Genomic DNA, 141,108 nt, shown 5'->3' with positions numbered 1-141,108 from the left:
ATTTTTGCATTGCAATTTTCGTTTTTACCAAACAAACAGTTAAAATCATCATGATGGAGCAAAGTAAAGAGATAAACACTTAAACACTCTTAAGGATACTTCAGTTTGTGCATGCAGACAAATGAAACCAGAGTGTAGACGAAGGAAAGTTTCAAGGTTGATTCGATTTTCATGTGCACAAGATGTACTAGGGTAAAACTTGTTATATTAGGAAGGGAATACTTTTTATTAGATAATTCAGGGCACCAGATTGTGTAATTTATTGTTAGTAATATCTGGGTCAGGGATCTTCAGAATAAAAGCACACAGTTAATAGAGAAACCTTGGCGAGAAGTCTTAAAAGGTTTTATCATTATATAGATATATGTTATCCTCTGCTCCTCCAACACACCTGTCACAGTTCAGAGAATCAAGGATAAAGACTTCTTTCCGTTTAAATAAATGATGCCTTTGCTTTTATTCTGAGGGGCTCAAATGTCAGAACGTGGAATCATACCATGTGTCACTGAGTGTCGCATGGATATTTCATGTTTCTCACATATTGTTTGGTGTTTCTCTCCAGTCTTCGGGACTGAAGGCCAATGTTTGCTTTATAAGATTTCCCACGCGGAAAGAGTCAGTCTGTCTGTGTACAGTAGAAGGACTTAGGCCTGCCTACATGTCACTGCATCTCAGACTGGAAGCGGTAAACGAGACAAAGAGGTATTCACTGCCTGCTTTGACAGCGAGAAATGACAGTCACTGAAAGTCAAAGCCTTCCCCAAACTGAACTGTCTTCTGTGTTCGCTCAACAAAGCTGTGGTTCATTTGGGAAACGCTTTGAGCTCTGACAAGTGAAAAGGCTCTGACAAGAGATAAGTGGTCCATCTCAGCAATCAGGCACAAAATGCGGCTGACTTTTGACATGGGTCCATCTGTTGCGGCCATATCCTTTTTCTACTTTGACAGGAAGTTTTTGCTGGCATTAAAAGACAGCGAGAAGAGCTGCAGAAGGAAACCGATACATTGACATTTGGCAGGGAGGATTGTTTTATTAATTATGCTGTATGAAAGAGAGGCTTATCTCTCAGAGTTGACTGCAAACCCTCAGGCGCTGGTTGTTGCTCCTTGACTTTAAAACATTTCCATATTAGTTTTGCTATATACACACAGACTAAACAAGTGAGGCTTTCATTTCAGCCTGAACTGAACTCGTAAACCGTGTTGTATGAGATGTTTTTCACGTGTCCCGTGTTGTCTTTTTGTCTCCTTCAGGGCACCAATGCCTCTGCTCTGGAGAAAGACATCGGCCCGGAGCAATTCCCAATCAATGAACACTATTTTGGATTGGTCAATGTGAGTATCACTAAATCCTCTCATACATTAACAAAGGTCACTGCCTAAGAACACTGGTGTCATTTATCAAAACAACTGCTTTGGAGCAGCAGTGAGTCATCCTCTACCAGGCCGTGACAGTGTTGTTTGTGAGTCTGTTAGCCAATATGGGGATGTCCATTTCCTGAGTTTCTCAACACACTAGATGAAGTGTCTGCCAAAAGGAAAAAAAAACAATTTCTGACATCTGTATTTTTCCAGCAGATGATTTAACTTCAAGAAAAATGGACTGACACTGTATTTATGTCTCTTCCCTCCTCAGTTTGGAAACACATGTTACTGTAACTCCGTGCTCCAGGCTCTGTACTTCTGCCGGCCGTTCCGAGAGAACGTGTTGGCTTACAAAGCCCAGCAGAAGAAGAAGGAGAACCTGCTCACATGCCTGGCCGACCTCTTCCACTCCATCGCCACACAGAAGAAGAAAGTGGGCGTCATCCCGCCCAAGAAGTTCATCTCCCGCCTTCGGAAAGAGAACGGTGAGAGCATAGCCCTTACCTGAGACAGGGAAGATTGAATTGGGGTCGGGTGTCATTCACATGAGGAAAACTTTACCAGTACCTGGAATTCTGTACCTTTATTTTGGTACCTTACTCTCTATGTACACTGTATATGTGTACAACAATATGGTTGTGTTTGCTGATAACAATTTGATACTTTTTTGTTTGTTTGTTTTTTAAGAATTTTTAAAATGTGCCTATGTATAAGTAAATGGTGTGTTATTATAGTTTAAGCATATAATGATTAAAACTGCTGTAGTGAGAGAGCATGAACATGACGACACATGTAGACTAGGCAAAGGATTTCAACAACAGGAAAACAAGAAAAAATAAAGAAACTTTCCCGTTTTAAATAACCGTCGTGGCCAATCAAATGTAGACTTCAGTGTGTTTAAGGATGGATATATAAGAGGATGCTCATTTGATGAAACACCTACTAGATCACTAAAATTGACAGTTTTCAGAGCAGACAAAAAGCACAGGTGTAATTAATATTGACGATGTCTGCATTCATGGGATAGCTTCAGCAGTTACAGGGTTTTATTGTGCACGCTGCCTCGCTGATCTGGTTTACTTTCACACATGAATGCAGCAGAGCCATTGTAAATTAATCATCATTAGTTACATTTGTGCTTTTCTTACGATTACAACTAATATTCTGTCCTCGTTTTACTGCCGCTCAAATCAAAACGTCCTTGAACATTACATGTTTTGAATAGAGGCTTTTTTTATTTTATATTCATGTCTTTGCCAACGCCGTTGAGCGCACCTCTCCTCATACATGTTCAAATACTGTAGTAGTGTTTGCTTTAATGCAGTCTGAATATTTGAGGTGAAGGGCAGGTGCATGTCAGTGTAAGGTCACCCGGAGACGTGGAGCTGACAGAGAGCCCGACTGTTCTCTGCTGTCCATATTGAGGAAGCTCTTTATGTGAATGAACAATGTGATCTCTGTTGGGACCCAGCTTTGGTCAGCTGCCTCCTCTCTGGACTTTTTTTTTTTCTCCCTCAGCTCCCTCTTTCTCTCCCTCCTCAATTCCCCACGTCTCAGTTTTCACTTTTCCCATACAGATCTGTCACAACAAAAGGGCGTAAAGATGTTGTTGTTATCGGTGTAGCCTGTTTATTTACAACATCTACAGTCGACCCCTCTCGGTACTGAAAGTTTCTCGTCGCAGGAAAAGCACAGGTGTGACTAATCACAGTAATAACGGCTCTGTTCAGTGAGCCAGCAGTCATTACTGTGATTAATGACACCTGTGCTTGACAAGTCAAAGTGTCCTTAAAATGTGACATTGAGCCACACTGACACCTCTACTGATTTAAACCATAGAAAAACAGAATGGTACTCCATAGAGCGCATACTCCCACATACTCCCAGTCCTACTTCATCCAATAAAGCCTAATCCAATTTCAAATAAAACATTTTTTAATCTGCAATGATAACCGATGCCAGAACAGTTTTACGTCATGTACTTGGAAAGAAATTAAAACTAATTAACTGAATCATGTAAACCTGTTTTTCGATTATCGTGCATGTAAACACATCAAATCAGATTATTGTCATAACCTGAGTATTCGCACTAATCACATTATTGTGGTCCTGTGAACTCGCTAACTGATGGTAGGATGTTTTGGACCGCAACAGGCTATGGCTAGCTGGTTAGCATGCTAACCATAGGACACATCACTGCAACGCAACACATCATTTTGAATCTCCTGGTTTTTCACATTCTTGGTACAGAATTATAATGCACAACAATATTCAGTAGGGCCACATAATCATTAAATGCCTTAAATAAAACTCAACTAAAAACCAAACTGAAACATCCCCATCAGTTCTCCTCTGTGAGTTATCTCCTTTTACTTCATCTTTGCGTTTCCTTCCAGATCTGTTCGACAACTACATGCAACAGGACGCCCACGAATTCCTCAACTACCTGCTGAACACGGTGGCTGACATCCTGCAGGAGGAGAAGAAGCAGGAAAAGCAAAACGGACGCCTCAAGAACAACGGTACCGCCATCACCACAGAGGCCGAGACGGAGAACAAGACTGAGCCAACATGGGTTCACGATATCTTCCAAGGCACCCTGACCAATGAGACACGCTGCCTCAACTGTGAAACAGTATGTGTGGCTCTGCTCCCATCAGTATATTTTATGTCCCTGTGTCACCCTGAATAAGAGATCTCTCCTGAATAAGTCTGAAAAAGGGATTAGCCTTTCGCAGAGATGCCGAGAGATGCTAAAAAGATTCAGTGTGCGCAGCCGGTGGGCTCCGGCCACCCACTTCACGTCAGGCCTGTCGATGGCTTTGTCCTCACAAGTTTGAGGGCGAGGAGTGGGACGGGTTGCCCTGAACAACCCCTGCAAACACTGCACAGACACAAAGGCTACTCAGTTTAATAAGCATTTCAAAGACTGGCTGAGTGTGTGTGTGTGTGTGTGTGTGTGTTGTTCTGTCACAGCGCAGCGGGCTTATCGTCACTGACACAGTCAAAGCAGATGACAGTTGAGTTACCTCATGTCTCTTCTTCTTTGACAGGTGAGCAGCAAAGATGAAGATTTTCTGGATCTTTCCGTGGATGTGGAGCAGAACACATCAATAACACACTGTCTCAGGTAGGTTCGATTTATTATACATTCAGTCACAGCTAAAGGCTCACAGCAGATCGTATTTGGTGTGAGTGAGATTGAATAACCGAGCCTCCTGTGGCATGCTCTCCCCTCCAGGGACTTCAGTAACACAGAGACTTTGTGCAGTGAATACAAATACTACTGTGAGACATGCTGCAGCAAGCAGGAAGCACAGAAGCGGTCAGTAAAGCGCTAAGCTTGATACCAGTACGATGTGTCACTGCGCACACACAAACACATTCTCTGAGCATGCATGTTTTCTCTGCAGGATGCGTGTGAAGAAGCTTCCCATGATCCTGGCGCTACACCTGAAGAGGTTCAAGTACATGGAGCAGCTGCACCGCTACACCAAGCTCTCCTATCGAGTCGTGTTCCCCCTAGAGCTCCGTCTGTTCAACACGTCCGGGGACGCAGTTAACCTCGATCGCATGTACGATCTCGTGGCTGTGGTGGTTCACTGTGGCAGGTACGGTATACCAATCACCAGCCCAACATAAAAGGCCTCAGTATGAGTTATGGGGCAGTCATGCTTGTAGATGTATCTTAGCGACAGGTTTAGAAATAATAAAGGTGCTGTCAGTTTAGGCCATAAGAAACAGAGTTTGACAATAGAAGGCTCACATTCTTCTGCTGAAAGGAGGAAAGTTTCTCTGCACTCACCTTGAAGTCCCCCTCCAGTCTATTTTGGTATTTTTATAATATTTCATATTTTTCTGACAGTGTAGATAAGCTACACTGTTCGACAAAGGTTACAGTTTGACCATGAATCAACACTGCAGCTCCTCAATACAAAAGAAGAAGAAGCTCACATTGATGCTGTCGCTAATCCGTGGCAGGGAATTTGGCCTATATTCTGTTGCATTACAAAATAATGATGATGCTATGACTTAAGCAGCTACTAAGATAAGATATACATTATTGTCTCCAAGAGGACATTTTGCTTGGACGCTGCATAATGCTAGAAGAACAATTATGTAACTGACAAGACAATGTGAGACAGTAGAGTGGATGAACTGCATTGTCACGACAGGAAGCTAAGACAGATGTGGGAGGTTTCATCGTCTGTACAATAGAGTCACTGTTTGTCTCTGTTTCCTCAGTGGCCCAAATAGAGGTCATTACATCACCATAGTGAAGAGCCATGGCTTCTGGCTGCTGTTTGATGATGACATCGTGGAGGTGCGTCAATCTCACTCTCAGCCCTGTTGTTCCTCCATGTACCTTGACTCATCTGTTTGTGTTTTATCAGTAAACTGCATCTTTACTTGTGTCATGCAGAAAATCGACGCCCAGGCCATCGAGGAGTTTTACGGTCTTACCTCAGACATCTCCAAGAACTCTGAGTCGGGATACATCCTCTTCTACCAGTCCAGGGAGTGACTGGAGCTGGATCGGCGACACAGGAGAAGACTGAATAGGATTTTTTTTTTCTTTTTTAACCTTCGGCCGAAATAGACCCAGACTCCTGCCATCTCAATCCTCCACCCTGCTCCCTTTCTCCAGTCAGGCTTCTCTGACGTATGTGCCAATCCTCTGTCCCGACCCCAACCTCTGGGTTTACCTGTGCTTCATCTCTCTCTCTCTCTCTCTCTGTGTAATTTGCTTCTTGCCTTTTAGTCACCTGCATCTGGACTGCACTTTAAAACAAAAGCAAAAATGCTCAACAGCATGACGGAAACAAAAAGGAGTCTACATTCAAGGATGGCCACAACGCGGTTGGTGTAGACGAGCTGGAGAAGCCTGCAGAGGCGATTCTCTACCAGGAACGCGACGGGTCTGGTGCACATACAGACGTGTTGTCAGAAATTGTACTATATCATTTATATGTATATAAGGTCTACTTCCATGATGCGTCACCCCTCATAATTCCTGTCATTAGGGCTATTTTCCCCACCACTGTCCAGTCCTTTGATATGTTCCCTGTCCCAGGTGGATGCATGAGAAGTGAATGAAGTTGGAGACTGTATAATTCGCTGAGAGAGATTTCATGCATTTTCCAGTGGTTTTGAAGCAATATCTGAGCATTAATTAGAGAATGCACAAGCTGAAAACTACCTAGACTTTAACTGTTGACAGTATAGAGGTTTTGTCCCTTAGAGAATCGCTCTAGCCGTGTGTCAAGTTAATTTTCAAGCGAATTTCGAAGCAAAACTTTTGAAATGTCGCATAAAAGAAAAAAACGATGCGACGTAGTCACGTTTCCATCATCAGCTCTTTGTCTTCTTCTTTCGCAGTCTTTTTCTTCTCCTTGATTGTCACCATGTCCCATTAACTCTTTCGAAACAGGTAAAGGTAAACAAGCGTGAAAACTTTTTGCAAAATCAACATTTTGTTCTATTTGAGTTTTGCCGTCTCCATCAGCCTTTTTCTAATGCGATACTTCAAATTGCACATAAACATATTTTGATGGAAACGCGGCCGCTGTCTGCTGTGCAGCTCATGTTAGTCCAGATATGCTCAACACTTCAAATCCATCTCAGCCAAACGCTCGAACACTACACACGAAAGGAAATCCTGCTGTTTTCTCCGTCAGTCGGATCTCCATTCAAATCAGCCGAATCTTTATAATTTTTTATTCTGATAGAAACCCCTATTTATTGAATTTAACATATTTATTACTGTTATTTGTAATGCAGACTGTTAGATCATGAAGATGTGTGTGTAATATAGCTCTTTTGAGAGCTTTGTATGTTATATCCCTCATGTGTAAGCTCTCAGTGTGAAGGACACGGTGTATGTGATACACAACTTTATAGGACGGCTTGAAGGAAATTGGTTTTATTAGCATCATTTTGTAGTTTGCATGTTGAATATAAAAAGACGGATTAACACGATGCAAGTGAGACACAACCCAGGACTGCCTAATCTTATGATTGACATGAAGAGTGATAACAGTGCAATAAGGGGTGAGGTTTTCCAGTGTGGAGTTTCCCTGTCAGACTAATTTAAAGTACATTTAAATGTTGGTAGTTGTGTTTATTAGCAGCTGATCTGTTCCCAGTGCTGTGTTTGTGATATCAAAGTAAATGCCCCCTTCACTATGTGCAATGTTCACTACCCGCTGGGATGCTAGCTGCAACCTTCAACAACAGTCATCCTTAATTTTTTGTGACAATACATTGTCTTTTTCTTTTTTTTTTCATTCCCATGTTGAACTACAGCATCTTTTCATTTGTCTCTGACTTCGATGGTGTAAATTGTGTGTTGTGTGTAGCACATTGGAATCCTAAATCCCATAGAGGTGTAATTCAAGCTTCAATGTTAACTCATACGGTATCCCCTTGTAGTGTAGATGTTTTCTTTTCGGCCCCGTTCCCTACGGGTTTGTGGCCGTGCCGTGTAGAGTAGTGTGACATCACACAACTTGTTTTCATGTGAATAACATTCCTATTTGCTGCACATCAGAGGAATTACCATTTCAAACGCATCTCATCATAAATAAGAGGTAGGAATAGGATTAATTTGCTAGCTTTGTGTGTGTGTGTCTATTCAGGAGAAGCAGAATTCAAAGTGAAGTTAGTGAAACTCGGGGCTGTTGAATGCACTTGTTTCATTTTGTGTCATTTAGTCTGTTACTGGGTGAAGTCACGAGGAATATGTGCCAAACTGGAGTCGATACTGATCTTGCAACAGTCTTTAACAGAAACATTATTTTCTTTGTAAAGATACAACTTGTACATATATATTATGTAGAAAAAAAACACTTCTGGAAATAGGAAAATATTTTTTTAAAGTGAAGATCTTAAAATGTAAAGACACTCATGGCAAAGATTTTAGCATTAACGTTAGCCATTAATGCAACCCTGTTTAAGAAATGCTGTTATTTTACAATCACTCGACTACATAATCAATCACGTTTTGTCACCGTCTGTCATTTTATTGCTTTTGCTGGGTTGAACTGAGCCAGGATAGAAAACAGTAGCAGGAATAGTCAGACATTTTTGAGCCGGGTGACAGGAAAGAGACTTGACGCACCGATCTTCCATTAACACTTATGCACTCGTCCTCACTGAGATGCTCAGTCGTTGCACTTGGTCTTATATATCTTACTGTGATAGTGTTCTACCTAGGAGAGCTCAGGTGCAAAGAGTCCTGCACCAGGTGGGATCTGATTGAGCTCATAGGAGGGAAGGAGGAGATGAACTAGAGTCTCCACTTGGCTGTTAACTGAAAGTGCACTTTATTAGTGATGAGCTTCAATGCTTTAAGATGAAGAACCACAGTTTAACACACTCATTTTGAGGTTTTGTTTTTTTTTTCTTCTGTTCAATAAAATGACTATCAATTCATTTGCTGGGTTGTTTCTGTTTATTCCCTTGCTGCTTCCTGTTACACCTGCACAACTAATGACATTCCCAAGGGGCGAGTTTGTAAGATGTGACGCGAATTTTAGGTTAAAAAAAATAAACCAATGAGTGCAATGAAACAATATTTATGATAAGTGAAAGACATCTATGTACTGTGTTGCAGAGACAGTCTGCACAAGAGGCGATAGTCCAATAGCCCTCATGATGTAAAAGCAGTGAGTTCGCCAATAAATTCACAAAATTTCAAGAAATAGGATTTTTGTAGTTTTTCGTACTAACTTCGTACTAAACATAAGCCTACTAAATATATACGGCCATCTGATAAATATGATGAAATGTTTCAATTAAACTACCCAATAATATGAAATAAAAAGTATGGATACACTAAGCCAAACTGATGATTGTAAAAATTGTACTTTGTTAAACAACTGAACAAACTGTAGCATATTTAATGCAAATAAGTGACTTCTGGCAGATACCACCTCTGCTTATAAGGTCAATATCAGGACGAACACCTGTCAGTGGACTGGAGCAGTGCATCCCTAATGTAGTAACAATACTACGTGTGCTGTTCTTAAGGAGTACTTTTACTTGTGATACTTTGTGTACATTTGTCTGCTAATAATTGTGTACTTCTGCTTAGAGCAGCTTTAACCAATACTCTACACTAATGAATTAAATGGCGTACTTTTACAATGCAAAACTAACTTTTACTTAAATTAAAGATCTCAATACTTGATCCACCACTGCTGGTAATTAAAGTTTTAACTCTTCCAGCTGAGAGCAGCTTCTACGCATTGCATTGTGGGGAATTGGTATCAATTAACAGCAGTTTCAAAAATCAAGCATATTTGATTTTTTTCAAAACCTGCTACCTGTGACATTGGTACATTGCTTTTGTCTTTTTCGTGTGTTCATCCTGTTGGAAGTTATCGTAACATTCAGGTTATATCAGAGATTTCTCAGAAATAAGAGAGGAAGAGAAAAAGATTTCCTGTCACCTGCAGTGTATCCGAGTCTACCCAGAACATATCTGGGTCTCAGAGAAGCTTCCTGTTTGTTTTGGTTTTCACCGAAAATTACACAACATGTCCGTCTTTACAGCTATCAGCTTTGTGTCCTCTCACTCACCCTGAAACCTCAGCTAATCCCCGGGAGAACAAATCCAGCAGCTGCCTGCCAGGAATCTGGCACAGCCTTCGCTCTGTGTTGATACTTCCACCTTTTCCCCTCCTCTTTCCCCTTGTTCCCTACTGCAGCTCTCACTGAGGCTGCATCCACAGTAAACACAGGAGGCAAGATGAGCTTCATATATCCGTCATCACATAACACATTCTCTACTGATGCTTTTAACACTTCAAAGGTTAAAGTGGCACCTCAAACAACTTTTACATTCACGAACTGTCTCCATTGTGTTGGTGTGAATGCAGAATCTCAAATCTTTTCGTTCCTTCTGTTTCCATCTTTTTTCTTCAGATCTTCTGCTGTTGTAGTTACCTACACTTACCTCATACAATCTCCTCATTACATTGCCTAAAACTGCACATGTTCAAGACCATTTCAAAAAATGCTTTTCTCATCTGAGCCCTTTTGTTCCCACCAGTTTTCAACAAAAAGCGACGCCCTTGCATAAGAGTCATCCCATGCCAACTCACCGAGGGCCTCCCAGCTGATGAAAAAAAAGCATGTTGAAACTTATATTAGATAAATGGGACCTTGCAAAATCCTATAGCTGTATTTGAAATACTTTTTAAGTTGTGATTTTTTTATGTTTGTCCCCCAGAGCTGCAGAGTTGCAGAGTCCTTTTATGCAGATAAAATGTTGTCACGCCTTTTTAAACCTCATCACACCGATATTTAAGTGTGATGTTGCCATAGTAATGTCAAGAATAGAAGATGTATCTCTCAAAACAATCAGAAACTTCCAGAATACACACATTGATATTTAGCTTTACACTTTAAATCATCATGCAAGGAAACACTGCCTCAGTTATTTTTCTTTCTGTGTCGTTTGTACGTCACCGTCTCTGCTTTGCGGCGCCTCAAAGGACCCCCCTGAAACACAAATTATTTTAATTACGCATAATTATAATAATCATCTGCATGATTAGCTCACCCACATCAACTGAGCACAACCGGTATGTTGATTAGGGAAAAGCCCGCGCACGTTAGATTAACTGAAAAAACGCACAAACTACTCATCTATAATGAATAATGTAAAATCTGATATGATTTTACTTGTTACACAACGCTAGCAGGGATGTACACACAATGTGGCCAAAGTGGCTCCACATGATACATTTCCTTCATGTTGTCAATAGATACTGTCTAGTTGCTTTTGTCATTTGATGATGTTCTGTATATTATCGCCTCCTAGATTTCACCAATCATAGTTGAATATTAATCACAAAGTCGCCTGTGGTCAGAGTGGGCATGTGTTGATTTTCCATTGTTCCTTACAGTCTGAGGCACAACAAGGTGAGGGGTGACTGAGGCTGTTTGTCTTTTCCTGTAATTTGTTGTAATATTCAGAAATGAAGCCACAGTAAAAACCCGCAGGTGGTCCCGGATATCACACCAACCTCTCATTCTGTTTCTGTGGAAAGATCCAAGGCTCTTCTCGGAAACACACTCTCCCACAGAGCTGTACAGCAGGCAGGATGGACGCACACCCAGACTCAAATGCACACACACACACACACACACACACACACGCATACAATTTGTAACGAAACAATGATAGCCACCGTGGTTGTCAGTAAATTTTGGGAGGCCTTCGGCTTCTTCCTAGAAGCTAAAGATATGAACAGAAATGAGACAATGTGTGATTTTTGGTGGAGCGTCAGGTCTATTTTTGTACAGGGTCATTCCTGCAAAACAAACAAAGTAACTACTTATGATTGTTTTCCCACAAGAAGAGAAGTTTTCTGAAGGATAACTGCAGACAAAATATCACTGTGACAATTCTGTTTTTCTTAAATAGGCTAATTAAAGCTACAGTGTCTTATTAAATACATACGCCTGTTTTCTCTGTTCTTTCTTTTATTTAAAGATCCCATTTCATGCTTATATTCAGGTTCATACTTTTATTTTGGGTGTCTATTAGAAAATGCTTAGACACTTTAAAGTTCAAAAGCACCCCCTACGTCTGAACGCTCTGTTTTAACTCCTGTCTCTGTAAGGCCCCCCTACAGCAAAGACACTGCTCTGATTCGTCAGCTCTCACAGGCCTGAGCAGGAACCACAAACTGTGTTTCTGCATCAGCTCTGCCGGTGTTTTTACCACCACGGCCGTGCTGAGGGCGTGGCAGACTATTTACAGTTTTATTGCAGCTTTATCTTGAATAGATTTTTGCTATCTTAAGGCTTTTTTCCCAGTTCTGTTTATTCTTTGACTTGTTCTCAGTGTATATGGTTTTGAGACAATGTTGATCAACTGAATCTGGACTGATGAATCTCAAAGCATATAACAGTCCAATTAAATGAATAAAAAACTGCATTTTCAGATCAGATCAGTGAGCAGAGTACACACACAGTATCCACCCTAATTTACGCCCCATTTCCAAAGAAATGAGCAGCATATACAAAAGACTCTGTTTTTTGTCATGTTAACTAAACAAAACCCTGCAACGCGATCTTGAGTCCTTAGTCAGGGCTATTTTGGGAACAGCTGTATCGGAAAAGACCAAAAATAAACCTGCTGTTTCTCACTAATTGTTACTGGAGTGCTCCAAAAACAGTTTGATGTGAATTCCTTTGCCAAGCCCCCAGAGAGAGGAGTGCTCAGTGACTTCAAGTGGACGACCAGCGTGTACTGATGTCACTATGAGCCCTTTTATGTCCACAGCCTCACGGAGACTTCATAAAAGGCATTTCAGGACACAACTACTCACATTTAAAACACCAAGACTCAATCTTTACTTTCAGACTACAAATAACCACAAATATTCAATCTGCAGCAAGTGTTTAATATTAACTAATGTCTTTATTATAGTTGTGAGCTGCAGATATAGGTATATAGACATAGCAAACAGTGTTCTGGGGACCTTATTATAGTTTAAAAGTAATCACTGAGCTCTCCTCTCATCGGTAAACAGCTCCACATCAGAGCAAAATCTGATGTGACTCAAGGTCTTCATTCTCCATAAGGCTCAGGGTCAGAGTCGAATGCAGAGGTGTGCAACTCTAGCCAGCTCTGAGAAGATGATGTTGCACAAAGTGTGTATTCTTCTTTATTTATGGCAAAGGATGAGTCAGGCCTTCTTGATCATCATCTGTGTGATCGTATCAGGACGTATCTGGGTAGTTATTTTGCTTGAGTTCAAAAAGCTTAACAAGTAATATGTGAGATAATTGTAGCTTATTTTCTTATAGTCTATTTAGCCATGAATCAGCTGGGTGGAGCGCCAACAGCCTTATTCTCCAGGTAACCCATCATCTGATACCAGTGACATCTGAGTTTCCATCTACTGAGTTAAGAGCTGAACAAGCACAAATAAACAATTTCCAGTTACAAAAAAAAGCAGCGTCATTTCTGTAAACATACAAAGCTCTCCTGAGAACTCGGTTTCTTTTTAGTTTTATAGCCGACTATTTAATGCCAGTGAGTCAGACTCACGGGAAATGTGATGGATTGTTTTTTGAGAAATCTAAAAGGGCACACACGGCAAAAATAGCTCTCAACTTTCAACCAACTAACACAGCAACTGTGGGAAACATGGTCTTATACTAACTCTGAGAAACACAAACAAAAAAGAGACTCTACTAATGTTTTGAATATGATAACCTTGAATATACTTTTAGATAGTTGTTGAGCCATCAGGATTACACAAGAACTACTTAACAGATTTCCACAAAACTTGGATGGAGGATGGGTCTCAGCCCAGAACAGACCCCATTAACTTTTGGTGCAGATCCAGATAAAGGGATTGATCCAGGATCTTGTTCTTCCTTTCTTTAATATAGTGAGATAGAGCATCTTTCAGCATTTTACATCTTGATGTATACTTTCTATGAGTGAATACAATAATGCAGATCCAAATAAAAATCCAGATCTAGCATATCTAAGAATGTTTAATCTGATATTGAACTAGACTTGATTGAATTAAAGGGGACTGTTGGGCTTTGGCAGAGGTATAGGTGTCCATATTGTGAGTAAATGTGAGCAGTGCAGCCACTTCCGCTAATGATTTAGTTCCAGTTACAGGGATTAAATCCAGGCCTGTAAATGTTAGCATTGGCGTCCCCCAGGGTTCAATTCTGGGACCACTTCTTTTTACTATTCACTGTGTATTAACATTCTTGGTCTCGGTATTCCTCGTGCAAATTGTCACTTTTTATTTGGACACGTTGTTAATGAAGCTCAGTGGAAGTTAGCAGACTTCTTAATCATCTGACTATGAGTTTACTCTTTCAGTTGAACTAACCAGATTTTACCCGATTAAATCAACCAATCATGTAGCTGCTGTCAAACTTTAAATCTGTTCTCTGCAAAAATCGACCTTACACCTGTTGCCACCTTTCCACAGAGTCTGTTGTACCTAAGCACAGGGAAGGTTACTGCTCATGAAAAGGCTTTTAATTAAATAACTGAGAGGAGAAATGTCACCATGATGAAGAAAACGTGTTTTTTCATTGGTTGAGATGTGTTTTGTTAGATTGGCAACACGTGTTCCTTTGTGTTGACACGTGTTGATGCCCAGACAGTCACATTGTTCCTCCTAATGAAAGAGAAAGATCAGGAAGCTCAGAGTGGCAATGAGCCCATTCATCCAAGTTTTTTGTTTGTTTTTTTGTTACATAATGGGGCTTCAAACATTTGCAGCTATGAATCAGCACCCTATAATTAATGTTTTCCCTCCCTGTTATAAAATATTACCATATGGGCACAGAAATACCTCTACAGTCCAGATATGGTCCTTAATGACAACACATACATATACACGACAGGTACACATTATGAATAGTTACGTTGCAATACCTGTGGATGTAAAAAATTGTCTGAACACGTGTTTTGCAGCTAAGGAAACAAATGCTGTTTATCCTGATCCTGAATTATTCTCTATTTTCTCAGGCTGTTGCCCATCAGAACCAGAGACATACAAACAATACACGGGAATTAACTGACCTTTAATCACCTTCTCTTTATAGAAATACTTAACTACTATGTTTATTTTCTTCATTGCACACAGGAAGAGTTGATTTCCCTCAAGCACTTCCAACCACATTATCTTCCTCGGAACATTTCCTATCACTTTACTACACCACCAAATCAGCTTTGGCTCTTAGTCAGAGACCGCTGATGACCGGCGTCATGAGCAGTCACCGTGACGTTTGAGCCACCACAGCCCTCCTACAAGCCATATTATCCCCCCCTCTCCTATACTTTTTACTACTGTGTTCTTGGAAAAAAATGTTACTTTCTGCCCTTCCTTGGGAATTTGACTATTGGGCAACGCAGAGGGGCATATTTTAAGAGAGAAGTAGTGAACATCTACTGGCAGCCCTGTGTTGGTTCAGGGGCCCCGGGCAGACAGGCATGCATATATCATAGGAGCTGGAGATCAGCTGGAAAATGTTTGTCCCACTAGTACAATCAGCATGTTAAGTGAGAGGTTCACCAGAAGTGATTAGACATGATTATTGATGGAGTGGTGCTTACTGTAAGCAGTGTGTTTCCAGTGGTGGAAAGTCAATTTACTCAAGTACTGTACTGAAGTGACTTGAGTACTTCGAGATTCAAGATTTCTACAACACAAGATTGCATAATTAAACTCTACTGATAGCTGCCAGTGCTATGCACAAAAACACAAAGGCAGTACAAGTCACAGAAATTAAACTTTTCATGGTGGTGTGTGGTGGGTGAGCTCAGGAGGACTGAAGCTGCTCCGTAGTCTGGTGGTGTAGCCGCCGATACTTCTGTATCCTTGGTTTTGTGGACACTGAGCAGTAGATTGTTCTCTGTGCACCACTCTGCAAGACTGTCGCCATTTTATTCTCCTTCACTCTACTCATGGACATGTACTTTTTACCGCATTAAATGTATCTAACAGCTGTTGTTTCCAGTTTGTTTATAGATTGAGATTTTAAATCCAAACGATGTAAATATCTGTATTTTTATTTATTTATTTTGGTGTTTATCTGTACTGCCTTGTCATGTCTGATTTAAGTCTTCTTGTTAATCACAAATCTTTCCCTATAATAAATAGTGTGTTTGTATTTACTAGTATGTAATCTCAGCCGAGCAAAGCATTAAAATGCTCACATGTTTGCACATTAATGCATCCATAACATTAATCCAGTAGTATGTATTATATAACACTCAGAAAAGGGTCATTATGCAAGTGCTTTTATTTTTTATATGCATGTGCTGATAGTCCTTCTTTATTTCTACTTTGGATGCAAGACCTTTCCTTGTAATACAGTATTTCCTTTACCACCATTACTGAAGTGAAGGATTTGACCACTGCTTCCACTGTGGATTTAAGAAACTGAGATACACTGAAGTAAATTATAGTGTTGAACTGCCATCTGGTGGTGAAATTATGTAACTGTTAAAAAGAAACGTATCACAGGACACATTTCTGCAACTCCTGAGGTTAAAAAGTCAGACCTGAGCCACTTCCCTCCTCACGTTTGATCAAATACAAACAAAAGACACTCCTGGTTAATCAAAATGTCCTGTTATTGATGTCTTCTTGTGGTGTTTTTACTGTTCCTTCCCAGCCTCTTGAATTTTCTATCCTTTGAAAATCTCTTTGCAAGAAACAGATTTCATCTGTCTGCTTTCCTTTGATGACAGTTTGACCTCCTCACATCTGTTCCTGAGAGACAGAAATAGACAAAAGACAGACAGACACATCCAAAGATGGTGTAATATGTCCAGTCAGTGTAAGTAAAGCAATAAAGACTCAGCACCCCTGGAGGTCAAACCACAGCCACAAGAAAGTTTCCATATATTTAATAGTTGTACGTGTTCTCTGTGAGGACATTACTGTTTCAGCTCTCCACCAGTCCACCAGATCTGTCTTTTTTTCCTCTCTAATGGTTCTGTCCTCCCTCCCCGTTCAGGGTGGGGGTGTTCAAGCACCGAAGCCAGTCGGACACGAGATTGGCGCCAGGTTTGATCGCCTGTTTCCGTGAGAGTATCAAATCCAAGCAAAGTGTAACAAGCCCCGGTGGAGCAGTAACCTCAGAAACTCACACCTGCAGCCACGGCACTCTGCCCTGCCAGTGCTACACTGTAATGCATAAGGATGGCTGTTATTCCCATTAATCACATCATCCAGATGTGTTTTTACATGAAGCATTCCAGCATCCAAGGCAGGGCTCCCTTTTGAGGTAAAGAAGAGGGTTAAGTTCACCACAGTGCACCTCCTGACAAAGCACACCACGTAATTACAGCGCAGATTGACATATCTGCTCAGCAGCTGAGAGATTCTTCAATCTGAAATGTAAATAGGTTCCTCTTTGCCAAGCAGAGCGAACCTCCAAAACCCATTGACGTCTCATCGATCTCAGTTCTCCTCGAGAAAGAGGAAAGGTCATGACAGCCTCTGAGGCTTTAATGACGTGTTAAAAACAATTCTGGGGAAAACCATGAACCAAATCACCTCAGTCTGGGCTCTGCTTTTGTGTCGCTGCTCTTTCAAGATCATGAAAGGCAGAGCACATGATGACCAGGCCTGGTCTGCAGGAAAAATATTACTGTTTAACAGAGCTGGATGCTTTCTGCACCTCAGCTGATCTTTAATCTATTTAATCCCCAGTGTCAGCTGATGTCAGGAAATCACAGGTTCATTAAAGGATAAGTTCCCCCTAAAATTAAAATGCAGTCATCATCTACCCTCTCTTAAGCCAATGAAAAGTCAGCTGGTGTGTCGCAGTCCACGATACATTTCTGGAGCTTCACAGCAAAACAGTGTTGCAGCATTCTCTGAAACAACTGAAGTAGATGGGGACTTGTTTAAAGATGTAAAAAAAAAAAAAAAAAAATGGCTCCTTACAGCTTGTCTGGCGTGCTCCAAGTCTATGGAAGCCCTGAGAAATTGATTTGAAGAGACGTTATTTACACCCTTTTAAGCAGAAATCTCCACTGTAGCTGCTAAGCTAAAATGTTAGCATGCACACGATCTGAAGTGGCTGCACGAGCTCAACTGCATGTTAAAGTTGTAAATAATGTCTTTTCAAATAAATTTTGGATCTCAGGGCTTCTGGAGACTTGGATTACCCTTTACGAGCTGAATGGAGCCATTTTATTTTTTTATTATGGCGGGGTGTGTGCTTTTGGCTAAGCAGTGAATATTTCAGCCAGAAAAAGGGTTTAAATAACATTTTTTCAAATCAGATCGGGATCTCTGGGCTTCCATGGACATGGATTAGGCAGCATGAGCTGCATGCAGACATTTCGTGTTTTTTATTTCAGTCATTTATTAATGTTTTAAAACAAGTCCCCATCACCTTCAGTCGTTTAGGAGAATGCTGCAACGCTCCTCTGCTGTGAAGAAATTTCAACGGACTTTCCATCAGCATGGGGGTGAGAACATACTGACTGAGTTTTCAGTGTTGGATGAAGTTCTGCTTTAACACAGGCACCAACCTTTGTAAGACTATCCTGAACAGAGCACATCCAATCGCTTGACTTACAAATATTCTTAATTGATTGTTGCATGTGATGGCCCAGAGCAGGAAGAGGAAACGATCTTGACAAATGTCTGCCCTGGGAAAAAGAGAGTCCAGATTCAAGTCGTTTTTTTCTTTATTTGACATTATGGTCGTCATAGAGAAAGGAAGGAAGTTATTTATCCATGGTATCGCTGGGATTTGATCACTTGATGTCTGATCTCACTGGAACTGAGCGAGAGGATCAGCAGTCACGCCTGTTTGCTCCTCATGAGCACCCATTGGGCCGCTGCCTGCAGCCAGCCCGCGCTATGACCTCACGCTCGGCTGTGCCAAGGAAAATCGCCCCTTGGGTGTTCCAGCACGGCTGAGAGCGGGAATAAAGAGGGTGGGGTCCATGTGGTGCATTTAGGATTATTCACACACAACATTTAAACTGATGGATGAAGACAGTCAGTGTTTGAGTGCTCTGTCTCTCCTCTCCTCTCCTCCTCTCCACGTCTGTGTTGTCCCTCCTGTCATAAATTGTGAGATCCTCCTGAGCGAAACCTGCATCCTGCTCCGTTCCAGATGTGTTTAACGGCCTCTCTGGGCCACAGACACAACTGCTGATACAGAGGCCTTGTCGACCGGTGACTCATTGACCTCCATGCTGAAGCGTGACTCAACAATCACAGTCGAGCCTGACTGGCAACGAGCATTCACGTTAACTTGTTGTTGTCACCGAGTACAGTACAGTCTGTTTGTGTCCTCTGTCTCTATTTTAATATTGCCTCTGATTTACTCGCTGCAGCCTGGTCACCCATAACCATGTCGTCATGTGGTGTGATATACAGCCCCATTAATTTTCCCCCTCTGGTCTGGCTGTGGGATCAGGGCGGGTGCTCATCATGCGCAAGCTCCAGATACTCAACTCTTGCCAGCGTCGAGCACATTAAGAACATCCAGAGGAAACATCACACGGTCCAGCAGCGTCGAGTCACCAAACTGGAAACTTTGGTTGGAGTCTGTTTAGGGTGAGCTCCAGCCACTACTGTATGAATAAAGATGTCACTTCTAGCACCTGCTCACACCTTGTCACTCCAGGTCACAGAGGAAACATTAGTTTTTGCTAGCATAAGACAGCTAAATCTGCATGTAGATCTGCTCGCTGTCAAATGAAAATAGTTTGTCTGGCGCTTTATCGTGTTAAAATCCGTTTTCAACCTCTTCTCTCATCTCTATCCATCCACAGTCTAGGGTCTCTCTCCGTCCATGACCACAGCCGACCACAACACACCTAAGTAAATAACCCCCCCCACCAGGCTCCGAGCTGAGACAGGCCTGACAGGCTCCCTCCCAGACAGTTGTATCATGGTAGCAAGACCTGGCCTGTGTCCCAGGAGCCAGGACCTCTCTGAACCGCTGCAGATCAGACAAGAAGCTCATTGTGTGGGAATGTGATGAGGAGGCATGGCGGAAGTTTCCATGACACGGGTTTCTGCATATTCTACACGTTTCTTTTTCCGAATGCTGATGCAAGGGTTAACAAAGGATATTCTGTATTTTGGTGAGAATACACTGAATGTGGCTGTCTGCATTTGGAGAAATGGCATTCAAGTTAGCGTGGATTTTATGTTTACACTGGAATGACACTGAAATCTTGAGCTATGCGACTCTTAGCATTCAGAATATTTTGTTCTTGACACAAAATCACAACCCATAACGCATCCTCTGATGGTGGATGCTAATAACTGCAGCTACAAACCCACTGTGTAATTAATAAAGACAAATACTCATAGATGAAAACAATTTTCATCTAATCCAACAAAACTAATCCTGGATAGCATTGAATTTAAAGGAAACACAACATCTCATCTACAGACAACAGAAGTGGCCAGCGAGTGAACTGTCAGAGGTCAAGGAGGACTGCTGGATCTCAGTTTCTGCTTCCTGATTTTATATATCAGATATGGTTTGAAGGGCTGGAAGTATAATCAGTGTGCATGGTGAGGCAGAAGGATGGAGCAATGCCTGGAGATAGGGAGAGCTAATTAAAGGGCTGAGCATGCAATATTTGAAGGCATCACGGCTGGGATGTTGCTGCTGGGATTCCCTCAAGGATTTCATTCATTCTAACTGGTGCGCTTGCACACATGGATGGTGCACGATGACTCAGATGGCTGTTGACATATTTTTTAAAAAAAATATCTGGATAAACTTTGTGATTTAGAGAATAATTTATACAAGATTTTGCTCATAAATATTCATATTCTTTAATAAAGAGGTACATATGACGTCGTGACAAATGTTTTTCTTTTGGTTTTGTATATGTGTTAAATATAACTGTGTTGTCATGTTTATACAAATGTGGAATGGGCCACATACCTAACCATTCAGACACTAAAGCTGCACACACAGCAGGGTTTTGCCTCTTGAGCTCATCTCATGATGGAGTAGCAGCACCATCTATTGTTAAAACAGGGTAGTAGTAGCAATGCTGTGATGCCAGAACATGTAAATTGGGGGAAAAACTGAGCTTAATGTGGAACAATAACTACAGTGGAATCCTTTGAGAGCCCAAAATACAAGAGAGAACAGCATTCATTATTAAAAAGGGGTTTTCTGTCAGAAATGTGTCCCTGCATGTGTTTAATTCTAATTGATCCAACTGCATTATCATGCCTTTTCAACTTTGGATATACGTGAGTATATGTTTTTAACTATAATCTGGATTATAGACATTCATGGATTGATTTTATGGTGAATAAAGCAGTCATTCTTAAAGGTGTTTAAAGGTGTTGACGTGTGTCGCTTCACTGTTGATAAGGCTACAAAACAATTCATCCATAGTCAATAAAAATATAGACACAATTAACAACTTTTGCAGAAAACTATTTATCCTTTAAAAATGTCATCATAAGGCACAGTCAAAGAGTATATTCATCTCACAACACAAATCAAATCATAGTGAAATCAGGTTGAATTTGTCCTACAGTATTGACCATATTTGAGTACAATACTATTGGATATGATCATGTAAATGACAAAAATAAATAAATACAATTGTCATATTAAATGCATACAGACATTTTTGCAAAAGGAACTAGCTGCTGGTCCTACTCTTGATTTAAAAAATATTTTAGTCTTAAAAAGCAAAACACGACATTTTATGTTACGTTAAATGTGTCTTATTCCCTTCTTTTATCTCAATGTAATTTTCAGAATATAAAACAACAGCACCGAAACATAAAAATAAGAATAAAAAAACAACAACACAGCACCCACTAAAACTTAAAATCATACTGACCAATATCAGTCACTCAAGTACTGGAGGAGTTGGAGTTAGCACTGATCATTAGCACCATATTGTATGTCCTACAACGTGCCCAAAGAAATCTGCTCCACAGACGTTGACTTTTGGTAACAGTAAAGAGGAGTAAAGGTTGAATATGTTTCCAATAGGTGTAGCTGTCAGACTAAGAAAGTGCTACTGTGCAGGAAAAACTTACTTTTACGTGTACTAATAATTACTGAACACTGTTAGTATTATCTAGCAAAAGTCACAGAGTAAATAGAGTAAACTAAGAAAACTCATTAGTGAGCTGCCAGGCTATTTTTGCTTTATCTATAATGTGCTGACCTCTATGTAATGTCCCATTAAAATGCCCTCCATCAATGTAAACTCCGAGCAGCCTTTGGTGGTACAGTATCTAAGGATTTCATTGCTTTATTTGGTGAAAACAGAAGTGTAACCATGCAGATTAAATCAGAAGTAAAGGTACCTCAAACTTTATTTCACTGACATGTCGCACAGTCGTGTCAGGGAGGTCAGAGTTCACAGGTGGCTGGCTGTGAGACGTTCAGGGGACAGGCTTCTTTTGCTGTTAAATGCCTAAAAACAAGAAAAATGACTTGATTATAACTTTTGAGTTAACATAAAATAAATCAAAGTATATAGCGGTTAAATTTTGAAGTACAGTACATACCCTTAGAGCCAAGGACGTGCATGCATGTTGTTTAGTGGAAAGAGTGATACGTTATAACTTCCTTGAAAGCATTTAGTGTACGAGATGAGCTAAGGACAAATCCATTGACATTTTTCATATTGAAAAGAGTATTATGTTACCTATCATGACCAATCATGTGTTTTCGTTTTTGCATGTTATTGTGCATGTAAAAGATCCTCAAAGTTAAAAAAAAAGTCAAAGTTCGCTCCTCTCTCCCACAGAAAACACTGCTCCTGAAATGCCTCATCAGTAGTCCCGCCTTTAATTCCGTGACTTTGTGACATCACACTATGTCACCATGTCACACACTTGCATAATTTATGCCTAGTGGCTGCTATGGCATGAAAAAATTGATTTAGCACAGCTGCTCTGTTGCTCAGGAGTGTGTGAGCTGACCAATCAGAGAAGACTGGGTATTCGGGAGGGTGGGCCTTAAAGAGACAGGAGCTAAAACATTGTGTTTCAGACAGAGGGGGAATACAGAGCTGCAGCACTGGACAGTATGAGAAAACTGTTGTGTGATTTTTTTGTGTGTGTGTTTCTTAAAGAAAATTTGAAACATTTGTCTACCAGATAAGGCAAAATAAATATGTGACATCAACAATTATGATTTTTCCATATGTAGCCACATGTCTTGTTTTCTGTTTCCACCTCTAACAGAAAAAAATGCTTTTATCTTAACATACTAAATATAACCATTAGTCATTAATGGGTCTGAAGTTTATCAGCTTTGTGAGGAAACCCCCCAAATGATGCCTATCTTTCTGAGTGTTTGGTTGCACTTTACAATGATTAATATTATGTTATTAGAGACTTACAAGACTTCGAGATGGGCTGAGAGAGCGAGAGCGCACAGGGCTGACACTCCGGCTCCGGCTTCTGCTCCACTGCAAGAACAGACATGTCACCAGTAAACACATGAGCCTTTCCATCTGCATTCATGCCTTTACATTATCCTCTAAAGTAACACTTCAATGAATTATGATATTTTTGAAGTCATTATAGAGTCAGTACCAGGGCACCTCTTCGAGTCACAGCCTCGCCCTTCACTACCACAGCATCTCCGTCCATCAAGACTGGCCACACATGGTGCATCACCAGTGGAGCGGTGAACTCAGAGTCATAGCTGCGACGATACCTGTCAGACAGAGAGGATGGGAAAACAATGATGTGTTTCATCTAAGTGTGGAGGGTGACATCTACTGGCAGAGACAGCAAATAACCAATAAATACAGTGATAGGCTGCAGTTCATTGGGTGGTGTTTTTAAATGATTATCATGATATGTAGCATGGTAGGTCAACTTAAAATTTCCATAATTACAATGCATCAATACTGACACAATAGCTTTACTCTGAAACCTTTCAGGAGACCCTGATTCCTGACAAAACAAACTTTGTGCAGCTTTGATACATAATTTAGACACATTTACTGCACAGACAACTGACTTGCTGTCGTTGTAAAGTTCTCCATCGCTAGCAAAGGCCAGGTCAAGAGGTGGGGCCAATGTCTGCATGGCAAAGGCCACCCTGCACGTGTCCCTGATCAAGGCACTGATGAGGACAAAGTCCACCTCTGGCGGGAAAGAGATCCGAGGGTTTACATTCATGGCATTGATCACATCCTGGGAGGAGATGAAATACACAGTCAGTATGAAACCAAATGAATTGCTTCATAAGTGCTGCAGAGGACATATGAAGAAGTATTTAGTCCTACATTGACGCTGGTCTGGACGTCATAGAGGTCCAGGTTTCTGACGATGTTGTCCACAGCTGCATCCTCCAGACTTTCTGGCCCAAAGTGGGACGGGGACAGTGTCTTTCTCACACGCAACTTGAACTGACGGTAAGCCAGTTTTGCTGTCTTAAAGGACTCCTGTGACATGAAAACATGAATGAATATATCATATACCAGCCAATCACATCTGCCAATCTCTACGGGTGGTCCTACAATAGTTAGAGTCATACCACAACAGCAATGAAGATGATTTTCTGGACCATCTCTAAGTCAGCGATGTAGCGTCGAAGCAGGGTCTGGGCCTCCAGACGCTCCACAGCATACAGGTCGCTGAAGCGCGATACGAGGCGTGCATGGCGGGAAGAGTTTGTGAGCTGAGCTCTGGTGGGCGACTCGCTCCTCATGGGGCTGGAAGAGCGACTCAGTCTGGGCAAGGGGCTCGGAGAACGACTTCTCACCAACCTGAGGGAGAAATTTAGATCATCATTTGAGACATTATTCTGTGTGTGTGTGTGTGCGTGTGTGTGTGTGTGTGTGTGTGTGTGTGCGCGCGCGCGCGTTAAGGTTTACCTCTCCTGCAGTAAGGCCTTGTCTGTGCTCAGGTAGGACACTTCATCTCTCAGCAAGCGTATCTGCCGCTCATTATCATCAAGAGCGTCCAGCTTCCTCTTGTAAATCTCCACCTGCCCATGTGCTGACCGTAAACTGAAACACAGACACAGCTCACATCAACAGAGGAGCACTCACTGTATACTGCATGTCATGGCAGTGTTTTCGTGCATCACCCACTCTGCTTTCAGTTGTAATATTTCATCTTCAGTGGCAAGCAGAGTGGTTGCTGATTTGCTCTTTGTGTCGTCCAGATCCTTCTGAGCATCGGCCAATCTGTTAAAACAAAGAAAAGCATATAATTCAGGTGAGAGGGTACGAATGGAAATAAAAGGTGCAAGCAATCTCTAAATACTGTACATCCGCTTGACCATAGATTTGTCTCCATACTGTGGAATTTTTCAATCATCTAAACACAAGCAATGAGAGTTGAGGTATAAAAACTCTGGCTGGCTGCAGCCCTTTACTCTAATTGTGCTGTCTTATATCTCTTGTATCACACTCACTCTGCTCTGACATGGTCCAGCTGCAGACGAGTGGAGCACAGCTGAGTGTCCAGCTTCTGAACTTCGCTATCATGGGAGGCAGAGAGCTCCCTGATCCTCCTGTCCTTTTCCACTGAATCCTGATGACAAACAAATCATACCATACCGTAAAATGATATGCAGTACTCACAACACCAGATTGTGATAGAGGAAAATGATTGGAATTGGTTGAACATTTTGATGTATTTCGAATATTGATGGATTTATTAACGAGATACTCTATGTTATTAAGCATAGTGACATATGATGTCACCTGGATGAGCTGTAGACTGGTGTCATCAGTGACTGAGGGCCTCGCCATTGAGAAACAGGTTCCCAGCCACGGCAGTAGGCGCATTTTGAGGGTGTCCACTCCAGCATAGTGTCCACCTGATTCATGGGTGAGTGTTAAATAGTTCACGAGTGTTTATAACCCAGTTGATACTTTGGAAATGAACATTTTAGATGCATTTGAAAAGCTCACCTTCAGCAGCTGTGAGGTTTAGGATGGCGAACAGTTGGCCCTGGATCTTGGCGGTGAGTTCAATCAGCTCACAACATCTATTTAGATTCTGGTCACAGGAAATAACCTGGAAAGGTAAACATGAGTCAGTCAAATTCTTTATTTATTTTTATCTTTAAAAAAAACAACACACTTGAAATGTACAGGCTGTATGCTTTCGGCTTGCTCTTTTCTGTTTTAGCTCTCTATATATTTTCAGTTATAGCTAAATATCAGATAATGCTATTGTGGAACTGTTTATAACGACTGTTAAATTAGACAAGAACTGTATCCAACTGTTTTGGAAAAAAATAAATATTTCTGATTTCATATTATTAACTCATTAATATTGTAAATATTACAATTCTGAGTTTGAATGTCTTCTCCAAAACTACATAGTGCCTCTAGCCCAGTGTTATTGCAACCCACTACGACACGACAACAGATTTAACGCCATACATCCACCGTTGTGTGCATTTATAGTGTAGCTGTGAGTAATAACTATATTTATAGTATACATTTTATACTATAAATATTTTCGTTTACATATATCACTGCCTGTCTCTCTGAAACGCGCTGTTCCCGGTGTGTTCCGGTCTGGACAGAGTTGCACCGGAAGTAATAGGGCGTGAATGATCTGAAGCACAAGATCTTTGGAATAGTCCTGCGGTAGCCATGACGACTGGCGTCCATAGCAACCAAACTCTACCTGGAAATCAATGTAATCTAAACAAGTGCATTCCGTTACTGTAGTTTTGTGTTTGTGTTTTAAATTAGCGATGCATTTACGAACCACTGCGCTTCAATTGCGTCATCCATAACGAAAAAAATAATTAGTAAAACATATAGTGAAAAAAAAAAATCATTAGTCGACATTTGTAAACAAAGTAACTTCCTAGATAGGAGTAATATTACAACACTTTGACTAAAACTTAGCTAGCTTGCATTCAGCTGTGTGCTACAAAAATACAATTTAAGCCACACGAGATAACCACCGTGAAACGGATAGCAAGGCCGGCCAAAGTGCTGTGGTCAGATTTAGGTCGGTCATTACTTATTAATGAACTTACATGGTAGTCTTTGTGCCAGCTCTCAAGCTTGTCCTGTAAGACGCTGAAGGAGGATGTATTGGCCAGTCTCCTCAGCGTGTCGGCCATGTCCGTGCACAATAACTAGCGTAACAGGTTTAAAAATAAAAAAAAATGCCCCTGGAGGAGGAGGAGGAGGACAACCGCCGGGGGGGAGTGTGATCTCTGAGGGGAGTGCAGTAAAAAAAATCCTGTCCCGGCAGCTTTTCCTCCACCTACGACACAGATGCCAAGCACCGCCTCAGTTGTGGCAACCAAGAGAGGAGACGAGACACCGACAACCAAACCACACAGTGTTTGTAAATAAATAAACTCTGTCAGTGGCTCCTCTGCAGGCTCTGCTCTCCAGTGATGCAAAATACGACTGTAACGTCATCCTGTCAAACGACACCAGAGGCCCGCAGAGTAAAACCCTGCGGCTCAGTAACGCAGATATGAGCTGATGCTTCAGCGCAAAGTAGCTGAGTTGGATCAGATCCGATTATCAAACAGCAGGCCACATTAAACTGAACTAGATGTGCAGCGAGTGTTTGTCAGAGCACATTTAAAACGATAACAGGAATAAATGATCATATGATTACAATAAGTAATTAGAATGATTGATTAATGGTTAGCAGCAGACCAATTTTAAGGGGTTCTGATATTATATATTATATTACTATGTAAATAATAATATCAATAGTACTGATGCTATTTTACCTAGTTGTTGATATAGTAAAGTAAAATAAAAAAATAATGATTATGATGATGATGATGATGATAATAATCAAGGTACATTTTACAACACAGGGTTTTACAACGAAATGTAAGTTTTAGTTACTTTATGCTAAGCAAGGCAAAAAAAATGATGGTATATTTAATGATATCATTTAAAAAACAATAATACTAACATATTAATAATAATAATGATGGTGATAATGATTATAATGACAATGATAAAACAATTAAAAAGCCAAAATCAGAATAGGCTAGAAAAGTATTCAACCCATACACTGTCCAGATTTGATCTGCATCAGCCACACGCTTCTGCCCCACACTCAAGATTTCCTGTTAATCTGTTATGATGCGTATTTGCTTTATCAATGAAAATTTCATATAAGTTTTGGTGTTTAACAATAACACTATGATAATGTAATAATTGTTTCTCTTTGCAGCAGAGTGCTTTGAAACAGTCAGAAGTGAGATGTTCTTACTACACTCTGAGCTGACTGTGAAGCCACTCCTGTTTAATCATTGTTTTTGCCAAACACTGCTCGGTTGTGATCGTTATTGTTGATTAGTGAGTAGAGCTGGAGTGTGGCGGCTCTCTGGGCAGTGTACGGTTTACCTATGGAAAATATGAATGGGAATGTTTATCTATTTTTAGGATCCTTCTGTGATTGGCTGCTTGAACTTGGAATGGACCATCTTTTATTTTCGTTGAAACGTCAATTTGTCATTGAAAATAAAACGTCCCTCATTTGTTTTCGTTCGTATTGACATAATTTGTATTCATGAGTAAGCATCTTCCAGTAAGTAACTTAAAACACAACCGGTTATTTCGCCTTCGACTATGAAAAGCGGTAAAGTGGTACGTCCCGTGTCACTCGGCAAGCAGGAGAGGGAGGGTCAACATGGCGTCCGAACAGGTCCGTTATCTTCTATATTTGTTGTTTTTCTTGCATTTTACCCCATTTTATTGTCAGGTGTTTGTTAAGAGCGCAACAATATATATGCTGTAGTAAATTGGTGTAATAAAGACGAATGTGCTGGCTTTGTTATCGGCTCTACGATGATATACCAGTGCAATAAATACTGGCCTCCGCTTCGTTATTATAGGCAACGTTAGCTTGGAAATAAAAATGCTAACATTTTAACCGACATACTGTTTGACAGCGACGTAATTTGGCCTATTTAAAGAGCATCTAAACTGTATTGTAATGAGATAGGCGTGTTTGTTTCTGTTTCACAGCTAAAACGAGTGCGGTTTATTTTTAGTTATGGCCACCGACAGCCAGTCGCGGGGCATTTAACTGAGATGCATTCCAGCGCAGAGCAGAAGAGACACTGACAATACATGACAACCAAAACCTTGTGTTTGATACGACTGTGGACAGTAAATGTAGATTTGTGGGAAATTTCATACACAGTAGAACGTGTTAGAAAATAGATTAAAACTGTATGTGTAAAATTCCATTGATTTTAAGGACAGTATCTCTAAGTATGGAGGGGAACATTTGATTTTAAAGAAGCAACCCCAGAATATCCCTATATGGTGTTAAAAGCCTGTAAAACCAAGTATATGTAAGAACATTTTCTTTTTTCAAGGTGTGTTTTCATGACTTATAACTGATTCTATATGGCACCCCTTGCTGCATAAAGCAGGCTATACATTGTAGTGTCATGCCTCAGAGATTGTTTTGCCTTTCAGGAGAGCTCCAATGGGCCCGTGAAGAAGTCCATGCGAGAGAAGGCTATAGAAAGACGCAGCATCAACAAGGAACACAACAGTAACTTTAAAGCAGGCTATGTACCCATAGAAGAGGAACGTCTCCATAAGACGGGGCTGAGGGGACGCAAGGGGAACATGGCTGTCTGCATCGTTGTCCTCCTCTTCCTCCTCGCCTTAATTAACCTCATTGTGAGTACCACAAGCCTAAATGTCGAATTATCGTTACGTGTTGTTTCATTCATCGTGAATCATGGTCTTCTGCAACAACTCTTCTGTCCCTCAGATCACTCTGGTAATATGGACAGTGATCCGGATCGGTCCCAATGGCTGCGACAGTATGGAGTTCCATGAGTCCGGCCTGCTGCGCTTCAAACAGAAGGCGGACATGGGCATCGTTCACCCACTGCACAAGAGCACAGTAGGAGGTCGTAAGGACCAGGACTTGGTTCTTGTCGGCAACAATAACCCGGTGAGAAACACAGAGTACACTTACAGTGAACACTCAGCAGTTACAAAAGCACATAAAACGACTAACTGTGTGTGCACACAATGAACTCCTCTCTTTTCTTTATGTTTTCCAGGTTGTGTTCCAGCAAGGCACCACTAAGCTGAGTGTAGAGAAGGACAAGACATCAGTTGTCAGCGATGTTGGCATATCCTTCACAGACCCTCGTACGCAGAACACGTTCTTCAGCACAGACTTTGAAAACCACGAGTTCCATTTGCCCAAAGGGGTCAAAGTTCTCAGTGTTAAAAAGGCGTCCACAGAAAGGGTGTGTATAATGATAATGATAGCTGGAACAGAAAGTAGTTCATGTATTGTGTTATGTTACTACAAAACCTGCACTAGTATCAGCACGTTAACCCATAACGATAAAGTGATAACTCATTTATAGAAATTTTGCAAATGAACAAATAAAGCATTAATGAGCACATTGAGCTGCATCAGAGCAAAATAGATGTTTAGACTTCCAGACAGTGCTGGACTATCTTCAGAATAAGTACCTGGTTGTTGTTATCTGGCCCAACCAAAGCTCAGACTGAAAATGTGAATATCCAGAGAAACGTGACGTTTGCAGTCCTGAAATGCCACGGGCCAGTCTGTGGGAGCCTGAGAGCATCTGAAAGAGATGCAGGTGTGCAAAGCTGATAGATACAAAAGACTCAAGGCTGTATTCACTAGCAGAGGTGTTTTTACAGTGAGACAAAATAGAGGCCTGAACATGAATATAGATGAAAATGTTCTGGCTTTGCATCTTTGATAAAAGTGGAAAAAATAATTTTCAAAACGTGATTTCACATTATAATTTTGCGGTATTGTTTGTGATGTTTATAACACATTTGTGGAAAAGATAGCAGAGTCTAAATACTCTGTGGACCCTTGTATATGCTGGCTTTAGTGTTGACAAATGTCATGTATTGTCACTGATTTTAGATCACCAGTAGTGCTACATCGGACCTGAACATTAAAGGGGACAGCAAGGCCATCATTCGTGGAAACGAGGGCGTCAACATCATGGGCCGGACCGTTGAGTTCAAAATGGGTGGAGGCATCGAGCTCAAGGCTGTAAGTGTGAAATATTGCAACTTGTCTTTTCCAATAAAGGTTTTGCAAACTCTTGCATAAAACCAATTGAAAGGTGTAAAAATAGGCCACCTCTTGAATACGTGCTACCAGCAAATGGGAGGCAGCATATCACCTGAGTAACTTCAATTATTACATATTGCACCTTTAAAGCTGATGAAGATAGATATGTGAGGATTGATGTGTGTTTTTTTTATCTTTGCAGGAGAACAGTATCGTCCTCAACGGATCAGTCATGTTCAACGCCTCGCGCATCCCTAATTCCGCTGGAGATGTGTATTTCGATGAGGGTCTGGAAAGGTACAAGCTGTGCATGTGTGCAGATGGGACTCTGTTCCGTGTGCAGGTAAAATATCACAACATGGGCTGCCAGACCTCAGATAACCCATGTAGAAAAGCTCACTAGGAGACTTAACTGGAATCTGCTGTTACATCTCCCAACAATCTGTCACCACTGAAGTCAGACTACAAATTTTGTAGGACTTTCTATAGGCCATTTATCACGACGCACATAATAATACCTCTGCAGTTCACCTGACTCGCTCTGTATTCCTCATTTTGTGTGCCAAATTGTGTTACAGATCATTGCCACTTGGCCAAAGATATTAACAGACTATAAGTATTTGTATTGTTTTTATAAAATTTAAATTGCCATGTCAGTGCGTAACACTACTATTTTTAACATCATACTGTGGTTAATGTTGCCCATTGACAGCGATTAGAAGCTACAGTATTTACTTTTTGCCTTACCGTCCAGTATTACTAACTTACAAACCTTGAAGAGGGGTTGTGCAAGATTTGATTTGCTGTTCATTGTTTCTGGCAGCTGTGTTTGATATTTTCTCTCTAATATTCACTGACAAGCGTGAGACACTAAATGATTATAGTGATTTGTATATTATTAAATTTGAAAATATACGTTTTAAGCCATCCAGTTATGTTAAAGCAGAGTAGGTCTCTTCCTGCACATCTTGGACTGTCTATCATGCACGTGCCAATGGATTTACAAGGGATGATGTAGAATAAAATATATACTGTATGTAATATTCTAATTTTGTCGCAAAGCCTTTTTTACAGCGAAAATGATACGATAATGAAAAGAAAAACAAGACTGTGTGCACTAAGTAATGCTACAGATTAATGCAAATGTTCATGAATGTCAGGAAAGTTTAAATCATCAGTAACTTGGTTTAAAGCCTATTTTGAGTGGTTTTGAATTTTGTGCAATATATATTATAAAAGATTTGACTTTCATTTTGCTTTGGATTGTCTTTTTTGTTTTATAATAGTGCCAATGTTGAGAAATGTCATGAAGTGTCATGAAGAGTGTTTTTGATCAACTAAATTAAAAAAAAAACAGGAGAAATTGTCCAACATTTAATTGCTGTTTGTTTCAATAAAGAAACATGTTGCTACGGGAAACTCGTTATCGTGGTTTCTGTCTCGAGTGTTTACATGGTCATTTAAAATCATAAAAGATTACTGTGCCTCATTATGGCGTTTTATTATCTAATAGAATGTGGGGCTGGGGCATGGCTCTCCTTGCCATAAACTTTCAGGATTGTGGTTATCTATCATACATGGCGGAGGAAAACAGTAACAGTAAGACATTAACTAGACATGTAAATGATTGAATGAATCACTGAATAGCATAATTGGGTAGGTGCATGTCCAGCTAGACGCAGCAAAATCCTCCTCAGACTTTGATCAGAACTGCCGGAGACGAGAAGTTAATGCGCTGAAAACACTGGGTGTCAAAAGAGAGTCACAAGTTCTCCTGTCAGATCTGGAAAGAGTGGAAACGCAGGTGAGTTTGATGTTTTTAGATAATTTACTGTTTGTATGTCATCATGGATTTAATATGATTTATTATTTTTTATGTTGATTGATTGTCACAGTCTGTCTTTGGTAAAAATTAATCTTATTTTTTGAGTGAATCTCTGAACAGTCATTGATCTGTGTGTCCCCTCAGGGCAGATTGTGATGGCAGTGGCTCAGTGGCCGTTCGTGGCTGCTGCGCTGCTCCTCGTCTCTTCCGGGCTCCTCTCCTCCTCTCCCCTGCCTGCCTGCCCCGAGCCCTGCACCTGTCAGAGTGCTCCCCAGTTGAACTGTTCCTCCTCTGGCCTTTCCCTGGTGCCTCAACACATCCAGGACTCTGTCACCGAGCTAGACTTGTCTCATAACCTCCTCGTCTCTGTAACGCTCGACCGACAGCATCATAACCTCAGGAATGTATGGCTGGGAAACAACAGTATTACACGCTTGTCTCTCTGCTTGAAGAGAGACCTGGCAGGCCGTCATGTCAGAGGGAGACAGCTACATCGCTTGAAACCTTGGAGCAGACACGGATGTGTATCTTGGGCCCCCACCCTGCAGCTGCTATCTGTTGAGAGGAATCAGCTAGAGGAACTCCCAGAGGGTGAGTCAGTGTGATGTGGTCATACAGTCATATATAAATCAATGTCACAGCACAAGAACCATCAGTGCATTGAAGTGGTGTGTCTGTTCCAAAACTCAATACTGTAATCATCTTTTATTGTAGCATTCTGAACTGTGATGAATTTTAAGTAGATCAGACTTGGACTGCTCTTATCAATAAGATCATTTACAAAGTTGCTGGAACACAGTATAGAAATACTTAAAGGAACAGTTCACCCCAAAATGAAAATTCATTTTGTCATTATCTGATCATCCCCATGCCGATAGACAGGCAGGTTAAGTTTACAAAGTCCACAAAACATTTCTGGAGCTTCATAGCAAAATAGTGTTGCATTCTCCTAAACAACTGAAGCTCATCCAGCGTAATCCAAGTCTCCTGAATTGATTTGAAAATACTTTATTTGCATGTAGTCAAACTTGTCACCCACCTCAGACGGGGTGTGTGCTAACACTTTTATTTTAGCAACTACAGATTTTCAACATAATAAACAGTGTGAATAACGTCTTTTAAAATCAATTCGTTATCTCGGGGCCTCCAGAGACAAGATAAGACAGACAAGCTGTATGGAGACATTTCATTTATTTATTTTTTCCGGTTGTTTATTCTAACTTTTGAAGAGCATGTCCCCATCTACTTCAGCTGTTTCAGAAAATGCTGCAATGCTGGTTTTCTGTGAAGCTCCAGAAATGTTTTGTGTTTTTTTTTTTTTTTGGGTGAACTTATCCTTTAAACACCTTCAAATTTCATTCAGATTTAATTTACGTAAATTCAGCAGTTTTGGCAAAAAAAAAAAAAATACTTTAATTATCAAATTAAGCAGAATTATGCCTGCTCATGTTTTATTATTATTGGATCATTATTACTGATACGTCCATATGTAAGCAGCACTTTGTAGGTGGTCATGGTGGACCTAATTTAATTACTTATTTGTGGGTAGTTAAATCTATAAAAATGAATCACGCTCTATAAATTTATCACGTTTTTTATGTAACATCTTACTGTAATCTGGGAAAATAAATTATCACTGTTCAACAGATGTAGTTGAACAAAAATCACTATTATTCCCTCATAAATGTCAAATTGTCAAATTAAAATACTTAAGCATTAGCTGTACTTCAGTGTAGAACTTGAGTAAATGCACTCAGTTACTTTCCAACGCTGTTGTCACTGTTGTGAGTGGGAATTCATACTACAGACTTTTATCAGTACAGTACAGTCATCACAATACTGCAGTGTCATATAATGACTTATAGACCACACCTAATATGTTACAAGCTAATTGAATGACACGCTTATTGTCTGGCTGTGTTCCCAAAATATATATCGTATCTCTAAGGTGTATAAACAGGAGGTGTATAAAATGACAGAACAAACTTATTTAGTCTTTGATGGAGCTGAACCAGTACTACCAAAATGCTATGAACATGTTCTCTGTGTGTGTATGTTAATTAAGATCGTATGTTTCATGCAATGTACTGTGTGATCTATCTTTTTTCCTTTTCTTTACTATACCAGTGGAACCAAATTTTTCGCTCATGATCCATTAAAACAAGGCACTGTCTTACTCTGAGCCCTTGTCAAGGGTGTCAGAAGTCTTAAGTTAATATCTTTTTGCTTCCAAACCCTTCAGTTTGTGTCATCTAAATACATTTTCCAGGCCTAAAAAAGTCAAACTATCGAGTTTTTCATGAACAAAGCATTACTTAGGGAAAAGAAGATCTGCTTCACTTAATTAAAGTCATTTCCTTGACTTTAATTAAGTGAAGCAGATCTTCTTTTAGGTCTCCATTAGCATCTTGTGATTCACCTTGTCCCATTTTTTTGTATGTGGGCGTTTAAGGTTAGGCATGTGATAGTAAAGTTGCACAGTCAACTTCGAGCACACCTTTAATTGCACTCTGGTGTGTCGTTGAGAAATGTCCATGAGTCAGACCTGAAGGATAGGTCCACCCTGGTAGGTGTGTTGTTTGCCAATTTCAGACCAAAAAACTAGTCTGAGATCTACTAATTCATCCATACGCTCAAAAAAATTATTTGCCTAAAGTAGTGACTGCAAGTATTTTAATTAATATACATTTTCATCTACATTTATAACAAAAATGCAATGTAAAAGGTTGGATTTAATGCAATGTTGTTGTTTTTTATCATGGTAAGTCAATGTGAATAAGTTCAATAACTCAGTCTGATTAAATAAATGCAGACTTAAACATAAAACTTTATATTCAACATGACAGGAAAACCTTGCATTAAATGTGACCCTTTACACTGAACTTATGTAATGGATTATGTATGCACTATTTTCAATACTGTGAATCTATATTCACCTGTGAACTACATTTGCACTATGTACATATCCAATGTCTTTCAGTGCCTTCTGCTGTATGCGAACATTGCACATGCTAACATCTTTTTTTCTTTATTTCTTTATAGTTTAGCTTATTTATCTATTTATTTTTTTAGTTTTAAGTATATTTTGTGTGAAGGGAAACTAGCAAATTAAGAATTTAATTGCCCGGTGCAAACTATGTTTCCACTGTGTGTATGACAATAAACATCTTGAATCTTGAATTAGATGGAAAATTTACATGTAATTGAAATTCTTAAAGTCAGTGTTTTAGGCATTTTTTTTTTTTTTATGTGTATAGTGGAATAAATCTATTAGGTGTGTGCATTGCCATTAGTTAATGTCCTTTCATTTGATTCTCACATCCAAAGACCCTTTTACTGATATCCATTATCTTTAGTACTTTGCTCCACTTAGAAATGATTAAACCTCCAAAGATAATGAGACTGTACACCCTTCAGCCTGTCAGTTTTTATTGGCATTCCAGTGGCTCACAGAAAGGCGTAAACATGCAGTACAACTTTTCCCCTAAATCATATTATTTCACAGGATTTCTTCTGCCTGGTTGAAACATATGTGTTTCATAGAAATGCATTCACTACGGTCCTTCTAAAGGCATGTGTGGACAGCCCATTTACTTAGCAAGAGCTGTGTTGACACTCATAGACTTTTTTTTCCTGTTTGGTATTCAGCTCACAGAGCCCTCGGTGCCTCTCTAATGAAGCACAGACCCACAGTGACTTACTTCAGCCCAGCAGTCTCAGTGAGATTGTCTCTGGCTGGTGAAAGGGGGGAGGCAGCAGGGGAGACTGAGCACCACAGAAAAAATCTAAGCCCCATATTAGTCATATTGTATGAGTGTTCACAGTGAAAATAAGACAGAAGAATCTGGGGTATTCAATTCACACATTTCATATTATACTGTACACTATAAAGAAGTCCAGAGAGAGGGATGTTGTTTACATTATTTAATCTCGGCATTAAAAACACTGTAGTAATGCAAACACACCGACATTATAGCAAAACATAAACAGTTCTTCACCTTGCAAATCACAGTGACGAAGGTGAAGAAGTACAGGGCTGAGAAGAAACAGACATTTAACATATAGTACATTCCTTGCTCTCCTTTATGTTACTGTTGAGTTCTGATTACAGCTCTTGTTTTCTGCAATCCAGGGCTGGAAGTTACCGAGTCCTTACAGGTTCTGCAGCTCTCCTTCAACAGGATCTCAACTCTACAACCAGGAGACCTCAGCCACCTTTGGCAGCTAAAAGAGCTCCACCTACAACATAACCTCATCACAAGTCTCCATCCACAGATGTTCCAGGATTTAGCACAGCTCCGGGTAACACCGATTTTTTATCTAACTTTTTGAAAACATGCACAGAACATTCAGTATTTCAACAATAAACTCAGTGATGCCACATCAGTCTTTTTCAGAAAAGTATTCTGTAATTAAAAGATGATCTAGCTTTTAACTCAAGAATTTTTCTTTTAATTGTTGTAGCAATTCTCAAGATCTACTGTATGTCCACGTTTCAAAGGTCCTTGATCTGAGCTTCAACATGATGACCAGTCTCCATCCTCTGACGTACCTTTCTCTGCGTAACATCGGGGCAGATGTTAGGCTGGATGGCAACAGGTGGCAGTGTGACTGCAGCATGCGCAATCTCCGAAGGCGGATGGCCTACGATAGCAGCAGAGGCCTGCAGTCCTGGAGCGTGGTGTGTGCTTCCCCCTCCATCCTCTCAGGCAGAGACCTGCTGCAGTTGGAGGAGGATGACCTGAACTGTTTTGGCAGTGAAAACAGACCAGAGCTCCACCAAGATGTGACGGTTTACAGTGGGTCTGAGATACTGCTGTCTTGCTCTGCACAAGGTAACAGTAAAAAAATGTGTAAAATAACTTAATACATACATATTATAACAATGTGCGTTAGTCCAACTGCATGTTAATGTTGTCTGTATTGTAGATTCAATGTGGTGGACACCCAGTGGTCAAGCATCTGTAAGCCAACCTCAGGATGGTCTGCTCATCACTGACATCACAGAGAGAGACACGGGACTGTATGTGTGTGTGTCTGAAGAACATGAAGTCGTGTCTGTTTTTAACCTCCAAATCAGTAAAATAGAAGGTACAAGAAGAAAACCTAGAAGTTTACCGCAAGGCGCCCCAAATACTATAGGTCAAGAAAGAAATCAGAGAGCTACTCAGTCTGACTTGACTCTGGCTGTGTGTCTGTCTGTTTTTATCACGTTTCTGATAGCCTTTATCCTCGGAGTCCTGGCAAGACCATGTATAGATATTCTTTGGAAGAGGGTCACCAAAAAGAAAAGGTCCACTGAAACCAACTCCGTCTCAGATGTAGAACAAAGACAATATGACAATGAGGCCTTCTCCAATGGTGAGGAGCCAGAGGTGCCTAGCCCTCGTAGGGAAAGGAGAGTCACATTTAGCGATGTAGACATTAGAGAAAACAATGTACAATATTATGATACTGTTGCCAGCGGTGATCAGGAAAGCCTCAATGATGATGCAGTGTTTGAGTGTGAAGCTGCAAAGGCTGAGAGGGATGGACATACAGCTGAAGATTCAGGAAGTGAGAGCAGCTTACGACAGAGTAGTCCAGAGGAAAACCAGAGAGACCTCTCAGACATCACCAATGCAGGCCGCAAACACAACATAGAGTTTGAACACATCCCAGACCCTGTTGAGCAGGAAAAAAGGAGATCCTCGTCTTCATCCTCAGATTCTTCACTCTCTGGGAAAGAGGACCGTATAACTCTCAGAGACCTAACAACACCCAAGTCTCCTCAGCTGGCAAAGGACTCTGCTCAACAGAGAGCTGACTTCTTGCCAGCAAAAGTAGAGGGGCCACCAATTTCCACGGAAGGCAGTGAAATTCTCGGATTTTCTTCTGAGCCCTTTTCCGATTGGTCGCCACATACAAAGAACCCCAACCTAACAGACCCTGATCTGTGGCAGGAGAATGACGAACAATTTGAATTTAGCGATTCTGTTCGAAGCATCTCTCCAGGATCCAGCAGTGTTTGTGGGTCATTTAATGATTCAAAACCGATTGTGGCACCCACTTCAAATAAACAGAAGAGAGATGATACCTCCAGCTCCAGCTCTTATGTCAGTGAGGGTGAGCCTACAGAATACACTGTGAACTCAGACCAAGTGAAGGAGGAAGATATAGAAAGTAACCACAATAAACCTGAGGTCACTATCATGCCTTCAGTGGGATTAAATCAGGGTGATTTCAGATATGACACACAAAGGCCTGCAGCAAGACCAAAGCACTCCTTTTCCTCTCATTCCAGTGACAGTGATGGGGAAGACCACACAGTCAAAAAAGAAACGGTTGCAGGAGAGGGGGATACAAAGAAAAAAGTTGTACCCATGCCACGCACAAACGTCCGTGTACCCAGTTTGGGTGTAATTAATCACGGTAAAAGTACCAGGGCACCTCCACCACCTGTAGCTTATTCATCCTCTTCAAGCAGTGAGAGTGAAGCAGAAATCAAAGACCTAAAAGTGGAACAGAAAACAGGCAGAGTGAATGAGGGGATCAAAATCAGTGAGCCAAAAATACAGTCAACCAAGCTGGATCCCCAAATCAAGAGTAGCTTGAATATCAAAGCCTCGTCTGCAGCGAGACCAAAGCACTCCTTTTCTTCTCATTCCAGTGACAGTGATGGGGAAGACCACACAGTCAAAAAAGAAACAGATACAGGGGAGGGGGATACAAAGAAAAAAGTTGTACCCATGCCACGCACAAACATCCGTGTACCCAGTTTGGGTGTAATTAATCACGGTAAAAGTACCAGGGCACCTCCACCACCTGTAGCTCATTCATCCTCTTCAAGCAGTGAGAGTGAAGCAGAAATCAAAGACCTAAGAGTGGAACAGAAAACAGGCAGAGTGAATGAGGGGATCAAAATCAGTGAGCCAAAAATACAGTCAACCAAGCTGGATCCCCAAATCAAGAGGAGCTTGGATATCAAAGCCCCATTACCAGTTTCTGATTCAACTTCTAGTGATGAGAGTACAGATGAATCAAGGAAACACACAAAGAGGCAGGGGCAAGGAGATGTAGACATGGCAGGGCTTCCAATTAAAGAGTATCAGTCTAAAAGCAATGGTGCCATGAAGCCAAAATGGCCTTCTCGAGATCATAGCAACGTTACTCCAATCAAAGCACCATCACCAGCTTCTGATTCTTCATCTAGCAGTGACAGTGAAGCTGAAACAATAGGCCACAAAAAGAAACAGGAGCAAGGACAGACCAACATGGCAAGACTTCCAATTAAAGTATCCCAAACTGCAAGTCATGACCCACAAACACAGTGGCCAGTCCTAGATCTTGAGCATACAACACGCATCAAGAGGCGTCTGGATATCAAAGTACCATCGCAGTCTTCTGAGTCATCCTCTAGTAGTGACAGTGAGGATGAAAAAACTGGCCACATAAAGAAACAGGAGCAAGGACAAGCAAACATGGCAAAGCTTCCAATAAAAGTATCTCACACTAATGTCAAAGCACCAAGACCTGAATCTGAGTCATCCTCTAGTAGTGACAGTGAAGCTGAAACAATGGGCCAAAAAAAGAAGCAGGTGGTATTCAAGGTGGACAGTGGAGGAAATCCATTTCAAGTATCTCACACAGTAAATCCTGACCTGAGAACACAGTGGCCGGTCCTAGATCTTGAGCATACTACACGCAACAAGAGGCGTCTGGATATCAAAGCACCTTCACCTGACTCTGAATCATCATCATCTAACAGTGACAGTGAGGATGAAAAAACTGGTCACATAAAGAAACAGGAGCAAGGACAGACCAACATGGTAAAGCCACCAATAAAAGTATCTCAACCTAATATCAAAGCACCATCACCAGCTTCTGATTCTTCATCTAGCAGTGACAGTGAAGCTGAAACAACAGGCCAAAAAATGAAACGGGAGCAATGGGAGACCAACACGGCAAGACTTCCAATTAAAGCATCTCAAACTAATGTCAAAGCACCAAGACCTGAATCTGAATCATCCTCTAGTAGTGACAGTGAAGCTGAAAAAACGGGCCAAAAAAAGAAGCAGATGCTAGGCAAGGTGGACAGTGGAGGACATCCATTTCAAGTCTCTCAAACTGTAAATCCTGACCTGAAAACACAGTGGCCGGTCCTAGATCTTGGGCATACTACACGCATCAAAAGGCGTCTGGATATCAAAGTACCATCACCAGCTTCTGAGTCATCCTCTAGTAGTGACAGTGAGGATGAAAAAACTGGCCACATTAAGAAACAGGAGCAAGGACAAGCCAACATGGCAAAGCTTCCAATAAAAGTATCTCAAACTAATGTAAAAGCACCAAGACCTGAATCTGAATCATCCTCTAGTAGTGACAGTGAAGCTGAAAAAACGGGCCAAAAAAAGAAGCAGATGCTAGGCAAGGTGGACAGTGGAGGACATCCATTTCAAGTCTCTCAAACTGTAAATCCTGACCTGAAAACACAGTGGCCGGTCCTAGATCTTGGGCATACTACACGCATCAAAAGGCGTCTGGATATCAAAGTACCATCACCAGCTTCTGAGTCATCCTCTAGTAGTGACAGTGAGGATGAAAAAACTGGCCACATTAAGAAACAGGAGCAAGGACAAGCCAACATGGCAAAGCTTCCAATAAAAGTATCTCAAACTAATGTAAAAGCACCAAGACCTGAATCTGAATCATCCTCTAGTAGTGACAGTGAAGCTGGAAAAACGGGCCAAAAAAAGAAGCAGATGCTAGGCAAGGTGGACAGTGGAGGACTTCCATTTCAAGTCTCTCAAACTGTAAATCCTGACCTGAAAACACAGTGGCCGGTCCTAGATCTTGGGCATACTACACGCATCAAGAGGCGTCTGGATATCAAAGCACCTTCACCTGACTCTGAATCATCATCATCTAACAGTGAGAGAGAGGATGTAAAAACTGGTCACATAAAGAAACAGGAGCAAGGACAGACCAACATGGTAAAGCCTCCAATAAAAGTATCTCAACCTAATATCAAAGCACCAAAACCTGATTCTGATTCATCTTCTAGTAGTGACAGTGAAGCTGAAACAACAGGCCAAAAAAAGAAACTGGAGCAATGGGAGACCAACACGGCAAGACTTCCAATAAAAGTATCTCAAACTAATGTCAAAGCACCAAGACCTGAATCTGAATCATCCTCTAGTAGTGACAGTGAAGCTGAAAAAACGGGCCAAAAAAAGAAGCAGATGCTAGACAAGGTGGACAGTGGAGGACTTCCATTTCAAGTCTCTCAAACTGTAAATCCTGACCTGAAAACACAGTGGCCGGTCCTAGATCTTGAGCATACTACACACATCAAGAGGCGTCTGGATATCAAAGCACCTTCACCTGACTCTGAATCATCATCATCTAACAGTGACAGTGAGGATGAAAAAACTGGTCACATAAAGAAACAGGAGCAACGACAGACCAACATGGTAAAGCCTCCAATAAAAGTATCTCAACCTAATATCAAAGCAACAAAACCTGATTCTGATTCATCTTCTAGTAGTGACAGTGAAGCTGAAACAACAGGCCAAAAAAAGAAACAGGAGCAATGGGAGACCAACACGGCAAGACTTCCAATTAAAGTATCCCAACCTGCAAGTCATGACCCACAAACACAGTGGCCTCTCCTAGATCTTGAGCATACAACACGCTTCAAGAGGCGTCTGGATATCAAAGTACCATCACCAGCTTCTGAGTCATCCTCTAGTAGTGACAGTGAGGATGAAAAAACTGGCCACATAAAGAAACGGGAGCAAGGACAAGCCAACATGGCAAAGCTTCCAATAAAAGTATCTCAAACTAATGTCAAAGCACCAAGACCTGAATCTGAGTCATCCTCTAGTAGTGACAGTGAAGCTGAAACAACAGGCCAAAAAAAGAAGCAGGTGGTATTCAAGGTGGACAGTGGAGGAAATCCATTTCAAGTCTCTCAAACAGTAAATCCTGACCTACAAACACAGTGGCCGGTCCTAGATCTTGGGCATACTACACGTATCAAGAGGTGTCTGGATATCAAAGCACCATCACCAGCGTCTGAGTCATCATCTAGTAGTGACAGTGAAGATGAAATAACTGGCCACATACAGAGACAGGAGCAAGGACAGACCAACATGGCAAGGCTTCCAATTACAGCATGGCAACCTAATATCAAAGCACCAAGACCTGACTCTGAATCATCTTCTAGTAGTGACAGTGAAACAGAAACAACAGGTCACATAAAGAAACAGGAGCAAGGACAGATAAACATGGAAAGTCGTCCAATTAAAGCATCTCGTACTGCAAGTAATGACCCACAAACACAGTGGCCTCTCCTAGATCTTGAGCATACTGCACGCATCAAGCGGCGTATGGACATCAAAGCCCCTTCACCTGACTCTGAATCATCATCTAGCAGTGACAGTGAGAATAAAACAACAGGCCACACAAAGAAACAGGAGCAAGGGCAAACCAATATGGCAAAGCTTCCAATAAAAGTATCTCAAACTAAAGTCAAAGCACCAGCACCTGACTCGGAGTCATCATCTAGTAGTGACAGTGAAGCTGAAACAACAGGCCAAATAGAGAAACAAGGGCAAGGACAGACCAACATGGCAAGTCTTCCGATTAAAGTGTCTCAAACTGCATATAATGACCCACAAACACAGTGGCCTGTCCTCGATCTTGGGTATTCTACACGCATCAAGAGGCGTCTGGATATCAAGGCACCATCACCGGCTTCTGAGTCATCATCTAGTAGTGAGGATGAAACAACGCATCACACAAAGAAGGAGAGGCCAGAGTTGCTGGTAATTGCAGGTCTTCCATTTAAAGTATCTCAAACAGAAAGTCATGATCCAGAAAAACAGTGGCCAGCTGTAGATCTTGGTAATACTACTCGCATCAGGAGACGTTTGGACATCAAAGCCCCATCACCAACTCCTCAGTCATTAGTAAGTAGTGGGAGGGAAGGGAAGAGAGAAGAAGCTATCAAAATGAGTTCCTCTTCCTCATCAAGCAGCTCAGACGAGCAAGAGGAGGGTATGCAAGGTTTCATCAACCCCCCAAGAACAGCAGAACCAGATCTAGATCCAAATTCAAGATGGCCTCGACTGGGTCTGAGCAGTGCCCCCCATGTCAAAAGACGCCTGGATATCAGGGCAAGTTCACCTTCACCTGACTCTTCCAGCAGTAATGAGAGTGAAGGTGGGAGTTCAGACCTACCTGTAAAAGTTGAAAGGGACAGAACTACTGTGGGAATTACAAGTAATAAACTCGAGACAAAATTGCCTGACTTGGATAGGAGTATCCCCCTTGTCAAGAGACGCCTTGATATCAAAGCACCATCACCAGAACCAAATATGATTCAGAGTCGTGTGTCTCACGGATCTCAACAATCCACCTCTTCCTCAAGTGACAGTGAGGATGACAACAGAGACCATACTAAACTAGGACTGGGTGCATCTACCATATCAAAGGCCACAGAAAAGAAGTTCAATTGGTCTCCAAAGATCCCAGTGTTACACACTTCTCGCAGTCCAAAGACAGACCATGATATCAAGTTATCAAAGTATACAGTATTCGCAGATGGTGTGGGGGACAAAACAAGTGACAACATCAACACAGCGCCAGTGATAACCCCAGAACTGGAGTCACGGTGGGCCTCAATGAATCTTGGCATCTCCCGTTTCAGAAAGCGTATTGAAATCACATCACATGAATCAACAAATCTGCCCCCATCACCTCCACCTGACTCCCCCACCAGCAGAACAAGACGAAAGAGATGGGGAGTAGGAATCGGAGAAGTCATCCACACACAATCACCTCTAACCCCAGAGAAGGCTTCTCCCAGTTTAATGGGTCAAGATGACAATTCAGTGGAGATTAAAGGAAGATTAAGAAAAGACTACAACCTCCCAAAAACTGAAGAAAAGTCAACCCCAGAAACAATATTGACTAGTTTTGGTGATCCACATTTTAGGAAGTACCTCGATATCAAGTTGAGTAAAAAGGCTCCTGACACAATAGACCACAGTGGTCCTGACCTAAGTCTCGGTGTCCAACGCACTAATAGGAGTATGAATGTCAAGGCACCATCATCAGAATCAAGTAGTTCCTCGTCTTCCTCAAGCGAAAACGAACATGAGGGGACAGGATACACTGCAAAGCAAAGCAGACATCCATCAGATATGTTAGGAGTGACAGATAATAACTCCCTCATCACTTATAAATGTCATATTTTCAGTGACCCGACTACAGACCGTACAAACCAAAGACATACAGGGGCTGAAATAGTAAGCGTTGCACAAGAAGGCCCATTGCATAGTGTGGGAGTCAGAGATGAATCTCTTGCCCCAAGGAGAGTACCCAGTATGAACTTCGATGATGTAGTAAGGAAGAGGATCGAGCAGTCCAAACACACCACAGATGTGGACCTGCCGCCTGAGATAAGGTGGACTGGCATCGGCCGACAGCCATCTGATCTTTCTATCTCCAGTACGAGGAGACAACTGGATACAGGTTTATCATCTCCATCTGCACAGCCAGAACTTCCCCTCCTTCACTCCTTCAACTACCCCAGTGATAAAAGTGATGGTGGGACACTAATGCATAAGTACTCATCACTTAGTGCAAACAGTGTTCCTGCATCCAGCAGAGCTCTTGACAAGTTTGACAACTTACCTGACAGCTTAAAGGAAATTTCGAGGGGTGTACCTGAGGACAGGAGAGAAAAGAAAGGCCTCAGTGCTCTAAAAGCCATGTCATCAGCGAGACAAAAGTGGGACACACAAGCTGAAAATTTAGATAAGGGTGCATCTCCTCTATTTGATGACCGTGGCCCACAAGTTGACAGCAGTTTTTACAATCGAAGGCCCGAGAAGGTCATCAACCCTCCAGAGAAAAGAGCGACAGATTCGTTGTATGACGTTCCCCGGTACAGGAGGCATAACATTGGAGGTATTGAACCACCGCAGGAGACGCCACCTCCTATTCCAGCAACACCACCACCAGATGAGACAGTAGAGCTTAAATGGGGTTCTCCACAAAGCAGTATGAAACAAGGGTTTGCGGGCACCAGACCCTATCTACAACAGAACAGGAACAGAGTGGAATCTAACCCTTCTTTAATTACGTCACTAAGCCTGGAAGACTATTTTGATCCCACAAACGCAAACATTAGTCATGTTTAATAAAGACGTCAGTACATCCTAAATATTGACAAAACAAGCATTTGTGACATTTCATACATTTGCTTTTGAATTACGAAAATATTGGGATATTCTAGTTCATACTTAATAAATGGCCTCTATGGAAATTGTGTGTTGTGCCTGAGGCCAGTCGTTAGTTCATGTTACTGGACTTGAGAACGTGCATAAAGTCACATCCTTTGGACTGTCGCGGAAAATCCGACCCGAGTCCTTCACAAAGAAAACTGCAGTGCAGCAGCATTAAACAACTTAAACACATTGTCCACAGGCTTGTATAGGCAACCGAGAGAGATGGGAAAGGTCTCATTTTTCACGTCAAGTTTCAATACACTCACATATGGCCATTAAAAAAAGTGAATAATACATGTAAATTGCTACAAATTGTACACTTTAAGCTGTAAAATGAATTGTAAATACTATACATTTTTTGTGTGAAACTGTAATAGAGTGCTGTAGAGGACACCATATTTATCTTTCAGTTATGCCTTATTTCTGTAAATCTTTGTTTTTCTTAATTCAAACATCAGAAACCTGTCTTTCTAATCAATTTTGCAAGAATCCATATCATATTTGTGTCATGCATTATTAATACACTTAAGAGAACTTAATTAAACCTCATCTCTGAACAATTTAATGCAGATCTTTCATTTGTCGTGATAAGTACATCTAAATAATGACAACAGCAGTGATAGTATAATTAACGGCAGTCAATGTTTTCTTGTTATGGACAAACTATTAACTAAAGAACCCAATTATAAGCCAGTAAGTTAATAAACCCTTTTATTTATGTATATAGACATAGGTTATAGTGAAAACAGACATATAGACACTTACATAGTTTACATACATATATACAGTTGGGACAAGGGTGTTCATCCTCCTGCATTGTCGTGGGAGAATACTAAAACATTGATCTCTACACAGTATTTGGTAAGCAATCCAACAACTACTTCAATCATAGATGTTATGCTGATGGTTGAAACATTGTAATGACAATAGAGGCTTTCATATAGTTCAGCAGCAGTGGATGTCAATGACACATGAGCTGATGTGTGTTATCTTCACAACAAATTGAAATGTGTATTTTATGTGTATCATGACAGTGTGATGTAAAAGTTGCAAAACAAGTTATGCTCTTCCAATAAATAAAATTAGATCCCGTTTCCTGACTGCAGCTACCTAAAATTTTACAGCATGTGTAAGGATGTGTATGATGGGGTAAATGCAGGAGGGAACTCCTGTTCCACCGTGAGGTTACAGGTGTGTTCCAGGTCTTAATAGACACAATCATGTTGTTCATCAGAATTAAGCGAACATGATCGTGAATATCAAATTAAGCACAAAACACTTGCACAAATTCCTGTACAAAACCAAAACGCGTTTGGAAAAAATGTTTTCAAAAAATCTCATCCATTCACAAAAGGCTCTGTTGGAGCATGCATGCAAATATTAAATCTGATGTTTCAGCATCACACCACAGCCAAAGACAAAAATTTATACAAGTGTTACGAGAACATTATACTAGGCGAAAAGAACGGCATAGCATCATCACACAGTTCCAAACTGTCAGTGTCCATTGATTTGATTAGATCCTACGGGTGGTACAATGCAATGCTTTCAGCAAACCTACCTTTCTACTCCAGCCTTAAGGACCTCGTCCTGAGAGGGTAACTGGTTTTCACTGTATTATATTAACACTGTCAGTGTTGGGAGAGATGCTACTAGAAAGAGGAGACCTGAAACTATCAGTGGACTAAAGAGGACAAAACAGATGTCACATATCAAGACAAAATGGACACCAACTATCTCTATGTCAACTTATAACACAGCCCAAACAGTCTCAATTCATCCTGAAATAATCCCTGACCACTCAGTGTGTCTGTGTGTACGTGAACATGTGTGTGCGTATGTGTGTTGTATGTGTTCTCACACGTGTATATACATTTGGGTTTGTTGGTATGTGTGTGGGACACACAAAGTGACTTCCATGTTTTGAGGCACAATAATACTCTTACCTACACAACGTAGATACATAAATTGGTCGTGAGACCAATAAATGCTGATCAGAGCACTAGTGGCTCACCGCTGTACTGTAATAAGAGTTAGTAAGCAGCAATGCTGATTTGTTTGGTGTTATGAGGTCTGAAGCCTTTGCAGGGGGTTAGCAAACTGTTAGCATTAGCTGGAGCAAAACAGCAGGAGGGGGAAAAAAAATGGAGGGAAAAAACAAACAAACAAACAAAAAAAAAAACTGGCACAAATCAATAGTAAACAACACAGGCACCAGAAACCTGCGATCAACCATTTGACACAGTGTGCTTCTTGAAGAACTCCTATCTAACTCAAAATATGAAAAACAAACGTTAGTGCCATCTGTCCAGAAAAGCTCAAGTTCAAGTTCATTGCACAGATATATAATATTGAAATGTGCCCAGGTCAAAGTGACCCTGTTTAAGACTCAGACACAATGCATGAATGGTCACTGCTGTTGGTTTCTCTGTGCTGAAGACAAGGGGTGAGGAGTGATTCTCCCACACTATACCATTCTACGTCCATCGTCCACATATGATACCATGTTATCCTAACACAGACAGCAATATGACATGTCACAGTGAGAGAGAGCAATGCCACTGGGCGGATTGCTGCAAGCTTGCCCACTATGCAACTTCGGTAGGGGAACATAACTCCACAATGGCAGCCCTCCGCCTCCGCGCTCTGGGCAGCATGCACCAACGCTGCAAACCCAGCGCCCCCACCCTAGCCCACCCACAGCCCGAACCCCCTTCTCTACCAGGAAGCACCCACTGTCACTGCTTTACCATTTTTGTATTGTTTACTTATTGGTTGTTGATTCTCATAGTCGTTGTCACAGCTGTATTTTTTTCCTTTTCACTCTGCGCCTATGACATCTGTCTTTCCTTGTACCATTCCACAAACTCGTCCAACAAAACTGGCCCTGATGAGAGGACAACACAGAGTATCAGAGTTAGATTTGTGTGACACTAAAATTTCGCTCTGCCGTCACATTTATGTGTAGATGTGTGTTCACTTACAGGCGCCATCTTCATCATAGTTACTGAGGTCCAGGTTGATTGTCCTGCTGAACTCTAAGACATTGCACCATTGGTCTTTGTTGATGACTTTGTACTTGGATTGCTGAAGAAAAGGAAATAAATGGCTTATAGTAAGAGGGGCACAGTCATTATGATGTCTATGTATTGTGTTGCAAAGAAATCTACTAAAGTTAGCATGCTAACCAGCAAGCCCTGGCCCGTACCGGTCGAAGGTTCCTGCGCTAGCAGTGTAAACACTAATACTCCTCTGGTCCCTGAGCTCCCAGTCCAAACTGCTAGCTGCATGGCTAACTGAACTAAGGGCCAGCTACAGTTAGCAGCAGTTAGTGGTTACTCTGGTGATATGCTGCCCTTATTTGTTTAGAGTATAAATTTGACAGATGGTCACTTCTTACATATTGCCTCTATAATACAGAACAAAACCTTTTAATTTCAACCATTTTTAAAAAGGTCAAAAAGGATTTCAAACAATCTTAGACACACCTACTGCATGCTTGCTTACCTCTAAAAACTGATTAAACACAGGGAACAGAGGCCACGTCTTCCCCAAAAGAAGCCCCAGCATACACTTGGCTGTGTTCAAGTCCAAACTCCTCTGATCCTTTTCCTGTCCAATTAAAACACCCAGAGCGTCATCAAATTAAATCAATACAAAATGTCCACCAGGATTTAAACTGAGAGGTGGTGTATTAACATCCTTAGCATCAAACATTTGTCCAATACACAAAACAGGCTGAATTCCTAAAATATGATCACAGTCACTGCACCATGCCTTCATTTACCATTTGTATATTAATTCACCGTATCAGAGTGAGTTGCTTTCCTGAAATCATAGCTGCTTTCAGGTAAATAACTTGTCCTGCTCAAAACATCAAGATGAGGTCTGAACATTGGCTTGAATAAAACATCACAAGGCACACTTAGCAATCAGCTGTATTTTAAATCAACTGTTTTAGCAATGCTGAGCGTCTTTGCAGAAAGGACAGTGCTTGACTCACCCGAGCGAAATCAAAGGCATATCTGTAAATGAGCTTAAAACTGGTGCTGTCGTTTAGGACAGATCTCAGGTAGTCGAGCGAGTTCCTCAGCCTCTCTGTGGAGTCGCACCTGACAAGGACAGAAAAGTGACTTAGACATACTCTGCTCTTCAACGCCTGCTCTACTGAGCACTGAGGGCACTCTAGTAAGATGTGGCTCGGGACAGAAAACACAGCAGTCTCAAAAACAAGAAAAAAAAAGAAAGACAAAAAGTAGATAACTGACGTACTGCAGTGAGCCCATGCCTCTGAGCCACTCCTGGAGAGTGAAATATCCCATACTCTGGGCATCCAGCTTCCAAGCCAGAACCAGCATCACCACCTGGGCACAAACAACCTTTATAGCGACAGACTTCCTCAAGTAGAGGATGCGTCAATCCATCCACCGAAATGACAAGTCAAGTATATGTCAGTCTCAAAAAACAACCGAGACAACAGTGAATGACGGTAAATAGTGAGTGTGACCTTGATTGATTTTTTTGATTACACAAACTGTGCATATTTGATTTGAACATCAAAAATGAATTGAAATGCCCAGTACATGTAACCTCAGTGTCAACATTAGTTGCTTGGCTTGACAGGCAGCATGAGAGAGACTGACAAGCGAGCACACCGACAATATACAGATGTAACCACACTGCGAGACTTGTGGAGAGAACCAAAATTAAAAAAGAAATCTGCTTACATTCTCTGGCTCCACTCCAATGTCTTCACAGAACTTCTCCATGCCCTCTGGACCCACCACGTCGTCACAACCTATTTTAGAGTGTTTAAGTGTGTAGCCACATATCTTGCACAGCTAAAAACCTATGCCACTGATCAGCGGTAAACAAAAAAAATGTTTGACGATGTGGCACGGTACCTTAAAATGTAATACCTCACCTGCATATTCATAGAACCACTCAAGGCATCTTTTACTTGAAAATGTCTCCTCCTCACGGATTTGTGATGTTTCATGTTTTCTGAAAACGCTGCAGATGATGAGAAGGTTCTTGTCAAAAGCGCAGCAGCAACACAACCAGCACAGTACAGAAGGAGTCAGTGTGATTCTTAAAAAATGATTTCCCATTATAGTTTTCCCAATTGCAAAGAAAAAAAACAACAACTTTACGTGCACATTCTTTAAAAGTGGTCCTGCATATTTGAGACAGATGCCGACTTTTCAGCATGCTAGTGAGGTGGTCTTTTTTTTAAAAGTTACCTGTCCTGACGACTTTTCTTAGCTGACATGTCATCTCCAGCAGAGGGTCTCCTCTTTTTCCTTGGAGGCATGGCTCTGGAGCAACAAGCTGGGGTAGGAGGTGGAAGATGGAATGAAAGTAAGCAAAACATACTGCACACAAAATATAGTTTCCTCTGGTTAACATGCAAAGACACTGAAAGTGCAGGCAATCCTTTTCAGAGGGGCACAAAGTTTTGGCAGTGATTTAATGCATGGCCGTCCGTGTTAAAGTTGACCACAAAACACACAAGGACAAGCCGAGTTATTACCTGAGGGGTGGCTATCCTGTCCAACGTCTTCCGTCAGGTTCTATCATAATAGATACAGAATAACACCACATGCTTGTGAGCAGGACACACATGAACACAGTGCACATGCACACATATAAAAACACACTAGCTGTCAATATGTATTTACCAGCCTGTGCAAGGTGTGGTGGATCTTATGGATGCTGGCCAGTGTAGTCAAGTGGGAATTCAGCTGAAAATCTATTTCCAACAAAAAAATTAAAAATAAAAAATAAAGATAGCATCAAAGATTCAAGCTAAAGCATAACACACAAGCTCCTGAGCAGACTTACAGGCTTAGTACAAGGGTACAAGAAGGTGACATCATCTTAGCACCAACAAGAAGCTATGATTTTTTTTGTTTTTCTCGGTGATCAACATAGACTCCACATAGCTCACATTACCTCCGTCTGATTTTTACTACAGGGTTTGCGTTTCAGAGAACGACAGGAAAATATCTCACACCGATTGAGGGAGTGACTCGAAAGACACGCAAACTCGAAAATATGTGATCGTGCATGCTACCTCGTCGCCAAATGTCATCTACACATCCCCGTCCAACAGCTGTCATCAGATACCGATGATTTTAATTTATTTCTGGAGGCCAAAACCAGGCTGAAAAACACACACAGCCGAGCAGATAGCACTAGCTGCATACCTAAAATAGCAGTGCAGACGCGCAACTTGCACAGAGTTTACAAAGTATCTAGAGAGTTAGGCGTATGGGCGTTGTAGTCCATTTCCTTTAAAGAGGCCATTGGAACGTCAGCGCGAGTTGATTTACTGAACTACAATTCCCAGGCTTTGACAAACAACTACTTCTTCCAGACCCCTCTGCCCCCAACATTTACCCCAACTGATTGAATGCATTTTATATTGTTTTTAAAAAATCAAACAGCATATGGCACACAAGCATTGCGCAGACGTTTTGCAGCCGCTGGTGTAGCTGCCGCAAAGCCGGACAGCGCTGCTGCACCAGGCACTGAAAGATGTTTTACACAACTGCGTCACAATTTTCATTCTCTGTAATAGTCCGCAGTTGACCAAAAATTGACCCATTTTACAGTGGCATCACGTTGATGCCAAGTTTGAGCTGAAACGCACAGTGCATCCTCGGTAATGATTAATAGTACGATCACAACACACCGATTACCATCGAAAACCCTGTGAATTTAGCTAACGTCGGCTGCGTTCAACTGAGCACTTCCAGCGCTACACACGAAAAATAACTTCAGGGCATCTGCCGTGTCAAATGCAACCTCCTCTGTGCCCAAAACAACTGAAAATACACAGGCTATCTCCCCTTTGTTGTCGCCCAAGACAGCACTGGCAAATACAAAGAGACCAGCAAATAGCACGGAATTCATTCGTTCTCATCAAAGCCCACAGAGCCACGGGCTAAAAGTAGATGTAGAGACTGCAAAGCGTCTGTTTGCTTCTCCACGACAGACTCTGCAGCATCCTTGATCGCTCGTAATTTGATGCAGAAAAGCCTCTGTAACGTTACTACTTACTTGCCGCATCAGAGTGCATTTTTATGAAACATACAACTGTCTGTGGGAAGTCCGCAGACCGGCCAATAGGCGGGCCTTGTCAACGCAAGCCACGCCCGCGGAAGATGATTGAGACTGAGCCCGCTCGGTCCCCGCCCACTCTCGCCGTCGATTGGCTGTTTGAGGTGTCGTGTCACGAAAAGGCGGGAAAAGAAATAGGCCCCTCCCACACGCGACTATCATTGGTCAGAGTTCCCAAACAGGCCGCGCTACCTCTGTCATTCATTGGTCGAGAGATTTCTACGAGCACGTCCATCATCAGAATTTCCTCGTGCAAGCCTGAAACCATCCCACGATGGCATCTGATTGGTCGATGGAGTCATATGTTGACCTCCCAGTGCAGCCACTGTTTGGGTTCGTTCGTTGGCACCTCAGCCGGGCGGAGATTGGTGGCGGTACGTTTGGCAGTGTGAGGTATGTCTCGTGTTATGATGCTGTGGGGATCCAGCTCCAGTACCGACAGCTCTTACCGTCTCTGTCCCCGGTTGTTAGACGTCGGTAGGGGTCTGGGACGTGAGCGGAGGGACCTGTCCTAAAGCATGCTACAGTTAGCTTACTTATAAAGTTCAGCACAGTGAGCAGGGCTCGTCAGGTGACTGAACATCCTACGCACTAATCAAAACGAGCGGATATACTGAAATGCAGCAGCGTTGTTGGCCCTCAACTTGTTATTAACAACAGTAACATTGACATTAACTTGTTAGCCATTAAACTGTGCTGGATTTTTGACTCAGAGAAGGTAACTCAAGTCGAGCAGTATATTAAAATTTTTTTTTTAGTAAATTCATATTTTCCTAATACCATCAAGGTGGAGCTGAGCAAACAGCCTGCTGGGTTGACCACTGCAATGGTAATGATAAGACCATTGCGTCTCATAGTATCACCAGTAATGAAGTACATTTACTGAAGTTTTGAGGTACTTGTACTTGAGTATTTTCCATTTTCTGGTACTTTGCAGTTCCACTCCAACACATTTTGTATGCAAATATTGCACTTTCTACTCACCACATTCATTTAATGACTTTAGTAACTAGTTACTTTTCAGATTACCTGCTGCATCAGAGCCAAAAGAGTGCATGCTCAAATAATCTGAATGCTGAATATTGGATCTGATAGTTGGCCAGGCCAATAATCAATCGACCCATACAAATAAATATATGTATTATTTACTTCAGTTCATTTTTTGCTAGAAAATTACTTTTGATACTTAATATTAGATACTTATACTCAGTAAACTAATATTTAAACATGATATATTTTACCTTAACTCAAGTATGACTTTTGGGTACTTCATACAACACTGAATATCACTGTTCCTACTGTATGTGGCAGTAGCCAGCTCAATTGTCAATACTGGCAAGAGCAAGTTGTTATAGGCCTACTAAGAAATATTATACTTATTAGTCCACTACATTATTCTCTCAGTTACAGTTACTAGTTAAGGTAAAGTTTTGCATACAAAACTTAATCATCTCAATAAGTATGATGCCTTTTTAAAAAAATAATAATAATAATATGTATATATGTAGTATATATATATATGTATATGTATATATATTTTTAAAAAGGCATCATACTTATTGAGATGATTAAGTTCAAAGCAGTGAATGTGTGCCAGCGTTAGAGAAACTGTGGCTCTGATATCACTGCATTCCTTATTGGTGGTAATAAACCATTATTTGACTCCTAATAACTTTGTCTGTAATGCCACCAGTCTCTGACCTTTGTCTACTCCTAGTATACTTCTTAAAAAGGAACATACAGCACTCCTCTCCTCTGCTGAATAAGGCTATAAAGATTATATGTCTGTAACATATTTTCATATTTAGTTTGAATATGATTCAGTAAAATTAGATTAGTTTTAAAGTATGGAAATATTTATGTGTCAGTAGTGTAACGGTTGGAGGCAAATATGTTAAACCATATGTCCAATACGTATAGTAACAGAATACTGTCAGCTTATATGAATTAATTTTAGGGTAACCTTCAAAATATATATAATATATAGTACATGGCCTGTGTTGAGGGTTTATATGAAACATCTCTTTCATTGCTTCTATTAAATATCACTCTAATGTTGAAACTCTTCCATCAAATAGACTTACAGTATAACCAACATGCGTGTTTGCACATGTAAATTGGAATATTTTACCTTTACCCATATTCTGCTCAGCAATGGCATAAAAGAAACGAGTACACCAAATAAAGGTGTGTCTTACTTGAAGGTGCAGATAGGTGTACAGAGGTGAGTCTAAACCAGAACATTGTAGGCCGTTGAGTGTGTCTTTTACTTCATGTGACAAATGTATGACACAGTTTTTGACTGTTCTTTTAAAATGTTATGTTAAAAATATAAATATAGATTATCTTGTTTTATTTTTCATGCGCAAATCTATATTTAAGAGTAATTTTGTACCGCCTTATTTGTTTTATTTTGAAACAGCCCTTTTAACTTACAGTGACTGTTTTTTTAAGTGGGGCGGAGTTATAAACATTCGCCGGGGAGGAGCAGACACAATCTACTGTGATAGATGTGAGGCACAGAGAGAGGGGAAGTAAACGTGACTGTGAAAGTTGCACATTTCAGATTCAAACTACTTGTCTGGAAGCGTGGACATCATGAGTTCTGAAACAACTGGACAAACGATAACAGTGAAGACAGGGGAAGCAGGAGCTGCTGCCGCTGGTCCTGCTCCGGGGAGAGGGGAGTGGAAGGTGAGAGGCAAGAAATAATTTGTTTGTACTAACGGTGTATTTTATCATGGGCGATATGATACCTAACCTGTCCTGTGTGTGTCACAGTGCCCTATGGGTGATCGTCATGTCCACAGAGATGATGTGAGAAAGGTATGGAGAGAGTGCCAGGAGGAGAGCTTCTGGTACAGAGGTATTCTTGTCTACACGTTCAAAACACACACAGTAAAGTACTTCTTACTAATTTTATCACAGGAGCAAACACGTAAGCTAACCATTCTGTCAAGTGACGCGAGGTGTAAGCCCCCTCATTGCACACGTCTTTTGTAGTAGAAGCAGTGGGGCAGGACTCATCTATCAACGCCCTGCTCACATAGAGCCGTGTGTTTACATTCTTCTCTGTTGAATTTGATCTGACCTCAAAAACCACTCTCAAATGAGGACACAGAGTCAGGTTAGAAAAGGCAACATGTTAATAATAATTGGCAATTATTGCCAGCACTGTAACTTCGGCTGATTAGACTTTTATTTGGTGGAGCTACGCAGGGGGGGTCACCCACACCAATATACCTAACTAGACCCATAAAAAATGACCTGATCCAACAGGTATGACAAAACTAACAGGAGATTAGGGATATGTCAGTTAAACACACCCACACCGCTCTAATACCACTGTGAGACAAGCACATATCAAGATGAAAGTTGCTCACAGCACGCAGGGCGGACAATAGCCTACTGGAGCTAGCTTGGACGAGAAGCTACGATTAAGGTTCCACAAACTAGAAATGATCCATGTTTTATGTGTCAACACTTTGTCTTTAACCTCTATCACTGTCCTTCCACTCGCTGCCAGTCATGCAGCTGCTGCTTGATTCTGTTATATAATCATGAAATGGCAACAATCAGTGCTTCCTGAATTAGAAGTCAGTCCCGTCCGTTCTCTCATTTTAGACAGAGGAATTGTTGAGTCTTACTACACTGGACAAAGTTCAGTCAAACTGAACTCAAGCCAAGCAAGGCGTGATCAATCTATGGAAATGAATGTGCCTTGCTTGTCATGTTTAATCAGTCCAACCACAAAACCATAACCTTTGTGTGTCTGTCATTAGGTTTGTCAGTGAAAGTTGTATGAATAATGTAGTAATTCAGACTTAATTGTGATTCTTCTGCAGTCCGAACACCCCATATGTGTCTGACTGAATGGCTTTATTGTCTTATTTGACTTTCTTTTATTTCTTTATTTATAGCTCTCCCCTTCTCTGTGGGCAGCATGGCCGTCACTGGTGGTCTCATCTACAACGGTAAAGTGCTGACATTCAAACCCTCTTCCTCCTTAGAACGACACATGTAAAGCAGCCATTATCTGTAATCATCCCATTTGGTCTAAGTTCAAGTTTATTTCCATGCAGGCATCTGGCAATCATCAAAGAGATTTGGTCCCTTCCCAAAACTAGCAGGTGTGTACCGTACAGGATTTTGGACTTCAGTTTCGGTGGAGTAACACTGTAAACAATCCCTCAGCAATCATTGCTCCATAATTCTGATCTTTCTTCTTCAGTTGCTGGGATCCTTGGTTATGCAGTGGGGAAAGCATCTTATGCTCCAACTTGTCGAGGCAAGTTTAAGCAGATTGGCCTTGGGGATGGACCAGGATTTGGACCAGGATTTGGACCCTGGTCTGAGGGACGTCGCGGTGGACCTTTTAAGAACTCTGATCATGGACACAGGTGGGTTGTATATCGAATATTAAGGTTCCACAGTCTTGTCTTTGGTAGGGATCAAGTATCTTTAGAAAATCCTGCTCCTTGTTATCGTCATGGCAGAGGTTTATCTTTGAGACATGTGATGCTGTGTTTCAGTAATAACAGATTCTGTGAAGAGCAGGGGCGATAATCTGGAGAAGATATGACTTTAACATAACATTCGATGTTTGTCTTTTTTGTTGACATTTGACAAGAGAAATGGCTTCTAATTAAAACCAATCCTTACTAATTTATCCCTGCCAGTCCTCTTCCAACCAACAATATTACACCCAAAGACATTCAAACAGTGTAATCTATCATCTTTGTGCTGCAACGCCTCTGCTTAAAAATATTAAAATGCTGTTAATAATGATACATTTCCTCATGCCACATGTCACTGACCACAGTGTTGTCCCAACAGATGCCACCATGTGTGTGAAGAATGTAAGAAAAAAGCTGAAGCTGCACCTGTAGAAGAAGTGAAAAGCTAGAGGTAAATGGATCATATGTTGACAGATAGAAACCAATTCCAAAAGAGTTGAGACGCTGTGTAAAAAAAATTAAAAAACAGAATGGGATAACTTGCTAAACCTTTATTGCATCTACTCAATTAGAACAGCGGACAGTGTCCTTCATTTTTTTTAATCAGGGCTGAAGACGTATATAAAGCACACAACTCTGAAGCAAATTAGTGCATAGTCTACTTAAAAATGGCTAGCTGGTACTGTATAAAAAATAGTAGTACTCGCAAGTATTCACAAACATGTAAAACAGCAAATCATAAATGATTTTTATTTTTGAATGCTTGTCTGCATTTCCAGTGTAGAGCTGTGTACATCGATACACTGTTGAATTTACCTGAACATGCTATTTATGTTTTCTATTTTGTTTTTCAGCCTCTTCACAAACAACTTTGGACTGACTGTCAGGATCTATCATTTGCAGCTTTTTCTGTGGCTTAAATGTTATAAATAGTGCATATAATTTGTCTAGAGTGTGTTTTAATCAATTTTGATTCACCGTGCCTCATACTCATTCAGGAGGAACCATGCACAGATTTGGCACTAGGGGGAGCTACCTTCCCTTCAGTCAAAGATTATTTGTTTGTATTTCCTGTTTTATCTTTGAACAAGTACTACTTTATTTGCAGAAATAAAAGTTGCATCCTGGGAGTGCAACAAAAGGATAAAGCACAAGTCATTTGGTTTAATTTCTTAACAAATTTCTTTGCTATTATATACTGTTGATCAACAGCTAGAAGAGATTGCCTTAATATAATGATAGTTTTCAGCAATATTTACCAATAATTCACCAAATAAGCAGTTCAGGACATTTTAAGGAATCCAACAGCAGATACTCAGTAACATGTGGAATATAATGTACAAACTTACAAACTGTAAGAAATGTTAGTGCCTGCACTGTTAATAATCATCCCATGTATTCTCATATCTGCTTGTCTTAACTAAAGAAAAAAAATCAACTACATATTTGACACAGTTCTCGTCTTTTTATGTGCACGACGTTGTTAAATACAATGACTACAGTGTTTTTCCTGTTTGATGAAGACCACCACCTGATTGGGGATAATAATACTATCTTACCTAGAGTTTGATTATATTATTATTATTATTTTGAATCAGTAGAAAAAGATATTCATTTACTGATTTTTTTTAATGCCTAAACAAACTAAAAAACAAAACTCTCTTCGTTTTCATGAGCTTAAAGAACAACACAATTTCAGACTGTTTTACTTTGTTTATATGTGGTGGACCCTGCCACCTTTCAAGCTTCAAACAAAGTTCTGGGGACCTCATTTTCCTCTGAGAACAGTTGTTTATTCACTTATGGAAGAAATAAATATTTCTGAGTTTGTGTTATTCCCTCTGTTATATTGTAAAAAATCTGAGTTTGAATTTCTTCTACATAGAACTACATAGTTCCCCTTTATAACAATGATTGAATGTCATTATTAGAAATGAAACAAAGGGGATTTTAGGAGATTCAGTCAGCTTTGCTCAACATCAGCAAAACCAAGGAGCAGATTATTGATTTCGGAAAAAAGGCGGCAAGGACACACCCCTGTCTGCCTCAGTGGAGCAGGTGAACAGTTATATGACTTCCTATGGAAACTTGGGAAGGCTAAATTCAAGAGCAAAATCCTGGTCAACTTTTACAGAGGAGCAATAGAAAGCGTCCTGACTGGAAACACCATAAACTGACATGGTTTGTGCACGGCCCAGGACAGGAAGGCAATACAGCGGGTGGTTAAAACTGCCCAGAGAATCACTGGTACCCATCCACAGAGCATCAGGGACATCTGTGAAGTGAGATGTCTGCACAGAGGCCAAATGACACAAAGAGACAACACCCACCCCAGCCACAATCTGTTCACCCTACTGCCATCTGCCAAAAGATACCGAAGTATCCGCTGCCGCTACCAGACTACAGAGCAGCTTAATTTCCCAGGCCGTGAGACCCCTCAATACATCACCAAGACTCTGTTGTCTAAAAAAGTCGTAGCAGGACTCAAAAGGACTCAAACTTTATTTCGTTTTCTAAACCCTTTAAAAAATTAGATTAAATCTACCTTGTACCTTGCCCACAGTGGTGAATAAGACAAATGCAAATATAATTTTCTTTTACTAATGAGTGTGATAACACTTTAACCTCCAATATATAGCATTTATAAGCAGTATAAAAACATTTTATACACAGTTTTTAACATACTATAGTTGTATGTAGGTATACAGTCATTTTTGAGTGTATTAATGTATTGTGGTAACACTTATAACATATTCTATGGAGGATCTGAAACTCTATAAATATAAATATTAAATATATTGTGTGTATTCACAGGATCTGTTTAAAAAATACCACATAAATAAACTTAAAATAATATTATTTTACCTCAGAACCAGCCTACTTACTACTTACTATAAACAGTCAACGTAAGATTATTGTTTTTTTATGACGTTTTATCATTTTTAATAATTCAGTGTAATTAAAAGTGACAACACACAATGTGGCTTCGGCTCTTACCTATCACTGCAGCTGTTTTCCTCTCAGTGCCCGCCTACTCGTGCAGGTTTCGGTGTACGCCGGTCGAGAAAAAAAGTGAACCCATGCGAACGTCACCGTCAAAGACGTCATCCAATCAACAGGTCGTTTTTCAGGATTGCCACGTATTTGGTGAAATAGAAAGCTGTATTTCATGTGGGCGTACACCATCTCAGCCAATCGCGCTCCAGGAGGCGGGACAAAGGGGCTGCCGACCGTTCCCACAGTCGAGCTCTCCCGACGCCGAAACAGACGGAGAAAAAAAAAAAAATCACACCACTACGCAAATCCTTCCAATGGAGGAGGGCCAGGACGTTGAAGCTTGTTCGGCAAATGAGAAGAACGTCTGCAAGCTAGCTACCTAGCCCAACTAAAGGGAGAGGAAACAAAAGTTGTAAGTACTGTCAGCTTCACGTATATCGAAGTAACTGAGGACACGGCGGATGCTATCTAATGCAGTTAACGTTGTCTTACGTCAAGTTCCGCGATTAACTTTGCCGTTGAGGTTAACGTTAGCTTTCCAACTGAGGTACCAAATTTGGCTGCCGTAGCATGCTAAAGAAGGAGTTTGGCTCCTCTGCTAGTGTGAGTTAATCGCCTAGCTACCTTGCAAGTTTAATCGTAGGTTCCTGTTGTCATTAGTTTTATGGCTGGTAGATAGCTAGCTGGACTGTTGGCGTTGCTAACATATTGACCTCCATATGCTGAACGTTAAACTTATAGTTGACAACTGGCTGGTCAGCTAAATCAAGTTGCTGCTGCTGCTGCTAGCTAGCCTCCTGCTCAACATTAGCAGTTTGCTCAATACAGTATCAACACCAGGCTAGTTGCTAACTAAAAAGCTACCGTGAACGCTACCTTACTTTGTGTTAGCCAATTTAAACATGGCTAGTTCTGTTTTTGGTCCTAGTTTCGTCTTTTTGGTAAAACCTATTCGTGTTAGACAACAAATGCTATGTTATGTGAACCTGCAGTATCAAAATAACCACGCACACAGTTAACTCAGTGATCCCAGTGTTTTTATTGCTCTATATTTATCTGGGGCATGAAACAGTGTGGTAAACCTGAGTTATTGTCATCGATTTAAATGAACAACTTTGATTGTGTCAAGTCACACTTTTAAACAACGTATGCTAGAAGGGACTTAGAAATAACATGCCAAGCATGGTGGTTCATATGCATTGGCACAACTGTCAGCTTTGCATCAAGCCTTCCTCTGAGGACTTCATTCTCCTTGTCCTGAGTGCATCTGACACACAATGAAGCATTTGTTCGTTTTCTGTAGAGACCCAGGCAGTGGCACTTAGATACAGACAGACAGGAATCTGGTCAGTCTGCTGTGTGTTTGGAGATGGCCAAACTATTTCAGACGAAGGCACAATGACAAGAAGAAAAGTCATTCTGTGTCCACTCATGGGCCCACATGAGGGTGGACTGTGCTCCGAGTAATGCGAACTTTGTTGCGCATATTTGCATTTGAAAGTTTGAAGATTAGTCTTATTAAAAGAAGGCGAAACTAAGTTTAAGTTTAGCTCATCTTATAGTGTTTAATTTTGCTGCAGTGTAGCGTGTCAGGCGTCTGCTGCAGTGTAGCAGTGAAGTGGCACATATAGTTTAGGCATTTATTACACAAGACTGTGCAATGTTTTGCTAGCCTTGGCCTACTAGATCATCAGTCTTCACAACTGGCTGATCCCCCTTCGTCCCGGCCTGGATAAGCTTCTGATGGCAGTACAGATGTGTATTCTCTTGTACAAGCACAAACTAGAGGGAATCCCCCTAGATTGCAGATAGCTATCTGTCTGTGATTATCTGGGGCATAATTCCAGTGAATTAGTGTGTTTGGTTTAATCTGGTAAGACATTAATGGCATTGAGGAGTATGGGGATGAAAAACAGAGCTCTGAAAACTGCCCCCACAGTGGCCCCTCACTAAGCTGCCCCCTGCAAGGATTTACTGTTAACTCAGCATTTCGGTGGTGACTGCAAAAATATGATGTAATGCAAAAATAGCTTGAGTTCTTATTTTGGGTTTTTCATTTTACAATCCTATTAATCCCAAAAGTTGGTTTATTTAGGGTCTTGTTGTATGTTTAATCTCTGCAACAGTGATCGATTTCTACACAGTTTACTGCAACCGTTACTTTTGTTCTCCTGAGTGCTATGCGTCATCTGGAGAAAGTAAACGTTAAGGGTCCTTCTTTAAATGAGCTTGAAACATTTATGTTGGACAGTTCAGCACCTGCTTCTCTGCCCTTTGACCTCTCAGTGTTTAACCCTGTTCTATGTGGGCAGCTCCTGTAGGAAATCCTGATTGGCCTCTTCCAAAACCATCTGAGCTCTCTGTGTTATGGAAAATCAGCTGTCACCTATTTGCCCAGGTTACAGGAGATGACCCCTTATCTTAATCTAAACCTAGACTGACCAGTTTGATCCAGGTGTGTGTGTTTTTTTTGTATGTGTTTGTGTGTTTGCATTTGGCTAAATTATTAACTGGACAACTGAACAAATAAAACTTTGAGGAAGTATAGTTAAATTTGGCTCAACAGCAACTTGCTGTCCAGTATTGGTCCTCAAAACAATTCTGTACTTTAGCCTAGCTAGCACCCATCTTTATGGTCACACTGCCCTGCACTGTGCATTGAACTCAACGAAAACTTTATCTCTAGAGCACTTTTGCTGTGCCCTTTCACTCTGTTTGTGGGAAATTCACATGCTACAGTGAAAGCTTCCTGTGAAACAGTGAATAAAAGAACATTCATTAGCTTGAAAGTTGTTGAAATTGGCGATGTAGTTGTGAAATGCTTCACAAAACAGGAAATAATGAAATGTATACAAAGTCAGGGCAACAGAAAGCATTGTCTTCAAACAGAATTTTTTATTTTTCTATGTTTAGAGGCAATGAATGATGGTTGTGTATTGTTTTGAAAATCGGCAGTTGGTCACTGTCTCTCTGACCTTCACAAAGCTCACATCCAGAAGTACAGTGTGCATTAAAGCACAACATCCCTTCCTCCGATTTACATGGAAACAGACATTCTTTTCATTGATTGCACTGAAAGATTTGGCGTAATGTAGCACACAATAAGGACCGAGTCTCGCTAGAAATAACCTATAATTGAGCCCTGCTGAGGAAGATTATCCTTGGCTTTGGGAGAGAGGGTTTGGAACATAATTGATGTTTGGGTCTGCCTGCGCCAAAGAAACCACCCTGTCTTTGCCCTCAAGACGGCCTCAGCTGCGTTTCTGCCATGTTTAGATCCATTGACGGCGCATTACTGCTTCATATTTTTCTGGCTATACATGTCCACGAGAGCAAGATAAAGATAGGAGGAATATCTGCTGAAACATGCAAAGCGCTGTTTGTTTATGCACTTCCCTTCCCAGTCGGAAGAAGCCAGTAATGTTTCCGCTCAAGAGGTAGTGATTACGACAGGGCCAGGCCTGTCATTTAGAGTTGGAGTGAGCCAGATATAGGCTATTCTCCCTTAGTTCTCCCAATTTACTGTAACGCACTGCCTGTTTCTGAACTCAAGCTATCCCGAATTCTATTCAAGTACAGGGTAGACATTGCATTTTTCATATACATTTTCACATGTGACTTTGATTCATTTATAAGGTGAACTTGAAGGAAGCTGCACAGAACTGTTGCAGGCTCCTGGAAGTTGATATGTGGCAGAAGGCTGAAGGGAACACAGTAAAATGAGAAGAGACAATCTTGCCTTTGTCAGAGTTATCTCTTATTTCCTGTATAGGCTATCAGCCTCCTATTTGCAGCATCCTTACTGTGTGCTGGGAATTGCAGGGTGATATAAGATGAGGCCAAGTTAAACATTGATCAGATCAGTTCTGCTCTGCTGACCTTTAGTCCTTCTTGCGTGTTGCAGTCGCATCAAAATGTGCAATGTTAAAGCTCCTTAATCATATACCCATACACATACACAGGTCTGCACCGATTTGTTTGATGAATTAGCGAGCTATGTTAAGATATGAGCTATGTTTCGGCACGACCAGAGAAATGCGCGTGTTCGAGAGCTTAAATATAGAGCAGGAGCTTAGTGTCGCATTCAGGATGTGCACAGGGTTTGGCTTACCCTTCTGCTGTGGTCACACTTTTTTCGTTTTTTGGAGTCGCTTAGTTGGAACAGGAAGTCAGATGTATTATTCACAGGTCTGTCAGCGTGAGAAGTGAGTGATCGCATCTGAGAATTTGACTTCACTGTGTTTCGCAGTAGGTGGGATGAAGACAATTCGTGGTATGTTAATGTGACATGGCTTGCGGGCCGTCAGGGTTTTTGTTTGGTTTTGTTTTGACTAGTTATCTACACTGACCTGTTCTCACCATCTGTCCACATACTGCTAGAGTGGAAGTTCTCACACCTCAACTTCTCTGTCTGGCTGCTGTGTGACTCAGTGGCTTCTTCTTCCTTCCTTTGTTTGACTACAGTTTGATAATGGTTAGAAGTTTCTAGTCTTTTTATACTTACTCTCTTTATTTATGCCAGACAAATGTCACTGAATTATGTCTACCCTTTTTTATTATGCTTTAAAAAAAAAAGGTACGAATAAGCTACATTCTTCTCTGACAATAACAATGATTGTATGACTGCAAATGAGATTACCTGACTATAAAAGGAGACCCTTTCTGCCACTCTGTTGATAAACTGGAAGGAAAGTACAGTTTTGGAGGCTCTGATCGCTTATGTAACTGCCTCTTGGATGTAGTGTGTAATCTTCAGATTATTACTCTGCTCAGGAAGAGGTTTTAATCCTGTCCCCAGCACAGAGCAAACCAGGCCAAAGCCAACATCACGTCAACCTATCACTCTACCGTGACCAGAGTCTGCATTCACAGCGCTATCGCTATACAGGATGTTGTTCTGCGTCCGTGTTCAAAAACTATTTGAACAAAACTTATATTAAACTAATGTAGAATTAAAACTCTCAAATGTTGTGGAACTGAGGCACACAGACAGCTGTTTCAAAGCCATTATTTCCAGTGTCAATAACAAAGTTTGAAGACAGACATACTCTCAAGGGTGGAAATTGTATTATTGCTAATGTGTTAATGTTTTGTGACCAGTCAAAGGTTAAGGTCAGGCGTATGGCCTTCCAGTTCACATCAAAGCTGACCAAAGTTGAACTCAAGGCTAAGATGCAAATTTGCTTACATGCTTTTCTAATTTAGCGCTTGTGTGACAGTACACCAATTGGATCTAAATTTCAGGTTAAAAGAGGATATTATTGTACTGAGTAAGGTGACTGACTGAGGTGATTTGTGTGTCTGTTTGTTGTTAAAGGCGAGGTTTCTGTGCTCTCTGTTTCAGATTCTTGTGCAGTGAACTCGTGGACCCTCCTTTCTCTTTCCAGTGGCAGCCCCTGCTCTATGGCCTTAAGGTACGTCACACGGGTTTAGTCGCTGGTGTTCCACTGTGTGCTGTGGTTTAAGTTTTACAGAAATTGAAAGCTAAGTAGTGTGGGAATGAACAGGGTGTTGGATTAATCTCGTTGTTTGTTTTGCTGGATTCTGAAAGTAGCAGTGGCAAAAAAGGAAGCATTTTCAGTTGTTTCTTGCTGGCATTTAGTTTCTCCCTCTGTTTGGATAACTTCACTTGTATTCTGTCAATAAACCTTGTCCATGCAGCAGTCATGAGGTGAAGAATGTCTCATTCTACTTTGCCTGCAGATGTAAAGGACTTCCATTTATGACAAAAGTTTCATGTTTTCATCTACATATACTACTTGCGTGTATGACATATATTTATCAAACCTTAAATATGACACAAACACGAAAAGCGGCTAGTTTGGCTCATACACTCGTCACAGCAAAATAACAACTCTAAGTGTACACACGAGTTTGAATATCATGTAAATGGGTCAACATTATGACCCCATTTCAGTTTAAAAAACAAACAACTGAATAAGAAAACCAGTCTTCTAAAAATTCAATATGAAAATCAGATGATAAAGTTATCATCTGATGCACCAGCACTCTGTAGTTCACTTCCCTCACAGTGCACAGAGCGAGGAAGAAGTGAAAGAAGTGGAATGTGTTTGTGTCAGATTATAATGGCATACCATTGATTAATGAAATAAAAACAAAACAAAAAGCAAGAAGTAGAATGCCTCATGTTTATGAACATCACATGATCATATGTCTGGTTAGCTGTTCCGAGCTGATGGCAGCCACCAGATAGAGCTGGTTAGTGGCAACTGGTGCTTGGGAACCTTCTGTCAATTCAGTGTATGTACGATTATTTTCTATTCAATTTTAGCTTTAAATTTTAGATACAATATTTAGAAAATGTTAAGTGGATTACCACAACAATCTGAGCATGACTGCACAACAATAATCTGGTCGATGGTCCACCCAAGACAGTGAACATGGGCTCATGCAGTGGTTTTGGGTGTGTGAGGGATATCAAGTACTATAAATGATAAGTTGGGACACCTAATGTGAAGTGAGCCCTTATTGCTGGTCACATTATTCATGCAGCAAATACATAGTCCATGCAAATCTAACGCCTGGCCCAGTCGGCAGAAACACACTTCCGCAGTGAATGTTCACTCAATGTGCGCTCTTACGCACAGGTGAAGGTAATAAACATCAGTCCTCAGAGGGTCGATATAGAGCTAATAAGAGCGTTTCTGTGACTGCAGTAGTAAACAAACCTGTCTGTGGAGGAATATGTACTGCTCTATCTACTGCGTAGAAGAAGGGGGAAGAGGTGAGGTGACGTGTCGTGAAATCATGTTGTGTTGCATGAAGCGTCGGCATTCATGTCTGCATTCGCGTTGATATTTCCGACCCTCAGCATCTCGGTTTAGCTGTCAGCTTTCATGACAGCAATATTCTTAAACTCACTGCGTTGCTCCGTGTAATCTATACAAGGCCACAGGTAGAATACCTTGTACCATGTAGCGTTGTGCTTATTATACTGACAAAGAAATAATGAATCGAAAACTGATCAATTTGTTAGTCTTCCGGGAATATAACCCTTAGAAATAACACATAAGGTTACGACTGTCCCTGTTTGAGTCATGTTGCTCAAGCAAGTTACTAAAAGTTGTGAAGTTCAACTGTGGGTGACTAGCACCTCCTCAGGACAGGAAAGAGGAGGATTTTGATGCAGGGTCTTGTCGAGTCACATTCTCACATTCTTCAGCAGTGACAACCAAGCTCTCTGTGGGCTGTCTCACAACTGTCAATCAGGACTGGGCAGAACCAGCTTGACGTCTCTGTCCAAGCGTCTGTATGTTGAATGTGCATTTCTTGTTCCTGTTTGCAAGTGAGAGATGCCTACAAACTTAACGTGCAGGTTCTATCACAGTGGCTGTAAGAAGCAGAAAGTTTATTGTAAGCAAGAACGGAAAGGAAACACTAACTTTAGTTGTTGGAGAGTGAGGCTTTGGAATCTTTTTTGATCTGACTGTCTGTACACAACAAGCACACTATCTCAGAAACTGACAGCACAGGATACAATACTCTTTTGGTAGCAGAGTGTGAAAGAGTGACAGACAGTATACATGTCTTTCAAGTGGTGTGTTTGTTGTGGTTCACACTGGTGTACACATGTACACTGCTTCGAATATATAAAAGTTGTCATTTGGGTTGGAATGAATATACACAGTAGGTGTTATCAACTGAATACTAGAACGCTGTATTTTAGGAGAGCAGTCTTGGTAAGAGTCTCGGTAAGAGAATTTAAATGCATTTCATTTGAAATAGCCAAAATTAAGTTGGTATGACCATTTTAGCTCGAAAGACATTATTCATATAAAGTTACACCAAGGTAGTCACACACACACACACACACACTTCTGTGAAAATGTAATTTTATGGCTTCATAACTTCAGGTTACACTTGATAGCTCTGCACAGCAGGGCACTTTTGTAGCCTCAAAAGTGTGGTTTCTTGTTGCACCATTAGAGGGCAGTGCAACATTGTTTTGATATCATACTTACCTGACATGGACCTCGAACTGTTTACTGACATCAAGTGGTGGAGTAGCGTTTTCAGAGATGTATGCATACCCAGACAGATCAACATAACTGTAATAGGGTTCTGCTGACCAGCCCCCCCAGCTGACTGCAGAACGGACTCTGACTTCTGGGCCCCAGCCCACGAGTTTTCCTGTTTTCTCCTGCTTGAAAGCAGAACAAGGCAGAGGCGGGTGGGACCCAGAATGGCATAGGAACGCTGCACATTGTTCCCCGAGCTTCCTCTTCCACATTCCTGGGCTGATTGGGATCTGGGCCTCCTGTGCAGGAGCATTGTTCTAACTCAACAGCACCACAGACCTGGCCCCAGCAAACCACAGCTGCCTCCAACGGCCATTGTGGTGCTAGGGCCGGGTGATGGCTATCTTTGCCTCATCAGTCATCCCTCTCTCTCTCTTTCGCTCTGACTCATTTAGTGATTCTTACCAGGATCTGCTGCCTCAGCCCCTTTGCATCTTTGCTTAGGCCTCAGTCTTGCACTATGCCAACAAATGTCTCTGCATTGCAACTTGAAGCAAAATTGCTCTGATGGATTTTTTTTGTCAAGATACATTGGGGAATAACATGAGAGGACCGTCACACAAATTCTTTGTGTGATTTGGTGTACATAATGATGATAGGCAACACATCTATTTTCAGTAGTGTTGTGGAAAGCTTGATTACCCAATGTAGTTTTAACTATAAAACTGAGACTGCCATCTCAAACTTGTGTACGCTGTGCTTTTGACAGAAAGGCTAAAATGTTTCTTCCTGTGTATTAGTTACTTTCTCTGTAGATTATGAAGATTTAGAATGAATTTACCAATAAACAAATGTATGTTTATGAGTACAAAAGAAGTGCTTCCCATTTATCAAAGATTTGACAGCTTTAGACCAATGGAGTGAGTCCAACATTTTGCAGAAGCGTTGGTGAGCCAGCATCCAGCTCTAACAAGCTTTCTGGTGGGTTGCCATCAAATCTTGCTGAGCGTTTTCTTTTTTTCCCAGCAATTCGGGGCTTGTCAGTAGATTTTAAGAATTAGTTTGTGCTGCCGGGTTTGCTTTCTGTCAGCTGGCCTCTAGGGGGCAGAGTTTTTGCCAAACTGCTGCACTGTTTTTATCATTGCATTCTCCCACTTTGTGCTTAGTCTGCAGGCAAGGTTTGGTCCGGGATAAATGTAATAAAAAAGTATAGTTGAAATAAATAAATAATAGTTTTTGTACTGTATTTTTTTCAGAAATTACACAAGGAAAGAAAAAGAGAGAATGATGTTTTTTTTTTCTTTTCCCCTCTAAGGCTGTGACATAGTTTGTATACTGAAACTGTTATATCATCTCCCTGACATTTTCACACGCTGCAGTAGAGGGTGTAAGCACTTCCTCAATAGGCCTCTGACCACACTTACTGGTCTTACACACAATGCGTTTTTCTTGCCTTAGTATCTTTATCCGAACAAATAGTTCTCCATGAAGGATATTGTCACTTTGCCATATCTGAAATAAACTGAGAATGGTCCTATTGGATCTTATGAAATTGTGCTTTGAATATAGTTAAGGCCTATTTAAGGCATAATCTAATCTAGTTTACTGGGCTCACCACTAATAACTTGGAATGGTTTTGATGTCTGTTTGGGAAAACACATCACATTGAAAGTTATTTAAAAGTTTAACATTTGAGAAGCATAGTCTTGGTTCAGGCAGTTGCACTTTTGCAACTTTTGCTGTTGAAGGTTTAATCTGCAACATTACCGCATTAAACTGTCTAAAAACAACTAGACTTTTGTTATATATTTTGTTCAGCTGTGTACCTAGATTATTCCTACTTTTTCCAACAATGATCAAACCTAGTACTTTTATTCAAGCTGGCGGTATGTTTAATTTGGTCGCCCTTCGCTATAACTTCCGGCTTTCAAAACCACATGATATGCAGAGTAAGGATGGAAGGCGCGAATATGACTAAACACATCATGAAACTTACATTGAGTTGTCTGTGAACCTGACTTCTGCCCGTGTCATATCAGATAGATTTTCTCGGCAAAATACACAAAAATCATTCAACAAATTTCAGTATTCAAGGTCCTGAACATGTCAGTTAAAAAATTGTTACAAAATTGTATGCCTCAAGAGACTTGTATGGCTTAAGTTTTTCTTTCGGATGTCCCACCACTGTAACTTGGGCTATTTTGTTGGATCTTTGACTCAACCTGACAGCGAGTACAGATCAGGAAACCTCACTCTATTGCTAAGGGTTAGCTCATTAGTATAAGATGACCTGTTTTCTGCTGGCAAAGCATTAACATAATTGGAGAAGGCATCACTATGATAAATACTGTTGATCTTGGCACTCACACCTGACAATGCTAGCTAGTTGCTAGTTCAGAGTCACTTTCTGCCACCAGTTTGGCTCCACCCACAAAACACATCATCTCTGTAGTCAAACACAAAACGGGTCTATTAATTTTCCATCTACCTCTGATTAAGTCACCAACCCATTATGGAAAAGTATTTAACTTAAAGTATATAACTTTCTGTAGGCGTAACTTTTTTGATCAGCCTCTTGTTTACTTTGGCTCACTGCTGTTCTGCTCAAGACAGGTAGCATACACCCACTTTGTCCTGCAGAAAACGAGCGGCTGTGTTGTAATGTAGTGGGTTGGTGTGACTCTCTTAGCCAAACCCATAGTGTCTGTGTGGCCACAGAACCAAAAATGATGACATAAAAGAGCGTTTTAATACCCATTGGATTCTGTAGCACTACCAGCTCATTTACATTACACTATAAGTCGCTTAATTCAATATTAAAAATCAGAATACTTGATAGTCTTAATAAGAGCAAGATTTAGAGCAAAATAGGGCAATATTGTGCTGTTTTGTATCTCCCATTTGCTTTATCGTGGTGCATAGTTACTGATGAATCGGCAGAAAAAGCATACCTTAAAGGTGTTTTAACAGTTTGCTGCACTCTGGTGCTACCGTCATCTTCAATTTTTGTGGAGCGTTACAGCTTTGTGTTGCTATTGATGACTGGCTATGAGCAGCAAACTGATGATTTCTTTAGGCAGTGAGCATTTATAAGAGTCAGCAGCACAGCGTAGTCCCTCTCACCCCTCAGCCAGGGATATTTGGACGGGTTTGATTTTGCTGCAGGTACAGGCTGTGCAGCCAAGCAGAGCGCAGCAGTCTGTCATCACCCTGTTCCACAGACCCCCATCACTTTGCTCATTCTGCTACTCTTCATAATAGCTCAGCACAGTAGAGCAGAAGTGAAAGCAAGGGGAGGGTGCTGTTGTTATAAGTTAGCAAGGAAGCAAACAAGCATTTGTGTTTGTGTTTCATTGCTTACAAGTGACACCATCCCGGCAGCGATAAGGAGCTATCAGTAAACGCAGGAAGGCAAGTGTAGCCCCTCTCCACAAAGCTTTCCTACTTCATATAGAGTCTGTCAATCTTCCTCCTCTCTTCGTCTCTTTCATTGGTGAGCAGCCCAGGACAGCAGGGTGTGGCCTGCGTCATCTCTGTTGTGATTGGCTGGTGGCCCAGGCTTGTGTTATCTCCTGTGGAACATGTTCTAGTCCCACCCCAGATAGTGCCAGGCGCTCCAACATAGCCCTGCCCACTCACAATTACATCACGACACATGAAAAGTGCCATGTCTGTTTGCTCTCTCCGTTCACTGTGAGCAAACAGGTAATGTTGCAGCGTAAGACGTTTCTCACTCTGTCACCTTGGTTAGCTACAGTAGGGAGCTTCTCCTCGACTAGTTAGTCCAGACAAACAACTTAAGAAAGCCTGACAGGTGGTGTCTCTTCTGGTCTGTAAGGGTCCAAACACATACAGGCTCTGACAGTGAGTGAATGTGGAGCTGCTACTTGTAGGTAGCAGCTGCAGACGGACGTGGACTGTACTGTACTCTGTCTGCTTGCTTGTCTGCAAATGGGGCAGATGAGGCAGACAGGTAGTTTGTATGGGAGAATGTTATGCCAAAGGCTGTTGGACTACGTACCAGAGTGAAAGACAGAAAAAGTCTTGTGGAGCATGGAGTTTCTGAAGAGCCTGGTCCCTGCTGTCATCTCAGGGGAGGGGCCCGTTGATCACAGTGGAGCAGTGCCCAGGGATACGGGCCCACGGCTCCTTAGCATGAAACGACTGGGCCTGCTAGTCATGGGACAGACCATTGATGAGGATCCAGAAGATCTGATGATAGTGGTAGAACCGGGGACCAGCTCCTCTAGGCCTGCCCGCAGTAACCGAACCCGCTTTAAAGGTACAACTGACTCACCTGGATATTGATGCGGTAATACCTGTATTGACTATGTGTCATCATCTTGTCATTCATAGGTGCTGTTTTAAAATTACATTCTTGTTACAGTTTATGATGAGCTTTATTAACACATAACTTAAGTTTGGCTTCCCCCGACCCCATCCCCATCCACTGTATGTATACATGCTAACATGCACAAACATATGCTGTATAGAAGCAGTATACTCTATGAACCCTAGGGTTGGGCAATATTTTTCTAATTGGTGGTAGTCGGGGCTCTAGCACATCAAAGCTCAACTGTCAAAATGTCAGAGAGATGCGTCTGTGCTGTGTGAAGCTCCTACTACTTGTACTTTAGATAATATAATGCAGCCTTCAGATGACCTTACAGTATAAGCTGCATTAATAAAAAGATCCAATATCATCTTCTGAAAGTGTGAGGCGTAATTGGTGTACATGACAGCCGTGGTCTGATAATAGTAACAACACAACATAGTTAACTGTAGCAGAAAAACTCAGCTGCTCACTACAACTATACTACTCATCACAGTACTAGTTTGAGCATTTCCATAACATTTCCTGTGATGCGTTTGTCAGGGGAAAGAGCAAGGTCTGTTGGTACCAGATCATATAGAGGAGTGGCTCGCTCTGACCAACACCTCATCATGCTCTTCATGTTCTTTAGAAAAGTGAGGCCAACCCCCTTCCCAAAATGTGACAGAGCTGAGTGGCAGCTTGTGCTGTGGCAGTCAGATGTGTGAAGGTATCAACACACTACACTGGCTCGAAGGAGAGTTTATGATAGATTATAGCTTATTATATTGTAGTTTAAAATGTAAGTGGATGACCACCACTGACTAAAGTCAATAAAGACAAAGTATTTAAAACTGCAGCAGCATCAACAATTGACGGTCATCGCAATCAGCAATTTTAACCATTAATGACCAACCTGTGTTGTGAAAGGCAGTGTTATTGGGAATGAACCCACTAATGGGGCTTTTCCATACACATGTGCTGGCTTGACTTGGCACGTCAGCATATGGGTGACATCATCGTCATTGCCATAGGGCTGCCCATTTGAAGGTGTGTCTTTTTAACTGAGGATAAACTTGTCTTGATTCGATGACATTTAAAACTAGCTGAGCTGATCCATAGCTGTGATTAGTGGTCAAAGGAGTGCCTGTAAAAACTCATCCTTCCTGCAGTATTAATGAAGAATAGGGGTGGGAATCACAGAGTAACTCGCAATGCAATACGATTCAGGATATGTTGGCCACAATAACGATAGTATCACAATACAGCGATTCTGCTATAATATATTGCAAGACAATCATCTAATGATGCACCACAATATCTGTCAAACTAAAGAATGCAAAATATTTTGTCCCACCACTACTGAAGAATAGCTGCTAACAAAGATCTGCTAATTCTGTGATCAACCTTTTTTCATTTGCCATATATTCTTCACGATTACAGTCCCCTATTATTTTGTCACTTAAAAGCTTTTATTAAAGCAGCCAAAAAATAAAGTGGATTTCAGCACAGCATGGCGCAGCCAAAAGTGCCAATGCGAAAGCCTCAAAACACTCATTGCCATACTCTAGCTCGGCAGGCCTTTTTTGCTTCTTTTTAACATTGTTTCGGTTTCTCATTCCTCAATGTTACTTGTGATTTGGTATAATTTGCTCTCATTAAGCCATTTGCCAGCAGCAGCAGGCAGCCATTTTTAGTAAAGCTCTACTAAACTGGCTTCACTTCACCCACAGCACCAATCGGCAGACATAGTTGGCAAGCATCTTGCAAACTAAAGACTTGAATGGTATTTTGCTGGGTTTCTTTGTACATTTATCCTTATATGACACATATGCCCTGTACCGCTGGAAGACCACTGTCATGACTATTGTGTGCATCTCCGCGCTGTTTAATTGATGCAAGCTAATGTCACACTGACCAATGCGCATGTACTTTGGTAATGATGTCATGATAGAAAGCATTATGGCAAAGTCTCAAAACAAAGCTGTTATGCAGGGTATATTTTGTAATGCCAAGTCATTCACCTGGCTAAATATGTCTTGTAAAGCTGTATTAAATGAAAATAAATCAACCAAAAATCATTTAAATGCCTGCTGGGTCACAATCTGCCAATTATCAGTATTGGAGGACTGGTATTAGGACCTGCCTACTGTTGAGTTTATAGCTATAGTTTGAGAGTTGAGGTTCTGAAGTATGCGTTGTGCTGACAATGTTAATCCTTTGAAGTTGGTCTACTGTTGTGTCTCTGGATACAATAGTTAAAGGTTTAGTACATGTGTGTACACATACGAATTATGTATGTGTGCAGGCCAGCCCGTTTGCATCAGCAGGTGGGGTGATGACTTGTCATCAGTCTCTCAGTACAGCTTCTCGCAGTGCTACCTGTCAGAGCACGCTTGCTCCCTGTTTGCTCGTGGCTAAAGCATGTCTGAGCTCTCCCTTCTGCTCTGTTCAAGACAGCTAGCTGAACTAACCCACAATAACAATTATATTTGTTTGATTCAGAGCCTTTCCAAACTGTGATGGCAAAATAAATGTATTGTGGCTTGGCTCAGCTCAGGTAACTATTCTGCCACCAGTGTGTGTGTGTGTGTCTGTGTCTGTGTCTGTGTGTGTGTGGTCAGCTCAAGCTGCTGGCGATGTGATGATATTCACATCAAAAGACACAAGATGACTCCAGTCTACAGACTGAAGCGGGAAATTGTTTTCAAATCTTTCCTTTCTTTCTTTCCAACTAGGAAACATCCGTCATATTAGAAAAATCTCCTTTTTTCAACATGCTGGTGGTGGCAGGGGTCACAATGGTGAGTTTTGTAATAAAAGAAGCAGCACGATTACTGCAGTAGTTGAGGTAAGGTGGTAGACTGGTGTATTCATACTTCAGGATAATTTTCTCTGTGTTTGTAGCTGAGTGCCACTCCCTTGTTGCAGAACTAGCACAGCCTGAGTTGGCTTTTAAGGTGGTGCTGCGCTTTTCTTTTAGTCATTTGTCTTTCTTTCATACAGTGACATCAGCCAGCTGCTGGATGTACAGCTGAGTTTTTGGGAAGGGTTTGATTGGGACGGTATTTGGTTAATGGGTGCAGCAGGTTTCCTGTTTGTGATTTGGGAGTGTTTGGAGCATGTGACTGAACATGAGTGTGCACTGGTGGGTTGTGCTTCTGTAATGTAAGATGTGCATGTGATTTCTGTCTTAACAGTCCATAGGGTGTGTATCCTTTCCAGACAGCCCGGACAAACTTATTCATCGAGTTTCTGAAATGATCATTAGCCAACTGTAGTGAAACAAGCCTCATAATGGTGCAGCTCAGTGCAGATTCTGCACTTAGTGGGAATGTGGTGTCAAGGCTGGGAAGACAAATGCCAGGAATCATTGTTAGTGCTCTTACTCCAACCAGCTCTCCCAATAAAAGCTCCTCCATAGCGAGCAACTTTAAGACTGCTCGTTTGAAGGAGTCCTATGAGTAATGAGCTGACCTTTTTGTACCTGTGTGACGATGAGTTTTAATTCAGATTTGCCTGGTGTTCTGCTCTTCATTCCATAGATAGAATACACTTCTGACCTCAGAATGACTCTGTGCTGGAATGAGTTGCCTGGCAAATCTGAGAAATGACTGTCAGTGGAGATTGGCTTTGACTTAGTCTGTAGTTTGTGCGTTTGTGAGTTATTTATAAATATGTTTTTGATTATTTAGAGTAACCCGCCTACACAGAGCTGGGCAATCAATTTAATTTTAATATCAATTACGATTTGGGCTTACAAGAACTAGGAAAACATGATAGCCAAGGCAGAATGATTATTGTGCTGCATTCAGTGTTGCACTGTTGTTTGTGTTTTGTGTTTTATAAATCCAGTCCAGTTTTTAATGTGCTGTTATTGTACTTTTGCTTGGAGCTTGAATTATCAACAATATCGACATACGGTTACATATCAATTCTGAATTTCTGGGATGGTTTCAATACTTTATCTGCAGTATCGATAAACCTGTACCAGCTGTGCTTTCTGTCAATGAGTTGAGATACACAGCTGCAGTGCCCGCAAAGGGCCCACTTCTTCTCACTCTTCTGACTATGGCCATACGTGATGCTTTTCCGCTTAACACTCAGCACTCAATCCTTGTTATATTATCTCTAAAAGGTGCAACATGTAAGAACTGGCCACCTCCTTAATTCAAACTTAACTTAACTTCAAATAGGGGGCAGCACATCACCAGAGTAACCGCTAACTGCTGCTAACTGTAGCTGGTATTAGCTTGTAAGCTCAGTTAACTGTAGCTAGCGGTCATATTAGCTGACTCTGCCTGGACTGGGAGCTCAGGGCACCGGGGAAGTGTTGGTGTTGTTTACTATCTGACTATTACTATCTGACTATCACTTCTTGAGGCAAGGGCTAGCTAGGTAGCAGGCTAACTTCAATAGATTTGTTTGCAACACAATACATAGAAGTCTTTGACATAACGCTCAAGCTGTTTTATCTTCACATTCTGTTGATAATTTCAGTTATTGTTATGAATGTTTTAAACAAAAATTCTTGCATATCGCACCATTTATTTATTTATTTATTTATTTTATTTATTTTTAAAAAAAGGTAAAAAATGTAATGCCTTCTATGTTGTGTCATGTTGTTTTCCCCATGGTATCGAATATCAATTTCAAGGTATTCTATCAAAGTTAGAGCAGTCAACAACAGCTGAACAGCCAAAATAGATGAGAGTTGCGTTTTAGCAAATCTACTAGATAAAAATGACATGATACACATCTTTTGTTAAATAAGTCTTTATAAATTGTATTTATTATATTATTTGTTACATATTTCTATTATTATGTCATTTGTTTTCAGTTAAATTATGTATAGAGTATAGAAATCTAATGTTCAAAGACATCTTTATTTTTGCAATGAATCCCAAAGTAAATAAGTAATCATGTAAAATAATTGTGATAACAATATTGGCCAAAATAATCGTGATTATGCCTTTTTCCATAATCAAGCAGCCCTACAACTACAGAGCATTATACTGTGGACGTTGTCCAGTAAAAATATGGCTTAAAAAATATATATTAACAAAGGTTTGAAACCTTAGTCTAAATGTGCAAGTGTCTTGATAATTATTCAGAGGAAAGTATGACATAGCTGGTTGACTCAGGGGAGCGTGTGGAAGTGAGGAGCTGTGCAGGTTGCAGAGTTGTGCTGCATACCCAGACTGCTGTGATGGATCTAAATGGCGTGTCCTCTGCAGCCAAGGCACTACCGGGGAGGTCAGGGATTGAATTACAGCTCCTATCGATTATTGTTCCCACCACTGCCCTTCAGAGAGGCCAGGACAGGAAATGCATCCTCCACCCTGTGGGCTCCTGGGAGGAGCAGCTCCCCTATACTGTCTGCAGTCAGAATGGTTAGCTGTCAATCATTGCTCCCACTTTGTGAATGGAGCTACTAGGATTTGCCCTGGTTGTGCATTTAGTTGAGATTATTTAATCAGTGAGCTCTTTCCAGGAAGTCCGTTATGATGATGTTTATTTGAACTCCTCAACTTACGTCAGCTCTGTTGGACAGTAGCTCTCAGCAGTATTGTTCCCAGAGAGATGATGTTGTCAGTTATTCCTCTGCATTCCTCAAACAATAAAGCTGGTTTACAGAAAACAGTGACTGCAGACGTCTTTTCATGTTTGTATGTTAACTGTTTTGCTGATAAGGATGATGTTATGAACTCTAATTCTGTTTTTGAACATAATGTATAAACATGAGGCTTTTGCCTTCCTAGTACTGCCCCAGATCTTTAGCTAAAGGCTTTAGTGTCCCAAACATGTTTTAAAGGTCCAGTGTGTAGGATTTAGGAGTTAGAAGTTGCAGAAATTAAATTAAGTATTTGCATGAATTAATATAATGTTCATTATGTTTATCCTTATTGTGTAATTACCTGAAACGTTGTTTTTGTTAGTTTGGATTGAGCCTTTTATATCGCGTTTCTTGTCCACAATTGTGGAGGTTGAGACGAGGCGTATTGAGTTGGTTGCAATCTTCAACCTCACCCCTAGATGCCATTAAATCCTACATACTGGACCTCATTATAATGAAGCCTTAAGCCAGTGCCAGGTGCAGACTGGAATAGGTTTAGAAAGTTACATTTGACCCAAACTTGACCCAAACCTAAAGCCATGTTCAATTGTCTGGCTGCTTTGTCATGTCCCAATGTGCTTGTGTCCTGTAGCAGAACCTAAAATGGAAGTATTCGTTGAATCGCAAAGAACAATTACAAAATGCCAATGAAACAAAAATGTGCAGTTCTAAACCAAAACTGTGGCTCTTCTGTTAACCACAAGGTTAAACATAGTGTACATTTAAAGGTACACTGAAATTTTCGGAAATACACTTTTAGTTTACAGATGGACGTGAAAATGATTTTGACCTTCTCATTTAAAGATATGATATGCAGATTTGTGCATTTAAATGTGTGCTTACGTTATCCAAAATGTTTCCAACAATGTTCAAACCCAGAGAAATTCAAATTTTATTCAAAGTAGCGGTGCGTTTCATGTAAGGACACGGCGGCACTTGGGCAAAATCAACAGTAGCGAGTATTCACCTCCCGTTCACTTCCTTTCTATGTGAGTGAAATGGCAAATAAACATTCCCATCTGATGGCAAAGCAAATTTGCATCTTGCACAGCCCACATTTAGCAACAGCTGCCGATGGACATACACCTGCATTTTTGTTTGTGTGACCATGCCTTAACTTCTGGATGATAAGGGTGTGATGATCCATCATACATTGAGGAAGGAAAGGTGAGCAGGACTTTAATATATGACCTTGTCTGTGAACATGTCTGAATCAGATACATTTTCATCAGCAAATGGTGACTCTACTTCACATCATCGAACTAAGTCTTTGTTCGGATTGAGAGACTCCTAGCGGCAGAAATTACATAATCTCCGCAAAATTTCCCAATTTGCAACTATCTATCATCCTTTTCATAACTGTATCCAAAACTTCCAAGATGTCATCAAATTAAATAAAGTGACATTTATTTATGTAATTGCGCCAAATGTGCAACCGGACTCTAAAGAGTCTGTGCTTGTTTATTACAAGGCAGAGTCTCACAGTGGAAGCCTGCATCAGGGTTGCACCAGCCAGAGCTTGACAAAGCATCTGCTTGTGTTGTGTTTGTTTGCAATGAGCTCTGCCTCATTTTGCATAACTTGTGTAGTGGAGGACATGTGACAGAGAAGAGACTGAGGGCGAGCGAGAGAGAAATGAAGACTAAACTTACAGAAGACAAAGAGCATTTGTCTGTCCCAATGCTCTTCCCCCTCCAAATATTTTGTTAACAAACTTAATCCTGCGCTTGACTACAAATTGCTTCATGTCATGTGGAACTGTTTTTAGGTCTGTGCTAGAGCAGGAAGTGCTGCCGTCAACACAAGATTAAAGTATCAGAGGAATCAGGTGTGTGTCTGTGTATCTCACACAAACACAGTGAGCTGTTTCCTCACTAATGTAGTGTGTTTTGTTTATCGTTCTGTGTGATACTACGCCTGGTAGCTTTTGGACAGAGCAGTGATGTAATGCCCATGACTCCAATGGGTGTGAACGGTTAGCTTAACAAATAGATTAGCTATGATCTCTTGCACACAATGATCCAAGATTAGAAACTGTCCGAAAGTACCAGTAACACAATGTCAGCTACACATGTCTCATTATTATGATGTATATGATGTCACATATCTCCTATGCTTTTTGAGTGCAGTTATGGTACACTTTACTTTGTTTTGAACCTGGGAATATATGTTACTTAGGAGGATAATAATTTGATTATTTTGGAACCGAGATCTAAACAGGACTAGAACTACTAATTTGAGTTCAATATATCCTCCCTTTCTTTCCTTCTCTCGCTTTCATCCTCCTATTCTTTCCTTTCCCTCCTACTGCAGTCAGGGATGACGCATCAGTATTGCTGTGGAGCTTACAGGAAGTGTCGTTTTGATAGGCCAGCAGAGAGGCAGCACAGTAGCAGCTCTGACATGCGTATGCATTGCTGAACCACAGCCAGGGAACACTCGCAGCATTTTGATGACATCACCCACACACTGTGCTCCCGCCTCCCTTCTGTTTGCTGTTGAAACAAGCTCGCTCTCACTCGGAGAGAAAAGAGCAGGCATCAGTAAAAGAACAAGAGCTGGCTCGGAAGAGGAGGGGCCGTCCGTGAGCGAATGGAGAGGGAGAGAGCTTTTGGGGGGAGGCGGAGGGTGGCTGACGGTGCTAGTGGGCTAGGACTGGCACACATACACACACAGGAAGAGAAGAGGAGAGGGAATATTGCAGTGCATTGTTAAGACTTCTATCGTGTACTGTTCTTGCTGCTGTTTCTCTCCTGTCAGGAGCAAAAGTTCTCACGCAGTTTTGTCCTTCGCCTTTCTGGATTGTTCCGTGCTGACATGGGGATGAGGGACTCTGTGGATTGGCAAGTGGGCAGCAGGCGCCGGGGTGGAATACTTCTCTAACTAGCCAGGCTATGCTCTCTCTCCTCCTCTCCCAGCGCAGTTTCACTCCTCAGTGACCTAAGTGGTGGCAGAGGAAACAAACACTTTTTGGGTCTCTTTTCCTCAGCAGCTGCTCACACTGTCGTTCAGGATGATGCCTTTAACTAGCACCTGTGGAGGGTAGTGTTCAGCTCCGGTCAGAGGAGAGGAGCTACAAATGTGAGAGGTGTATGGGGTTTTTTTTTGGTGAAGAGCGAATGTTTGGGTTTAGTGAAATGAAAGTGACAGGAGCCGTGTGAAATTAGTGCCTTCTGGTGAAGCCTAACTTTTTGAGAGCCGCCATGCTGAGCCTGCAGGATTCGGTCTTCTTTGAGATCAGCATCAAATCTCTGCTGAAGTCTTGGAGTAGCAGCTGTGAGTACCTCGCCAAGCTCACACTCATGTTTACATACCACACTTGGCCACCGGACTTATCTACCGCACACAGCCAGCAGACCCTGTGCAGCATTGTACATGTTTGCATGCAATCCAGTCCATGCTCGGAGATTTGCTATCTCCTCCTTGTAGAAGAAAAGTGGTTATTAATGGAGTTGTCAGGATGACTGATGATGTTTAGTCCAGGTTTGGCCAGGCTTGTTTGATGTGTATGCAGGTTGCAGCAGAGTCCACCCTCTTCCTCCTGCTCATCATCGCTATACTGGCTCCAGGTTGTCCCATAGATAATGTTTCTATTGATGAGTATCTGCTGATACAAAACACAGGTGGACACAAAGTACTCTCTCTGTTAGCACTGGCTGATCCCTGCTCTCCTTACTTTTTGTCAACTTTTTTTAATTTCAACATCCAAATCTCTCTTTTTAGTCCCTCACCCAACACAATCTTCATTCCCCCCCTTTTTTCCTCCTACTTTTATAACCCTCTCTCTCTTCCCTCTGGGGCAGCTAATGTTTCCCTACTATTGATCCGTCTTCTGGGTCTCTCCTATTATTAGCTTCCCATACAGCCCATATTACATTAGAAATCAAAAAGGCGCTGGCTTCCCAGTCTCGACGAAATGTTGTGATGGACAAAGAAAAAAACAGCAGGTTGAATTTTCCAGCTGCCGCTGCTGATTCATCAGTCCAATTTTACCTGCTTTGATAATAACATACAACCCTATTTCTCGTGCAACTTTAGATTATTTAATTTTCTGAAACATTTTTGATGTAGTTTTAAAAAAATAACTGCTGTTGTTGAATAAGTGTTTCAATTTCAGTGTTGGTATGTGTTTGTGTTGCTTGTGCTTGTGTTTATGTTTGGATCTATGGCTGCAGTTAACAATTATTTTAATTGACATTTAATATGTCAATCATATTTTTCAATTAATCTGTTAGTTGTTTGTCAGAAAATGGCAAAAAAATGTCGATCAGTTTCCCAAAGCTCAAGAAATTTGTCCTCAAATGACTTGTTTTGTCCTCGACCCAAAGATATTCAGTTTACTGTCATGGAGAAGTAAAAACACAGAAAATACTGACATTTAAGAAGGTGGAATTAGAATTTTGACTTTCTTTTCTTTAAAAATTTATCTCAACCACTTTCACTGATCAAGTTATTAGATGAGATTTAACTGATAAATCGTTGCAGCTATATTTGGATCACATTGCAGCTTTGATGCTTCATGTTTTTGAAGTGTGTCTGATTTGACAGACCTGACTCTCCACACAGCTTTTTGGGGTGAACAGCCTTCACCAGAGCTTTAACTGTGACTGCGACTGCAGAACCTTAGCCACACAAACATTGCTCTTGTCCGAAAAAGGAATGTATGGTTTGCCTTTTTCTAGGGATCACCTGAGTTGTCCTAATTGGGTTATGGGATGATTCCAGAGACATTAAAGTGACATCATCTACTCTAGGGCAAATTGAGGCAAAGGTTGTCGGAGTACAAATCAGACTGACTGATCAAAGGTTTAAGACTTCTTTTGTGTTTTAGATGTTGATGAGACCATTGCGTCAGCTTTTCCTCCATTTCTCTATCTCACACACAAACATGCACTTAGAGCTGTTGGGAACATGTTGTCCATGTTTGTTCTGGATATGGAGGTTTTGAATTTGTTCTAGATAAAATGACTCTGTCGTGTTTGGATTTTAATCTGGGCACAATCAGCAGGCCAAATTTGATCAGAAAAGATTAGATTGGAGATGTGGTTTGGTCCTAAACCAATTATTGATTTATAAGGACTTAGACAAAGTTTGGATTGACCAGTTGAGAATGTAAGCTGTCTTGTTAATTAATTTTCTGCTGTGTATTATAGCGGAGGTGGACTGCCTAAAATAAAAAAAAATAAAAAAACAAGCACCTTATGCGTGCTAGTGTCAGAAGAAATTGTTACACAGGAAATCGAGTTGGGGTGCTAAATAAGCCATATGTTTAAGGAATGAGCTGACTGATCATCATTAGAAACAGCACTTTCAGTGTCATCGACATAACAAGAAATTGTGTTGATTTGCTTAATTTGAGTGAATGGGTTGGACTGATCTTTTCTTCAATTTAGGACTTCCGAATGTCAAACCCAGGTTATTAATGTCTGTCAGTGGACTACATTCAAATGTAAAACATAAAAACCTTAAGAGCAGTCTCAGTGATGTGGTGCTGAAATACTCCACATCTGTAGTTTACTCCATAATGCGCAGAAAATTAATATTTTCAGACAATGACGAATGGTACAGCACAATTAAACAAACAAACAATTATTATCAAAATCACACTGTGGCTGAGTGCAATGTCCAAATCACAGTAGCTGCAATTATTTTGATAATGGAGTTATAAAGGAGTTCAGAGGTGCTGCAGAGATGCCTTTGCCTACAAATCTTGTTCTAGATGTGAGAAAACATGTGATGCATTGTGGGCCTTTTAGCAAAAAGTTGTGTGCCTACTATGGACTCAGTAAAATGGAGTGCCTGATGAGTGAAGCTGCTCTGCAGTCTGGTGGTATGGCAGATCATCCCTTCACTGATGCTCGGTCGATGGATACCAATAATGTTCTGGGCGGTTTTAATCAGCTGCTGCAGAGCCTGCAGGTCCTGGGCTTTGAATGAACCTTGCCAGTTTATGATGTTTCCAGTCAGGATGATTTCTTTTGCTCCTCTGTAAAACTTTACTAAAAATCAACAAACAGCATTCTGTCATAGCTGTTCTTATTCTCCAGATGTGTGAAGACTGAGTGGGGGGCAGTAGATATGGCATCCTCTCTCATATCTACATAGTAAATGACTCCTAACATTGAAATAGGGTCTGCATTACATTAGTGAAATCACCTTCCCCTCACCTAATTTCAGTTTAACTGGGATTTTTTTTACCATTGAACACGGTTTTAGACCTTGTCTTACTTTTCAATAAATAGCTTTACAAAGTAGCTGTAAAAACATCCACCTGTTGAGTAAACAGCTTTCTTCCATTTGGCCCTCTTTCTAATTACCCACCCCCTCTCTCCCCTCTCTCCTCTATCCTCTATCCTGTGCTCAGTGCCAGTTTTTTCATTGGGCCTCTCAAACAAAGAAGGCCTAATTTCACAAACCCTCTCTAAGCTGTCCTGCTACAACCTCCAACCATTCACTGTTTCTATGTGATGTTTTTATCTCTGTGCTATGAATACTGAAAATGTTGAATGTGAAACATTGATGTACTTTGTCCCAAGACATGGAGACGTTCATGTTTAGTTGGAACACCCAGTAATATGTTCAATAAATAATGCATATGGTGAGGTCACAGTTAAGCCCTTTATTGTTAAATCGATGCTTGATTCATAATGGAGCATACATATTGGTTTCCTGTGTTGTACTAATGTATTATCAGCTTCTGGTAACACATAAGTTGTGCTGTTTCTTTTTAGCTTCTTTTTTATTTTGAAGTATTATAGATGAAGAGTTAACTAGTAGTAACTTGTCAGAGGCTGAGCATGTTGAGACACAATAGCTGAACTGACGCTGCCACACCACATAAACATAGGCAGTGACTCCTTTGTTTCATTCTGAAAAAAAAAAATAAAAAATGGACACACTCCTGGCCCTGCATTCCAGCAGTATGTGTGTGTTTGTGCTGTTGTTGCTGGTTGTCCTGATAGGGGAAGTGAGCAGGCGTTTGGGAGGGCTTTATTATAACTGTGACAAGGTGGAGTCACTGCTCTAATAGTTATGCAATCCTGCGGGGTGCTTCGTTTCTTCAGCACAACTGTGGAACTTTGGCAGAGTGGGGCTATAGGCCTCTCGAAACAAAACATTTTCTGATACGGCACTTCAGTAGTTCTTTCTATCACAACTGTAGTTACAGTACTGTCCATCTTTTAGGTAGAGATGTTTTGAATCTCGTAGATATTAAGTGTTCTCTTGTGCAGCAGATAGAAAATGTTCCAGGCTGAGACAGAACAAAGAGACACTGTATCTTGGTGGATGGCATGAAGATATGTTAGGTAGAAGACCAAGTCTGAACAACTGGTAAATCAGAAGCCAGAAAAAACTTAATTGTTTCTCAGTTTCTCTCAGCCTTGATAACCTAAAGAACCAAGGCATGTTTCACTTCTTTAAATCTGCTTTTTTCCCCATTTCTAATAGTGTGTAAACAGCACTGACCACAACCAGCGGGAGTTCGGCAGCAAAGAGCCACAATGAATAATCAATTAGTCGATCTAAAGAAAATGAATTGCCTGCTATCTTGATAATTGATTAAATGTTCAATCATTTTTCAAGAAGTTGCTGCTTTTATTTGTCATTTCTAATGGTAAATGAAGAGTTTGGGTTTTGGACTGTTAGTTGGACAAAACAAGTCACTTTGTGCTCTACTATTTGACATACTATAGACTCAACGATTAATCAAACAATCATGAAAATAATTAACAGTTTAATCGATAATAAAAATAATCGTTACACAAAATGGCATTGTACTTGAAATACAACCAAAGCTTGACTGCTTTCTTCAAAGCCCTTGATCACAGGGCAAGCTTTCTTTTTTACATATTAATAGCAAAGCATGCTTAAGCTTTTGCATTTAGATTTGAATAGGAAAAGGAACATGACCTCAGGGTCATGAGTGAGTCACTAGTCTCAGTCAGTTCAGTTCCTGGTTTAAACCGTGAGAATTTTGTAAGCAACCCTGCAGTTTTTCAGTCATTTACTAAGATTTGTGCGGCGGGGTCAGCTTGTGAAGGGAATCATAGTTTGGCATGCCACAAATGACTGGCATGTCTTCGGGATAAAGAGAGACAGCGAGGGAGGGGAGGGGCAATGCAAAGACTTGGCCCAGAAAAGGATGCCTTACTTTTTTTTGTTCCCTTATTTAGTCGTTAACTGGAAAAGTACAGTGTCGGGGTATTCATTTGTGTGTGAACCAGTCAACAATCCAGCTGGCCCAGGGTGGGAGAGAAAAGAAGGATGGAGGGGGTAGCGCACCCAGCACTGATTGGGTATTAAGAGCTGGCTATGTGACATCATTGGGGGTGTTGGTGAAGCACAGTAAACAAAGAGGGAAATGCTTGAAAGGCTCTCTGTGCTGCTGGACAACATGAGGAGCACAACACAGCTAATACTTACTACTACACTGCCCCTGCCACCTCAACACCTCAATTTGCTCTATAGATAATTATCACAACTATTAATTTGGATAAATGATGAAATTACAATATTCTCAAGAATATCTCCATGTAATTTTGCATTGTTTTACTTTTTGTAACGGTGCTGGGGAAGGAAGGGTCATGGTTTTCGTTGAGATGATGGAACAAATGGTGGCCTAAAGTATACTTAAGATAAGGTCCTGGGTTTTTAATGGGAGATATATTATTTAAATTGATTTACATTTTATTTTAATAGGTAATTCTACATTTTATTAAATAAAATACTAAAAATGGTGGCTACTTTCCTAATGTATGGCGTAAACTGACCTTTATATTTTCACAATTTATAGATTTCTAAATCACAATCAGTTGAATTGAAGAATAATTGATAGAATGTTTGAATATGAATTAAAATGATTGATTGTTGTATTGCCTCCATGTAGGTTTGTGCAGTTAGTCAATTATAACAACCAAAGCATTTTTAAATGAGCCCGTTATTTAACTTGATCTAATCTAATATTAACACATCCAGTGTAGTAGAGTACCTAATCTAGTGCATCAGATCAAGTGTATGTATTCACTCATAAACTGAACAAACAAAACATTCAGTTCCAACACAGTTTGCATTTATTGTAGGCAGTCGACTTAATGCATCAGTGTACTGCATCATATTACTTGATAACTGAAACCTTTGGTTACCGTAGTTGATTGGAGAATAAGAATAGTCTGAATACAAGAAAGTGGGTATCATTTAAGTGAGTCATCCTATAAAAAAACTTAGCTTCTTGACCAGTGCACATAGTATGTCACAATTTGAGCACATTTTTGTCATGCTCAAGAGCTTCGTATGCGAGCTATGAATGTTTTTCCTTTGCTGAAAAACATATTCTTTCCTGTAATTCTGCTCCTCAGTTGGTATTCAGACTGCTAAGAATGGTGTGTTGTTTCTGTGACAACCAGGAAGAAACAGAACAAGGCTTTTCCTGGGAGGGAATGAGGTAAAGGATCAGTTCACTATTGGCTGGACTGGAACTATTGTTGACTAGACTGGAAGTTGTATCCCAGCTGAGGCATAAATCTCAGAGCACTATTGAATGTTATGAAGTCTAGCCTTTTGAATAGATGGCAACTTGGCTAAGCATGCACATAGGCAAGCGTTTCATGATGCTTATGTAATCTTCATGCATTTCATTTTATTTTATGGGTATGCGGAGCTGGTACTTAAGTGCTTTTTAAGGTAATTTATTGTCTGTGCGTGTGTGCTTACCTATTAAACACCCCAGATGATTAAACAGCAGTGTGAGCGAATAAGGTTTAATTGACTTCAGTTATCTTAGAGACTCATAAAACTTCTTTTGACCTGCAGTAAAATGTGTATATGTCTTTAGGTTAAGATAAGTCAATTTATGATGCTATAAGATATAAATCATTGTCTTAATTGGATTCATTATTATTAATGATTCAGTTGATGACAATTTGAGTTTCATGTTTATTAGATTGTTGAGTCTCTATGATCTTGTACAAAAGGATTGGATTTGATAATTACCCTACATGGCAAACGGTTTAGGGCAACCAAAGTTTGTAGTGGGGCATTTGCCAATTATTTTCTGTCATTACTATCAAAAAATAATGCTCATCACAATTTCCCAAAGTGACATCTTCAGATTTCTTCTTTTGTGCAACCAGCGGTCTAAAACCCAAGGACTCTTAATTTAGTATCATACAGGACAAAGACGAGCAGAAAAATCATTACATTCAAAAAGCTGTAACCAGCAAATGTTTAACATTTTTGCTTGAAATATGACTGAAACTATAAATTATCAACAACAACTGAACATTCCACTTATATGTCATTGTTCCAAAGCCGTGGGCTTCGGTTTTTCTGCCATCTCCCAAAATGCCCAAACCCAGATCCTTAAGATTTGACTATTTAAATTAGGATGGCCAAATGATCTGTGGTACATGCAAATGTGCAGAGAGCTCTGGGTTGGTCACCCTGGATGAATGTGTCTCAGGTAGGCTGTCTAAATTTTGCTGAAGGAGCTCTGTGGACATTCAATGTTCCAGTGTTTTACTTTCCACACCATTGAACTTTCTTCACTCCTCCTTTTTACTTAGTTTTGGCTTATTTAAATACTGTTTAAAATAGGCTGTAAAAATGGATTAACCAACCATTCCTACAATTATTTGACTGCACTGTACAGTTATAGAGGTAGAGGTTGTGAGAAATTGTGAAACACTTGGCTCTATATGATAGAAATGTGATAAATCTAATGCTACGACTATAGTAACGCAACACTGCCCACAATTGACATTTAACCCAGGATTCAGTCATCCTCCCAGTGACTAATTTACATTTGCGGCAAGCATTTTATGTGATAAAAGCAGAAGAAAATGTTGAGAAATCCAGATAAACAGCAAAGTCATCCTTTTAAACACAGTGACGCAGCTGGACACAAGAGACCTTGATTGCCTTTTTTTTGCAAGTTGAACCATGGATATCATGTTAATATTATATCCAGCCAAGTCCACTTATCTTTTAATGGCCTCTGTTAAAGCCCTTAATTGTCACAAATGACATAAAGGCATACTTTTGAGTAATTTTCTATTTAATAATTTACACTTTCTTGTTACCAGTACATTTTTTAGATGACTGCTGCACCTTCATTCCTGTCAGTTGTAAAAGTTTTGTCTCAATGTTCTGGTTGGTACTTAATCTGGCAAATGTGCCAATATGAAAAAGGAATATCACAATCTATCTGCTCTAAATGAAGAAATATCTCAAAGAAAAACAGCAACACCCTGTTCATCTTGTCAGCTTCTACATTCTCAGTAAGGGCAGCTGGGTTCATCACAAGTTTGTTGACATGACATGACAGTTCGCAGCATTGTGCTCTAAAACCAGAAATGCCTTTCTGGATAATCTTTTTGATAAATGAGGTCACAGCAGCGATGGCCTTCTTATTTTCGTGTTTCAAAGAGCCAAGAAGTAGTTTCGCACATAACCCACCATTACAACAGCGCATCATTTTTAGCAGTGTAAAGTGAAAGTGAGCTTTAGATGTGCTGATTTGTGGATTTTAGCCCATTTTACACAGAGATTAATACAGAATGATGAGACAGAATAACGGCGTGACATTCCTAACTGTTTCCTAATTTCCAGTCTTGTGTTAAACTAAGATTATTGGCTGCTATCTTTATATTCAGTGTGCAGACATAAGAGTTGTATCATTTTTTTCATCTAGTTCTTTGCAAGAATGTGAGGTTAAGGTATTGCTCAAAATGTCAAACTACTTCTTAAACAATTTTCCTTTCATGTGTAAGTCAACATTGTTGAAGAGCTTGTTGTAAAAATGAATTCCCTAGATTTAAACATAAAAACATATATAAAGATTTTTAGAAAATTGATACTTAATGACATAGTTCTAATAGTACTTGTAATTATGCTTCTGTTTGTTTTAAGGTGATTTGAGCCCATTATACGAGTTCAGAAAATGAGTTCCTAATTAAAGGCTTGGCATCAAATGGAGCTTGAATGTTTGCTCTAGTCAGCAGTGGAATATCTCTGTCTTGCATTCATCAATTTGGTCAATTTGCCTCTTAAGGAAATGTCTCTTCCCCTGTTTGGATTAGAAGTAGAGCATGACACTGCATACTTTACAAGAGTGTTCTCTGTTTGACCCTGTTCCTTTTGCCTCCCACTGTATTATTTCCTAACCTTTACCCTCTGTCCTCTCTGCAGCTTCTGCACCAGTCAGCAGCAGCGTGAGTAGACGCCGTGCCCCCTCCTCGGTGACTCCCCTCTTGTGGGAGAAACACAACATCGCCGCCATGTCGAGCATCACCATCGACCCCGAGCTGAAGCCCGGGGAGTTTGTCATCAAGAGTCTATTTGCTGAGTTTGCTGTGCTGGCTGAGAAGAAGATCGAGATGGTGATGGCGGAGCCGCTGGTAAGTCCACAGGGGGGTGGAAGCTGGTGTCAAGAAACACAGGAAATGAAATTCGATACACGACACGTGATGTGGCACACACTGCTGAGATTACCTCCTCTCTTTTGTAACTAACTGCCATGCCCTTAGCACTTCAGGAAAAACAGTATCAGGAGAAGCCCATATTTTTATGTATATGTGTTAAACAAATTATAAAATTATTTAACTGTCCATTGATTGGCCTGTTCCTCCATTCATTCGCTGTATTTTGCTAATTTCTCTTCTTATGTGGGAGATCCTGGGAGGGTAATAACCTCAGACTGATAGAAGTCTTACCTCACTCTCATTCAATTTATGCACCACCGTAAAACTTTAGTGTTCTCTCTCACTTGCCTACTCATTCTCAGGCCTGCTGCTTGACTGACAGCAATCTGCTATTGTGCAAATACTGACAGTATCTCTGCTGGGTTCATATCACACTTATTCTTGATCTCTTTCTCTCTCTAACAGGAGAAACCCCTGTCCCGATCCCTCCAGAGAGGAGAAGATGCACAATTTGACCAGGTCAGTACAGCCGTAGTAGTGACCAGAATGTATCACATGTAGGGGTGTGAATATCTTGAGTCTCAGATGCATTGTGATGTGGATACGGGAGGTTATGCAATTGATGCGGTGACAGTCAACAGTCAACACAAAATTATAGCCTGCTAAGATTGATTGTTGATTCCAGCCTCTGTTGGATAACAAAGTTGTAAAAATACGCTGTTACGTTGCAATGTCCCTCTTTAACATTTAGACAGTCACACATATGTTGGTGTTGAAAATATGCAGTTTTTATATTGTAGTCTGAATTTTTGAGCAAACTTTCGAAAATAATAGAACAACAGATTAATCCGACTGCTTGTATGAACCGATGAAAAAGTAGCCATGTACAGTGATATAGAAAATTGTGGATGCGATACATTGAGATAGATCGACATGCATCGAGAATCGTTGACAGGTGAATACTAATCAGAGGCCGGTAAAGATTCACTCCTATAATCACATGTAGGTGTATTAAAGTGACATTCTCGTTTCCTGGGACCACCAGCAGTCTTTTTTCGTCCCTCTGTATGTGTGCGCAGTGTTTGAATCCCCAGCTCCACCCACTCAATAGCCCGTCTGTCCCTCATCTGTAGCTGGTGCAGGACTCTATACAATGGGCCCGCCTGCTGCAGAATGCTTTGTTCAGCACAACACAAAGCCAACGAGGATATGGTGCTATAGATCCAGCTGTCCCCATTGTGAGTGAGGGAGAGAAAGTGGGTATAGAGAGCGCAAAAAAGTGAGAGTGTAGAATCGCTGTGTCATCCTCAGCTACTAAATCAGCATTGGGTGCTGGAGTGTATCTGCCCGATGCCATAAGGGCAGAGGGAGCAGTTGCATAACTCTCCTGCCTAGCATCCATCATCCACCTCCCTCATCACGCTGCACTGGCCCTTACACGCACAGACACACATACACACACACACACACACACACACACACACGCACACACACTTCAATAGTTTATGCATACTGACCACCTCCTCTCATGTTTTATGTATTGTCTGAAACATTCCCTGTGCTCTTGAGTTGCTAAAGTGCTGATTTGTTGTTTTCTGTATTCACTCATTAGTAATAGAGTTCACTGATTTATCATCAGAATACAGCTGTTATTATACATCAACATACTGAGCATTATAAATCAATATGATCAGTTGTTATGCAGTGCTAGGTTTAAAAGGCACAGTATGACGTCATCGTTGCTGATGAGGTATTCGGAGGACAGCTAATTATTTCTGCAGTTTCACATGTGAACACCGCAGAGCCACATGTGCAGTGGAGCTGCTCAATACTGTAGCAGCACTTATGACGTGTCAACATGTCATCCAACACCACACTCCCAATTGCAATCAATATCTACAGCATGTCACCCAATAGTTGAGAAAACATCCAATCTATACTCACCCTATATATGCTCTAATTATTGCCTGTTGGACAACATTCTTCTCACAATTTAATCAATTTATTAGCATGTTTGACACGTATATGTGTTTTAATTTTGCATTAGAAATGCAAAGAATATGGTGGCGAGTACTAATACTACTGAGTGAATCTAATGTTCCTGTGTTTTTGTTTTCCAGTTAATAAGCTCTATGAGCTCAATAGCAGAACACTGTTTGCCCTCCCTACTGCGCACACTGTTCGACTGGTACCGGCGGCAGAGTGGCACTGAAGACGAGTCTTATGAGTACAGGCCTCGCTCTAGTACCAAGTCCAAAGGGTGAGATGCTCATCTTTGTTTTTTTTCTTCATCCTTATTTTCCCCCATGAACAAATCATTAATATTTGATTACAATTATTTGTTGGTTTTAAGATGTGCTCAAAACCTCATTGTATGCAACTATTTTCTTTCCCTCTTTTGTAGAGACGAACAGCACCGGGATAAAGATTACCTTCTGGAACGAAGGGACTTAGCCATAGATTTCATTTTTTGTTTAGTTTCAGTGGAAGTTCTAAAACAGGTGAGGTTTCTGACACTCTGCTTTTGTAAACTCATTTACAATACCTATTTAAAAGTATTTTACAGTTTGGTTTCTGGGGTCATGTTACATGCACCTGTTTGACCTAATGATATTTTCTTGGAGTTCTGGTTCTGTGGTCCTGTTGAAGTGATATCCATTGTGGATCAGTAAACTTATAACAAGCACATTGTTGAACATAGCATTGGTATAGCTTTACCTTCACACTTGCTAAACAGGACCAAGGTTTTCTCACTTTGGTTTCTGATTTCATTTCAAACAGAGTTTTTTCTTCTCTTTTTTTACACATTTGCAGAAGACTTTGTCTACCTTTTTATTTCTAATCAAGTGATGAGATTTCCTTAACTTACAGTGCATAATTCACCACTTATTAGTTTGCAGAATAAAAAAAGGATAAGAGAATTGCTTAATAGGTTTTTACTTTTTCATGTACTTATCCTCTGTGGTGCAGAGATGAACAGCAGTGTTGTTGGTGAGGTCTTTCTCCACAGGGGGACACAGTAAATAAACACAGTGGCAACAGACCAACTCTCAACTGAGTGTGTCTGTCCAAATCTAAGCAACATTCAGAACTAAAAGCCAATCCCCAGAGACCAGAGCTAAGTTGTCCTTGGCTTTGCTCCTGTAGGGAGGGCAATGAATGGTAGCAAAGAGAAAGAATGAGGATTTATCAATGCTTCTAATAAGACCAATGATTCCATGTTTCCGTCACAGATTCCTCTTCATCCAGTGCCAGATGTTTTAGTACATGAAGTTCTGAACCTGGCATTCAAGCACTTTAAACACAAAGAGGGGTAAGTGAGAGTCAACACACAGAAAAGCCAGTGACACAGATGAATAAAAAGTGCTGATGAATACATACTCGACTGTGGTATTCTCACGTTTGCTTTGCAGGAGAGAGTCAGTCATTTATTTGTCTGTTTGAATAGGCTGGCTCTATAAATCATTTTGTCTCTTTAAACTGTATCATTAATGACACTTAAACAAAGCACAGTCAGACTCTAGTAAGCATATGTGCAAAGTACTAGGAAAATGACTTCCACACAAACAGCCAGCTATTTGTTTAAGACTTGATGTTAAATGCTTCAATTGACAGGTACTGTGGCCCCAACACTGGCAATGTGCACATCATCGCAGACCTGTACGCAGAGGTCATTGGAGTCCTTACACAGTCAAAGTAAGAAAGCTTCTTCTGCCTGTTATCTGAACACAGTTATTTACAACTTATCATATTCTCAGTCATGCCTTAACCTCTCTCATCTCTGTTGGGGAGTGTTTTTGGAGATTTATATCTTTTGTGTGTGCTCAGGTTTCAGGCAGTGAGGAAGAAGTTCATCACAGAACTGAAGGAGCTCAGGCAAAAAGAGCAAAGTCCCTACGTAGTCCAGAGCATCATCAGTCTCATCATGGGCATGAAGTTCTTCCGGGTCAAAATGTACCCAGTGGAGGACTTTGAGGCCTCATTTCAGTTTATGCAGGTAAATTATAGCTGTTTATTTATACACGTTTGTCACAGTGTACCTACAGTCAGTGTGGCTGATGTGCCTGTTTGCTAAATTGCACCAGACATTTTGTTTTACCGCCGGGCCTTTGTTCGAACTCAGCAGCTCTCTGTAGCAGTGGCTCATAAAGCCAGATGAGTAATGATCAAAGGTGAGGTTTGCCAAGAAGTGAGTGTATGTGTGTTTCAGACTCTGTGAAGAGCTGTGAATGGAGGACTGGCTTTTTCATTAATCTTTATACAGCGGTGAAAACACTCTCTGTTCTCTGTGATTTCCTAATGTGTTAATGTGGTTTATGTTTCATTGTGTATATCATGATGTCTACCCATATGGTTATCTTTTAGAGCCTGACCAATGAAGGATATTTATATTGTGTATTAATATTTAAGTACAGAACAGAATCCATTACAATTAAGTCTATATCTTTTAAGTCAATACAATATCAATGACAATATCATTATATCAGTGGCATGAAACGGTCTTAAAAATGACAACAGTGTTGATTATTACAATTATTCCTAGGGAAATATATGTCCAACAATAGTAGTTATCGTGAAAGGCCTAATCCTGATTGAGTCTGAGTTCATAACATAAACTTGGATTAGTTTTGGCAGTATTGTCTTAATCCTTAGCTTTTATGTCCAACTCTATTATCTCTTGCCAGTTTGTGTTTGTTTTATGTTTCTATCCGCCGTGTATTCTTCTGAGCCTTTGGTGTCCTTTCCTAGGAGTGTGCCCAGTATTTCCTGGAAGTCAAGGATAAGGACATAAAGCACGCTCTAGCAGGCCTTTTTGTCGAGATCCTCATCCCTGTCGCAGCTGTGAGTGACATTTTAAAACAATTTCTGTTGTTATTCTACACAAATAAACTTTTGTATGTAATTTTGTCCATTTGAGATCCATGGTAATGACCCCGTTCATCCTCAGGTGGTGAAGAATGAAGTCAATGTGCCCTGCCTGAAGAACTTTGTGGAGATGCTGTACCAGACAACATTTGACCTTAGTTCCAGAAAGAAGCACTCTTTGGTAATAATTATGCCATCCTAGTTTTTTCTCTCTTCCTGCCCACCCCTTTACTACTTCCTTCTCCTATTGTTTTTCACTCTTCCTGTATTTTGTCAATATTTCTATTGGCAACAGCATGCCTACGCAACAGCATCATTATCATCCAAACATTATCGACTTACATAATCCTCAATAAGCACAACCTTGCTGTTGGTCCATTGTGTTATGTAACAACCCCAAAAATGTTTTATCATATCTGTATCTAATATATTCTTTATAATGTATGTATGCAGAATTTTTAGTAATAATTCTGGGTTTCATTATAGAAAAATGTCCCAACTGCTTGTCCTCTCTTAGCTGGATGTTTAAAAACTGGAAAATTCCTATCTTCCTCTCACAGAAGCAATTCCTGAACTCATTGTAGTTTCCTATCCTTTCTCAGAGCTTGCATGTTACCAAGAAATCCTAATAGAATTGTAAACTCAATTCTTCAATCAGTGCTTGTCCTGTCATGACATCTGTGTTTATGCCTGTGTTATGACAATGGCTGCCTCACTTGTCACTGGCTAGCTAGCTCGCTGTAAGGACCTAAAAACCAACAGGTTTTGAATTTTAGCTTTGAGTTGGAGGCATTAGTTGTGTCATAGAGAAATTTCAATGTTAGCTTCTCCAACATGCTAACACTGGTGTTATCTTCTCTAGCAGGTTAACATCAGTGGAAGCTTCTCCAGCAGTTAAAGTTTGAGTAACATTTGAATCATAGTATTTTTCAGTATCCATGTTGTTCCCCATCTTCATTATCATCGCCATTGCAGGCCTAACACCAGTGATGCAGAATTTAGAAAAGGGTCTTTGCCATCCTAAATTCAGAAAGTGTTGAGTTTTGACAGTTCTAAAAAGGGATAGTGATATTTATTTTTTCAGATTCTGAATTACAAATGTGGATACAAAACATTGAAACTTTGTACTCAAAAACTTTTCCTTTTGCATTTGTTATGCTGACGCCTCTATCTCTCTCCCCAGGCTCTGTATCCCCTGGTGACTTGCTTGCTGTGTGTTAGTCAGAAGCAGTTCTTCCTCAACAACTGGCACATCTTCCTCCAGAACTGCCTCTCACACCTAAAGGTACTGCCAGCCTGAGCCTTTACACCCCAAATCCAAGTTTGTACTCTTGGGCGCTAAAGAGTAGCTCAAAGACTGTATTCTTCAGATGAAAGTATTTTTTAGGACACCGTACTTGGCTTGACAAGTCAGCTTAAACCTCAGAGGTCTTATGACTCCTGTTATGAAGCCTAAAATTTGTGTTTGCTTGAGGCCAGTATAAAGTGTTTATTATTAGTTATTTCTCTAAATTCAAGCTCACAACATCCCTCTTTTTTCACAAGTGATTTAATTGTCAAGACATTAGCACTTCTTATAGTTTAAGGAAAAGAGTTGTAGGTATTATGATGCTTTATGAAAAAAGTATGATGCTCTATTGTTGTATGTACTTTAACATGACCGATTGAAACAGTTATCTTGGTTGTGAAGGGTGTGCTCCGTGGTTCTGTCTAAAGATCATGATGTTCTTTCCCCTCCATTATCAACAAGCAGATCTGGACAGGAATAGCACTTGATTTGATAATAGTGTCTTTGTTTAAGGTCAAAGTGGACAAAATACAAACATAAAAATCAAAGATTATTAGGTGACACTAATAATCACAGTGTAACCTCAACTAATTTCACAGAGACTAAATCGATGTGTTGCAGCAAATTCAACCTATAAAATGTCCTTCATCTTAGCTAATGCACCTTGCATATAATATGTTATCTCAAGTGCTGTTTTAACTCAGGTCTATTAATGACTCCTTATAAACCAATTTCAAACAGATCAAACCTACTTTCCTCCTGTCCCTGACCATCATGGAGCCGATCAACCCAGAAGCTTATTGACCAAATTACTGACTGACTGACTGACTGACTGACTTGATGACTGTCCTCTCCATTCTGCACTGATTGCACTCTGTGGAGATTGTATGATCTTGTGGTGAATAGACTTCTGTTAGCGTCTTTGTGATGGTGATTTTTTGATGGTTTTGAATGGCCGTCTGTCTTCTCAGTGATCTCATTCCAGCAATCTTTTTCACTGTTGTGATTGTTTTAGATCTCCTTGATTCGAAAATCCTAATCGTACAGTCTTCTGAGTGGCAACGATGATTCTGGGATCATGTTAGGGGTTGTGTGATGGCTCAAGTGTAGTGATGATTTTAGTGATTTAGGGCTTCTTGTCCAACCTGTGTTTTTTTAACCCTGTGGCTGCTCTTAAAAATGTTAAATACAATAAAACAGCTGTTAGGAAGACTTTCAGTTTACAGTAGGGTTTCACAATATAGTAATCGGGATACATCAAAATTCATTTGGCAGTTAATAATCCATTAATACATTTTTGCAGATTATCATAATTAGTGTTTTTTTATTGTTTTAATCCGATTGCAGATCAAATAAAATAATTTTTAAATAGCACAGCTTTGGTTCTGATGCAGCATTCAATCTGCACAGTCATGAGTAACTAAAGTTATCAAATGTATGTAGTGGTTTCAAAAGTACACTATTTGTGTCCCAAAATGTAGTGGAGTGGGTAAGTAAAAGTACCTCAAAATTGTACTTTATACTTAAGTACAGTACTTGAGTAGATGTACCGAGTAGCATTCCATCGCTCATTTTATTTATTCCACTGAAAAATGGGGACGAGTAGACTTTCTAGTAGCTATCACTACTTTAACTTATTACCTGTGTTTCCTGAAACCGGAAAAGGAAAGTGATTTTAGTAACTAATGGAGATTATAATGTATGACATAATTGGGTAACCATACCTATAAGTCTGATCCCCACAGGGTTAAAATACGACAGTTTGCATTCTGGGTGTGCTTGACATTGATTTGAATGGACGTCTGATTTGGGTGTCACTGCTTGCCGGCTTCGTAGGTGAAACAGACAGTTTTCTTTAGTTTGCTTTTTTAAATCTTTAAGTCATCGTTAAGTGTCCTTTTCCTCATCATCCTGTGTTCCTCTTAAATCCACTCCTGCTTTTCATGTACTTTCTCTGTCCTTCTGTCTGATTTCCAGACCACAGCACACCTTTTATTTGCTTTGCCTTTGCACTTTTAAATTAAGATTTTTGCTCACTCTGTGTTCAAATACTTAATACCATATCAAATACAAATGGACTGTTACTTTGTTTTACTAGCATGCCACTGATAATTCAAGAGATTGATCCACAAGTGGCATGTTAAACAGTTCATGGTGTTTGAATAGTGTCTTGTCACACTGACAAGAGTAAACATACTGAGTCTGGGCTGCTCTTGTCTTATTTGTTTAGTTTATGTTTTTGTTTTTAACTTGCATGTGTCCCTCCCCAAACCTCTTCATTCTTTGTCTCCTGTCATTTGATCTTCTTCTCACACTGACTCGCTCCAGATGCCGTCTAACAACAGCATCCGAAAGCAGATTGAGACGCTGCAGGTGAGTTATCTGGCGTCAGTGAGCTGCCTGCTGCTCCCACTCCTTTTAACGGTCCAGGTCCTGACCAGGACGTAGGGTAGCACAGTTCTGCCTGCCGGGCTGATAAGGTAGTGAGTCGTTCTGTGTAGTGACAGTGAAGTGTTGCACATTAAAGTAGAGAAGAGGAATATGTGATGTTGCCTAAGGCTTTGTTGTTGAGCTGGTCAGTTTTCATGGGCAGTGGTGGTGATGACTTTTGTCTGGTATCTAGTTATATATTTAGATTTTGATTGTAAATACATGTTTATGTAAAATAAGGATGTGTGATATATCAGTTATGTTATTGGCGTAGGGCAGTAATTACTTTAAAATTTGTTGTCAATCTGTTTAAGGACTGATACATTAAATTAAATGTGCATTACTACAATAACCAAGCAATGTTGCAGATTCTGTATTGCAATGAAATGCATGAGTATGTTATTGACAGAAAAAAATAATAGTAACTATCAATGCACCATTTAAAAATGTCAATATCGTGCTTCCCTAGTACTTATTATCAAAGGTTTAGAGAAGGTCATAGAAGCATGAAAGGATAAATTGATTAGTATTTGTGGTTAGCAGTGGCTGTGCTACATTTAGCGACAATGTGTGACAGACATCCTTAAAGTGCACAGTACTGAGGAGAGAGTTTTTTTCCCAGCTTGTCTAGCAAAAATCTAGCTCTTTCATGCAATAGGGTTTCTCTCCCCTACTGTAATTAACGCATTTACACGATTACTGCTGGCCAAAGTAAGCAGTTTAAATAAATGCGTGTGATTATGTCATCATGATTCAGTGTTCAGAAGAGGATGTAAGGTTTCATACTGGATGGAAAAAAATAAGCCTATTACTTTATGAATAATGAATTTATGAGCATAAGTTGAGAAAGTTAATGTCTGATAAAAGTCAGTGTACAACTGATGGTGTGAGTTCTTTAAATAGAAATTGAATTAACTTATTCACCCTGTCATTTACAGATTATTATATTTGACATCACAAAAATGTTTGTGAGGATTTCAAAGTGTTGAACTCGAGCAGCCCTGGTTGACATTGGAGACGTCATTTGTTTGTGTTCAGTGATCTGCTGCTCTGCGCAGCTGTGATTTGTTGCGTCACAGATGGAAAGATGAGACGTATGGTTACATGGCACTTTTTTCTTGGTTTTATTTCCGGTTTTGAGATTTCGGCCTTGGCAATAACGTGCCATTATCATTACCTCTGTGCCCTCGCAGCAAGAGATATGTGTTAATCTGGGAGCAGGGCTGGACTGTGATGATCTTTGTTTTTAAAATGTGTCTTCATCATGAGTTACACGATAGACGGCATGTCTTTTAACTCCAAGTTGATTTTGTAAACATTTTTTATCTGTACCACATGTGTATGTTAAACTGTTTTAGATATAAGGATGGAGGACTGGTAAAAGGGAGATGCAGCGACAGTGAAGTGGTTTGAAAGAAAGATGGAGAGGTTTAGGCCATACATGCTTAATGCAGGATTGGGCAGAACACAAACCTCCATCATGCCAATAAGGTAAAGCTGACATGTGGAAATCCTTGCACCATGCCCATACTACACACGAAGGACATGGTTGCTCACATTATGGGCATGGATAACTATATGGATAATTGTCACAGCAGGTAACTTGGTTTGTCCGTCCAAACAATTCCTGAAATATTGGCTGGATGTCTTCTGTTCCAGCACACACTCATTGATTAATAATTAAATTCAGCATTAAAGTGGTATGAATGACTTGGTTCCTAAAGATGTTTCTCTCTGGTTGAGAATGACTGTCAGTCGAGTTAAATGATCATCAAAACATGTGGACTAACTGTTCAGATATCAGTCATTGACTGAAAAATTATCCCGTCATTAGCTTCTACTTACATTTTTCCGGCTTTGTGTTTGATCGGAGTTTCCCAAGAAAGCTACAATCTGGTCACACAAGTCTCACAGGTGGGTAATGAAATTCCCATAATTCAATCGAGTGGCTCATATTGTTCTTTTTACATCCACAGAACAAAGACCCCAAAATGTCCCGTGTGGCGCTGGAATCGCTCTACAGACTGCTCTGGGTTTACATTATCAGGATCAAGTGTGAGAGTAATACAGTCACGCAGAGGTCAGTTCCAGGGCCACCGACAGAGACACACACACGTAGAAGTTGTTTAAATATTGGCTTTTGTTGTTCAGCACTAAATTAACGTAAGATGTGCCCCTTTTTCCCTCCACTAGTCGACTACTCAGCATCGTTTCAGCACTTTTTCCCAAAGGCTCACGGAGTGTGGTGCCCAGGGACACACCCCTCAACATCTTTGTCAAGATCATCCAATTCATAGCTCAGGTAAGCTTGGAGCATGGACAGACATACCTTGACTTCAAAGCCGAGTTAAACTTAGAGATACACCGTGTAGAAACTGTGTGTGAGTGATTGCTGCTTTGTTGGTTGTTACAGGAAAGACTGGACTTTGCTATGAAGGAGATAATCTATGACCTCCTGTGTGTGGGCAAGTCTCACAAAACATTTGCCATCAATCCAGAGGTAAAGTAGACCAAGACTTCAGGTTCTGATAGCATTGGAGACAGTGTGGGTGGATTCTCACCTCTCACCCTCTCTCTGTGTTCGCTCTGCCAGAGGATGAATATCGGTTTGCGGGCCTTCTTGGTGATCGCTGACAGCCTACAGCAGAAAGACGGGGAGCCTCCTATGCCTACGACAGGGATCATCATGCCCTCTGGCAACACCCTGCGTGTCAAAAAGATCTTTCTCAACACCACCCTCACTGACGAAGAGGCCAAGTGTATAGGTAGGTTGGACTCTTGAATGTTGTCTTTTTTTCATTAAAAGAGGGAAATTTTTACAGTTTATAATATCTGTGTTATGTCATGTTTTCCTGTGAGTGTAATGACTCTGCTTTGTGTTTCCAGGCATGTCACTTTACTACCCACAAGTAAGAAAGGCCTTAGATAACATCCTGCGACACCTGGACAAGGAAGTGGGACGCTCCATGAGCATGACCAATGTGCAGATGTCCAACAAGGAGCCAGAGGACATGATTACGTATGTTAACACAGTCTGGTTTCATGCAGCTATTTTTGTGTTACTGTTATGGCTCCGTGTGTGGTACTCATCAGCTGTTTGTGCCACAGGGGAGAGAGGAAGCCAAAGATCGATCTGTTCCGTACGTGTGTGGCCGCCATCCCAAGACTGATACCAGATGGCATGAGCAGACAAGACCTGATCGAGCTTCTGGCCAAGTAACTCACCCTCCTTTAACCTCCCTGCAGACACATCACGACACAATCTGCTGCGGCTGAGGTGGCCTTCCACATGTCCTTTGATGTCTTTCTCTCTCTCTTTCTCCAGGCTAACCATCCACATGGATGAGGAGCTGCGTGGCCTTGCCTTCACCACCCTTCAGGCCCTGATGGTGGATTTCCCAGAGTGGCGGGAAGACGTTCTCTCAGGCTTTGTCTACTTCATCGTCCGCGAGGTAACTGACGTCCATCCCACCCTGCTGGACAACGCTGTAAAGATGCTGCTGCAGCTCATCAGCCAGTGGAGGCAGGCAGTGCAGAGCAGCAATAAGAGCCACGACGTGCAGGTTGGTCTAAGACGTTTCAGCTGTATTAAGTTAATTGCTGTGAAAAGTTCAGGTTGATTTTTAATTCAAAGTTCTTTTACACAGGGCTCAAGCAGCGGTCATTCTCTGTCCCTGGAGCGCACTCCTGTGTCAGGTGTGCTGCATGTGGTGGAGGGTTTGGCCCTGGTGGTGCTCTGTAGCTGCCGCCCTGCCACACGCAGGCTGGCTGTTAACGTCCTGAAGGAGGTCCGAGCGCTGCACACTGCGCTGGGCATTGGCAAGGTAATTACTTTAGACTCACAGTGCATTTGAGAACGGTCAAATGAGTTTTAATCTGTAGAGTTTTTTTTGGTTCATGTACTGTGTTTTCTGACAATTGTTCGATCTTTTCAGGGGGATGAGGAACTAGCCATTGATGTCATGGATAGAGTAAGTGCATCAGTGTTGGAGAGCTTCATTCATCTCACAGGAGCTGACCAGGTATAAACTTTATAAAACCTTTTCTTCTTTACAGAATCCTAAAACTTGTTCAAACACTCTCAGACTCAACTCGTCTCCATCTGTGTTTCTCTGTAGACAAACCTGCTGTACTGTCCCAGTGGGATTGATCTGCAGACACTAGCAGAGTGGAGCTCCTCTCCCATCAGCCACCAGTTCGATGTGGTGAGCCCCTCACACATCTGGGTGTTTGCCCACGTCACTCAGGGCCAGGACCCTTGGGTCATCAGCTTCTCCAGCTACCTGCGGCAGGAGCACCTGCCCAAACATTGCCCCACTGCCCTCAACTACGCATGGATGTTTGCCTACACCCGCCTGCAGCTGCTGTCGCCACAAGTTGACATCAAGTATGTTTCCTCAAGCTTCTTTTGTTCTCTGGGTTTGAACTTTGATGTAATTGTGTGTGTTTCTGTCAGTGTGGTTTGTTTTTATTATAGACAGGTGATGGTGTCTCTGTGATGACATCATGTACTAGGATTGTAGACTAAACCAAATAGTACTAGCTCAATAGACCCGACACAACAGAAATAAAGGCATATGAAGCATGTGAGGTTCAGTGTTTTCTGCCTTTTTGTTGTCACGTCATTCATCTCCGACCTTTCCTGTTTCCACTCACAGTAGCCCCATCAATGCCAAGAAACTGAACAGTCTGAATAGCAGTGACTCCTACATTGGTCTTTGGAGGAACTACCTGATTCTCTGCTGCAGCTCCGCCTCCTCCTCCCCCTCCATGGGTTCATCATCCTCCACCTCTGGCTCCGTCCGCTGCTCCCCGCCTGAGACGCTGGCGTCCACGCCGGACAGCGGCTACAGTTATGATTCAAAGGTCAGGAGCACATGCAGAAATGCACACAAATTTACAAGATCTTAACTATATTTATAAAAAAATATATTACAAATTTTCTAAGTTTGAAATAGATGATTTGATCTGTTTTTACTCTTCAGCCATAACATTGCTCTTCCTGTGTGTGTTCATAGATTGTTGGCACTCCGTCCCCCTCCTCCCTGTTCAAACACATTGTTCCAATGATGCGCTCTGAGAGCATGGACATCACAGAGTCTCTTGTGTTGGGGCTTGGCAGGACCAACCCCGTGGCCTTCAGGTACACAACGCTCAACATAATGCATATATATAAACCTTGGTGTGCCTTCTTTTATATACTTGTTTTGTTTATTTACCTGTAACTTTCCTGTCCTTCAGAGAGTTGATAGAGGAGCTAAACCCCATCATAAAAGAAGCTCTAGAAAGAAGACCTGAGGTAAGTGCAGTTAGTTGGTAATTTTGAAACCTTTCTGTTACAGTTCTGTGTAGAACTGCAACGATGAGTCAGTTAGTTGAATGAAAAAGAATTTGTTAATTCAATTTTATAATTGATTTATCGTTTTAGTCATTTTTCAAGCAAAAATATCAAATATTTTCTGTTCTAGCTTCTTAAATGTAAGGATTCGCTGCTTGAATTGTCATTTATGATGGTAAATGAAGAGTCTTTGGGCTTTAGGCTGTTTGTTGGACCAAAGAAGTGATTTCAAAATATCACTTTGGGCTACATTTTTTGACATTTTATAGACTAAATGATTAATTGAGTAATTGTGAAAGTAATCAGCAGATTAAACAATAATGAAAATTGTCGTTGCAGCCCTAGTACTGTTTTTAGCAAATGACAATACACTGAACTAAAACTGCACCTCTCTTTACTCTGCAGAACATGAAGCGACGCAGGCGTCGTGACATCCTCAGGGTCCAGCTGGTCCGGATATTTGAGCTGCTGGCTGATGCTGGTGTCATCAGTCAGATGTATGTAAACCACAACAAACTTGGACAGTGTGGTAAAGATTGATTTTGGACGTACATATAACATGTTTATAAACATTCTTCTGTTTGTGACTGTTCTTCATACAGAGCTAGTGGAGGGTTAGATGGAGAGAGCCACTCTTTGAACAGCACGCTGCTTGAGTATGTTGATCTGACCAGGCAGCTGCTCGAGGCTGAAAATGACAAGGACTCTGACACACTGAAGGACATTCGCTGTCACTTCAGTGCACTTGTGGCCAATATCATTCAGAATGTTCCAGGTATAATTCTTAAATCCCCCCCTTTTCAGTCAGTTAAAGACAAATTCCTTGTATGAATGTCTAAAAATGAAAGTGTCTTATGTATTAATTTCGTTCCTGTTTGTGTTCAGTACACCAGAGGAGGACCATCTTCCCCCAGCAGTCATTGAGACACAGTTTGTTCATGCTGTTCAGTCACTGGGCCGGGCCCTTCAGCATCATGTTCACTCCCCTCGACCGCTACAGTGACAGAAATATGCAGATCAACCGCCATCAGTACTGTGCACTAAAGGTACACACAAGAAAATATAAAGATATACATGTAAACAACATAATCCATGCTCACTGATAACTAACAGCTTGTTTAATGTTGCAGGCCATGTCTGCAGTGTTGTGTTGTGGACCTGTAGCTGACAATGTTGGCCTTTCCTCTGATGGCTACCTCTACAAGTGGCTGGACAACATCCTGGATTCTCAGGACAAGAAGGTGAGAGACATATAACCATTTCAGCCCACATTATTTATCACTGAAATTGTCTTTTATAGTCTGGCCAAGACATGTTAATGAGTGCAAAATGTTAGGCTGAAGTAGAAGTGTGCTTCGGTAAAGAGTCTTGAATGCTCAACCAAGTAGGGTGTAGAAGAGGAAGCTAGCATGTCCACACAAAGGCCACTCCTCCATGTTTTGACTTCAGTCCTTATCAGAGCATATAAAACCTTCAGCAAGGTCATGGGATATGTCCCATACCAGTTCATCTCAATGGATGAATGTAATTGTTGCAATGAACATAAGATAAGCATATCATTTTTATGTTTCTAGTGATACGCATCATATAAAACTTTAGATTGGTTCAGTCTGGCTGCACTCCAAGACCTCCAGAGGTCAAACTTATGCAGGACAGGTTCACATAGTTTGACACTAGCGCTATACAGTGGTGTAGAGAAGTACTGCAAGACATCAGCGCCAAACTGTTCCATTCAGATAAAGAACTACACAGTGAACCCGTGTACGCATGCTTATTTTCAGTGGGTCAAAATGAGCAGGCTTGTGTAGTGACTTTTGGGAGAAGTGAACCTGTGGTTCTTACAGTTGCTCTGTACTCTCCTGTAGGTTCACCAGCTGGGTTGTGAGGCTGTGATGCTGCTGCTGGAGCTGAATCCAGACCAGAGCAACCTCATGTTTTGGGCTGTGGACCGCTGTTACACCGGCTCTCGTCGCGTGGCTGCAGGTTGCTTCAGGGCCATCGCCAATGTCTTTCACAACAGGTACTACACATTTCCAGCTTCAATGTGAACTCATTTCTGTGTGAACTCTTTTCTGATCAAATACTACTTGTGTTTTATATTTTCTCTAAGGGATTACCAATTTGACACTGTGGTGCTGCTGAACCTGATTCTATTCAAGGCGGCTGATTCTTCCAGGGAGATCTATGAGGTGGCCATGCAGCTGTTACAGGTCCAAATCTGTTTTATTTCTTCTAAAAGCTCTTTTACACATCTCCACATAATGCTGCTATATATGCTTTTATCATGAATTAAATACAGAGTGTTGTGATTGTCTGTCTGTGTGAAACTAATAGATCCTGGAACCAAAGCTCTTCCGTTACGCCCACAAACTGGAGATCCTGCGAACAGATGGTATCTTGACGCCTCCCTCACCGCTGCCACACCTCTACTCTGTGTCTTACTACCAGCTGTCTGAGGAGCTCGCAAGGACTTACCCAGAGCTCACGCTGCCCATCTTCTCAGGTTTGCTACATTACACCTTGTTAAGCTGCTGTTGGGGTAGCAGGGTGCTGTAAAGTGTGGAATTATTCCATCAACTCGAAGGTTTTATTTGCCTGTGACAGCAGGGATCTGCCCTTTGTCTGTATCCCCAATATAGCAACTGAAAACCTAGCTGGCCATGATCACATGTACTTCCAGCCTCACAGCAGCCTTTTTTTTAACCACACAAATACTTGCACACAACTGAAAATGCAAGGTCTTGGAATTGAGTCATTCTTAACAAAATGTGAGTTTCAATATCCAATATTTTTCAGTCTGTGCTCTTTTGAAAATTGCATCACATGATTATGTGAATGTTTGGTTTGTGCTCTGTGAAGTTGATAATTTTTCAAAAACATTTACAGTGTCAAGAAGTGTGCATATTATGTCTTGTATGTGAGGGTGTCAACAGCCTTTAAATCAGCACAGGTGATAGCCATGCTACTGTAAACTTGAAGTCATACAGACAACAGGAGTGTAGACAAGACGAAAGATCTGTGAGATCACTATTTCACTTACTTTTTAATGGACAGTGAAAATCAAAGGAGTAACTCCAAACATTTTTACACTTTGAAGTGTATTTACATGGTCTTGGGAAGTACTGTTGCATATGTGAAAAAAGTAATTTAAAGCTTTGTGTGACTCCAGAGGAAGCTGCATGTAATCTTATAAATGGCCTCAAGTGATGTCACTCAGTAGCTGAGTTGTATTGTGAGTAATGTAGGCGCCAGGTTTTACCCTTAAATATACTTTCGAAGTACACAGAATACGACACAAACACAGCAGATCTCAGTTTTAGCTGCTTTTGACTGTCTGATTGATCAGGAGAAGTCCACTCGTGCTGACGCCCATACATGTTACTATGGTGACCAAATGATTCACATAAATATAAACATAGCTTATACAGATCGATAACAATGAGAAGGTGAATTCAGTAGTAGCTTTTCAAAAACTAAGCTATCAAAAACCTGCAAGTATTATGGATGCTATGATACTGGTTTGTCTAAAAGATAAAAATGAGGTTGGAATGGCCAGAATCAGTTTCAACTAACAACTATCCATCCATTGTCCTCACTCCAGAGGTGAGCCAGCGTATCCAGACAGCGCACCCCGGTGGTCGTCAGGTCATGTTGCACTACCTCCTACCTTGGATGAACAATGTGGAGCTGGTCGATTTCAAACCAGCTGTTCGGCGACCGGAGGATTGCGGCAGCGGTGAGGAAGACGAGGATGTACACGAGCGGGAGATAATGATGGTCAACAGCCGGCGCTGGCTCCGTGGAGAAGGCTGGGGCTCCCCGCGAGCAACAACCATGGTGCTAAACAACCTCATGTTCATGACCGCAAAGGTGAGACAGCCGATGGCCCGTCAGTACTCGGATTTACGTGAACAGGATTTGATATGAGATAGGTAATTGATCATGAAATTATATTATTTTGACAGTACGGGGATGAGTTTGCCTGGTCGGAGATAGAGAACGTGTGGACTACATTAGCAGACAGCTGGCCAAAGAACCTCAAAATCATTCTGCACTTCCTCATCAGTATGTCAGGAGTCAACAGTGATCCCAGCCTCCTGCCCTATGTGAGTCACAGCACATTTACCTTATATATTTCATCTGTTGTTTCCCTTTGTTCACTGTCCACCCCTCACATGTCTGACTGTCACATATGTGTCTACAGGTGAAACGAGTCGTGGTTTACTTGGGCAGAGATAAGACTATGCAGCTGCTGGAGGAGTTGATGTGTGAGCTTGAGTTGACTGATCCCGTTAGCTCAGCGGTCACTCACATGGACAACCCCCCCTATTACCGCATCACCTCCAGTTACAAGATCCCCTCAGTCACCTCAGGTTAATCAGTAGTGTACATGCACTAGTTTACAGCTGAGGCCATGTTTCCAATACTTAATTAATGTGTGTTTTCAGTGCTAGATGGTCAATGTGTGTCTTGTGTGCTCTGGCAGGAACAACATCCAGCAGCAATACCATGGTGCCCGGAAACGACGGTCATCATGAAGGCAAGATTAAAGACTCGAACATGGAGGACAGGTACAAGCTAAAATACCAACTGAGAATGTGATGAGAGGAGCCAAACATATGTGTGGCGGCTATAAAAGCAACTGTGAAGCATTAAAAATAGTTTCCTTTTGAAAAGTTCAAGTTGTTTGCTCCTATTAAATCAGAAAGTCTAAGAGACGCATATCAGAGACTGTGAGATCTATAATATGAGGTTCTTTTAATTGGAAAATGTTGCTGACACATTGGATTAGATTCAAGTTGTTGGCCATGGGGGGGGGGGGAAATAATGAAATGCTGGCACTATCCTCTAAAATCAAGCGTGTCTGTTCTGCAGTTACACCCACCTGGATATCTACAGTGGTCTGAACAGTAACCTGAACCGACAGCACCATCGTCTGGAATCTCGTTACAGCAGCAGCTCTGGAGGCTCCTATGAAGAGGAGAAGAGTAAGTGCCAACTCATTACACAACTCAACTAAACACTACTCAGAATTTCTTCACAACAACATTTCTGCTTATCTTCTCCCTTCTCCAGGTGACTCCATGCCACTTTATGCTAACTGGCGTTTGAAGGTGATGGATCACAACCGACCAGAGCCTCTGCCCTTCCCTCCTACAGGAGGCTGTTGGTCTCCTCTGGTGGACTACCTGCCAGAGACAAACGCCCCTGCTGTACCCCTCCACAGGTACACCACACAACACCTTAACTCTTAGAGTCGGTGTTCGTACGGGTACCGAACATCCTTGACAGTGCTTAAATGTTAATATGTGGTATTTTCAAGGTTTCAAAAGTGATTTTGAATAACGTGCGTGAGACTGCTTGAAATTTCATTACCTTCAAAGTAACTCGCTATGTCTGTAACACATTTTGAAACTTGAAACTTACTTGTGTTTTCCTTTAATTTGTTTCCCCTCTGTAGAATGCTCTTATTGAACATATTGTTGGTTGTTTATGGAACAATGAAAGGGAAATTATTTCTGTAAAAATTTGACCATAGACAAATGTACCTGGAAAAAGCTTGAAAATGCTTCAAAAGTGCTTGAATTTGATTTGAGAAAAGGTTGTAGGGATCTGCTAAGTCAACCCATATTTTCTGTTTTTCAGATGCAACATTGCAGTCATCCTACTAACAGACCTCATTGTGGACCATGGGGTCAAAGTGGAGTGGAGTGCCTACCTGCACCTCTTGCTACATGCTATTTTTATAGGTAACTTGCCTCCTATTTATTCATATTTTGGATGCCTGTATCTTTCAAGAACAGATTAAGTCTCCTTTTTGGGGGTCCTCTCAGGTGTGCCTGAATAAACTGATATCTTCTACCAAAGCTTTCAGATTCAGAAGTATTTAAAAAGCATCTTGTAGAGAAGAGAGTTTAATTGACCTCTTATACTTCATTGTACCTCTACTCTCTAAATTCACACTATCTAACATCTCTCCCTCTTCTGTGTCTTCGTCCAGGGTTTGATCACCAGCACCCCGAAGTCTACGAGCACTGCAAACGCCTGCTGCTCCACCTGCTCGTCGTCCAGGGAGCAAATAGCAACGTTCAATCCGTGGCTATGGTGCTTTTACGCAACAGAGACTACAACGAGCCGAGGGTCCTGACTGTGAAGCCAGCAGCTCCAGAGTTCAACCTCACAGGTGTGTTATGCTGTGGAACAGTGGAGGGACAGTAACAGAAATATTGCACATGCTAATTATATATGTTGCTAAAGAACACTGGCTGGCAGCAACGTTCAAAGTATATGAAGTAGTATTTCTTGAGATGCTTTCATGCAGCTCAATGTTTGTATGTCGATTGCTCCTACAGGAGTGCAGGAGTTGTTGCCAGATTGTCAGCCATCACCCATGACAGACTCTGGTCTCAGCTCGAGCTCCACGTCATCCAGTATAAGTCTCGGGGCAGGAGGAACTGCGCTGTCCCACCTCTCACCCTCACTCCTCAGCGAGGTTGACGTCACTGCTGAACAGGACGAGAAGGTCAAAGCTCTCATCGAGTTCATTACCTCAAGGTGAGACAACACTGTTTCATTATAATAAGTAATTCACATTACATCTATTTGAGTCATATAGGTGTAGCCATGTTACTCATTCTGTTCAATCATTTGCTTTCATGCTTCCAGCAATATCTGACAGGACTGGGTATTTTTACGATGCATGGGTTTGATTTGGGGGTGATGTCATATGGTGTGGTAACTACTGATGTTTTGCAGTGTTATACAGATGTTACTTTCATCTAGTCACAATGCCTGATGGTGTGTTTGCTTCTTTTCCTGTAGAAAGCGGGGCCCACTCTGGAACCATGAGGACGTGTCGCCCAAAAACCCCAACATTAAGAGTGCCGAACAGCTGAGTGTTTTTGTCAGACATGTGGTGACTGTCTTCAAACAGTCCCAGACAGGTGTGTATGATCATAACTAGTTGTTGCTTCATTTGACTGATTTCAGCTTAGGAACAAAGGTGTGATTTTGATAGCTGTGTTATATTTTACCTCTATGTGTGTGTGCATCCTCTCAGGTTTCCAGCTCGAGTCTCTGCTGAGTGATGTGGCCCTACAGACGGCTCTGTCTTGCTCTTCTCGCCACTACGCCGGTCGCTCATTCCAGATTTTCAGGGCACTGAAGCAACCTCTGACTCCGGCCTTGCTGTCGGACATTCTCTCTCGGCTGGTGGAGACAGTGGGAGACCCAGGAGAGGAGGCTCAGGTCAGAACATGAAACAACTGCATGGTCCTGTTACGCATTGGTTTAATCTCACAACACGAGACTGTGCTGATAGGATCGTGTTTTGTGACACTCGGCTAGGCTATAAACTCATTTAATCCCTACAGTATTGCTCAACCTGTTGAAAAATAAGTCACTGTTACATTTACAGCACAGTTGGTTATACTTTCTGATCTAAATACATAGATTTGTTAGTGGTTGATGCTGTCTAAAACTGTGACAGGGTTAGGATTAGGGTTACAGGTACAAGTACAATTACTATGTAGAATAAGATGTAGATGTTGAACCAGTACGATATTTTAACTCACCGGTATCCAAACGGTTCAGTTTCTTACCGACTGGTGTTTTTTCTCCTCAGGGTTTTGTCATTGAACTGCTCCTGACACTGGAATCGGGCATTGACACGCTAGCAGACACAGTCAAAAACTATGACCTCCTCACTGCCTTAGCACAGTAAGTCCTCTACTGATAACCTCTTTATGTCACTATGGTTGACTCATTGTTTTGATTCATACTACCTGACATGCCTTTTACAAAAGTCATGGTTTTATTTACAGAACCCCGACCCGTGATCACTTCTTGGGGCCCAAGTTTGCTGCCAACCGGAAGAGCACAGGCCAGCTGAACCTGAACAGCGGTGGTCTGTACCATTATGTCCACACTCGCAGCAACTCTCTCCGTTCCAGCCTGATGGGTGGACAAAAAACTGACAGACGTAGGAGCAACACCCTTGATGTAGCCGACCGCCTCGGCGGCAGCCATGGTAATCTGGCGCGCACGCGGAGCTTATCATCGCTAGGTGGTGGAGGGGGTCCAGGAGGAGAAGCCATCCCCCCCGTGGACCCGTCAAACCTGATGGCCACCGTTTTCTGGATCGCCGCCTCGCTGCTCGAGTCGGACTATGAGTTCGAGTACTTGCTGGCCCTGCGGCTGCTCAACAAGCTGCTGGGCCAGCTGCCGCTGGACCGAGTGGACAGCAGAGAACGTCTGGAGAAGGTCCAAGCCAAGCTCAAGTGGTACAGCTTCCCCGGCCTGCTGCAACTCTTCTTGAAGGGCTTCACCTCTGCTTCTACTCAGGAGCTCACCATCCACCTGCTGAGCAAGCTCATCAGTGTCTCCAGGCATACACTGATAGACCCATCACAAGTGGCAGGTCAGTGTGTAGGACTGAGAATGTGCTTCCTGCTGACTTTGTCATGGATTTGATTAGGGTTGAAACTCACGATTATTTTCATTCATTCATTTGCAAATCATTTTCTTTTGATCAACTAATCGATTAAGCTGCTAATTGATGCAACTCTAGATCTGCTTTTTTGGGTTGTTTTTAGAAGATTTATTCCATAATTTGAAACATGTTTACTTGTGTGCCTCCAATCCAATAATCCCAATACAATGCAGTTGCATAAAAGCTTTTTCTTGTTCTCCTCATTGCATTTAGTGCTCAGTTCAATACTAACACTTCTGTCAATAGATGTATTGATATCAGAAATGTATAGCTTTTGTTCTACTTTTTTGACGTTGTCTCCACTGTTGTCTCCTGCCTGCAGGTTTTCCTTTGAACATCCTGTGCCTCCTACCACATCTCATCCAGCACTTTGACAGCCCCACTCCTTTCTGTAAGGAGACGGCTGACAAGATAGCCAAGGTGTGCGCCGACGAGAAGTCGGCCACGCTGTCCAACCTGGCCCACATGATGAGCCTGTACAGCACGCACAGCTACTCCCGCGACTGCACCAACTGGATCAACGTGGTCTGTCGCTATCTCCACGATGCCTTTGCCGAGATAACCTTGAACCTGGTGACTTACTTGGCTGAGGTAGGCGAGATAAAGATCTGACTTGTTGCTGTCATTCACGTACGCCTGAGATTAAACCAGTAAAATGTGCTTCTTTGTCTCTCTCAGTTGCTGGAGAAGGGCCTTCCCAGCATGCAGCAGTCCTTGTTGCAGATCATCTACAGCCTGCTGAGTCATATCGACCTATCAGCAGCCCCTGTCAAACAGTTCAACCTGGAGATCATGAAGATCATTGGCAAATATGTTCAGGTGAGCGGTCACCACACTTCCAGTCTAGTTTTCATCAAATATCACAGTCATTGCTGTGAAAGCTACTCGTCAAATGTTATCAGTAGGGGGGTGCACAATATTGAATGTCCAGTATGCCGGTATTCTCCAACCTTACTGTGATGGCCCACTGGCAGATGCAGACGTCCAATGCTTTTCAAAATGTGCACATTGCCTGCAAAACATGTAAAATAAGAAAACTTCTTAGTCAGCAGTTTGTCCCGTGTGTGTATGTTTAAAGTGTTGTCTTATTGGCCTGTCCTGCCAGTAGAAATGTCTGATACTGCTGACATGCCAATATTATCTTGCATTTTTTTAATCAGTTATTCTTATAGTTTAATTACAAAATTACTCAATAGGTAAACTTACTTTCCTATTAAAGCAATATTATGTAGAAATTGGCATTTTGTGTGATTTGGCGCCCCATACAGTTTCTGAGTTGTCGTTAATACAAATCCCAGGTTCGTAACATTTTGACGTAATGTAGGCGCCAACTACAAAAACAAAACTCAAAGCAGCATAACAATGTTATGTGTTTAAAACTTGTATCTTGAAGTAAACATGTATGTAACGCTGTGATCTTGCCCTCTCACTAAAGTTACATAGTGTAGTGCAGAAACAAGTAATAGGGCTGCAGACAGGCTGAGACAGAGGCACCATTCACAACAAAATGATTTTGAAGCTGTTATTTTAAGGTTAAAAAGTTATGTAATGTTGCCTTAAGCACATAACCTATTTCTTACTAATTCATTACATTACTTATTGTGCTATTTTCTGCAATTAACAGTACCAGCAACCTTCTGTCTCTGCAGTAGTGGGTTACCAAGGCACCACATGTATGTAGTTTGCCATATTTATAATAATGTTCTTACTGGGCGCACAGCCTATTTTTACATACAGACTGATGTATGTGAATACTGGGATGGCCTGGTCTATAAATAGGAGCACAATGGATAATAATAAAGAATAACATACATTAAGGTTCCGTGTTATGAAGCCTTTTTAATGCGGCTCCAGCTCTTTATGGAAGCCTTTTACTAGGCCTGACCCAGGACCCTTTATGCTTCTCACTCACAGCTGACTCTGACAGCTGTTATAATGTTGCTGCCTCGGGCTGATTCTGTTCTGGTTTTACTACTAGTGTTGCATTGTGTTTGTGCGTATACAGTACAGTGAGTTGTATTTGTTTGACATCCCTTTATGGTTCCCTGACATTAACCCATGCCATACATTGTAGAACATGGCACAGAAAACAAATGGCTTAAGAGATTGAGTGTATAGCTGCTGTGGGTAGTCAGGAATGCCTTGGCCTTCTGAGGGAAAGTATGTCCATTCACATTCATGTATTCTTCAGAAACACCCACACAGCTTGATGTTTCACAGTGGAATCATTATATTTCTGTGCTTCTTTTTTTTTCTCTCAGAGCCCACATTGGAAAGAGGCCCAAAACATTCTGAAGTTGGTGGTGTCTCGATCAGCCAGCCTAGTTGTTCCTGATGATGTCCAGCGCTCTTATAGCTCTGAATCCTGTGGCTCTCCAGAAATCGCCTTTACGCGCATATTCAACAACTCCTCGAAGGAGCTGCCTGGAAAAACCCTGGACTTCCACTTTGACATCTCAGAGGTCAGTGTCCTCCCCCTCCAGTTTTTCCTCACAACACTTAGTTCAGTGTTTTACACTTGCACAGGAAATGCTCTGTAGTTTTGTGATACTAACTGGGATTATTTGATTCTGTAGACACCAATCATTGGCCATAAATATGGTGACCAGCGAACAGCGGCAGGTCGGAATGGAAAGCCACAGGTGATCGCTGTGACTAGGAGCACCTCCTCCACATCATCAGGCTCCAACTCCAACGGTCTGGTGCCAGTAAGCTGGAAGAGGCCTCAACTCTCTCAGGTACCAACTCAGAGACACATGGCAACACTTATTCAAACCAGGAAGCAGAAGCTGATTTTAAATCAAAATGCAGTGCAAATTTTAACTAAATTAGAAAAAAAAAATCTGCACAAGAATTGATTAACTTATCTACGTACTACTGTTTGTGTGAATATTAAGATTTGGTTCAAGAAATAAGCAGCAGTAGGTGGTACTAATTCTCCAGTCAGAAGCCTTTTTGCCATAACAGAAGAAGACGAGGTGAAGATGAGCTTTGTGTTTCAAATTCACCCAAGCAAATAAACACATTGCTTCAAATAAATGTCTTCGTTAAATCACTGGAACATGATATAAATAAAAAATTTTGCTACTTCCATGTAGAATATAATGGAAAAGCCATATGTGCACCAAATGGTTAAGTGATGTTAAATAATCGTCTTTATTTTCACTCTGTAACTCCTTGTTTCTCATGGTCCTGGTGTCAGAGAGCACAGTGTTTGTCATATGTTGTAAAACACTCTCATATGACTCTCATCATGTTTATGTGTTCCTGTTACAGAGACGAACCAGAGAGAGGCTGATGAATGTCCTGTCTTTATGTGGCCCAGAGTCTGGCATTCCCAAGAATCCATCTGTAAGACTCCTCTCCTACTCTAAAGCCTCTGACAAGGTCTCTGTAAATCCACTGTTCAGAATACAGCACTTGTTATCGTGTTGTCTTTTTGTTGTTGTTGAGTTTGATTGATTTTTATTTTAGTTTGAATGGTTTTGCATGAACATAAATCATTAGTGTTTTACTATTTGATAACAAAGAGTGTCCTCCCTTCCTCTCTGTGCAGGTGGTATTCTCATCCAATGAGGATCTGGACTCTGCAGACCAGCAGACCAGTCTTATCCCCACAGTGGAGGAGGTGGTCAGAGAAGAGGAGGTGCAGGGAGAGGATACAGGCAGTGAGCAGCAGTTTGGTGTCTTCAAGGACTTTGACTTCTTAGATGTGGAGTTGGAGGATGCCGAGGTGAGAAATGACAGTCAATTAGACACACACAATAAGGCTTGTTTGTGTGTGGACAGTATAACTACAAAAATGATATTTTTCAAATGTGTAGAGTGCAGGGACCCTGATGCAAGTACTGCTGAACTCAATCAGTCACTTTCCATCACTACTTTTGTACCATTTAGTTTTTTTGTTCCAGATTAACAACATCAATGTTTTGTTTGTCCAACTTGCGTCTTATTTGTCCTGACTGCTGTCGTTAGAAACATTTCTGTGTTTTGTAACTGTCTTAAGTCTACTAACATACGTATTCCTTCTCTTCTCTTGCCACAAGGAGTTGCAGGTAAGTCTTTGGGCCTGAAAGCTTTTTAGAGACTCTGTTCTCAGCAGTGCCCTGGTGTCGTTTTATGTTGTCACCAAATAAAGTGCTGTAGTGCTTTGATTTCAATTTGTGGCTATTGTGGTTGTGAACCCTTTAATTTTTTAATAGTTTTAGACCATTGTATCATCACCATCCCAAAATGAGAAAAATCATCTCACCCATGCCTTCACGTCTTGTATTTTTTCCCCCTAAGTATGTGTTTGTCTTGTGCTTTGTATCCTTGTTTTGTAAAAATCTCCCCTAGCCGCTTCTGTCATGTGTCTCACTGCTGTTGTCTTGGTCGTCCTGCAGGGGGAGAGCATGGACAACTTCAACTGGGGGGTGCGTCGCCGCTCCCTGGAGAGTATGGACAAAGGGGACACGCCGTCTTTGCAGGAGTGCAAGTTCAAGGGCAGCACGCCGAGCCTCAACCTCACCAACCACGAGGACACGGACGAATCGTCTGAGGAGGAGGTACTGAGCGCTAGCCAGATTCTCACCCGCTCTGGCCTTGTAAGTCTCACTCTAGTCAGGGTCCCCCCTCCTCCACCTCCCTCAATCCACCCCACCATGCTCCTCACACAGCCTCCCGCTGGCATGGTGTGCGTGTGTGTGTGTGCGCGTACTGAGCTGGACCTGCTGCCAGTGTGGACAGGGGCTAGATGCTTGCTTCTTCGCTGGTGGTAGATTCCCCCCTTCAGCCTCAGCCCAGTCCCTCTACCTCTGACTGCTAGATTAATGCTATAGTCCCTCCTCGTATTAGCTTTTTTTTTTAACCGGTAAGTACAGTTTAGAAAGATTCAAATGATTTCTCAAGGTAAATCATTGATAATTGCTAGTTTCATTAGCAAGGAGAGAAGAGAACTTTTAGATTTTTACGAATAAATAACATTTTTTAAATTAATCCAGAATATCAGCATGTTCCTTTGCATTTGTTAACAGTGAGGCTGCTTCTCTCTAACTCTTCTTTGCTTTATTTCGCTTTGCAAGCAAGGGTCTTATCCAAAGCTGCCAATAATAATGCCATTAACATAAACACAATTCTTTACCTCTAATGGATTTTCTCTCTTCTTCTGCTCTTCTTGATCTTGGTAGTGCACGGTGAGAGAATGAGCTTTTGCCTATAGAAGATATTTGTCACCCAACAATTGTTTGTAGTCGTTCAGTATTCCTCTGTACCACTAGAAAAATGAGCATGCAGCATTTATGTGTGTGCCTAAACATAATTTTAAAAGAGTGTAGTGTAATATATAATTAAAATGAATGATGTTGGCATGATGTAACTTTATGCCTGACGCATTTTTTTAAAGGCTGAATTTGTTGAATGGACTAAAATGACTAAACGTGCCCTGCTTGATACACAAACATGATGTTTTATTTTTATTGTTCAGATGCAAATAATAAGAAACACAAATCACCACTGTTAAAACCTTTTGATCCTGCAAATAGCGTTAAGACTTAGTAATGTGAATTTGGTGCACAAGCGTATAATGACCAAAGTGGCCCATTGATGCTAAACTTAAAGCATATTAGCATATTAAACCCTGCATATCAATAACATATGTTGAACCTACATGTAAGGTCATATGAAGTGTCAACAATATGTAATGGGAAAACATGTCTGCAACACTTTCTATAAAGCCCTTGTCTATAACGCATTACAACACATCATGAACATACCATAACTCATCGTGACACCGGTATCTATCATGTATTAAAAACATACTTGGAATGTCTTATAGTGTGCCTGTACTCACATGCAATGATCGTTTATTATGCATGCTTTATGACAATAATCATACGATATAAAGCATTTTATGATGACTCATAAGGTCAAGTATCAGTGTTTCATAATTGCTGCAGATTTTGTGTTTTTTGTCTATATGTCAGTGTTTTCATTGGCCTGTTTGTGATCAGATAGCCTTATTGGCTACAAAAATGCAAATGACATGTTTAGATATTAATTCAAATTGTGCTCAGTACTCAATTATGATTTTAAAAGAAACTAAGTACCCAAAAATTGCTTAATTAAAGAAGTTTGAGTAGCTGTTATTAGTTACTTCAACGTTATAGGCAGACCTAATACATTACAAACTGGTAATAAGTCATGATAAGTGTTCTTATCGAACTTAAAGTGCTTTAAGTGAATTGAAAAAAAAGTCAATGCAAGAGCAGCACACAAAATGCTATAAACTTAAATGTTTTAACAAGCATTGACATACATTATACCATAATGTATGAGAGACATTGGTTTGAGAATGAGTTATGACAGTTGTTGTAAAGAATTATGAATATTCATGATTGCTTATAAATATGGTAATACAGCACTATAGGTGCATTATAATGCCTTATGAGTGTGTTCATAATGCATTCTAGACATGGGCTTTACAGAAAGTGTAACTAAAGTTTCCCATGTAAGAATTTGTAGAAGTTCTTCTAAAGTACTTTTGTCCAGTCTCTGTGTTGATATAGTGACAGCCATAGCCCTTAGCTGATGACATATAATACAATCTGTGTAGTGATTATACTGTGTGTCAACAGAGATTCGTAACCAGTCCTTATGTGTTTCTTCTCCAGCTCAACAGTGACTCTGCTACTGACGATACCGCATCCAACCATGTGGACTCTTTGCAGCAGTCTCAAGAATCGTCCAGCAGCGCGCTGACCGAGGAGGCCACTGTCCTGCCTTCTCTGCCCTCCCTTCCTCGTATGGATAGCCCCGTTTTGGAGATGGCCCACTCAGACAGCGCCAGCAGCCAGCTGCCTGAGGTGCGATCAATCGGGAGCAGCAATAAATTGTGGTGCTCGGGTGCTTTCTAGCTTGCCCTTTTTTTCTCTTCAACCTTTCTCTGCTTCTGCTCTGCTTTTCTTTGTATCTGTCATTGAGACGAAGGATCAGCTACCTTCAGGGGGTTTTGGCTGGGGTAAAAATGCTGATTCTATAACTGTGCCTACCCGCTCTCAGTTCAGCTGCTTCTGACTCCCTCTACCATTGCTTGCTCTGTTGCTTTGCTCTGGGTGTGGGTGCTGAAGGCTCGCCCTTGCCCCCTTTTAATACTGTATGTGGTTAATACCCTTGTGGTGGGGCTTGCTGGGATGTAGGGGCTTGCTTCCTCATGTGATTTTGGGAGAGATGAAAACAAGAGCTCACCTCAGGTTAGCTGTTACTGCTCATCTCCAATAACAAAGCAACTGACCATTTCAACTAAAACCCTCCATTAAAAACTTGTGAAATGGACCCCAGCTGCTTTATCTTCGGCAGAAGCATGTGTGAGTATGAGTCCATTACACGTGGTGTGTTAACTTAATGCAGTTCAGTTAAATCCAGTGGTGCTTTAGCCAATGAAACACCTTCAGTTTGCTACCATATTAACATGCCATGTGATGTAAAGCTTTGCTACTACTGCTACTGACATTTATCACTTATACTAACAATGGTGAGTATGTTTTGTTGTTGCTTCAAGTGCAGGGATTTTGCAGAATTTCCCTCACATGGTCTCAATCTTTTACCTTCAAACATAGCTCGTACGTATTTATTGTAAGTAGGCGGTCGTTCCACTTTCCAACTTTCCAAGAACTCGCTCTAGCCAACGGTCTCAATATCATCCCAAGGACATCTCCCCCATCACAGCCCCAGCTCTTAGTGTAATGAGCCCTAGATAAAACCATCAATACTCTTACTCATTCCCTCCAGGATGGCCACGACCACTTCTAAAAGCTTTCTGTAATATAGCTGCTGTCTCTGTGATGTACTGGCTGCCTGCCACACACGGCGTTCCCAATGCATTAGACTTTTAAATACAGAATTTAAAAAACAAGACAAAAAAAACAATCAAGTGCTCTTAATTAGAGCTGTGCGTGCTTTACATCTACATGGTTATTTTGTGTGGAGATTCCTGTGTTTAGTGCTAATGTGATTAAATCTAAATATATTCAGTTGTGGGTTATAAAAACCGTAGCCTCACTTAGTGTGTCTGCCCATCATTGATCACTGCTGTTTGGTGAATTTGTTACGTCGCTAACACAGTCTATCATTTATGTGTAGTTACAAGTGGAGGTCATAAATCAGTCCGTACTGATGTAACGTGCGTCAGAGTGCGTACAGTACATCTCATTCATCTGCTGTCCTGTTGTCTCTCACGACACTGCTGTTTTATTAGCAATGAGGTGGAGTTTTTAATGGCGTTTCATTGATAGATTGATATTGGCTTCTGTTTATTGATCCTTTTTCTTTTTCTTTAATTTCTCACGAGAGACGTACGCCTATAGAGTGACATGAAGAGCCATCTCCAAGGAAGTGAACATCGTAAAAAGCGCTGACTTGAACGTCCCTCGTGTACAATCGAAGCTAATATATGTTCTTAAGTATAGGCTATAGAAGTCTTAATTCAGCCAATAAAAGAGGTTCAGCAGTGGATCTGTGTTCTCGATTTGATAAGTGCAGCAGTTGTCATGACAGTCAGGCAATCTAACTGTTGGAAAAAAGATAATTTTGATCTACAATGTGTTTTTATTAGAGCCCGACCGATACATCGATCAACTGATGTACATTTCTTTTTCAGGGAACATAATGCAGAAAGAAATGCTTGGTGTGTGTTATGATTATAAAATTCCCAGATGGGTCTACTGTTTCAGTGCACTGGTGTCATTTTGGACAACAAATTTAACCCGATTTGAAGGATAATTGCAAAAAATGGCTTTATATCGGCCCATACTCCTACTCCTCATACAAGTATCGTCGGGCTTTAGTGTCTATGTGTGTTCATCTGCCACGCTGCACCTGAGCGCCCCCCTCTGGCTTGTCTCGCAGGATGCTGTAAGCATGACTGCAGCGGACGAGCTGAGCAGCAGTGTGAGCGAGGACACGGGGTTTTGCAGCGCCCCCCCGCTGCCCTCTGACCCGCAGGAACTGTGCGAGCTCCCGGATTCGCAGGACCCTCAGGATGCTCAGGAACCCCAGGAGACCCAGGACACTCAGGAAGACCTGGACCCTGCCCCCCCTCCCCCGCCGGCCATAGACACTCCACCGGGGTCCCTCTTTGAGGAGGATCCCCAAACAGTCCTGCCTCTAGCTCTGCCCCTGGCCATGCCACCAGAGACGAAGCCAGATCCAGACCCGGACCCGGACAGCACCTGCGGCTCTATGTGGGAGGAAGACGTGACGCAGGCCCTGAAGGAGCTGGATGAGCGCTGCGAGGAGGAGGAGGCCGATTACTCTGGCATGTCCAGGTAAGTGGACTGTTTTACAGAGAATCTGAAAATGTATGCCATGACCTGATTCCCTGATCAGTGATCTGTCACAACAATCTCATATCTGTAACCTAAACGTCACATTCATCCTGGTCTCTGGGGTTTTTTTAACACAAGATTTTACAACATTACTTTTACAATTCAGATGTGAAGAAAAATAGTAAACATTTCCGACCCGCATATAACAGACGTGCTAGAAAACCCTGCACTGTGATGTCACAGAGAATGTCAGCATTACATTCATTTTATGAAATGCAGTATAATATTAGTGGTACTAAGCTTCAGGGAAAAAAAGAAGTGGTGCTACATCACACAGCAAAGGCCACATATTTAATGAGTTAGGCAGTTGTTTTGTCTGTCGTTTAATAACTTGGCAGCAAGATGAGAGATCTGTTGTTTCAGCCCAGCGAGTTCCCGATGGATTGTGATTGAGTGATCACATTGTTTATTGGCTTTGTTATTACTGGAGCTTTGCTGGAGATTAATCGATTAATTGTCAACTTTTGGCAAATATTTTGATAATCGATTAATCAGTTTGAGGAATTTTAAGGAAGAAAGCTTATTGTATGTGAATATTTTCTGGTTTCTTTACTCCTCTATGATAGTGAACTGAATATCTTTGACAAAATAAGACTTATGAGGACGTCATCTTGGGCTTTGAAAATCGCTGATGTAATTACAGCAGATAAATTGACAATGAAAATAATTATTAGTTGCAGCTCCAGAGGTTACTAATCAGAGCAGCACGACGTAGTTTTTACAAGGCAACACTATCTCTGCTAATCATCTTTGTGAGTAAAACCCTCAATGGAACTGTTCATTTCAGAAAGCTACGTTTACACTTATCTGCTGCAGTACTGCTTTTATTTGGTCATTTTTAATCGAAGCTTTTACATGCTCAATGTTTTTACTGTGATGAAAGGTCAAAAACAATAGTGTGCATATGGCTGCTTATGAAGATATATGGTTTACAGTACGTGGCTAAACTAGTTTCTGTGAAATGAAGACTTAAGAGAGGGTATGATGGATAATTTATTCACTGGCGAGGCTCCCGTGTGGGCTGGAGCTATGAAGGAGGGCCAGAGTGGGCTGGCTCCAATCCACGTTTAAACATTCCCTCTTCAAGGTGGGCCAACACTGGCTGGAGGACGGCTGTAAAGTCAGGGTTTTAAACCACACTGAGACAGTATGAAGAAGCAATGCTGAACAAACATGCACGCGCACGCACACACACACACACACACACACACACACACACACACACACACACACACACACACACACACAATCACTAGCATACATCACTCTACTGAAGGTCTTTCACTTAGCTAAGCCTTGCATGATTGATAGGCAGGTGTGTGAGTGGGGTGTACTCCGAATGATTGTCTGAAAACAGCAGGTCACTAAACAGTTTAGTGTTTCACTGCGTACAGTAAGAGGATTTATGTGAGTGGGAGAGAGCCGGATAAAAACAACTCAGCAACGCTCTACCTCTGTGAGGATGGGAGCTGGCTCTGTTTTGCAGAAGTGCGCGTGTGTGTCTGTCTGTGTGTGTGTGTGAGTGTGTGTGTGTGTGTGTGTGTAGATGCCCAGCTCCTGTAGAGCTCTCTGCAGTCCTGTGTGGGATGGGAGTGCAGTGCGCTAGTGCTGTTAGCAGTTGCAGCACAGCCGAGCTACAGACGAGGGGAGAGAGTGAGGGGAAGAGAAGCGGTAGTTGGGGTGAGGATGAGGACAGAGACTGTGTCCGCTGCAGCGCTCGGCAGCGCAGGCTTCAGATACTTATATTCTGTCTGCTTCTTCAGGCTGTTTGGTCCGACAGGCCTGTGAGTATCTGTACGTGTGTGTGTGGAGGAGAGAGTGAGACAGAGAGAGAGAGAGAGAGAGAGATGTTTGCAATATGCTAAAATGCTAATAGCTCATATGTTGTTGTTATGCTAGAGCACTGCAGCAGATTAGAGCCCTCAATATACTGCAGCAAAAACTGCAGCGAGGGAGGCAGAGATCCTGAGATGTGAGGTTGTTTACTTGCAGCGAGTGAGGCTGAGCATGCGTGTGTGTTTACATTTGTCCTTCAGTAAAGACTGAGGGGAGTGTAGAACATGTCGGATTGTAGCTTATTGGCCCCCGCGTGTGTTTCAGTCAAGATGAAGGTGACGCAGACTGCTTCCCAGAGATCCAGGCCTCTCCGCCCCCTTCGCCCTTCCTCTCTGCTATCCTGGCTGCATTCCAGCCTGTTGCCTATGACAATGAGGAGGATGCTTGGCGTTGCCATGTCAACCAGATGTTGTCAGATACAGATGGGTCCTCTGCTGTTTACACGTTCCACGTGTTCTCCCGACTCTTTCAGGTAAACACCTTCTCCTTTTTTTATATATATATATATATATATATATATATTTTTTTGCATTTCTGGTCAGCAGGGCCGCACTTTATCTGTCGCATCGACAATCTTGTTTACCAGTGAGCGTTCTCAGCAAGATATTATCTGTCCTTTTATGAATCCGTGTCCTTGTTTATTACAGAGCATTCAGAGGAAATTTGGCTCCATCACACATTCATCTGTTCGCTTTCTCGGAGAAAGGCTCCAGCGAATGGGCAACCAGTTCCTCAGCTCCCTGGAGGTCATGACGTCTCACTCGCAGTGCCCCACTGTGCTGCTGGATGCAGAGACGGTGAGGCGGTTCTGCATGTTTGTTTACTGACAGAGCTAAAATGATAACGTGTATAACATGTACTTATTTTGCAAAAATAGTGCTGCATGTTCCTTAATGTGTATATGTGTCCTGCTGTAGATATTTTTGTGTCATGTACTGTGTATGTACTGGCTGGTGTTGTGGGTTAATGTATGTGGTGTCCTGTCTTGCTGTTGTAGCTGGTCTCTTGTGGACTGTTGGAGACTCTGAAGTTTAGTGTGCTGGAGTTGCAGGAACACCTGGACACCTACAACGCAAAGAGAGAAGCAGCAGAGCTTGTAAGTCATCACATATCTTCCACACTCACGTATCTACTTTTCTGTTCTCTTTGAACCTTTTTCCCTCGGGATGGGTTGCCTCACATCCTCCAGGGGCCTTAAGATTGCCACAACTGCAGTTTAAATTGCTGTGTCAGGAGATATGTTTGTGTGACTCTGAGGAGCTGTCTCATAATGGCTTCTCATCTAAAGAGAGGAAGCTTGTTTAAATTGCCCTCTGTCCCTATGCCATGGCACCGTGGACGGCCAAAAGGACATGGAGACAAATAGCTGATGCTCTAAAAGATAAGCCCCAGTCTGTCCCATCAGTTTTGGATATGAGTAGATTTAGCTGCCCTTAGTGTCTGCATCACTACTGACATCCCCCGCTGAGGGGATAAATATAACTCTCAACGCTCCTAAATCAGTTAGAGAAGGCCAGGCAGGAGAAGCTGTGAGGAGGGTGGGAGGAGGCACCATGGGGGGAGGGGAATGAAGACGAGAGATGAGATTGCAGAGGGTTCTGGGATGCAGGGGCGCTAATTGAATGAGACGGCAATGGTCCCTGGAGGGCCAGATACTATCCCGTGCTCTGGAACAGGCCTTCTTTAATTCGCTAAGTACAACACACTTATTAAATCTCCTCCCTGGCCAACCTTTATTATATACGCACACAAATGTAGATGCAGACGTCCAAAGGAGAAATAAAAAAAATTTAAAAAAGCTCTTGTGTTGCCTCTGTTACTAATCTTTCCTCCCCTAATCCTGTATCCTGTTTTTTTTTTTATCTCCCGTCTTGTCTATCACCCTCTCCTGCTCTCCCAACCCTGTAGTGGCTGGAGAACTGCAGGAAAACATTTGGGGACAAAGACAGCAGTCAACGACCCAACACTCATGCACAGGTAGGAATGAACACTAGTTTGTTTGATGGCTGCGAGGGTGTTTTGTAATGAGTGTTGATCAATATAACTTTTAGGAATCTGGTCGGAAACTGTTTAACGAATGACAGTGAATGGATCAATTTTTTTTAACCACTTTTCACTTCAGTTTTACCTAACACAAGTGAAAGCATGTTGAAAACATGGCATGTTTCTTGTCTGTTAGAGTATACATATCTGCTGTGTAAATATCATGTCCTGTGTTCACCCTTGTGGAAATAATCAGAAACCAAGTGGGAGACATTGATATTCAATATTTTTTGGTTTCATGATGATGCCCCCTAGCTTTGCATTTAGGTGTCTGTCTGAAAAACTTATTTCCATACAGCCAGTTAAATGCTTACAATTTAAACCATATTTGCATAAATACAATAAAAACATATTTTAATATATATAAATAGTATTTTATGTTTATATATATATTACCACCCTATCATATGCAGAGCAGAACTGAACAGAACGAGACTTCAGTTGACCTTTTAAAAGGACAATCTTGTTTGATCTTTCTTATACAGCAAGTCTTATACAACTCACTCATACCATATTAAACATCTTAATATTTCTATGTCTGTATTTTAGGAGTTAATTAAGTCAAGGAGAATGAAAAGGGATGATTTCATAAAGGTTTTCTACTATTAAATTGCGTGGAGTCTTTGCATGGTCTCTCACTCAACGTCTTAGATCCGTTGACATTTTAGACTTAGCTCGAGTTTCCTGCACAGATCTGTGGTCGTCATGCTCACAGCTTCCTTCAGTGTTTTCCACCCACAGACATGCTGTCTCAGGTTAAAACTGATGTGCTGTGCGACACATTCTCTCCTTCCTCCTCCTGTAAGCTCTGTCACATCTTTTCTCTCCCTCATCATACACGCTGTTATTCAGCCTCTCAGAGAGTGAAGGTTTCCGTTACCGCTGAAGTGAGCTCGTACTGTTTGGGCCCTAAGGGATGATGATAAAGCACTGCTCCTTGCCCGTCAGGTCACTGTGTCTCTGCTGCCATGTTAAAGCTCACTAATTCTTGGTCTTTCTCTCCTTCTGTTTTGTTTGTTGTTTTTTTGTGTGACCTGCTCACCTTCTTGCTTAGCAAATGGAAAATCTAGCAGTAAGTGGTTCTCCTATTATAGCCTCTCAATAATCATGACATCTGGACCAAACACTGATCATCTCATCTCTCTCTGTACATGCCTGCGCTGTTGACAACCACAGGCTGTGCTCTGCCACCACCCCCACCCACCTCTGTATCTCTGTCTCTGCCCTGATCGGTCATGTAACCCAGCTCAACTCTCTCATCCACCCAATCATCATTTACCGTTATCCTGTATTGCAATATATGTTTTTTTGTTTTTTTTCTGTTGCTACATCCAGCCTGGATAATCAGCATCTTAACCGCTTTGTACTGCACTTTGATTCTGTCTGCAGATAGATGAAGAAGTGTATTCAGCAAAGACTTACTGATGATTTCAGAGGGGGTGCCTGTGTTGGTAGAGGATGGGTGGAGAGATAATATTGTTGCCAGGGCAAGATTACTTTCATTTTGCATGTGTATTGTTCCCATATCTGTTCAAATTACCATTTTATTCTCCGTCCATGTCTTCCTGGATTAGGGTCTTAACTTTTAGTAATCACGCACTGCTTTGGGTCGGTCGTCCAGTCAGTGGTACTGGTCCCAGTGGCCCGTAGGGAGCATCACAGGAGGTGGTGATGGATAGTTTTCTAATTGAGACCTCATGACTAATTCTACTAGTGGTAGACTCACCTCTGGCCCACACCGGATGACTCTTTGCTCTCGGCCATGTTAACCCTTTCATTTACCACGTCTCGTCTCTAACCCAGGATACCCATCCGTCTAATCATATGATCATCATGATCGTCATTTCAGTGCAGGATGTAGTGTTAACCTGGTGCATGACTCTCTGTGTGTTTCTGTCTCTGTAGGAGCTGGAGTTATGTCGCAGGCTCTATAAGTTGCACTTTCAGCTGCTGCTGCTCTTCCAGGCCTACTGTAAGCTCATCAGCAGGGTGGACACCATCAAGAGAGAGGCAGAGGTGAGATGAACACCACGCTGCATTCATTGCTGACTTTAGGTTTCTGATATGCATTCAGATTAGAGGTGGCATGATTCTGATCCTAAATCAAAAATCATCATCAGCAGTATCAAAAGCAGGATCTGAGATTCTCCCAGTGTTTTTTTTTTCCCTTCTACCACCGCCAACTTTCACACATCTGAAGGAAACAGATTTGGAGAAGTTGGGTTTATTTTCTTGTTCAGGGACCCGTTATTCATTTGTTTGAGCAGAGGGTTTACTTTGGACAGATTTGAGAAACTGAACATTGAAACAAACCAAATTTCTATCTTTTGTTGTTTATTGTTGAATCACTGAGGGGTGGTATCTTCATTTCTAGTAAATATTATTTGAACCTTTAACTTTAACCTGCAAAAAGCCAAGCTGTTGTTGTAAAATACCCTTGTCTTTTTAGATAACAATTTAAATATACTGACTCTAACATTGGCAGTGCTGGAAAAAAATGTTTAAATTGAAACGTGACCTTCAAATTGAAAGTCAAATCGATCCATCGACCCATCCTGGGTTTGGTGACTCTTGACACCCCTAATAAAAATCATAAATCATGTCTGAGATGCATTTTTCATTTAGTGAGAGTTTGTTTGCCTCAGAAAGGCACTGCGACACAGTGGCAGCTTACATCTGTTCCATCTCTATTGTCAGAGAGTCGGGAACAAACAAATTGCATTACATTTTATCATTCTACAAGCGCCCTGTTCCCATAGATTGTTGTCTCTCTGTCTCTTTTCCATAGTTGTTTGTCATACTTTGTTTTTTTTACATTAAAATGATACTGTACAAAAAGTAGCAGTAAATTATTTTGTGAAATACATACATTGGTTCTTCTAACGACAGAAGGGTTAAAGCAGTCTTTGCCTTAATGTGGTCTGCAGTCGATCCCTCTCTGTGCTGCATCTTGGTGGAGCTTTAATTAGATTAAAGTAATGAAATTAAATAATTTCTCATACTGTATAGAGCGACGGAGCACGCTATGCCACTCAATAATTAGCCGGGAGGTTTATTCTGCTGACCTCCCCCTGTGTGCTGTGATGTGCAATTGTGCTGTGATATTAATCGTTCTTATGTCTCTGTTTCCAAGGTGACCAACATGTCTGAAGAACTCACTATCTTAGAGAGCTGTTTGAAGGAGGCAGAAACAGGAAATGATGGTCCAGAGGATGTGTGTATGTCAGACACTGCACAGACCAACACCGAGACGGCTATCCAATCTCTGATTGAAACTCTGAGAGCCAGAGACTTCAGCTCTGCCATCACACAGGTCAAAGTCTTTAGGTAAGATGGATGTTATAGTTGAACAGCACGGACACAAAACAGTAATAATCGATTAAATCAGCTGACTAAAACAACTCAGACAATTTGCTAAGTCATGCTGCCAGAAAACTTGCATCTTTTTGTTCTCACTCTCATGCATATCATTGCAATATATATCATTGGATTTCAATATGAAAACAGTCATTATTGGCAACAGTATGTCAACAGGCTCTTTCATTATCAGCTGCTGTCGATTACCCACTGTAGCTAGTGTTACTAATAACATTGGCTAAATAAGGACAAAAATGATACTTATAAAAGAAAAAGGTTGAAATGTGTTCTTTATGATAATAATAATAAACTTTATTTATATTGCACTTAACAAAACAGTTACAAAGAGCTTAATAACTGAATAAATAACAGGTTAAAACAGGAATAAAATAGGTTAAAAGCCACAAAAACTAAACACAGTGTGTAAAACAGAATGTTATAAAACAATAAATCAATGAAATGCAATTTTTAAAAAGTGGGTTTTCAGGTGTGATTTAAAAGAAGAGACTGAGTTTGCCGTCATGATCTCCTCACAGAGGTCTTTCCAAAGTCTCTGAGCCCAGACTGTAAAGGCTCCATCACCTTTGTGTATTAATCTGGACCACAGGATAACCAGGAATAACAGGAAGGGACACACAATTAGGTCTGTTAGATAACTTCCAGCTTCTGATTGCTTTGTAAGTAATCAATAAAATCTTAAAATCAAGGGTTTGGAGGAGCTGGAGGCAGGAGATATATTTTTTAGTGATGCCAGAAATCAAGGACTGGCTGTGAAGGAGGAGATTCCAGATGTTTGTTTGAAACAAGCGGTCTAATCCTACCCCTGTCCTTTATCTACAGGTCTTTGTGGCCCAACGATATCTTTGGCAACGAGACGGACAACGCAGTCCAGACCCTCCTGCACATCTACTTCCGTCACCAGACGTTGGGCCAGACGGGCTGCTTGGCGGTAGTGGGCCCCAGCAGGGACCTGTCTCAGGCGAGCACCCGCCTCATGGAGCTCAACCTGCAGATCCGCGAGGCTCTGAGTCAGGCGCAGGCCTGTCAGCCCCTCACCACCATGGTCAGCACTGGACTGTGAACCCATGGTACTGCAGGCTGTAAGCCTGGACTAGACTGGACAAAAAATACCCCCCCCACCCCCCCCATGCTCTACACAGACCTCACCTCAGCTGTAGAGAGAGGGTAGACAGTGAGGGGCTTCAGAGGAGGACGAGAGAGACTCCACCTATAAAGGGCTAAAGGATGTGTGGGAATAACTGTGACTCTTAATATATATTATTACATGTATGAATGCTTAAAGCTAACATCTTTTCCCAGACTAAGCCAACTTGCAAAATTCAGTTGCAATAAGTCATGTGGTGGTGTGCCTGCGAGAGAATAAGAGAGGACGCAGTGGGATGATAACTTTTTTCTTTTTTTTTCTCCTTTTTTTTTTTTGTTTTCTCTTTTTGCTGGATCTGACCGGACCGGTGGTCTCATTGAGCCCCGGGCTGGAAGATGGTGTTATTGAAGCATGTTGAGACAGTCCAGAGGGAGGTGTCGTGTGTGTGTGAGGAAATACACCATCAAGATTCATAAGCAAAACACAGAAAAATCTTGTTTAAAAAAAAAAGTTTTCAAAAGCATGCTTGAAAGAGAAAAAGCACTGCAAGAATATTTTTTTGAGAAATGTATTTTTTATTAGAGCTAACATCCTAGGTTGTAAATGTTAGGATATTTAACATGTAATGTAACCCTGTGGGAGACGTTTGCCTTCAGGGAGTGTAAAAAGAGAAATATATCTGTTTATTGATCTGCTTTGAGAGGAGAGTCCCCTTCAACAGGTCTTCACGCAAAACTCACTCTTTAACCAAATAAGTAGCTGCCTTTAGAGACTCTCGACTGTGTGATATATATTGGATATTCTGGTATACGCTCACACACAAAATGCATATAATTGCACACAGGTGCAGACTGGCTACAACTCATTATGGAAACATAACTTATTTTACTCTGTATATATTTTAGAAAATGTATAGTGTAAAACCAGTATTTTTCCCTTGTACTTTTGTGTAATGCACTGTTCATCCGAATAAGGATGTATGTATAAAGCTAATGTGATGAGAGAAAGCCAAGACCAGACCTGAGTCATTAATGATCCGCTCCACCTTCGTCATCCAATCACACAAACTTCACAAACTTCCCAAAGGCTGCCTTGGTGGTTGGCCGTGGTCTTGCAAAGGGGGTCGGGGCTCATTTGGGGACAAGCCCACCTGTCTGCCTTTGTGATGGTGTGGGCATGGGAGATCTGATGCAGCCTCCGCCTCCTGTTGGACCACGCTGATCCAGCCAAGCCATATGCATTCCTTCTCTCCACTGTGATCTTTTCGTTAGCACGTCACCCCAGCATAGGCGCCGCTCGAGGCCTCATGAAGGGGAGACCAAAGGTTTGTGTTCGTCCACGTAGGTTGATCACGTCGCAAAGCAGCGTCATCCTCGGCTACATTCGGCTGCTGTTTTCAGAGGGGAAATGGCCGTCATTGAAGCTGCGCTGTGCTTTCAGAATGGCCCTACTTGCTGCTGTGACTGCAGGACATAAACCGTTTATCTGAATGCTTTCTGGAAATCTTGTCATGGCACATTGTAACAGTCACTGTACTCATTCCTCAGAGAGCTTTTTTTTTTCCTGCTTGTCTGGTACATTTGAATGCTGTTCTTAATTATTTAATGAATATATTATTTACCTGGAAGATGTTTTAATGTAGAGGTGCATTATACATTTTTTTTTTTCTTGTTCACTCACATACCAGCCTTCTCTCTGGATAAATAAAAACCTAATCATTCAAAATGAGCTTTTGTCTTGTGTTTCAATCATGTTTCATCCCGGATCCACTGATGTTTTTTTTCTCAGGGCAGAGTACTGCCATTTTCTGCTACTTTGTTTCAGCCCCATTTACATTTACTCAATAAACTTAAGTGCCATTTACTTTGCAGGCTCAGATTGTTCAGTGTTGACAGGACATGTGACGTGCAACCAATCAGTGTTGTGGGCGGGACATTGAATGAGCCCACAGAGGTGACTACAGACAGAATAATGCTGCATCGGAGCCAAAGTATGTAATTTTTAAATCGGTTTATTTTATCAGCAATTGGACACAAAACAATCAGAAAAATGTTGAATGTCAGGCTGATTATCCATTTATCCCTTATTTTAATAACTTGATTATTTAGGAGTAAAACTAGCAGTACTAGAAAAGGTAGGCTGTGACCCAAATTGCCAGCAGTGTAAAGCAACTAAATACATCTACTCAAATTACTGTAATTAAGTCATTTTTGGGGATACTTGGGAGTCTGTAATTGTACTTGTACTGATACGATGTAATCTAGTTACTTTTCAAATGCTGAGTACAATTTGAATCAATATCTGGAACCAATACTGCACAGTGAACAGTAGTGTTTGAAAAATACTTTGTACTTTTACTTGTAATTGAGTAATATTTCAGTAATGTAACCATTTCAGTACAAATTTCCAGTATTCTTTCCACCACTGCAAATAGCTACATCTTTTACTTTTGGTATGTACAGCAGCTGCCAGTACATACTGTTGTATGCAGACAGTTGGGGAAATGCATTATAACATTTCATCTTGACCCTCTTTCTTATACATACATCGCAGTCTAATATTTATAAGCAGTTACAATTCTCACTGCCTGGGGTGCTTCAGATGAAGCTTGTTCCAACCTCACTGACTTTTTACATCTGCTATTAATCCTCAACTACAGGAGACGTTACCAAGTTCAGTGGGGCTACATCTTACACGTTCATTAAGACTTCAAGTTGAAGCATTGACAATATTTTAGCTGCCTTTTCTCCATTTCCACTGCTAGCAAGACCTCCGTAGACGTTGGTTTGAGTGAAAAGGTTCAGGACGCAGTGCAAGGTAACCATTTATTACATTGTCAAGTGTGTGATGCTTACCATTAATTTCATCAACACAAAACAGGCATGAAACTAAGATTTGAAACAAATATATGTATTGCATCTGCAAATACAGTGGCGTAGGGTTGAAGATGTCCCCACAGGACATGTACCGATGTGTTACAGGGCAGAGTTCAGTGGAGAGGTCTCCTAGACGATGTATTTGAAGCTGAACGTGCTCTCGCAGGACAGCCGCTTGCCTTTGCATCTGCCGCACAAGTCCTGTCTGTGGGGCCGCTTGGGGTCAACGTGGCGTTGTGTTACTGCGCAGGAACAACGTGCTTTGTTGCACGTCTAGGAAGAAGAGGGGCTTGGGTTTAGTCATGACACATGAGGGTTTGTTTATTTTACAGAAGCAAGTTTAAAAAAGGGCTTACGTGACATGTGATGTCTTCAACACGGTATGGGTTGAACTCCTTTTGGCATTTCCTACAGTACTGTTTGAAGTAAACCTGCAACACAACATAGTTCAATTAGGGCAGGTCTAAAACATTATGCAAAGATTGCATACAATTATAGAAATTCACCAATGAAATACCATTTTACAGCTGGACCCCATAAAATTTACCATTGTCCAGGTTTCAGATGAAGTAGCAGTTAACTATATATTCATTGCAGTTCTTGGGGCTGCCTTACACAGAAAAATAAAGATCTCACCTTGTTGGTGCCCTGAACGCACCAAACGTAGGCGCTCTCCCATCGCAGATTGCATTCTCTGCAGTGATAATATCCGTACTTCTGCTCCAGAAACTGGTGGAATAATGGGAAGCCAGTAAGTCTGTTCAACATAATGCCTCAATATTAACTGAATCCTTTTATTAGGTTTCTTTGTGGTCTACACATCAGGTTTGCAGACTTTAGCCAGATGTTGAAATATTTGGCTGATCATCAAATTAGTTAAACCTGGGGTGAATTTCCCCAAAGCATCTTGACTGGACTGTAGTATATCAACAAGAGGTGACAAACTACTGGAGTTGGTGGTGAATTAGCGAGACATAGTTTTAAAGACATTATCTAAATTAGATTTAGAGAGTTCGTTTTAGGCCAGGTTTTATATCCAAATCATGTGTCTGCTCAAATCCCAGTAAATTCTCCATAACTCCCGAGTCCAGGAGCCGTTTTATTTTCACTGTGATGCAGCCTCAGGAACAATAATCATCAAGAGAAGTGATTTCAAAGATGAGGACATAACGGCTTTGAAACAGGAAGTACAGTTTCATCTTGTGACTTTATTTCGAGAAGTAAGGAGCTCCCTTCTCTTGTCACTTAACAAGTGAATAAGAATAATAAAAACTATTTAAAGACCCGGTGCAATGACAAATACAAGTTCTAATTTATTGTGTTGATTATAAATGTGTCTATAAAATACTATAAAAATATTTTTATATCGAATCCCCCCTTTTTTCCTTCCTGTATCGAGTTGTTTTGATGACTATATCGAACTCTGGGACTGTTGCATACATGAATCATAACCCATTGTATTAAACCACACTCAGCTGTTAGCTGGCTAGTGACTGGCTTAGCTTAGCTTAGCTTGTGTTAGCTTAGCTAGTCAAACTGTCCACATTTCCAAAAATTTTTTATTCGTTTTAAATTACAAAAAAAAAATATTTCAGCCAGTGAAAATGTGGATAAGAAGCCATGTTGCCATTAGCCACTTAAACCTTATAGTTAGCATAATTAGCCTAGAGGCTAACATTGCCACTTGTTTACAACATAGCCTACTTTGGAAGAAAACTGTTTTTAATACCAAATAACAAACGTAATTTATCACAAAATTAACATTTTAACAATTAAACAACTAAAACGTGTGTAATTTGGCAGCCGACGGTCAGATAAGCCAAACTTTGACCAACTCTCCTCCATCTTGGAGTTAGGGAGTGACCCCCCCTTGAGCGCGTGATGGATCTCTCACCTGGAAACGCACGCGCGCCCTGCCCTTTAACCCCTCGGTCTCCGGCTCCATGTTTTCACTCGTCACCTGCTGCTTGAACTTTGTTTTTTTGCGTTTGTCTGGGACCTTCGCGGTCTTTCCCTCCTCGCCAGCCCGGTTTTCGTCGCTCTTCGTCCCGGGCGGCTCCCCGGCCTGCGCCTCACCACAGGAGGCTTCCTCATTGTTGTTCTCGTCGACCAGGAAGGAGGTGACGCTTCTGTAGGCGATGGGTGAGTACACGGCGAGGGTGCGCGGGTACCGCACACCGCCCGCCGCTTTGGGGCTGCCGGGCGTCGCGGGCTCCTGCCTCCCCTTGCGCCAGAAGTCCCCCTTCAGGGCCTGGAGGCTCCGCGGGCCCAGGGAGCACTGCGCCGAGGCGTCCCTCTTCGGGTTCACCTGCACCGCCACGTCTTTAGTGTTGGCCTTCCGGAGCCTCGGGGTGAGCTTTGGATTGATCTGAGATAAGATGGACTTGAGCTGGGCGCGCTGGTGGTTGTTGAAGGCCTCCGCTGTGTCGCCATAGTGGGAGAGGTAACTTTTATATTTCCAGCCCGTGTCTTTAGACCGGGGGTATCTGCCCGTGTAGGGGCTGTAAGATGAATAGAAATAGCTGTCGACTGGCTCGTCACCATAAGTCGCCATTGTGTTCAACCAACCCAGGTGAGGAGGTGTAGCTATTTAAACAGATTGGAAACCACCAGCTCTCCATCAGGCCTGATTATAACCAGGTGTGGTTTCTCCCCTCAGACACAGCAGACACGTGACGAAGAGGTTCAAGCTTCAGTTTGGTTTCTATACACATTTTATTCTCTTGATACACTCGTTTATAATATACACATATTGTACATTTTGTTCAGACACTGAGTTGGCACTGCAATGAATAACTGTTGGTCACATGTCTCTCTTACACACACACACACACACACACACACACACACACACAGGTTTAAAGCGCTGTTCATTTGTCAAACTGAAGCTGTGTGATGCACTGATTATTGTCACGTTCACAGATCGAGGTTAAGCTGATGAAAAGTGCTTTACAGGTAACACAGCAATGAATCAAACCATCATGAGGTGTTTCATCCCACATAGACATGAAGTGAATGAAGAAGCTTATGACATAAAGCACCTTTTTTTTTTTTTTTTTTTTTCAGCAGTCAGGTCAGTGATAAACATTCTGATTTCCCTGCATAGTCCTCCCTGATCTCCAGGTTTTTTCTTTATGAGTGATGAATCCACCTGCAGGTCTTATTCTGCTCCCTTTACATACTAAACAGGAGTCGGATCAGGGGGACAGGGGTCCAACATGATGGTGTTTGGGTCGCTCACTGTCACGGCACCATAGGATGCGTCAAAGTCCTCATCATCGTGAAACCGCTGATATGTTATGTCCTCACCATCCGCCATGGGGTCAGGTTTGTGCAGGACTTTCTTCCTGTACATCTTGTAGGCCAGGATGAAAACGCCGGCCTCGGCTGCTTGGAACAGGGCGTACAGCAGAGGGAACATGTACATCCCTCCCACCAGCTGAGGGGGGAAGGCCAGCTTCAGGATGGCGGTGCACAGCTGCACGTTCTGGCATCCTGTCTCCAAGGAGACAGACCTGCGGCTGTTGGGAGGCAGGTCAAAGAGCACGGCCAGGCCGTAGCCTGCAGCATAGCCGCACAGAGGCATGAGGATGGCCACCACGTAGACAGAGGGCGGGATGGTGGACAGGAGCTCCGGCCCCAGCATCGCTCCGGTGAGGATGAACAGCATCACGAGGGTGACCAGCAGAGACCACAGAGAGGCCTGGAACAAACAAGATGTCAGGATGAGGGAGGTTTTCTGTGCATATGCCAGATTTTCTAATAGAGGGCACCCTGGGAGAGGGATTAGGAATCTTTCTTGCTTTTCCTGAGGCATCTCCTACTTCTGTCCTGTTAAAGAACTAAAGGTCTATAAAGGTGAAGAGTGTCACGTTGTGAAGATTGCACATTCTGAGGAAAACAAGGGATTTTAAGTCATTAATTAAAGTTGTCTTGACTATAAAACATGACTACAGTCCCCATCATGGCATCTCTGCTGCCTAACGTTACAGGCTATTGTAACTGATGTGGCCCTCCGTCACGTAAGGCTTTTATCAGATTGGGAGGGAGGGGCTCCTCCTGACACACTGCCGCTGATGTCACTGCTCCTGCGGTCAGCAGCGATGAAAGGCAAGGGAAATTACGCAGTGCGCTTTTTGCGCAAAGGGGCACTTTCACCGAAAGTACTCTCGGTCTAAATGACCCAAACATTTAATTATTTAGCTGATTCAACTTATTTAGTAACTTTGCTCTCAAATTACCTTTAAAACAATGTCGGCCACGCGCGTGTAGCGGTACCTCAGCATCACTCCTAAACCGATGGGGATGAGGGTGCTGCACAGGGTCAGGATGATGGCCCCGAAGGGCATGAGGTTGACCACAGGTGTGTTGATCCAGGCGCGGCTGTAGATCCACAGACACAGCGGCATCAGCACGAGCGCCAGCAGAGTGGAGGATATGGTCATGACGATGCTGTGGAGAGGAGAGGAGAGGGTTGTATCACAGCTGACGGTGTTTGACAAAATATCTTTGACTTTGAGGACGGATTTAGAACTACAAATTCATGCGTAAAGTTTACCAAAGCCCCGTTATCTCTGTGCGTAATTTGCTGACTAATACGCGCAAAACATAGTTTAACCTTTTGGAACATTTTTACAGCTTCCCTTTATTACTGACTAAATGTGAGTACATGTACCTCAGATTCATCTCCCCGTGCACCAGCAGAGACATGATGTTTGATAAGTTTCCTCCCGGGCAGCAGCCACAGAGGAGGACAGCCATCGCTGCCACATCATTCAGAGAGAAGGCTAAAGCCAACAGAAAGGCCACCAAGGGCATGATAACAAACTGACACACCAGTGCCAGCAGCACCCCGATGGGTCGGCGGATATGTTCTCCGAGTTGACTGACATCCACCGTGCAGCCCAGCCCCAGCATGGTGAAGCACAGAACAAGTCCCACAAACACATTGATTCCGTGACTGAGCGGGGAATCCCAGAAGGCGGGCATCAGGTGAGGGGATTCCGTCGGCGGAGCGGCCATAAACTCAGCAACACCGACAGTCCTGAATCTGCTGCCTTCAAGGAAGATGGCACTACTGAATCCAGCAATGACACTGTCCTCCGGGGAATCCACAACTTGTTTCAAAGTGTCCGACATTACAAAGTCTATCAAGCCAGCGTTTTGTGCGTCGCCACCCAACAGGCTGGAGTTCTCCATGGCGCAACAGGAGAGGAGAGGCTCGCCACAGTCGGTGCTCGTGCGTAAAATGATTCCCCTAGCGGCGCACTGTCACTAAAGTGCAGAGGATCCAGTGGTCGGAGGATGTGATGGTGCCATGGCACTGATAGTCTTAAAGCGACTCACCGAGTCTGACTGGTGCCACGGATTGGCTCCCAGATGCACATAGCTGGAGGGAGTCTGCACACGGACTTCAGCTTCACTGAGGGTGGATGAGCCAATCAATAACGCCCAGGCTGCTCTTTTATACTGCGCTCCGATCCGAATAAGGAGAAAGGTCTTCAAAATATCAATCTAATTATTACATATTGACCGTTTTCCATTTGGAAAATGACACCCAGTCCAAAACGAGCTGTTCTGTCTTTGCTTTTATGTAGAATTATAAAAGCCGTCGTCAAGACACATGAGGCTGTAGCGAAGACAGCTGTTTGTCGAGGTTGAGTAAGCACAGCCCACATGAATGAACATTGTGCTGATCTTTATACTAGTGCAGCAAACTGTGAAAATCTGCCCGTCCGTTTCTTTTGTTGGAGCTACCCTTTCCTTCACCAAGTGTGCGCATTACGCACAAGCCCTGAGCGCAAACTGTATACTGCGCAGGTCTTATGTTTACTTTAACAGATGGTCATTAATATGTGTTATTAAAAATCGCAAACACACTTCTAATGAATCACTACAGCTGCTAGAATCAGAGAAGGTGCTGATTTAGCTGAAAATAATGTGAAGTAAAAGAAGATGTAGCCTGAAGCCTGGTGTCTCTAAGAATCCTACTGTAGACCATTAATGATCTTCTGAAGCTGGTCCAGAGGAGTCTGACCAACATGTTTAATATTTTCAGATGTTAAAAATTACAATAATCCCCTCAGAACAGGTGTGGAGGAAATGTATCAAGTTTCATAGAGTAGGCATAACAATAATTTCTACTGTAGTTACTCCACACCCTTGTAGTTAACCATTAAATGCAGAACTGATCCCTCTTTTATTTTAGTGTTTGGTTTACTGTTTTAAAGGGACTCCAACAATTTCACTATATTGTTATTACAGTGTGTTTACAGGTGTTGGGGAGTACTGCTGCACATGTGAAAAAGTAATATAAAGCCTTTTGTGGCTCCAGAGGAAGCTGCATGTAATCTGATAAATTGCCTTCAGTGACCATTAAGTGGCTCAGTTGCATTGTGGGTAATGTAGGCGACTGTTTTTAAAATGGAAGAAGAATGCATGAAATAGAAAAGGTGATATCTCTGGTTCTGATGTATCCATTTTGGTGATTTGTTTTTAATCTGTCCATAATGAGTCCAACAGTGTTATTGTAAAATGTTGTATTCTGTGACTGTTTGCTCCACACAATAGTTCATCATAGTCAGCAGAGCATCACTTTACTGTGTGAAGAAACCTTTGAGTTGTCCACTGCGTCTGTGTCTCTGCAGCCCAGCCAGCATAAATCTCGGAGTGACACTCCCGTACATCAGGCTGTGACGCCACACGCAGAGGAAGACGAGTGTCCAGAGACAATAAATGCACTGACGTCACACGGCTTCAGGGCACTGAGGCTGGAGTGGGACGGGACAGTTTGCACCAGTCAGTGACTCAGGCTTTCATCTGTCTCCTCCCCTTCCCGGAGACACACCGTGTCCCCCATTAACCAACGGGTGACTCCAGGTACGTAACGCAACAGCTACGTGTGTGCAGAATACATAATGTGTCTCCTTCCTCTTACCAGCTGTAAAGTGGACGGACACTGGTGAGGGTGCACTATGAGTATACTGAAGTAGCTAATTCTGCTCAACATGCATTTCATTACTAATATCCAGGTTGAATGTCCCAGCATAGATCAGACTTAACATCTTTTTCATCTGTATTAAGTCTCAGCTTCCCAGTGTTGTCATGTATGCAAAGACACAACAATAAAATAATTGACCATAACAGCTTTGGATGTGCCTTTTTGATGAAACGGTTCACATCGATGCACTTTGATGTTTTCAA

At 41.5% G+C, this 141,108-nt stretch overlaps 8 protein-coding genes across 23 annotated transcripts in view; 4 read left to right on the top strand and 4 right to left on the bottom strand.

Annotated features, from left to right (window-relative positions):
• The window catches only part of usp46 (ubiquitin specific peptidase 46), an 11,677-nt gene extending 2,878 nt beyond the window's left edge, over positions 1 to 8,799 (top strand). Inside the window, exons 2-9 of the mRNA XM_084356171.1 lie at positions 1,255 to 1,335; positions 1,637 to 1,850; positions 3,762 to 4,000; positions 4,419 to 4,495; positions 4,607 to 4,690; positions 4,779 to 4,976; positions 5,611 to 5,689; positions 5,789 to 8,799. Of these exons, the coding sequence (XP_084212297.1) occupies positions 1,255 to 1,335; positions 1,637 to 1,850; positions 3,762 to 4,000; positions 4,419 to 4,495; positions 4,607 to 4,690; positions 4,779 to 4,976; positions 5,611 to 5,689; positions 5,789 to 5,890 (1,074 nt within the window). The 3' untranslated portion in view covers positions 5,891 to 8,799. The remainder of the gene's footprint in view (positions 1 to 1,254; positions 1,336 to 1,636; positions 1,851 to 3,761; positions 4,001 to 4,418; positions 4,496 to 4,606; positions 4,691 to 4,778; positions 4,977 to 5,610; positions 5,690 to 5,788) is intronic.
• A 13,394-nt stretch (positions 8,800 to 22,193) lies between these two features.
• spata18 (spermatogenesis associated 18) lies at positions 22,194 to 27,229 on the bottom strand. The gene is made up of 12 exons (XM_084355190.1): positions 26,869 to 27,229; positions 25,781 to 25,886; positions 25,571 to 25,686; positions 25,279 to 25,397; positions 24,953 to 25,048; positions 24,734 to 24,868; positions 24,394 to 24,625; positions 24,143 to 24,301; positions 23,875 to 24,050; positions 23,442 to 23,565; positions 23,246 to 23,314; positions 22,194 to 22,312 (listed from the first exon to the last, which is right to left on the bottom strand). The coding sequence occupies exons 1-12, from the start codon at positions 26,953 to 26,955 to the stop codon at positions 22,256 to 22,258; spliced, it is 1,476 nt and encodes a 491-aa protein (XP_084211316.1). The 5' UTR covers positions 26,956 to 27,229; the 3' UTR covers positions 22,194 to 22,255.
• A 1,193-nt stretch (positions 27,230 to 28,422) lies between these two features.
• Positions 28,423 to 32,324, top strand: sgcb (sarcoglycan, beta (dystrophin-associated glycoprotein)). Its single transcript, XM_084354831.1, has 6 exons — positions 28,423 to 28,514; positions 29,297 to 29,506; positions 29,601 to 29,786; positions 29,899 to 30,090; positions 30,753 to 30,884; positions 31,108 to 32,324. Exons 1-6 carry the CDS (start codon positions 28,500 to 28,502, stop codon positions 31,306 to 31,308), a joined length of 936 nt encoding a protein of 311 aa, XP_084210957.1. The 5' UTR covers positions 28,423 to 28,499; the 3' UTR covers positions 31,309 to 32,324.
• Positions 32,325 to 46,701: 14,377 nt separating this feature from the next.
• On the bottom strand, positions 46,702 to 60,680 carry dcun1d4 (DCN1, defective in cullin neddylation 1, domain containing 4). 4 transcript variants are annotated; one of them, XM_084355545.1, is made up of 11 exons: positions 60,587 to 60,680; positions 51,689 to 51,759; positions 51,541 to 51,580; positions 51,251 to 51,338; positions 50,932 to 51,020; positions 50,735 to 50,805; positions 50,280 to 50,371; positions 50,011 to 50,119; positions 49,515 to 49,619; positions 48,992 to 49,094; positions 46,702 to 48,894 (listed from the first exon to the last, which is right to left on the bottom strand). In XM_084355545.1, exons 4-11 carry the CDS (start codon positions 51,319 to 51,321, stop codon positions 48,839 to 48,841), a joined length of 696 nt encoding a protein of 231 aa, XP_084211671.1. In that variant the 5' UTR covers positions 51,322 to 51,338; positions 51,541 to 51,580; positions 51,689 to 51,759; positions 60,587 to 60,680; the 3' UTR covers positions 46,702 to 48,838. The 4 variants fall into 4 exon arrangements, with proteins under 4 accessions (XP_084211671.1, XP_084211669.1, XP_084211668.1 ...); XM_084355543.1 differs by lacking the exon at positions 60,587 to 60,680 and adding an exon at positions 53,073 to 53,167; XM_084355542.1 differs by lacking the exon at positions 60,587 to 60,680 and adding an exon at positions 52,084 to 53,045.
• Positions 53,342 to 59,030, top strand: ociad2 (OCIA domain containing 2). 2 transcript variants are annotated; one of them, XM_084355546.1, is made up of 8 exons: positions 53,342 to 53,525; positions 55,699 to 55,826; positions 55,914 to 55,998; positions 57,053 to 57,106; positions 57,215 to 57,262; positions 57,364 to 57,532; positions 57,969 to 58,040; positions 58,444 to 59,030. In XM_084355546.1, exons 2-7 carry the CDS (start codon positions 55,731 to 55,733, stop codon positions 58,036 to 58,038), a joined length of 522 nt encoding a protein of 173 aa, XP_084211672.1. In that variant the 5' UTR covers positions 53,342 to 53,525; positions 55,699 to 55,730; the 3' UTR covers positions 58,039 to 58,040; positions 58,444 to 59,030. The 2 variants fall into 2 exon arrangements, with proteins under 2 accessions (XP_084211672.1, XP_084211673.1); XM_084355547.1 differs by lacking the exon at positions 53,342 to 53,525 and having other exon boundaries at positions 55,558 to 55,826.
• Positions 60,681 to 60,867: 187 nt separating the features above from the next.
• On the top strand, positions 60,868 to 132,757 carry fryl (furry homolog, like). Of its 12 annotated transcripts, XM_084355533.1 has the most exons (63): positions 60,868 to 60,998; positions 65,931 to 66,000; positions 90,681 to 90,889; positions 91,379 to 91,432; positions 93,034 to 93,173; positions 93,318 to 93,414; positions 94,147 to 94,226; positions 94,529 to 94,609; positions 94,742 to 94,910; positions 95,663 to 95,755; positions 95,862 to 95,960; positions 96,963 to 97,064; positions 99,396 to 99,440; positions 101,474 to 101,577; positions 101,691 to 101,799; positions 101,911 to 101,997; positions 102,091 to 102,262; positions 102,384 to 102,516; positions 102,606 to 102,713; positions 102,823 to 103,060; positions 103,145 to 103,321; positions 103,433 to 103,519; positions 103,616 to 103,884; positions 104,156 to 104,363; positions 104,516 to 104,640; positions 104,739 to 104,796; positions 105,241 to 105,332; positions 105,438 to 105,610; positions 105,721 to 105,881; positions 105,966 to 106,076; positions 106,701 to 106,855; positions 106,946 to 107,045; positions 107,170 to 107,338; positions 108,437 to 108,705; positions 108,801 to 108,941; positions 109,040 to 109,208; positions 109,322 to 109,406; positions 109,711 to 109,823; positions 109,912 to 110,062; positions 110,482 to 110,585; positions 110,837 to 111,019; positions 111,189 to 111,390; positions 111,658 to 111,779; positions 111,896 to 112,083; positions 112,460 to 112,554; positions 112,659 to 113,254; positions 113,649 to 113,917; positions 114,005 to 114,145; positions 115,588 to 115,788; positions 115,903 to 116,064; positions 116,603 to 116,713; positions 116,883 to 117,059; positions 117,712 to 117,912; positions 119,977 to 120,168; positions 122,210 to 122,628; positions 124,789 to 124,996; positions 125,172 to 125,321; positions 125,522 to 125,620; positions 126,433 to 126,501; positions 127,622 to 127,639; positions 128,473 to 128,583; positions 129,701 to 129,894; positions 130,765 to 132,757. In XM_084355533.1, exons 3-63 carry the CDS (start codon positions 90,770 to 90,772, stop codon positions 131,003 to 131,005), a joined length of 9,297 nt encoding a protein of 3,098 aa, XP_084211659.1. In that variant the 5' UTR covers positions 60,868 to 60,998; positions 65,931 to 66,000; positions 90,681 to 90,769; the 3' UTR covers positions 131,006 to 132,757. The 12 variants fall into 12 exon arrangements, with proteins under 12 accessions (XP_084211659.1, XP_084211666.1, XP_084211667.1 ...); XM_084355540.1 differs by lacking the exons at positions 60,868 to 60,998; positions 65,931 to 66,000 and adding an exon at positions 72,287 to 72,847; XM_084355541.1 differs by lacking the exons at positions 60,868 to 60,998; positions 65,931 to 66,000 and adding an exon at positions 72,288 to 72,847 and having other exon boundaries at positions 116,603 to 116,677.
• Positions 132,758 to 133,840: 1,083 nt separating this feature from the next.
• Positions 133,841 to 136,494, bottom strand: zar1 (zygote arrest 1). The gene is made up of 4 exons (XM_084354626.1): positions 135,800 to 136,494; positions 134,542 to 134,634; positions 134,262 to 134,336; positions 133,841 to 134,178 (listed from the first exon to the last, which is right to left on the bottom strand). Exons 1-4 carry the CDS (start codon positions 136,457 to 136,459, stop codon positions 134,035 to 134,037), a joined length of 972 nt encoding a protein of 323 aa, XP_084210752.1. The 5' UTR covers positions 136,460 to 136,494; the 3' UTR covers positions 133,841 to 134,034.
• A 122-nt stretch (positions 136,495 to 136,616) lies between these two features.
• Positions 136,617 to 139,311, bottom strand: slc10a4 (solute carrier family 10 member 4). Its single transcript, XM_084354625.1, has 3 exons — positions 138,581 to 139,311; positions 138,147 to 138,357; positions 136,617 to 137,608 (listed from the first exon to the last, which is right to left on the bottom strand). Exons 1-3 carry the CDS (start codon positions 139,102 to 139,104, stop codon positions 137,087 to 137,089), a joined length of 1,257 nt encoding a protein of 418 aa, XP_084210751.1. The 5' UTR covers positions 139,105 to 139,311; the 3' UTR covers positions 136,617 to 137,086.
• Positions 139,312 to 141,108: the final 1,797 nt, after the last annotated feature.

Source organism: Pagrus pagrus (genome assembly GCF_965226575.1).
Source record: "Pagrus pagrus genome assembly, chromosome: 6".
Classification (NCBI taxonomy): Eukaryota; Metazoa; Chordata; class Actinopteri; order Spariformes; family Sparidae; genus Pagrus; species Pagrus pagrus.
Note: the sequence above shows the minus strand (reverse complement) of the source record. Positions and strands in the feature narration are given on the sequence as shown.

Coding starts and splice junctions, on each gene's coding strand:
- spata18 (XM_084355190.1), bottom strand. CDS start 26,955: ATGGCCGACACGCTGAGGAGACTGGCCAATACATCCTCCTTCAGCGTC. Junction 25,687..25,780: donor AAACCTCACAGCTGCTGAAG/GTGAGCTTTTCA, acceptor CCCATGAATCAG/GTGGACACTATGCTGGAGTG. Junction 24,626..24,733: donor AAGGCCTTACTGCAGGAGAG/GTAAACCTTAAC, acceptor TTTCTCCCTCAG/GTTGGTGAGAAGTCGTTCTC.
- sgcb (XM_084354831.1), top strand. Junction 29,787..29,898: donor TTGTCGGCAACAATAACCCG/GTGAGAAACACA, acceptor TATGTTTTCCAG/GTTGTGTTCCAGCAAGGCAC. Junction 30,091..30,752: donor AAAAGGCGTCCACAGAAAGG/GTGTGTATAATG, acceptor CACTGATTTTAG/ATCACCAGTAGTGCTACATC.
- dcun1d4 (XM_084355542.1), bottom strand. CDS start 52,129: ATGACAGCTGTTGGACGGGGATGTGTAGATGACATTTGGCGACGAG. Junction 49,095..49,514: donor TGTTTAATCAGTTTTTAGAG/GTAAGCAAGCAT, acceptor CCTTTTCTTCAG/CAATCCAAGTACAAAGTCAT. Junction 48,895..48,991: donor CTATGATGAAGATGGCGCCT/GTAAGTGAACAC, acceptor TCCTCTCATCAG/GGCCAGTTTTGTTGGACGAG.
- ociad2 (XM_084355546.1), top strand. CDS start 55,731: ATGAGTTCTGAAACAACTGGACAAACGATAACAGTGAAGACAGGGGAA. Junction 55,827..55,913: donor CGGGGAGAGGGGAGTGGAAG/GTGAGAGGCAAG, acceptor TGTGTGTCACAG/TGCCCTATGGGTGATCGTCA. Junction 57,107..57,214: donor TGGTGGTCTCATCTACAACG/GTAAAGTGCTGA, acceptor ATTTCCATGCAG/GCATCTGGCAATCATCAAAG.
- fryl (XM_084355540.1), top strand. CDS start 72,619: ATGGAGTTTCTGAAGAGCCTGGTCCCTGCTGTCATCTCAGGGGAGGGG. Junction 102,714..102,822: donor CTGATCGAGCTTCTGGCCAA/GTAACTCACCCT, acceptor CTCTTTCTCCAG/GCTAACCATCCACATGGATG. Junction 110,586..110,836: donor GCTACATGCTATTTTTATAG/GTAACTTGCCTC, acceptor GTCTTCGTCCAG/GGTTTGATCACCAGCACCCC.
- zar1 (XM_084354626.1), bottom strand. CDS start 136,459: ATGGCGACTTATGGTGACGAGCCAGTCGACAGCTATTTCTATTCATCT. Junction 134,337..134,541: donor GCGTTCAGGGCACCAACAAG/GTGAGATCTTTA, acceptor GTTGTGTTGCAG/GTTTACTTCAAACAGTACTG. Junction 134,179..134,261: donor TTGAAGACATCACATGTCAC/GTAAGCCCTTTT, acceptor TCTTCTTCCTAG/ACGTGCAACAAAGCACGTTG.
- slc10a4 (XM_084354625.1), bottom strand. CDS start 139,104: ATGGAGAACTCCAGCCTGTTGGGTGGCGACGCACAAAACGCTGGCTTG. Junction 138,358..138,580: donor CACGGGGAGATGAATCTGAG/GTACATGTACTC, acceptor TCCTCTCCACAG/CATCGTCATGACCATATCCT. Junction 137,609..138,146: donor TGGCCGACATTGTTTTAAAG/GTAATTTGAGAG, acceptor TGTTTGTTCCAG/GCCTCTCTGTGGTCTCTGCT.